This window comes from Trichomycterus rosablanca, chromosome 5 (genome assembly GCF_030014385.1).
Source record: "Trichomycterus rosablanca isolate fTriRos1 chromosome 5, fTriRos1.hap1, whole genome shotgun sequence".
In the NCBI taxonomy this organism is placed as follows: domain Eukaryota; kingdom Metazoa; phylum Chordata; class Actinopteri; order Siluriformes; family Trichomycteridae; genus Trichomycterus; species Trichomycterus rosablanca.
Window position 1 is genome coordinate 30,778,224 of NC_085992.1, and position 144,179 is coordinate 30,922,402.

The 144,179-nt window shown below is 38.6% G+C and overlaps 6 protein-coding genes and 1 long non-coding RNA gene across 7 annotated transcripts; 4 read left to right on the forward strand and 3 right to left on the reverse strand.

Annotated features, from left to right (window-relative positions):
• Positions 1-12,855: 12,855 nt before the first annotated feature.
• plek (pleckstrin) lies at positions 12,856-21,862 on the reverse strand. The gene is made up of 9 exons (XM_062995047.1): positions 21,751-21,862; positions 19,906-20,061; positions 19,632-19,816; positions 17,901-17,992; positions 17,193-17,377; positions 14,670-14,774; positions 13,611-13,694; positions 13,461-13,533; positions 12,856-13,273 (listed from the first exon to the last, which is right to left on the reverse strand). Exons 1-9 carry the CDS (start codon positions 21,790-21,792, stop codon positions 13,134-13,136), a joined length of 1,062 nt encoding a protein of 353 aa, XP_062851117.1. The 5' UTR covers positions 21,793-21,862; the 3' UTR covers positions 12,856-13,133.
• A 1,803-nt stretch (positions 21,863-23,665) lies between these two features.
• ppp3r1a (protein phosphatase 3, regulatory subunit B, alpha a) lies at positions 23,666-58,100 on the forward strand. Its single transcript, XM_062996354.1, has 7 exons — positions 23,666-23,760; positions 28,932-29,088; positions 46,713-46,752; positions 53,554-53,730; positions 54,953-55,012; positions 55,103-55,287; positions 56,548-58,100. The coding sequence occupies exons 1-7, from the start codon at positions 23,666-23,668 to the stop codon at positions 56,593-56,595; spliced, it is 762 nt and encodes a 253-aa protein (XP_062852424.1). The 3' UTR covers positions 56,596-58,100.
• pno1 (partner of NOB1 homolog) lies at positions 57,907-61,842 on the reverse strand. Its single transcript, XM_062995972.1, has 7 exons — positions 61,555-61,842; positions 59,423-59,572; positions 59,257-59,340; positions 59,111-59,171; positions 58,689-58,806; positions 58,496-58,566; positions 57,907-58,402 (listed from the first exon to the last, which is right to left on the reverse strand). The coding sequence occupies exons 1-7, from the start codon at positions 61,750-61,752 to the stop codon at positions 58,335-58,337; spliced, it is 750 nt and encodes a 249-aa protein (XP_062852042.1). The 5' UTR covers positions 61,753-61,842; the 3' UTR covers positions 57,907-58,334.
• A 2,563-nt stretch (positions 61,843-64,405) lies between these two features.
• Positions 64,406-73,678, forward strand: dnaaf10 (dynein axonemal assembly factor 10). Its single transcript, XM_062995048.1, has 8 exons — positions 64,406-64,726; positions 70,043-70,143; positions 70,230-70,360; positions 70,700-70,801; positions 71,682-71,797; positions 71,958-72,092; positions 72,200-72,297; positions 73,261-73,678. Exons 1-8 carry the CDS (start codon positions 64,541-64,543, stop codon positions 73,466-73,468), a joined length of 1,077 nt encoding a protein of 358 aa, XP_062851118.1. The 5' UTR covers positions 64,406-64,540; the 3' UTR covers positions 73,469-73,678.
• Positions 73,679-94,304: 20,626 nt separating this feature from the next.
• Positions 94,305-97,724, reverse strand: epcam (epithelial cell adhesion molecule). Its single transcript, XM_062995049.1, has 9 exons — positions 97,496-97,724; positions 96,824-96,925; positions 96,473-96,731; positions 96,329-96,394; positions 96,182-96,245; positions 95,892-95,981; positions 95,594-95,791; positions 95,457-95,501; positions 94,305-95,032 (listed from the first exon to the last, which is right to left on the reverse strand). The coding sequence occupies exons 1-9, from the start codon at positions 97,551-97,553 to the stop codon at positions 95,006-95,008; spliced, it is 909 nt and encodes a 302-aa protein (XP_062851119.1). The 5' UTR covers positions 97,554-97,724; the 3' UTR covers positions 94,305-95,005.
• Positions 97,725-128,115: 30,391 nt separating this feature from the next.
• On the forward strand, positions 128,116-133,350 carry LOC134314757 (uncharacterized). The gene is made up of 3 exons (XR_010012420.1): positions 128,116-128,205; positions 133,209-133,255; positions 133,336-133,350. It is a non-coding gene; the product is annotated as an uncharacterized LOC134314757 (long non-coding RNA).
• Positions 133,351-133,829: 479 nt separating this feature from the next.
• Positions 133,830-141,918, forward strand: LOC134315270 (neurogenic locus notch homolog protein 1-like). The gene is made up of 10 exons (XM_062996355.1): positions 133,830-133,997; positions 134,546-134,738; positions 135,877-135,996; positions 136,782-136,901; positions 137,639-137,659; positions 137,741-137,808; positions 138,022-138,214; positions 140,492-140,617; positions 140,794-140,956; positions 141,602-141,918. The coding sequence occupies exons 1-10, from the start codon at positions 133,830-133,832 to the stop codon at positions 141,819-141,821; spliced, it is 1,392 nt and encodes a 463-aa protein (XP_062852425.1). The 3' UTR covers positions 141,822-141,918.
• The last annotated feature ends 2,261 nt before the right edge of the window (positions 141,919-144,179 follow it).

Consider the following 144,179-nt stretch of genomic DNA (forward strand, 5'->3'; position numbering starts at 1 on the left):
GTAAAGGCATATTGCAAGCTATATAAAAAGATGAACACTAAGAAAGGTCAGAAGGACTTGTATCGAATAGCCAGACAAAGGAACAGAGCTTAGAGGGATATACAGCAGGTTAGGATGAGACAGGATGCAGACGGGAATGTGATGACCAACGAGGAGAGTTATACAGGGATGTTATAAAGATCTCGATTTACTGACACTGCCTTCAGCCCAAGGCTTGTAAAACTGACATAACCATTTTGTCCACATCTCTGAATGTGTGACCATGTTTATTAACCAATTTATTCACATAAACATAACCTTTTTAGTATGTTTACTTAATAACAATATGCTATGCTCAGGTTGCAGTTTCACATTTCAAAAGGGCAATGGAAGACTTAATACAGCCCTTTAAATCTAAGGTTGCAGTTATAAAAACAGAAACACCAAATAAAAAGTAGAGACTAAATTTAATTACAAGCACAGCTGTACATGTTGATTTTATTACAAACCTCATTTCCAGAAAAGATGGGTCATTTTGTAAAATGCAATAAAAAGAACAATCTGTAATTTCTTGTTTTTTTATCTTTATTGAACAGACAAAAGTAGAAAGAAAAGTTTTTCAGTGTTTCACTGATCATTCATTTAATCATTTATTCATTCATTAATTGTTTTACCACTGCTTTATTCTATTTAGGGTCACAGTGGGTCAGATTCAGTGGGCGAAAGGTAAAAAACACCCTGGACAGGTTGCCACACACACATACACACCTTCACACACACACACACACACACACACCAAAGTTGATTTTAGTAGCACCAATTAACCTGACTGCATGTCTTTGGACTGAGGGTCGGAAACTGGAGCTTCCCGGAGAAAACCCACACAGACACAGGAAGAACATGCAAACTCCACACAAAAAGGACCCAGACAAATCGAATCAAACCTTCCCAGGACCTTCTTGCTGAGGCAACAGTGCTACCCACTGAGTCAACTTCATTTAGTTTGTAAATATAAACACATTTAGAATCTGATGCCTGCAACACACTCAAGAAAGTTGTAACAGAGCCATGTTTAGCACTGTGTTCCATCACCTTTTCTATTAATGAAACTTTGAAATTGTTTGGGAACTGAGCTTCACTAATTGTTGCACTTTTGCAATTGGATTTTTTTTGTCCATTCTTGCTTGATATGGTCTGGGTTTACCTTTGTCTGGTTTCACTTTATGTATCATACATTTTCAATAGGAGACAAATGGACTACCAGCAGGCCAGAAGTACAAAGCACTATGAGTTTATTAAGTCACACTGAGGTCTGGCATCACCTTGTTAAAAGAAACATGGAGTCATGGTTCAAGTATTAAGTGTAAGGCTGCATTTCATAGACTTCATAGATCAATGATGAATCAAAATTATACAGTACTCTGATGTCCATTAAAAAACTTTTAATGAAACACAACACAACCATGCAGCAATTATACACTTAAATCAGCTTTTAGCTGTCCAAATCCAGTTAAAAAATTAAAGAAAAATGTCCTTTGCACAAGATACCCTTTATTATTTGAGTTCTCATATCCAGTGTAGTTAGATTAGATGTAGTTATATTACAAGCATCTGTGACTGTGTCCCAAACTACATTATAATACATGACAAGTTAGTACACAACACAACCATCAGTGTTTTCACATCAGTGTTACATAAGTCTTAATATTTATTGTGTATATATGGTTTGACGCTTGAAAAATAAAACCCACCCACAACCACCAGCAAGGCACATTAATGTGTTTTTTTATATAGATGTCATCAACATCCATGTGAACACATCATAAATGGCAAGACAGCACAGGTCAAACTGAAAATACTGGCAAATGCAACCTCAAACTTGTAAAGTGTAATGACGTAAGTTTAATCAAAGTTTATATATTTACACAGAATAATGTTCTGAGGAAGTCAAAGTCAAAAAACTCTTAGGATTAAAACATTTCTGGGGAAAAATGGTAGCTAACACCTATTCATTATTGGTCCAGCCCGTGGTATATTTATAAACCAACATGTAAAAAAGCCTTTACAATATAGAGTAAACTGTACAACAACATAAAGCAGAAATCATTTTTAAAATTCTTAGATTGTGTTATAACGACCCAACAAATAATCTGGATGGTTGTATTTTCTTCTCAGCTTAAAAATGACAAGTATTCAAATGCTGATGGTTTTTCTGATCTCAGCTCACACCACTCTTAAAAATACAGTTTCTCACAGACAATAAAATTGTCAACATAATCCATCCAAATTAAGTAAATCAATTAAGTAAATCAATTAAGAGGGGAGGGTTTTATAGCACATCAGTTGAATTAGTGGTGTTTGTATTTGTGTCTCTGCTGACCTCAGCTTCACTCATCAGCAGACCTTTTTTGGAAGGCAGATCTTATTAAATGATTTGTTTTGATCTGGGAGAATGAAGGGAAACTACATCGTTTATGATTAAGAAGTACCATTTTGTGCTGGTTTCCATAAGTCAACAGGCTTTGTTTTCAAATGTTTTGAGAGATTGATTTGGGTCATTTAGCAGGGGCACTAAACCATTACAGCAGGCAACATAAAGCTTGCCAAGTATAAGCTTTGAGTAGCTCTTGGGATGTTTGCTATTTGCAAATGGTCTGTGTTTCAATGTTGAGGCTGTCAGCAGCTAATTAAGTAGAAGTTTAAAAATTGCAGTAGCATTTGAATTTAGAGATCAGACTAAGCTTTTATATTTTTTACCAAATATCAATTCTTGGTGCTACATCCATAAAAAAGTCTTCTAATCTCGCTATAGGGTAGATATGATTTTCATGCCTCCATGCACTGACCATGAGATTTCTCTCATGGCCACACATCTTATTTTGCATTGGCAATGCAATTAAATGTAAACTATATTGTCTTGTTCCAGATTGTGTCCAAAAAGGACACTTTATAGTGAGAGAAAAAAATATTCAACCAATTTTGCTTTTTCTTATTTAAAATACGTCAATTGCACATATCCACCTAAAATTCACACATGCTGTTATAAATCCAAATCCTATTTCCTATCCAATCCTATACAATTCTTCTGTATACATCCTTCATCTGCTGCCACAGTCTGTCTGTTGGTAATCTCCACTTGGTATTGTTGCTCATTTCTCAGTATTCTCCTGATTTTCCTGATTTGCTTTCTTTTGCATCTGTATACTGTGAACAGAGTCACAATCTGCACTAAAGCATAGGCGTGCATTATTTTCACTGCTGACTGATTAGGATGTAGAGTTCTGGTCTCTTGATTTGGACTCCTCCGGGTATCTGTGCCTGTTGTGTAGGCAGAACAGTGTGTTGGTGATAACCAAGTTATGTTAAGCACAGAAATATACCAGTGTCTATCGTTTCTTGTACCATGACCATATTTCCCAAGGACTTTGTTCTGCATCTTCTCTGACTCTTTCAAGTCTGATGTTTAGTAGGCCTGGCAAAAGGCAAAGCCTCTTGAGGAACAATCATACAAACAAATTTACATAAGACATTGAAAACAAACAACGATGATCACAATACCTTGTCATGAAAAACTCAAACCAGAAGTTTTTAAGAACTGGGCTGCAACCAACAGTTCTAGTTCCCCATGGGTGGAGTTGTGATCGCTCTTTGTCTGGAAACTCCTTACCATCAAAAGTTACTCTGCCTGGTGCATAGCTACAGATGATATGGCTCTCAGATTCATCCCCCAACTCAAGCTTCTCCCCCACAGCAAATTAGCTATTTCAGTTGAAGGATTACATATATAAGCACCAATAACTCTCTGTGCCTGTGTGCAATTTGCTTATTGACACAGACAGGAAGCTCAGTTTTCTCGCCCAGGTTGTCTACTCACCAGTAAATCAGTAAGAGCAGCAACATCAGGTGATTCCCAATCTAAGGAAACAGCAATTTAAGAAGTATAAATCACATATATGTAGGTTGCTTTGGCCATCCTATAAAGCTGTCTAACCCCTTCCTGCTCTCACATATAAACATCACCAAGCTTATACTCAAGCTGACACCCCAGGGGGTTTGGATCCATAGCGGTATCTGATACATACTTTGAGATGAAAGTACTAAATTTACATTTCCTTTTAAGTTGGATCATACCTTAATGTATACTTATGTATGTTTAGTATCCTTAGTCAGTGCACTTTCATCTTTTAAAATCTGAAATACACAACATATTAATTTTTTTGGGGGAAATGTTTTACTTAGGTGCAAAGAAGGTATAAGCACTAACATTAAATTATTTTTTACAACTGTCTTCCACTCCTGCCTGTTTAAGGGTTAAGATGTAATTAAAAGTTCATTTTGAAAGTCAGAGTAAGATTAATTTAAGCTGAAGATTATTATTTAATTTTTTATGTAGGTGATGAAGCCAATTAATTACACATAATATTTTATAAATGACTCTAGTAGCCTTCGTACAAACAGTTGGATGGTCAAACAAAACAGAAGAAAAAAAAATCACATTGACCATTACTATCCACATTTCATGTAGCCATATGTGCCTTTAAAACACATTATGCCAACATTTCTTGTATTTTTAAAACTCTACTCTACCTTTGAAGTGAAAAAGCCATGTCATTATATACCCTGAGTATCCATCATGCATCAGTACTGTATTTCCCAGAGAACAAAGGTGTGCCAGAACAGTTTTAGCCTGATCTCAGCAGTAAGGCTCTAAGAGATGGACAGAATGCTTAAGTGAACTGTAACAGTGCAAATGGTTCGTTCTTTCTGCTCACTAACACTCAGCATACACAGTGACTGACCTAACACTGTCATGTTCAGAGCTTTTACACTTAATAATGAGCAGCACCAAAAGGAAGGAGTTATACAAGGTTTTAAGAAGGATCATTAGACAGATTTCCACAGTGCTAAAAGCCCTAAAGGGTTTTTTGAATAGCCCTGCCACACATTCAATTTCATATAACAGATTTGATGTTATCAAGTTAATTAAAAATCATTCTAGATGAGCTGACTAAGCGATAACTATGAGAGGCCGTGTAGGCCATAATTCTAAGTTGAATTCTCTCACACACACCATCATACTCTCTCACACACACTATCATACTCTCTCACACACACCATCATACTCTCTCACACACACTATCATACTCTCTCACACACACCATCATACTCTCACACACACACCATCAAACTCTCTCACACATACAACTATTCTTATTCACATGCACTATCATTCTGTCTTACATTCACTATCATTCTGTTCCATAAACATGATTATTTGCATTCACATACACTATTTATTACGCTTACATATAATAATATTCTCTTACACATACAGTAGATCTTTGTTTTACATAGCTATAGTTACAGTGTATCACAAAAGTGAGTACACCCCTCACATTTCTGCAAATATTTCATTATATCTTTTCATGGGACAACACTATAGACATGAAACTTGGATATAACTTAGAGTAGTCAGTGTACAACTTGTATAGCAGTGTAGATTTACTGTCTTCTGAAAATAACTCAACACACAGCCATTAATGTCTAAATAGCTGGCAACATAAGTGAGTACACCCCACAGTGAACATGTCCAAATTGTGCCCAAATGTGTCGTTGTCCCTCCCTGGTGTCATGTGTCAAGGTCCCAGGTGTAAATGGGGAGCAGGGCTGTTAAATTTGGTGTTTTGGGTACAATTCTCTCATACTGGCCACTGGATATTCAACATGGCACCTCATGGCAAAGAACTCTCTGAGGATGTGAGAAATAGAATTGTTGCTCTCCACAAAGATGGCCTGGGCTATAAGAAGATTGCTAACACCCTGAAACTGAGCTACAGCATGGTGGCCAAGGTCATACAGCGGTTTTCCAGGACAGGTTCCACTCGGAACAGGCTTCGCCAGGGTCGACCAAAGAAGTTGAGTCCACGTGTTCGGCGTCATATCCAGAGGTTGGCTTAAAAAATAGACACATGAGTGCTGCCAGCATTGCTGCAGAGGTTGAAGACGTGGGAGGTCAGCCTGTCAGTGCTCAGACCATACGCCGCACACTGCATCAACTCGGTCTGCATGGTCGTCATCCCAGAAGGAAGCTGACGCACAAGAAAGCCCGCAAACAGTTTGCTGAAGACAAGCAGTCCAAGAACATGGATTACTGGAATGCCCTGTGGTCTGACGAGACCAAGATAAACTTGTTTGGCTCAGATGGTGTCCAGCATGTGTGGCGGCGCCCTGGTGAGAAGTACCAAGACAACTGTATCTTGCCTACAGTCAAGCATGGTGGTGGTAGCATCATGGTCTTGGGCTGCATGAGTGTTGCTGGCACTGGGGAGCTGCAGTTCATTGAGGGAAACATGAATTCCAACATGTACTGTGACATTCTGAAACAGAGCATGATCCCCTCCCTTCGAAAACTGGGCCTCATGGCAGTTTTCCAACAGGATAACGACCCCAAACACAACCTCCAAGATGACAACTGCCTTGCTGAGGAAGCTGAAGGTAAAGGTGATGGACTAAACCCAATTGAGCACCTGTGGCGCATCCTCAAGTGGAAGGTGGAGGAGTTCAAGGTGTCTAACATCCACCAGCTCCGTGATGTCATCATGGAGGAGTGGAAGAGGATTCCAGTAGCAACCTGTGCAGCTCTGGTGAATTCCATGCCCAGGAGGGTTAAGGCAGTGCTGGATAATAATGGTGGTCACACAAAATATTGACACTTTGGGCACAATTTGGACATGTTCACTGTGGGGTGTACTCACTTATGTTGCCAGCCATTTAGACATTAATGGCTGTGTGTTGAGTTATTTTCAGAAGACAGTAAATCTACACTGCTATACAAGTTGTACACTGACTACTCTAAGTTATATCCAAGTTTTAGTTCTATAGTGTTGTCCCATGAAAAGATATAATGAAATATTTGCAGAAATGTGAGGGGTGTACTCACTTTTGTGATACACTGTATATGTGCAAGAGAGAATAGTGCTGTGTGTATGAGAGTATAATAGTAAATAAAAGAAAGTGTGATTATAGTTGTAAGAGGGTATAGTAGTATATGTGAAAGAGTATAGTAAACCATGTATGAGAGTATGATGGTGTGTGTGTGAGAGTATGATGGTGTGTGTGAGAGAGTATGATGGTGTGTGTGTGAGAGTATGATGGTGTGTGTGTGAGAGTATGATGGTGTGTGTGTGAGAGTATGATGGTGTGTGTGTGTGAGAGTATGATGGTGTGTGTGTGAGAGTATGATGGTGTGTGTGTGAGAGTATGATGGTGTGTGTGTGAGAGTATGATGGTGTGTGTGAGAGAATTCAACTTAGAATTATGGCCTACACGGCCTCTCATAGATAACACTTTCCTTTGTAGGGCCTTTAGGGAATTAATTAGTGTAAAATCAAATCAAAGTAGACGATCCAAACTTTGGCTCCCTTTGCTCAATTACATTATTATTATACTGGTATTAGTGGAAAGATAAAAGAGACCTCTGCCTATTTTCCTTTGTCTTTTATATCTCTATTACACTTAACAACAAAGTGTGTTCAACTTGGTGATTGATCAGCTTGGTTTGGATTGGAATGGATTGAGCATTTAAAACAAGAGGACGGATGTTGTTTTGTAACATTGTTTTTTCGCAACCTAGAATTAGCTTGGCAGTACTAAATGACAATTTACTCATTTGCTCTGATTGGAGTTCAAACGACAATTAGTGTCACAGTGAATGTTAGATGTTTTATTAATCAGAAAGACAGCCAAACTTGGGCAAGGGAGCCCTCTGGCTGACAGTTGAGTTTTTACTACTAATACTAAGACCTTAATTTACTTTTAGGTCCTAATTTCTTTATATCCTAAATGAAAATTATAAATTTGCCTAGGCAATCTTATCATGTGTCAAGTGTTTTACTTAGAATCACTGCACAAACACATGGACTGAATACATGGTGTAAATGAAGGCACTGAGGTGGTGCAGCGAACTATTACAGTAACCTAACACTGCTGAGACCCTGGCTTGAATCCTAGAAGTGCTAATGGCCAGCTGGGCGTCTTCACTGACATGATTGGCTAAGTGTGTGTGTGTGTGCTTGTGACCAAAGCCCTGCGATGGATTGGTGCCCTGTCCAGGGTCCAGGGTATTCCTGATTTGGTTCTTGATATGTGTGATGACTTTATGGCTAGTGGTAGCTCAGTCATTGAGGTGCTAGACTAGTAATCATAAGCCCCAACACTGCCAGGTTGCCACTGTTGGGCCTTGAGCAAGGCAGTTAATCCTTAGTAGCTTGGATTGCATGTGGTTACAACTGTAAATCAATTCGGATTATCAATTCTAACTACTGAATGTTGTAAATGTGTATATCTCTTGACACATGCTCAATAATCCAGGTACACAAATTCACAAGGATGAATCAGTTTATCTGGTCACAAAGTTTGGTGTGGTGTGTTTGGTGTAAATGTGTATACATTCACCCCTACTTTAAACTATAGCTTAGCTTCACTTCAATTTCTGTTAGTCTGTTCTTTGCATATCTCGTTCCCACTTCCTACTGAGTCGTGGCCACGCATTAGGATCTCACATTATTATAAAGTACATATTTAAAAGTCTACACTTACATTCATATCGCAATGGCACACTCTTTTACTTACATTTTCGGCACTTAGCAGACGCTTTTATCCAAAACGACTTACAGTCTAAGCAATTGAGGGTTGAGGGCCTTGCTTAAGGGCCCAACAGTTGTAACCTGACAGTGGTGGGGTTTGAACCAGCGATTCTCTGCTTACTAATCCAGTACCTTAACCACTAGGCTACAACTGCCCTTGACGTTTGATAGTGTGCTGTCAGTTTTGTCTCTATTCAATGCTAAAATATAATATACATTTTTATATATTAATTTCATTGGATATAAAATATGCTGACGACTGCTATAAGTGAAATTCCTTGTACAACTAGTACTGTAATGTGATTAAAGGTTTTGATTGTGATCTTTTGCCCAGCAGAGGGAACTCAAAGCCAAGTCAACCACAGACCTCAGACCTTCTGGTCCTTTTCAACAGATGGTTATAACTTTTTGGTTGTTGCCAAAAAGAAACATTCAGGTCTACAAAGTACTGTTGCAAAAGTTTCTTGAAGAAAACCTGATGATTGTGTTCAGCACATTCCTCACGGTTCCCTTAGTGTATACCAACTATATAAATAACCAGACTGAACAATCTTCAAGCATTATTAGAAAGTACATATTGTTAATGTACCTTGAGCCTTTACTCATCTTTTCTGATGTACCTTGAGCTGTTGTAACTTGACTGTCTGTCTGTCTGTCTGTCTGTCTGTCTGTCTGTCTGTCTGTCTGTCTGTCTGTCTGTCTGTCTGTCTGTCTGTCTGTCTGTCTGTCTGTCTGTCTGTCTGTCTGTCTGTCTGTCTGTCTGTCTGTCTGTCTGTCTGTCTGTCTGTCTGTCTGTCTGTCTGTCTGTCTGTCTGTCTGTCTGAATTAGATGTTTTGAAAAGTATTACTCAAGCCTTACTCAAGGGCCCAACAGCAGCAACCTGGCAGTGGTGGGGCTTGAACCAGCAACCTTCTGATTACTAGTCCAGTACCTTAACTGCTAGGCTACAACATACCATGGACCTTGGGCACATGCTGGAAAAAGATATGGCTTTTCCCAAACTGTAACCACAAACTTGAAATAAATGATTTTATATAACTCATTTTATACACCTTAAACTAATTAGCAATAAAAGTGCATGAAACATGTAAACTCAAGAATTAGATGGGATGTCTGTAGATTTTTGACATTATAGTTTTTTATTAACATTAATATGGAAAGTACTCAAGAACCTAAAATGTTTTTTTTTAACTAGCTGTTTACAAACAGAACTTGTCCTGATGGCCAAAGGTATTCTAAGAAACACCACAAAATGGTCATGCTTGAATTAGAAGCTGGAAGACAACACAGTTCTCACTCTCCATAGTCAAGCAAATATTACATTGGCATGGGTTTGCCATGCAAGAATGCCTCTCCCTTAAATCAACACCCTAAAGTTTTTTTGTTTGTTTGTTTGTTTGTTTTTTCCCTTTTTCTCCCCCTATCGCATCCAATTGTTCAATTTGCATTATGCTTCCTCTCTGTCTATGCCGAACCCTGCCCTGACCGAGGAGATTGAAGCTAACCAATATCCCCTTCGAAACATGGGCAGCAGCCGGATGCATTCTTGCCTTATGTCTGATGCTTTGTATGTAAGTCTAACCAAATACTGCAAAAATTTTGACAGAAAGGAAGTGATAAAATTGCCAACAAAAACAGGAAGTGGCTGGACTGTGAAGATTCTTTCAACAGTTTCCACTTGTGAAGTCCTCTGTGTTGTTGATGACACATTTCTTTTAAATACATGATTAACATGTCATATGTCCTTTCACTCCATTTATAGGTTTAACTTTTGACCTCTCAGCCAGTTAAAATGCTGTTGATTTTCATGTGTGTTTAGGACTAATTATACATTTTATGTGAAATTATATTTAAATTTGACATATAATCATTATATAACACATTTGTACACAGTATAAACAACTAGCATACTTTTATTTCTAAATATCCTTTGTGATAATAAGCAGTGTTGGCAAACAACCAATTATTAGAAAGATTGTGATTTGCAAAATATTTATGCACAAACTTTAGTGTATACAGGTAATGGTACAGCACAAGCTTTAAAAAAGAGTATATTAGAATATATCTAAGTGCTGTGTTTTCAACAGTGTTTATGATGTAAAAGTTTGGTCTCATTTGAAAGAGGTGTATTTGCTTTTAAACAATGGAGTAAAGAATTGTGCAAATTACACTCTGTATGTCTACAGCATCTATGTAATTACGAAAAAAGTTTTGTATTTGAACATGCAAACAGAAACCTCTGTGTCTCTGCAATTACATTTTAGTCACACTGTTTTTATCTCAACATGTTATGCCATGTTATTGTTAGACCAGCTCTAAAAACCTAAAACAGATGTGAATCTACTCAGGAATTATAGGTTAATTGCAGAACAGTGATTTATAACCAAAGCAAGTCTACATCTAAAATACTAAAGACAGTTTTGGAGTGGCTCAGTCAGACAAATGGAGACTTTAAACCAGGAGATTCTACTGAAAAACTAGTTTGTGTGTGTTTGCTTTTAAGGAGTTAAATTAGAGTGTGTTAAGTCCCTTCCAAAGTACTAAAAAAAGACTACATTTAAAAAGCATTATGTTGCTGTAATTGGTTTTAGTATGTAGTGCAACAAGTTGTTAATTACAACCCCAAATCAGAAAAAGTTGGGACAGTGTGGAAAATGCAAATAAAATAAAAATGCAGTGTTCCTTACATTTACTTTGACTTTTATTTGATTGCAGACAGGATGAACCTGAGATATTTCATGTGTTATCTGCTCAACTTCATTTCATTTATTAATAAACCTTCATTCCTGCATTTCTGGCCTGCAACACATTCCAAAAAAAGTTGGGACAGGGGCAATTTAGGGTTAGTAATGAGGTGAAAAAACTAAATAATGATGTGATTCCAAACAGGTGATGTCAACAGGTGATTGTAATCATGGTTTGGTACAAAAGCAGCATCCAGGAAAGGCTGAGTCTTTGATGAGCAAAGATGATCAGAGGATCTCCAGTTTGTCAACAGATGTGTGAGAAAATTATTGAAATGAACGATTGGACGGAATTTGCATATTTCTTCCTCAGTGCATAATATCATTAAGCGTTTTAAGGAATCGGGAAGAATTCCAGTGCGTAAAGGCCAAAGGCGCAAGCTGAAGCTGAATGCATCTGAATGAACAGCACTGCATCAAGAACCGCCACTCAACAATAGCTGATATAACCACATGGGTGAAGGATTTCTTTGGCAAACCTTTGTCAAGCACTACAGTACGGAGTTACATCCACAAATGCCACTTAAAACTTTACTGTGCAAAAAAGAAGCCTTATGTTAACCATGTCCAGAAGTGGCGTCAACTTCTCTGGGCTCGGAGGCATCTGGGATGGACCATCACACAGTGGAAACGTGTATTGTGGTCAGATGAATCAGCATTTCAGGTCTTTTTTTGAAAATGGACGCCATGTGCTCTGGACCAAAGATGAAAAAGACCATCCAGACTGTTATCAGCAACAAGTCCAAAAGCCAGGGTCTGTCATGGTATGAGGCTGTGTCAGTGCCCTTGGCAAAAGTCATTAACACTTCTGTGATTAATGCAGAAAAGTACATTGAAATCTTAGAGCAACATATGCTGCCTTCAAGGCGTCATCTTTTCCAGGGACGTTCATGCATTTTTCAACAAGACAATGCAAAACCACATGCTGCACACATTACAAAGGCATGGCTGCAGAAGAAGAGGGTATGGGTACTGGACTGGCCTGCCCTCGGTCCTGACCTGTCCCCTATAGAGAATTTTAAAAAGAAAAATGCGACAATGACGACCCCGTACTGTTGCACATCTTAAGACGTGTTTGCAGGAAGAATGGGACAAAACAAAAGCTGAAACACTAAATCGTATCCTCAGTGCCAAAATGTCTTCGAAATGTGGTGAAAAGGAATGCCAACATTACAAAGTGGTAAATGCTTTACTGTCCCAACTTTTTTTGGAATGTGTTGCAGGCGTGAAATGCAGGAATGGATGTTTAATACATGAAATAGTTGAGAAGATAAAACATGAAATATCTCAGGTTCATCCTGTCTGCAATCAAATAAAAGTCAAAGTAAATGTGAGAAACTCTTTTATTATGTTTATTATTTGCATTTTCCATGCTGTCCCAACTTTTTCTGATTTGGGGTTGTATTAAGCAAAGAATGACAATAACCACAATAACAAAGATGCTAATGGTTATAAGATGTTAAATAATTTTGTTCTTTAAAGAAATTATATTATGTTTTACAAACAAGAGTAAAGTTTTCTTTTGATATGATCACATCAGTTTTATGTTCTAAAATATTTCAATGTAACATGCAAATACAGAATGAGAAATAATTTTTCAAAGCACTGTAGTATGGATAAAATACATTAAGTTCAAACATTCTGAAGCCTCATATCCTTATTGTTTCAAAACAATTAAATATTCTTGTCAACAGTGAAAAAATAACTATAAAAGCAAAATATTTCATCAGGGTTGTCTTTGTCTTTCCAGTAATGTTAAAGCATTCATTTTCCAGACTTTGCCACTGCTTGAATGGCTTTGATCCAGTCATTACGTTCCTCATCTGTAGCTGCCTGCATGTAGTAGTGTGTCTCATCTGAAGTGATGATCTCAAAAAGATTTCCATTCACTTCGTTCTTCTTAGCTACAACAATTAAACTCAGTTAATGCTTTTGTCTTCATTTTTGTTTACACATGTACATTTCACACATATGCGTCACTGTCAGTGATTCATCATATATTGCAACATCTTCCCATCAAAACTGCTATTTTATTTCATCATGTTGTAATAATCAATGACTAATGACAAGTCATATAGGTTGGTCTCTTACCATCAGGTACATAATCCACTGCTGTCACAACAGATCCACGCAAGTGAATTGAGCCAAGAGGATCCTCCTCACCCTTATGAAATAAGGTTAACGCAGTGTTACAATGAGTTTAGAAATTACATATTTATCTACTGACTGAACCTTGCTTACCCTAGTTGGATCATAATAGTGGAGATATGCAGGATTATCCCTCAGGATGAATTTCCTCACCTTCCAGTTTTTTCGCCTGTGGCCCTTATGGAGAAAAAAGACTTTTTAAAAAAGATCTAAATCTACAGATCTAGCTAGTAGTATTAAAATAAGTTGGCATTGCTTGATGTATCAATATACATCTAAAAAATTTAATCATGCCATCAAATTTTACAAATATAAAACAATGTACATAGTAGTATATTGTTAAAAATGTTTTTGGTATTCCAAAGCTTAAAAAAATGCCTGGTATCATGGTTTAATTGAAAAATTAATTGAAAAACCATGTTCAAAGCCAATAAACAGCAACTTGGTCAACTTTTAATAATCAGAAATAAAGCCTTAAACAAATAACTAACCGTCTCTCACTTCACTCACTCACTGTCTTAACCGCTCATCCAATTAGGGTCGAGGGGGGGTGCTGGAGCCTATCCCAGCTTTTCAATGGCCGCAAAGGCACACAGTAACACCTTGGATGGGGCGCCAGTCCATCTCAGAGCAGACACACATATACACACACCCATTCACCTATAGGGCAATTCAGTGTCTCCAATTAACCTGACTGCATGTTTTTGGACTGTGGGAGGAAACCGGAGCTCCCGGAGGAAACCCACACAGACACGGGGAGAACATGCAAACTCCGCACAGAAAGGACCAGAACCGCCCCGCCTGGGGATCTAACCCAGGACCTTCTTGCTGTGAGGCAATAGTGCTACCCACCGAGCCACCGTGCCGCCCTAAGAACTAACAGTGAATGCAAAATACATCAAATATATTTTAATAAAAACATATTAAATGTGTCGTATGGTTGACCTATTTTATGTTGCCAAGAGGCAGCAGGTTAATCTGTAAGCCAGGTGGAAGTTCGACTTCCCTTTTGTGCTTGGGTATTTCTCCTGTACAGGAATGTTAATTAAAACCTTAACAAAGTAGCCAATACCAGTCAGAAACATTCACTACTGGTTTTCTCTACAGATTGTTTTAATATCTATAAGAATATCCAAGAGGTAAGCCACTTACTTGTTTTACCAGACAGCCCTGTCGCACTATGGCTCCTCTAAACTCTTCCTTCATGACCACATCCTCGTCACTGGAATAGCCTTCACAGAAGAAGCCACTATCAGCCTGCATAAAGATAATCAATGTTGTCTCTTTGACATTTAAAATGGCAGTTTACACTTTTCATGCATGAATGGCCCAGTACACATACAACAGGTCTGGTGGAAGTATCAGCAAAATTTTTATATGGTGTGTTCACTGTCTGGATGGGAAGGGGTGTGATGGAGGCCACAGCTCTGGAAAAGAAGCTGTTCCTTAACCTGTTTGTGCGTGTTCTTATTGTCCTTAATCGTTTGCCTGAAGGTAGCAGTTGAAATAGTGTGTGTCCATGTGTGGGTTGTGTTAAATGATGCTGTTGATGCTGCTAGCCTTATTCCACATTACAACTCATTACTGGATAGTGACCCTCACAATAATAGACATTTCTCCTGATCATCTAATACATAAGCTGTAGATAAGACAGGTTATAGAGTTCTACTGAGATGATGCGTAAAATGTCTTATACAGTTACAGTGCTTAGTTCTTATATTTCTTTGCCCCTATAAAATAGTTTGCTTTTTTTATTCCATGTGTTTTTAAAAATATACAACTTGTTTTGTTCTTTAAACATAAAGCGACTTAAAGTATTGTTAGATTATTGTTTTTAAATTTGTGTAAGGAAGATATGTATTGTCATTTTACTTTTGTGTCAGCCTGTAGTCTAAGCCACAAGCAAGAGGCTTTATGTTCAATAATGTTACATAAATCTTTCTTTGATATGTCACACTGTCATGAATCCAGCCTCATGTTTACGTGCTACGCCCCTCTCTCCAGGAGCAAATGTTGGAGAGGTTTGTTTTTAGGGGCAAGATAACGCCCCATCACTGTGATTGGTCCCCGGCTAATTAGCCACAGCTAAACCTTGTTGAGGGCTAATGTTCTGTGGATATAAGGAAGAAGCTGGGGAACATTTGTTGGAGACTATTTTGAATGTCTACTCTGGTTGGTCCTTGTTTGCTTTTGCCTGTGACTCTGTGGGTTCAGTTCGGTTCTGTTTTGTTTACTCTTGTTAGTCAGTTCTTGCTCCTGTTAGTCAGTCCATGTTCTGTTTGTCTCAGTCTTGTTCTTGTTTAGTCTTGGTTCTGTTTCTCTTATTTGTGTTTGGTTTAGGATTCATGTTTAGCTTTAGCTTAGTTCATGTATGTTTAGATTAGCATTTAGCTTAGAGATTAGCATTAGCATTGTGTGTTTAGCTTAGTTAGCATTTAGCATAGGTCTGATGTTAGTTTATCTTGTCTTTATTATTCTGTCTTGTCTTTATTATTAAACCTAGTTAAAACGTCTCTGCGTGTGTGTCTTGTCCTAGCCCTAAAATGTTACACACACTTAGATTTAGTGTAGTAATATTTCTGTAAAAATACTGAATACCTGAATTTCTCCATATTTTGTTAACAAAATGTGTTAAATCAAGCAACATTATGTTGCAAAAATGGCCTTTCGCATGTTCCAAATTAAGATGTTAGATGGTTTCTTTTCCTGTTTAAAGTGTGCAGCTGGAAGACAAGTGTTACAATCAGCAGAAATCTTTCAGCGCAAAGTTCAAGACTCAATTGCCCAATTGCAGTCTCTTTGTTTATGTTTATGAGTAAAATGAATAAGAGACAAAAAATGTCTTAACCCCTTTTGTGTGTGATCTGTTTCTATTGGTTTTTTTCTCTCTGCAAAACGTCAAAAAAGCTTTAAAAAGCAATAAAAAATTTAAGAGATGAGGGCAGTATTGTGAAATAAAATTCAATTAGGTTCACCTAAATAATGTGTTTAGGTTTTTAACCCATTTTGTATTATTTTAAATACTTTTAGTACATAAACCCACTTTAAATGTACACACAATGTCTATAGACTTTGTACTTTAAGCATAAACAACGATATGTAAAGAAAACAAACAAACTACAATTCACATGTCGGGAAAAGTTGGGACATTTTGTAAAATACAATAAAAACAAGCATTTGAGATTGTTAATTCTCTTGAACCTTATAAAATATATAAAATAGAAACTTTATCAAATGAAAGGTGCTTCTTTTTCCTGACAAACGTATTTTTGAAGAATTTTAAACTGAGTTTATCAGAGGGTCTAACTACTTTTCCCTCATTTACCTACAATCCCTATTTTTGGAAAAGTTGGGCTATTTTGTAAAACCCTGGATCCCTGTGATGATGGGCTAATGCCCCATCCGACCACCTACTTATATAATATACTATATGTATTTTCTTAAGTACATGTAAATTGTAAGTGACTAGATATTGGACACCCAGCAATGCCATTAAAAAATAAAGGCAATAATATAATAAGTATTCTGGTCTTAAAGAAATATCTGCCTGGATGTGTTGCTAAGATGGTAGTTGGATTACTTGCCAGTAAGATCTACTTTGACATTGATCATTTTGACTTAAAGTGAATATATACTACATTACCAGTAACTGTACTTTACAGTTAGTTCACTTACAAAGTAGTAAAGAGCATCTGGCTGGTCCAGGAAAGTCGATTCTGCAATTCCCTCTGAGGCATTTTTTGATAAGTCTCCAGCGGGTTGCAAAAATCCCTCACTCAGTAGCCCTGAGGCCAGTATTATACCCTCTTGCCGGTTCTTTACCTTCCCCTGAGAAATAAGCCAGTCAATCACTGTGTCACCTGCCATGAGAAACAAACAATAGGAGAAACAGGCCGAACAGCATAGCAAAACTGTTATAATTTAATATAATGACTTTATGCTAAAGCAATAATTTGCAATGAATTGACCATAATCTACACACTGGTGAAATTGAGTCATCTCATTTGATTTAGAATTTGATGCCTATATTACGCTCAAAGTTGGGACAAAAGTATGTTTACCACTTTGTTAGTTTATTTCTCCTGTTAATTACAGTTTTAATAGAAACTGTCGTTTGTAGAGCTTATCATGGTAACTCCTAGTACCATGTAATTTTGACCTAAAGGGTTAGGTTTGTTGACTACAGTTCAGAATAAGAATGTAAAATAATGTATGTGGTGGCATCATGCCTTTTTCCACAGATGAAGTCACTGGAAGGAACAGGAAGTATCAATTATTTTTCCAATTCCTAAAAATAGCTAACCCATCATAACCCAACCCACCATATCTAACCTAAAAATAACAAATGGTATGACAAAACTAGTGTTTACTAATGAATCATACCAGTAAAGCAGTGGCTGTAGAGCTTCTTCTCCTTTTCCAACTTCATCTCTTTAACCCCTGTGTCTTGGTCCTTCATCAAAACATACAGCTCACTTTAAGAGAACACACAGCAAGTATTGTGTAATCACTAAACATGAATAGACCATCACATGCTTATTTATGGGCTTTTGTTAGAGAGGTCATCTGCAGTGCAGTGTAAAAAGTATTTGGGGTTCATACCACAACTTTAAAGAGGCCACAAAACCACTATTTGGTGTTTTACTGCCTTTCAGATATGGACTTACTCACATACTTTAAATCTCACGCACTTGCTGCATAACACAATTGTATCTGAGTTTCAGATCAGTGCACATTTACTTACACTCTTTTGTTGCTAATGACACACACATTTGAAACAATACATTTTAAAAACATGTAACTTTGTATATTTTTGTTACATTTCTGAATTTTTTCGTTTTTAGTTTTTCTATCCACTGCAGATCTTCCAATCATGTCTGTTTAGACACCCAACTGGCCTGTAGCACAGCTGAGATTGAAATCCGAACATTTAAATATTTTTAAAAGTATTGCAGTGTTGATTGTGGTCCTTTGTCATGCAGGAATGGATGTATATTAACAAATGAAATGAAATTGACCAGACAAAACTTTAGATATTTTGGGTTCATACTGCCTGCAATGAAATAAAGGCCAAAGTTTTGTTTTTGCATTTTTCATAATGTCCTTTTTTTTTTTCGGGTTGTACATCACAGTTGAAAGTTCACCCACTAAGCTACTCATTAAGGTATACATTTAACTTTAGTCTGTAAGCAAATGCTGCATAAAGATACCACCTATGTCTACTCATTTGTGTATGTAGTTTATTCAATAAAACATAACACCTTACTATCCTTACAACTAAAGAAAAATGATTTCTTTAAGGTTTTGATATTGGCAGTATTGAATAAATGTTTTTTATGTTTCTAAGCATGCTCATTTTAGTTACTCTGAGTGCAACCATGTTAGGTGACCAATGATAAAACCCACACATTCACTTCTCTAAAGCTTCTTTCAGTTCTCATTTGTCTTACAATTTTAGTCATTATTTTTAAAATGTAACATGCATCAATACTCAAGACAAATTGCACATTTCTAAACTGTTATACTTTGTTATGCTACTTAATTGAACATTTCAGAACTAGAAGCATTTTGATAGTAAGTAAAATTCTTAAAACAGTCAAAAAGTTTTTGCAAGCTATGACACCTATAAAATGTGGTTACTAATTACTGACTTAGTGCGGTCACCAAACGTTAACACGTTTGATATGCCACAATTACTACTAATTTATGCTCTATCACTTTGATTACTCAAACTTTTAAAAAATTCAGGATCCACCTCTTGCATTTTGAAGAAGTGCTGTGCTACATTTAAGTAGAAATATAATTTTTAAGTAACATCAAGTCAGATGATATAATAAAATATTTTTGCTAATAGGAAACAGTTAATGTGTGATGGTTTTAAATTAAACAAACTAACGCTCCCTTTATTAGTAATTAAATAAATAAAATAAATAATACTATTGAATTTTATTTGTTGTGTGATATAAATCAAAATTGTTAAAAAATTAAAATTTGTTTAAAACAACCCAGAGCCCAGACTAACATCCTCCAGCAATAACATTAAATGATATATAATTAAACTTTAGCTTTCTATATTCAACCAAGTCCTTGATTTATAGAACTTTTAGATCATACCTTAGATTAACCTTCTCAGGCAGCCGTATAGACCTCCTTGTAGACTTCCTGGCAAATTTCTTGCCTCCCTGCAGACATGTAATAGCTCTCTTGATGTCTTTGAGCCATGCCTCCCTCTCCTCCAGGTGAGTTGCTTGAAAGTAATGGTCCTGCTTCTTTTTGACTAAGCTCACCTTGAACACTAACTGTTAAAGAGAAAGAGCACAAATATCAATACCAGTATCCAACTGTGAGCCTGTGTTAATATCATTCACGTGTGTGTAGATTGCATCACCGTTCTTTTGCTGAAGTCTTGGCATGAATTGGTCAATACAGCATCTTTTAATGGAATCATTCCCTTTGGACTGCTGTCTGTCTTCTTTTTGTAAAACTCTATTCCATCGTCTGCTAACACCACCCACACCACCTTCCATGAATTCAACACAGTGCCCTAAAAGTAATATTAACAAAAACATTAGTGAAAAAACAAGCAGTATCAAAATATTTACAAAACCGAAACGTTTGCAGTGAAGTATTAAAAATGGAGAAATAACAATAGGGAACTATACCAATGAAGAACACAAAAAGAGACAATATTAAATGCAATGGTAGTTTCTATTTACAGTAGGTACTTATATTGTTATTTAGTTGTCTTTGAACAAAAATAAAACATTGGGACAAATATTCATGTTACACCATATTGAAACATTTTGCTGATACACAGGTGAATTGGTAACAGGTGAGGGTAACATGACTGGGTATAAAAGATGGATCCAATGTAGGCTCAGTCTTAGCAAGTAAAGATGGGTGAAAGAACATCACAACTGTTAATCATTTTAAAAAGAAAATTTCTTAATGAACATTGCAATTTTTTAAGTCTTTCATCATCTGCTGTACGTAATGTTGTGAAAAGACTCTAGTGAAGAATGCAGAATCTTCTTGCTGTGAAGCAACAGTGCTACCCACCAAGCCACCGTGCTGCCCTTTGGAAAAAGTAAGTCACCTAACACAGTCCACAGCTGCATCAAGAAATGCAGCCAACCGAAAACTCTATTGCATAAAGAGAAAACCACACAACAAGTCTACATTCCAAAAAAGCTGCCAAGTCCTTACCACCTCAGATGGACCAAATGACAGTGGAATGTGGACTGTTTTTAGATTTACAGTCAACATTTTTGAGTGTATTCCAGGCATCAAATTCTGAAGTTATGTATATCTACAAAATACAACTATGTTCCAGCTTTCCCAGAAATTGACTTTGTATTTAATTCAGCGATTTAATGAGCAGGGCCACTCGTAGCCTCCAGAACAGCCCACTCTCAACAATACTTTCATATAAATACTGAACAATTTGTGGTGGAATGTTAAACAATATTTTTTAGAAAGAAATGTTAAGCTGTAGATCTGCTTTAAAGTCAACTTTCACCATGGCAGTAAAAGATGTTTGACTTTATCCTGTTTGACAAACCTTGTCTTGAATAATTTTAACAGTAAGTATAAATGCATTATCATTGTGAAATATTGGAATGTCATTAAGAGTATATTATAGCTGGCATTGTTAAATTTGCTTAATATTTTTCAGCAAATCAAACAACCAAACTAATTTTCACCCAGTTCTGCCCATTGTCAAGCTGTACTCAATAGCTGGCAGCAGACATAATGAGTTAAGGACCACAAAATGGACTGATATTACTTTTTCCATTGCTGAATGGTCCAGCTTTTATGCTCTTAACACAAATTTCTTGGTAGTTTTCTTGTTAATTCCAGCTTTGTGAAGGTCATGATATAGATTTTTTAAGACTGACTGATAAAAGTGTTCTTTTGCTGTTGTTTTTGTGGATGTACTTTTATTGACCTTAGTAATGCTGTGAATTGCAATCCATGAGCTTTCATTTGTGACCAATGTTTTCTGGAAGTAAGGAAGTTACTGCTGTCGAACATTAACAGTATGTGTGTATTGGAGAAATGGTCTTTCAACCAAGCATTCATGCTGCTCCTACTGTCAAAAGTTATTCTTTAACTATAGCTTTAGCAAATCAAACCAAACAAACATAATGCATGTCTGAAGAACATTAAACTGATTGTGGCTAATTCAGTTATTCAATAATTGAACACAGTTTAGTAAAAAATACACTTGTACCTTTTTCACCAGGTATCCCTCTCTAATGGTGTTGGGCTCCATTGCTGCTGGTTGTGGCTTGATGCTTATCCAGTGTTAAATCTAAAAATGACTGCACTAAGCAGCAGCTTTTGTGTCCTACGCTTGAATGACACATGTACAGTGGAAAAAGGAAGTTGCACTCTCATATGTCACACATGTCTACTGGTTCCTGTGTATTGTCAGTTTTATTATGTAGTTTTACTTTCACATTTTGCTCAGTTTTTTTCTGTTTCTGTCATTTTTTCTGTGACTTAATCTCAGGGTTTTTATTACAATATAATATTATATCATTCATAATATACAATATTCATAATATACAATATTCTTACTCACTCACTTTCTTAACCACTTATCCCATTAGGGTCGCATGCTTTTGGACTGTGGGAGGAAACCGGAGCTCCCAGAGGAAATCCACGCAGACACGGGGGAGAACATGCAAACTCCGCATAGAAAGGACCAGGACCGCCCCGCCTGGGGATCAAACCCAGGACCTTCTTGCTGTGAGGCGACAGTGCTACCCACTGAGCCACCATGCCACCCTATACAATATTCTGTATAATATTGCTTTTTATACTACACCAGTTTGCTTGCTTCATGTGATTGAAGTACTGTTACTTTGTGTAAGATGGGGTACAGTAACTTGGTTATTTGGGTTTTTTAAATATTTTTATTTGTTGCATTGTTTGAGTTCAGGAGGGTTAAATTCCAGGCTGGGTTCACACATACAGAAGGTGCATTGCAAAGTTATCCCAATGGGCTATATTTATCAAAATAGCATGATGGGTTCTTATGCAATGACATTCAAGGGTTTTTTTCTGGATTCTTTCAATCTTTTCACAATATTAATGTACAGTAGATGGGTAAAGACAAATTATTTGCAATCTTGTGTGAAAAAAGTTCTTTTTGAAATGATAGACAGTTCTGTCACAAATCACATTGGTAGTTACCGTACAAAGCTACTTTTAAAGCAATGTGTCAAAAAACAAACTTAATTAAAATGAAATCCTATAATAATAAAGTACATGGAAATTATAAGTGTTTTCCAAAGTGGAACTTTCAGTAAACCACAATTACAAGTGATGAATCGTGCATCCTTAATCTTTAAACTGACAGCCCACTGGACAGTATTAGAACTGAAGGCGCCCCCTTTTGGTCATTGAGATATGTGATGGATAAAACCATTATGAGCCGACAAGGTCAGTATTGTTTCCTTCATTTGGAATTTAAGTGCATGTTTATGCCAGACACTATTATTCCAGTTTATCCCAAAAGTTTTCTGGTGACGCTATTTAAGCCTTTATAAATATGTAAGCAGTTATTATAGTATTAAATACAGTGAAAATTACTAAAAACATACATAGGTAAACAGTTAAAGTAGAGAGATACAATACAAAAAATCTGCAATAGGTTAAAAAGGCCTTTAAAAACTGAAAAAAGCACTGAAAGTCAATTAAACTTTAAAGGAAAATGCTAATTATTTATACAGGTCTCCTGAATTTTGTGAATTACTTGTTAATAATTACGTACAAAACCCCTTGTCTGTTTTAAAACAATGTAATGGAAAGAAAATGAATTTGACAAAAAAACAGAAGCCAGTAAGTATAGTTCTTTACTATAGAAAAAATGTGAACCAAGGTGTGTACTGTTTCCTACACCATCAAAAGACAGGAAGAGTTTTTGTGGCCCCAAAACCACAAGTTTCTGAGAATCAGCAGCTTGTGTGATAGGCAGCTTTAAGCACATTTTAACACTGGTCGCAGAGAAGGCTTCAAGCTGCAGGTTTGACAAAGCAAGTGGCTGTTGGAAAGCTATTGCTAAGATAGCAATAAAAGAGATGCCTTTTGCACCAATGCACCAAAAAATTTTTTGTTTATCTTACAGGGTAGTCGTAAGAATGATTCCACACTGTGGGACAACAGCTGTCAAATGTGGAGAAGGCAATGGTATTGGACAAGTGCTCATGTCCACTGTCAAACACACCTACAATGGGTATGCAGACACTGGATCTGGAGCAATAAAAGGTCAGAATGAAGGTCAACTGGTCCAGTTTTTTCCAGTTTTAAAGATAATATGGATGGCAGGGTACATGTTTGCTCTCATTAGAGATTTTAAGAATAGAGCAGAACATTAACATTTTCAGCAAACGCCTTTATCCAAAGCGACTTACATTACAGTTACAGTCTGAGCAATTAAGGGTTAAGGGCTTTGCTCAAGGGCCCAACAGCAGCAACCTGGTATTGGTGGGGCTTGAACCAGCGACCCTCTGGTCCAGTACCTTAACCACTAGGCTACAGCTGGCCCTAGAACAATCAAGTAGAACTCGATTAGAACAATCAAGCATATTTTTAACTACCTATCTGATGGTGCTGGCCATGTGCATCTCTTTCTGCAAACAATTTACTCATCTTATAATAGACAGCCCACGTAGTCCACCTTTGGAATTGGATCACTGATTGTGAGCACAGGCTCAATGTTCTATAAAAAGTCTGTTTCTGAATTCTGGTGTGAACATTTTTACCCACCTGAGCTTGAAGCCTGCAAGTTTAAGGCTATCATGCCAACAATGTCATTTCTGCTATAGATGATGGGAACCTGCCATGTCTGCACTACAATGTCCAGAACTCACTATAAGACTTTACCACATACTGGACTAAAATATGATGCACTCTAATCAAATTCCAAATGCTTTCCACTTGATATAACTTAGAAATCATTTTGTATTGATGGATTGTTCTAATTAATTTAAATTACCCTTCAGGTCCCTTTTGAGTCTGGTTCCTCTTAAGGTTTCCTCCTAGCAATTTTAAAGGAATTTTTTTCTTGCCACAATGTCCAGAACTCACTATTAGACTTTACCACATACTGGACTAAAATATGATGCACTCTAATCAAATTCCAAATGCTTTCCACTTGATATAACTTAGAAATAATTTTGTATTGCTGGATTGTTCTAATGAATTTAAATGACCCTTCAAGTCCCTTTTGAGTATGGTTCCTCTTAAGGTTTCCTCCTAGTACTTTTCAGAGTTTTTCCTTGCCATTGTTGCCCTTGACTTGCTCAACAGGGGAGTTTTGGTTTTTCAGTTCTGGATTCTGTAAAGTTGCTTTAATACAATGTCTATTGTATAAGCGCTATACAAATATAAAGCGCTTATAATATAAACCGTGCCGTTTCTTCTTTTTTTTAAAGTTTTTCATGACAATAAAAATCTATGGCAGTTGGGTGCCACAAATGTGCCACTTGTATTGTTTCACTCCAGTTTCCGGGGCGGCACGGTGGTTCGGTGGGTAGCACTGTCGCCTCACAACAAGAAGGTCCTGGGTTCGATCCCCAGGTGGGGCGGTCCGGGTCCTTTCTGTGTGGAGTTTGCATGTTCTCCCCGTGTCAGCGTGGGTTTCCTCTGGGTGCTCCGGTTTCCTCCCACAGTCCAAAGACATGCAAGTGAGGTGAATTGGAGACTCTAAATTGTCCAGCACTGTGTTCAATGTAACCTTGTGAACTGATGAACCTTATGTAATGAGTAACTACCGTTTCTGTCATGAGTGTAACCAAAGTGTAAAACATGACCTTAAAATCCTAATAAAACAAACAAAACAAACTACAGTTTCCAGCAATTCTGTTGAACCACTCAACCACTGGCAGTGTTTCTTACAGCACTTACACAGACTATTTCTCTACGCTTGGTCCCTTGTCAAGATGAATAACCAAATTTAGCCTTTAGGTACTTCAGTACAGTATGGCAGTGGCAGACATCCCAAGTTTCCCGGAAGTTCCGGGAGTCTCCCACATATGCATAGCGGCTCCCTGATGCCCGCAAGTCAGATAAAATCTCCCGGAATCTAGAACGAGCTGCCAAGAGCTCGCACACACACACACGCACGCAGGCGACACAGACTTTTTTCCCCGATCGCGTATTAAATCCGTTATCTGATATACAATCTTGCGCACTGTGTAGGGAACATAAATCAATTGTCTAATATACTGTCTAGTGCACTAAGTAGGGAACATAAATCCGTTATCTGATATACAATTGAGTGCACTATGTAGCTACCTTCGCGATCTAATCAAACCCCGCTCTGTACAACGCAACCTCCGAGCCACTAGGCTCGCTCGACTTGAGCCTCCACCCAGGACTAAAGGAAGACAAGCATCAAGGCTCTTCTCTGTTCTAGCACCCAAGTGGTGGAATGAACTTCCTCTGTCTGTCCGAACATCTGAGTCTCTTGCTGGCTTTAAAAAACAATTAAAAACCCACCTTTTTACTAAGCACTTAAACTGACTTGTAGTTATTTACTAAAATGTTTCTTCCATTTTTCCATTTCCAAAAAAAAAACACACTTTGGTTCTAACAGGTTTCAGCAGATTTGTGTTCTTCGACTGTTTACTAAAACTTGAGAAATGAAATGTTTACTATGGAAGCACTTCTGTAAGTCGCTCTGGATAAGAGCATCTGCTAAATGCAGAAAATGTAAATGTAATGTAGGGAACATAATTAATTATGTAATACACTATCTGGTGCACTATGTCATCATCTAGTTATACTTTCTAGTGCACTATGTAGTGAACATGAATGCGTTATCTAATACACTATCTAGTGCACTATGTAGGGAACATAAATCTGTGATCTGATATACAATCTAGTGCACTGTGTAGGGAACATAAACCAATTGTCTAATTCACTATCTAGTGCACTACGTAGGGAACATAAATTCATATCAACAATACTATCTAGTGCACTATGTACACAACATGCCCCTGTTTCATTGCAGGGTACCTTATAGTACAATACAGTACACCTCCAAATCCAGAACTATTTACACTGTACCTATTACACTAATCTCTGTTTCAAACTGCACTAGTTACTCATAAAACATGAGGAATTCCATGAATGTAATGCTATGGCAGCATTCTCCACCATATTCAATTTTTTCTATAATGTTTCTCATGACACTGGTTTTAGGACATCTTTTGCACTAGGGTTTTAAATAAGGCGCTTGTTTTGTATCATTCCATTGGTGGTTGTATGTTGCATTTGACCAATCAGAGGTTTACAATGTTTCTCGTTCCACCCAGAGCCGTAGAGAGAGAGAGTTGCGACACTCCTTGTTCTCGCCGCCACGCGGTCACGTGGTTCATGTAACCCTCCAATAGTTCCAAACAAACCCGGCGCTGTCATGTTCTCATATGGGACAGGCAGCAGTGAATGAAATATTAAACGCTAAATAATAAACATTTGTACAATTTCTGGGTATTTTTACCTGCCTTTACATTTACTGCATCTGCTTTAATATCAGTTTGGTATATGAAGTGGAAGATTGATGTTTATAAGGACTTGTTAATAGGTCGTTCTTGTTAACACACAGTACATTATATTAGCATACATTACATAATGCGATATCATTAAGTAGTAGAGACAATATACAAATTAGACAGTTTTTTGTTTTGTTTTTTGCATAAACTAATCTCCCTTCACTTTCCTGAGGATTCATAATAATAATCATTTTGGTTAAACGATAAGCCATGTGGCTGGATTCATAAGGTTTACCTGCACTGAATGAACAGATTGATAAACACACTACCGTACCAAAAACATTATAGTACAGGTACATGAAATAGCATTCATTCATCTTTTATTTTATGAGTTATTAATAATTGATTCCTACATGTAATACATTAATGAATTCATTATGAATATGCACAAGTTCATTTTGTCTAATGTAAGTGGTGGACAAGGTACACAAACCATGTAGTTAAGTTAAAGTAGAGATATCCAAGGTAACATATTACTCCAGTAAAAGTAGTAGTAAAAGTAAAAATACTCTTTACCTCCACTTGAGTAAAAGTACTAAAGTATTTACCTTCAAATGTACTTAAGTATGAAAGTGAAAGTAGCATGATTTATTATGGCTCAAATGTTTTATGATCATTTCTGTAACAAGACTCTTGATTAATCAACTCATTTTAGGTGAAAAGACTCTAGTGTCATTAATTTAGCTTAACTGACTGAGCTAAATTCAGTTATACCTATTAATTAAGATAAACATGTAACATTTAGTGCTGAGCAAATGCTAAACAATAACAGTATTAAGTATATTAATGACATTAAATTTTTTTAAACAAAGCAACATACAGCTAAAAATGTTTGATAAGTAGTGGAAATGAATGGGGCTCTATGGGATGTTTGGAACTATACAGAGCTCCACAACCCGGAAGCTGCTCAGAAAAAAATGTCCCGCCCCCTTTACAACAGTTCCCTATGGGAGTGTCGCCACTCTGTTCTCTCTACCGCTCTGGTTCCACCCATATGGCCCGCCCGGTATGCATGGTCCCTGGTCAAGTAGGGTAACCAAATTTAGTACGGGTATGAAGTACAGTATGAGTCACTTGACGAATGAAACAACCACGACCAATGTGGCTTTAAAAACGTACCATACCACAAGATATCGTGCAGTGGAAAAGCGCCATACATGTTGGAAAATATATTTAAAATAGCACATCTACATATGGTATTGCGCAGTAAAAAAAAGGGGGCTATAAATGTGGGCTCCTGATTTGCAGCATATGCAATAGAAAAGGGACATTTGGTGTAAGAAAGGATATACATAACCAAGTTCATAAAATTGGGCTTTACTAAATACAAACTGTCATTATAGTCTCCAGTAGATGGTGGTAAAGCATCAAAGAATAAAAAATAATTTGGCAAAAATCAGCACTGCGGTATAATATAAAGCTGTAGACGTAGCATATACATGTGTTATTTCTTATAGGTTTATTCCTTCTGCTAGTATAATCAAAGATTTACTGTGATCTTAGATGGTACCTTGAGGACAAATGTTCAATAAGATACAGTTTTATCGCTGTAAGCACATGATGGCTAAGAAACGACTAAATATCCTGTCATATTTGATGCGTTTATGCAAATATGGGCTTTCTCTTTTCACATGCGGAATTATAAATAGCTCTATTAACACTTGTTTAGTTCACTTCATGAAGTCTAACCTCCGTTATCTAACACCCTATGTAGTTAGCTTATGTAGTGTGTTAGGAGCTATTTAGGTTTCGGCCATAGAAATACCCGGATGCACTGTACTCTTCCCACCTCTCCTGTACTAGCGGCGGCTCTTGCTTTGCCATAATAACTCCTCCTTAATCGCTGCAGTAAAGCCGCAGAAACGAACAGCGAGTATTTGGACCTGTTGTTTGAAAGCAAAACGCATATTTGCTTAAAGAAAAGAAGCCTGTTTGACTTTATTTTTTGTAGTCATTTGTTGCTGCCAATTTTTGAAGCGGAATTTTGTCGACCGACTAGCAAAATGGTAAGAAATGTGCTATTTCTATGCTGCTCACTCTACTTAGTGTGACATTTATTTTCGCAAGCTAAAGCCATGAGCACAGAAATGTTTATTGAATTCTGTATATTGTAGTGCTAACGTATTGTAAACGTTGATTTTATAAACATAAAAACAAACCGCAATTGTAAAAACTTTATTTTCTGTGCTATTTGTACAGTAAATATACTGTAAAGTAGGCTCTTTCTCCACAAAACGCAGCTTACTGAATAAAAAAAAACACTTTTGGCTTATATTAGGAGGCTTTAGGTTGGACAGGTGTACTACGCAGGCAGGAAACCAACTACAGAACAGAACTGTTCGCAAGCAAATTTCACAACATAAAATCAGTCAAGCCACCTAAAACAAACAGTTACTCTAAAAATGGTAAACTACCCACATGCCTTTGCGACATGTAACTATTTACATATCGTTCCTTTGTGCACCAATCACAGCCCGGTGGGCGTGGCCCCAGTGCCCATCGACATTCTATTGCACCCTCCATTGTTTTAGGCAGCGCCCTTACTGCCGACCAAAGTGCCCCCAATGGGTCTGCAAAGCAGCTTGGTGGTCGGCGGCCAGTCCCCCAAGCCGAAATGATCAAGTTCTAGTGTCAAGTTCTGCTGGTGCATTGACAGCAACAGTTGAGTCGGTACATCTGGTTTTCTACGCACGGATCCAACTGGATGTGCCGCCCACCATCGAGCATGTTACATCAGGCAGCCCCTTGTACGTGGTGCTTGGACCTGTGTTCACTGGGGGGTTCTGGCAAGCTTCTTTTTTTTACGGCTATTGTGGCTTTCCATCAGCTGCTCCTTCGTGATGCCTTGTTCCAGAGAAATATCCATAAACATCTGCAAATCTTTGCCTTCCAGTTTGGCTGCTTACTCCCCCTATCAGCACTGGCAATCAGCTTAAATTGGTGGTGGTACATTGCCCAATCGCTGCTATCCATTGTACAGGGGTTGGACAAAATAACTGAAACACCTGGTTTTAGACCACAATAATTTATTAGTATGGTGTAGGGCCTCCTTTTGCGGCCAATACAGCGTCAATTCGTCTTGGAAATGACATATACAAGTCCTGCACAGTGGTCAGAGGGATTTTAAGCCATTCTTCTTGCAGGATAGTGGCCAGGTCACTACGTGATGCTGGTGGAGGAAAACGTTTCCTGACTCGCTTCTCCAAAACACCCCAAAGTGGCTCAATAATATTTAGATCTGGTGACTGTGCAGGCCATGGGAGATGTTCAACTTCACTTTCATGTTCATCAAACCAATCTTTCACCAGTCTTGCTGTGTGTATTGGTGCATTGTCATCCTGATACACGGCACCGCCATTGGATGCACATGGTCCTCCAGAATGGTTCGGTAGTCCTTGGCAGTGACGCGCCCATCTAGCACAAGTATTGGGCCAAGGGAATGCCATGATATGGCAGCCCAAACCATCACTGATCCACCCCCATGCTTCACTCTGGGCATGCAACAGTCTGGGTGGTACGCTTCTTTGGGGCTTCTCCACACCGTAACTCTCCCGGATGTGGGGAAAACAGTAAAGGTGGACTCATCAGAGAACAATACATGTTTCACATTGTCCACAGCCCAAGATTTGCGCTCCTTGCACCATTGAAACCGACGTTTGGCATTGGCACGAGTGACCAAAGGTTTGGCTATAGCAGCCCGGCCGTGTATATTGACCCTGTGGAGCTCCCGACGGACAGTTCTGGTGGAAACAGGAGAGTTGAGGTGCACATTTAATTCTGCCGTGATTTGGGCAGCCGTGGTTTTATGTTTTTTGGATACAATCCGGGTTAGCACCCGAACATCCCTTTCAGACAGCTTCCTCTTGCGTCCACAGTTAATCCTGTTGGATGTGGTTTGTCCTTCTTGGTGGTATGCTGACATTACCCTGGATACCGTGGCTCTTGATACATCACAAAGACTTGCTGTCTTGGTCACAGATGCGCCAGCAAGACGTGCACCAACAATTTGTCCTCTTTTGAACTCTGGTATGTCACCCATAATGTTGTGTGCATTGCAATATTTTGAGCAAAACTGTGCTCTTACCCTGCTAATTGAACCTTCACACTCTGCTCTTACTGGTGCAATGTGCAATTAATGAAGATTGGCCACCAGACCAGTCCAATTTAGCCATGAAACCTCCCACACTAAAATGACAGGTGTTTCAGTTATTTTGTCCAACCCCTGTACATCCACACTTGGGGAGGCTGCATCGGTCCCAGGCTTACAGTGGGAGCTGGTGCCTCGCTACTTGCTTTCTTTGGGAGAGCACACTCTCTCCCAGGAGAGCTAGTCTGTTCCTTTACAGCCACCATACTTTTATCATGCCGGCAGCTGATGTGTTGCATCTTCATCTGGTTCAGAGGATCCCACTTCTTACACCAATGTAGCATAGGCCTTTTTCTTCACAAAAACTAGACTTACTGCAAACAGCTCTTTTAGACAGACAGGTGTACTACGCAGGCAGGATACCAACTACAGAACAGAATCATTTGCAAACATACTTTACAACATGAAAAACAGTCAAGCCCCCTAAAACAAACAGCTATTCTGGAAAGTGTAGATTACCCACAAGTCTATGCAACACATAACTATTTATCTGCCCTCTGTGCACCAGTCTGGTAGGCATGGCTCCATTACTCACCGATGTCATGATGCATACAGTGTACAGTATGGGAGCTGAATCAGTGGATTATGTTGCATTTGAGTGTTTGATGAGAGAGTAATATCCTATTGATTCAAGCATTAATGCAAGATTTAGCATTTTACTGTGCAGAATGAAAGATTAGACAGTTTTCACCACTGTTTACATTTTTAGCATTTCATTTTGCAAGCAGGTGACCTGCACGAATGTAAGCATAAGCGAACACAATCATTGAGTTCAGGTGTTGCTAGTAAGGGTTTTGTGACAAAAGTTTGGTGTGGTTGAACTTAAGTGGCCTGTACTGAGCTCTTACCTCAACCCTATTGAACACATTTGGGATGAGCTGGAAAACATCAGTGCCCAACTTCATATATGCTCCTTTAAGTGAAGTGCTACAGATTCTCAAAGACACTTTTCAAAGCAGTGAAGGCTTTTAGATCTGCAAAAGGGAGGCCAACTCCATATATAAAGGCTGATATATTTAAATAAATAATTAACTGAATGGATTTTAGTATTGGTTACCTGGTTTTTTATTACAAATGCAATTTGCAGAGATATGTGGACAAAATATTTGTGGGTAAAAGTACTTTGTAAGTAAATACTATTTAAATAAGAGTAAAACCTAGTAACTTGACAAGGCCCTAACCGATTGCTAATGTAAACGAGCATCTTCAGAGTTCAAAGTTACTAAAGTAGGAAATAAACTGTACATGGACAAACTATTGGGAGCATAATACTTTACTGGCTTGTTTTTTGAGGCACAGCACAGAGATGATCGCATGTGTAGAGAAGCACACTTTTTCATTGACTATGGAATCCCCAAAGGGACAAAATGCACTTAAAATGTGAACACATACATCAAAAATTGTCAGCACACCACACCACAGAAAAGGATCGCCTAATATTGCATATTGTGCCTCATATTTCATACACTACATGAATGAAAAATGTTAAATTGCTAAACAAAAGCCTAAGATTAGAATTTCACAGCAAATTGCATATTACATGGGAAATTGCTCTTTTTTCTGATCTAGGACACGATTTTCACTGCCATGAATTTGGTAGGGCCTTACTTATGACTTTTTATGTAGGCACAAAAATACATAATGAAAGCCAGCATAGATTTTGATGTTTTCAGCTTTGATTTACTATTAATGACATCAGTGGTTAAGCCCATTCAAAATTATAAATTCATGCACAAATCTATGCATCTATAAGCATATGTAAAATGAACATCAGAAAGCTCAAAGCTTTCTTAAACGTTTTATATTGTAGATATGATTACAAGTTCTAACCATGTAATTCAGTTAGTTGAAAACGGTTAAAAAGCTGTTCATTAAAAAAAAGAAGGATCAAAGGTATAGGGACACCAAGATTAGTCCTCCTGCTGATCTTTATACACCTATCCTGTGTTAGTTCATATATTATATATATTATATCATACATTTTGGTGGCAAGAAAAAAATATCAGTAACATGTACAATCCCCATGTCCAGAAAAGTTGGGACGTTTAGTAAAATGCAGTAAAAAGAAGAATCAGTGAATTCAGGAGAATCTGTTCATTGTGTTCATACTACAGAAAAAGTGTCATATCTTTTGCTCATTTATCTGCTACAATTTGTGAAGTGGGTGGCATATCTACTAATTAGATTCATAATTGTAACGTCTGGCAGTACTAGTAAGAAGAGTAAATTCTGAAATTACTGAATAATAGTAAACTGTCGTAGTGAGCTTCAGCTGTTGAACTTTTGTAACACATTATAATTTAGTCTTATGATACAAAATCTACTTTTTATTCCATCACTGAGAACATAAAATGCAAGCAACAAGGGGCCACACATATTGCTAGAGTGTTCACAGTTCAGAGCATATTTTGTTTAGTCTAATTGACCCAGAATGAGAAATCCATTATTTATGAGCTGCAATGAGCTTTTCGCCTCGTAGCCTTCTCAGCTGATGCTCTAAACAGTTTGTTTAGGTAGAATAAGAATGCTTCTGAAAGGAGCCCACTAATGTTTTATTCATTTCTAATGCTGTTGTGTAATTATGAATAATTTATCAGTTGCATAATTTTGTTATGAACAACTGCATACACAATAGTGGTTATTAGCAAGGAACTATGTGTATTTTCTTGTTGATTTTACTACATGGATATCTTGTTTGTATTTTAGTTTGTTGATATGTCATCCAGGTTAAATTAATGATCATTTAATGATGTGTATCTCTAAAGTATCTATTATTTTCATTTTCACACACAAAATATTTCATTTCTTAAACACTATAAATCCCACAACTCTCTGCCTGGCATCTGCATTAATTGCGGTAACTATTCTATACAATTAATATGTTACAGTTAAAGTCAAACGTTTATATACACTTGTAGGGAACATGAATGAAATGGGATTTGTACATACAGCAAATTAGATTAATTATTGGTGGTACAGAAATTTCCATTATGTCATTTAACTTTGTGGCAATGCTATTTGTCAGACAATGACTTAATTGTTGAACATAATTAAACAGCTTTAGTTCTAGCACATTATTGTGTTTAGCATGAGGTAAAATAATTTCTGCTATAACTGTAAAAAGGCATACCTTTCAACTAGAGATGCATGAGTACCGATACCGAGTACCGGTTTTCTAGCACGTCAGATATCTGATCTGAGATGTGCGACTGGGAATGAGTGACATGTCGAACAGCCAATGAGAACGCAGGATATGGTGTGAGGGGAAACGCAGGAGAGGAGTGTAAACAGATGGGACAGGGGGATAATATAGTTTCTATCAGAAACGTTTTACAGTATTTCTGACCTGATCGTTCTCATAACATAACAACAAATTTAGGAAACGTTGGGGGAAGGTGGGGGGAGCGTTGAGGGGGAACGTTGAGGGAACGTTCGTGTGGAAACATTGGGGGAACGTTCGTGGGGAAACGTTGGGGGAACGTTCGTGGAGAAACGTTGGAAGGACGTTTAGGGGGAACATTGGGGGAACGTTCGTGGGAAAACGTTGAGGGAACGTTCGTGAAGGAACGTTGAGGGAACGTTCGTGAAGGAACGTTGAGGGAACGTTCGTGAGGAACGTTGAGGGAACGTTCGTGGGGGAACGTTGAGGGAACGTTTACGTGGATGGTTGGGAATGGTTGGGTGAATTGTTGAGGTAATGGTTGGGTGGATCGTTGAGAAAACGTTTGGGTTTTCAACAATTCACCCAACCATTCCCTCAACAATTCACCCAAACATTTTCTCAACAGTCCACCCAAACGTTTTCTCAACAATCCACTCAAACGTTTTCTCAACAATCCACCCAACCATTCCCTCAACAATCCACCCAACCATTCCCTCAACAATTCACCCAAACGTTTTCTCAACAGTCCACCCAACCATTCCCTCAACAATTCACCCAAACATTCCTCCCCCCAACATTGAGGGAACGTTGGGGGGTGGGGGGAGTGTTGAGAAAACCTTGAGGGGAAAGTTCGTGGGGGAACATTGAGGGAACGTTCGGGGGGAAACGTTGAGGGAACGTTCGGGGGGAAACGTTGGGGGAACGTTTGTGGGGGAACGTTGGGGGAACGTTCGTGGGGGAACATTGGGGAAACGTTCGGGGGAAATGTTGAGGGAACGTTCGTGGGGGAACATTGAGGGAACGTTCGGGGGGAAACGTTGAGGGAACGTTCGGGGGGAAACGTTGGAGGAACGTTAGTGTGGAAACGTTAGGGGAACGTTCGTGTGGAAACGTTGAGGGAACGTTCGGGGGAAATGTTGAGGGAACGTTCGTGGGGGAACATTGAGGGAACGTTCGGGGGAAACGTTGAGGGAACGTTCGGGGGGAAACGTTGGGGGAACGTTAGTGTGGAAACGTTAGGGGAACGTTCGTGTGGAAATGTTGAGGGAAAGATCGGGGGGGGGGAACGTTGGTAGGGATACGTCGGGGGAACGTTCGGGGAAAATGTTGAGGGAACGTTCGTGGGGGAACATTGAGGGAACGTTCGGGGGGGAACGTTGAGGGAACGTTCGGGGGAAACGTTGGGGGAACGTTCGTGTGGAAACGTTAGGGGAACGTTCGTGTGGAAACGTTGAGGGAACGTTCGTGGGGAACGTTTGTGGGGGAACGTTCGGGGGAAATGTTGAGGGAACGTTCGTGAAGGAACATTGAGGGAACGTTTGTGGGGGACGTTGGAGGACTGTTCGTGGGGGAATGTTGAGGGAACGTTCGGGGGGAACGTTCGTGAAGGAGCGTTGAGGGAACATTCGTGGGGAAACATTGGGGGAACGTTCGTGGTGGAACGTTGAGGGAACGTCTGTGGGAAAACGTTCGGGGAACGTCGGGGGGAACGTTTGGGGGGGAACGTTGAGGGAACGTTTGGGTAGATTGTTGGGAATGGTTGGGTGAATTGTTGAGGTAATGGTTGGGTGGATCGTTGATAAAACGTTTGGGTTTTCAACAATTCACCCAACCAATCCCTTAATAATCCACCCAAACGTTTTCTCAACAATTCACCCAAACGTTCCCTCAACAATTCACCCAAACATTCCCTCAACTATTCACCCAAACCTTTTCTCAACAATCCACTCAAACGTTCCCAACAATCTACCTAAAAATTCCCTTAACAATCTACCTAAAAATTCCCTTAACAATCCACCCAAACGTTCCCTCAACAATTCACCCAAACGTTTTCTCAACAATTCACCCAAACGTTTTCTCAACAATCCACCCAAACGTTTTCTCAACAATCCACCCAACCATTCCCTTAACAATCCACCCAACCATTCCCTTAACAATCCACCCAACCATTCCCTCAACAATCCACCCAAACGTTTTCTCAACAATACACCCAAACGTTTTCTCAACAATTCACCCAAACGTTTTCTCAACAATACACCCAAACGTTTTCTCAACAATTCACCCAAACGTTTTCTTAACAATTCACCCAAACGTTTTCTCAACAATTCACCCAAACGTTTTCTCAAAAATTCACCCAAACGTTTTCTCAACAATCCACCCAAACGTTTTCTCAACAATCCACCCAACCATTCCCTTAACAATCCACCCAACCATTCCCTCAACAATCCACCCAAACGTTTTCTCAACAATCCACCCAAACGTTTTCTCAACAATCCACCCAACCATTCCCTCAACAATCCACCCAAACGTTTTCTCAACAATCCACCCAAACGTTTTCTCAACAATCCACCCAAACGTTTTCTCAACACTTCACCCAAACGTTTTCTCAACAATTCACCCAAACGTTCCCTCAACAACCCACCCAACCATTCCCTCAACAATTCACCCAAACATTCCCAACAATGTACCCAAAAATTCCCTCAACAATTTATCTAACCAATGATCTAATTAACAATAACCAACCCAGCAATCACATCAATGCTGATCAACCAATAACACTACTAGAAATAGACAACCAACCAGTCATGTCACTCAAAACCTTTTAAAATGGGCAGTGATAGCTCAGTGGTTAAGGTACTGGACTAGTAAACAGAAGGTTGCCGGTTCAAGCCCCGCCACCACCAAGTTGCCACTGTTGGGTCCCTGAGCAAGGCCCTTAACCCTCAATTGCTCATTGTGTTAAGCTCATTGTGTAAGTCGCTTTGGATAAAAGCGTCTGCTAAAAGCTGAAAATGAAATGAAATGAAAATAATTACTGCATTAATAATGTAATAATTGCATCACAACCAACCAATCACATCACTTAACAACACCTATTCAACTAATCAGATCAATCTGATATCACTCAACAATAATCCACCATCACATCCCTAAAAATGTTAAACTAATCACTGTACCCAGCAATATCTCCTTTCCAGTAACACTAAATCACCTTACACATCCTATCACATCACATTAACAGCTATTACAAATATAAACAATTTGTTCTAACATCAGGATCGAGTTCTTCAAGCTCATCCTCTAATCTCCTTAGTTCTTCCTCACTGAGTTTCTGCAGAAGCTCATCCTCATCCACGTCCCGATACTTTTCCATCTCCTTACGGAAAGACATGATGAACAAGAGGTGGTGGAGGCAGGAACAGAAAAAAACAAGAGAGAAAGAAAAGAATGCCCCCCCAAAACCATTCATGCACAAATCTATGCATCTATAAGCATATGTAAAATGAACATCAGAAAGCTCAAAGCTTTCTTAAACGTTTTATATTGTAGATATGATTACAAGTTCTAACCATGTAATTCAGTTAGTTGAAAACGGTTAAAAAGCTGTTCATTAAAAAAAAGAAGGATCAAAGGTATAGGGACACCAAGATTAGTCCTCCTGCTGATCTTTATACACCTATCCTGTGTTAGTTCATATATTATATATATTATATCATACATTTTGGTGGCAAGAAAAAAATATCAGTAACATGTACAATCCCCATGTCCAGAAAAGTTGGGACGTTTAGTAAAATGCAGTAAAAAGAAGAATCAGTGAATTCAGGAGAATCTGTTCATTGTGTTCATACTACAGAAAAAGTGTCATATCTTTTGCTCATTTATCTGCTACAATTTGTGAAGTGGGTGGCATATCTACTAATTAGATTCATAATTGTAACGTCTGGCAGTACTAGTAAGAAGAGTAAATTCTGAAATTACTGAATAATAGTAAACTGTCGTAGTGAGCTTCAGCTGTTGAACTTTTGTAACACATTATAATTTAGTCTTATGATACAAAATCTACTTTTTATTCCATCACTGAGAACATAAAATGCAAGCAACAAGGGGCCACACATATTGCTAGAGTGTTCACAGTTCAGAGCATATTTTGTTTAGTCTAATTGACCCAGAATGAGAAATCCATTATTTATGAGCTGCAATGAGCTTTTCGCCTCGTAGCCTTCTCAGCTGATGCTCTAAACAGTTTGTTTAGGTAGAATAAGAATGCTTCTGAAAGGAGCCCACTAATGTTTTATTCATTTCTAATGCTGTTGTGTAATTATGAATAATTTATCAGTTGCATAATTTTGTTATGAACAACTGCATACACAATAGTGGTTATTAGCAAGGAACTATGTGTATTTTCTTGTTGATTTTACTACATGGATATCTTGTTTGTATTTTAGTTTGTTGATATGTCATCCAGGTTAAATTAATGATCATTTAATGATGTGTATCTCTAAAGTATCTATTATTTTCATTTTCACACACAAAATATTTCATTTCTTAAACACTATAAATCCCACAACTCTCTGCCTGGCATCTGCATTAATTGCGGTAACTATTCTATACAATTAATATGTTACAGTTAAAGTCAAACGTTTATATACACTTGTAGGGAACATGAATGAAATGGGATTTGTACATACAGCAAATTAGATTAATTATTGGTGGTACAGAAATTTCCATTATGTCATTTAACTTTGTGGCAATGCTATTTGTCAGACAATGACTTAATTGTTGAACATAATTAAACAGCTTTAGTTCTAGCACATTATTGTGTTTAGCATGAGGTAAAATAATTTCTGCTATAACTGTAAAAAGGCATACCTTTCAACTAGAGATGCATGAGTACCGATACCGAGTACCGGTTTTCTAGCACGTCAGATATCTGATCTGAGATGTGCGACTGGGAATGAGTGACATGTCGAACAGCCAATGAGAACGCAGGATATGGTGTGAGGGGAAACGCAGGAGAGGAGTGTAAACAGATGGGACAGGGGGATAATATAGTTTCTATCAGAAACGTTTTACAGTATTTCTGACCTGATCGTTCTCATAACATAACAACAAATTTAGGAAACGTTGGGGGAAGGTGGGGGGAGCGTTGAGGGGGAACGTTGAGGGAACGTTCGTGTGGAAACATTGGGGGAACGTTCGTGGGGAAACGTTGGGGGAACGTTCGTGGAGAAACGTTGGAAGGACGTTTAGGGGGAACATTGGGGGAACGTTCGTGGGAAAACGTTGAGGGAACGTTCGTGAAGGAACGTTGAGGGAACGTTCGTGAAGAACGTTGAGGGAACGTTCGTGGGGGAACGTTGAGGGAACGTTTAGGTGGATGGTTGGGAATGGTTGGGTGAATTGTTGAGGTAATGGTTGGGTGGATCGTTGAGAAAACGTTTGGGTTTTCAACAATTCACCCAACCATTCCCTCAACAATTCACCCAAACATTTTCTCAACAGTCCACCCAAACGTTTTCTCAACAATCCACTCAAACGTTTTCTCAACAATCCACCCAACCATTCCCTCAACAATCCACCCAACCATTCCCTCAACAATTCACCCAAACGTTTTCTCAACAGTCCACCCAACCATTCCCTCAACAATTCACCCAAACATTCCTCCCCCCAACATTGAGGGAACGTTGGGGGGTGGGGGGAGTGTTGAGAAAACCTTGAGGGGAAAGTTCGTGGGGGAACATTGAGGGAACGTTCGGGGGGAAACGTTGAGGGAACGTTCGGGGGGAAACGTTGGAGGAACGTTAGTGTGGAAACGTTAGGGGAACGTTCGTGTGGAAACGTTGAGGGAACGTTCGGGGGAAATGTTGAGGGAACGTTCGTGGGGGAACATTGAGGGAACGTTCGGGGGAAACGTTGAGGGAACGTTCGGGGGGAAACGTTGGGGGAACGTTAGTGTGGAAACGTTAGGGGAACGTTCGTGTGGAAATGTTGAGGGAAAGATCGGGGGGGGGGAACGTTGGTAGGGAAACGTCGGGGGAACGTTCGGGGAAAATGTTGAGGGAACGTTCGTGGGGGAACATTGAGGGAACGTTCGGGGGGGAACGTTGAGGGAACGTTCGGGGGAAACGTTGGGGGAACGTTCGTGTGGAAACGTTAGGGGAACGTTCGTGTGGAAACGTTGAGGGAACGTTCGTGGGGAACGTTTGTGGGGGAACGTTCGGGGGAAATGTTGAGGGAACGTTCGTGAAGGAACATTGAGGGAACGTTTGTGGGGGACGTTGGAGGACTGTTCGTGGGGGAATGTTGAGGGAACGTTCGGGGGGAACGTTCGTGAAGGAGCGTTGAGGGAACATTCGTGGGGAAACATTGGGGGAACGTTCGTGGTGGAACGTTGAGGGAACGTCTGTGGGAAAACGTTCGGGGAACGTCGGGGGGAACGTTTGGGGGGGAACGTTGAGGGAACGTTTGGGTAGATTGTTGGGAATGGTTGGGTGAATTGTTGAGGTAATGGTTGGGTGGATCGTTGATAAAACGTTTGGGTTTTCAACAATTCACCCAACCAATCCCTTAATAATCCACCCAAACGTTTTCTCAACAATTCACCCAAACGTTCCCTCAACAATTCACCCAAACATTCCCTCAACTATTCACCCAAACCTTTTCTCAACAATCCACTCAAACGTTCCCAACAATCTACCTAAAAATTCCCTTAACAATCTACCTAAAAATTCCCTTAACAATCCACCCAAACGTTCCCTCAACAATTCACCCAAACGTTTTCTCAACAATTCACCCAAACGTTTTCTCAACAATCCACCCAAACGTTTTCTCAACAATCCACCCAACCATTCCCTTAACAATCCACCCAACCATTCCCTTAACAATCCACCCAACCATTCCCTCAACAATCCACCCAAACGTTTTCTCAACAATACACCCAAACGTTTTCTCAACAATTCACCCAAACGTTTTCTCAACAATACACCCAAACGTTTTCTCAACAATTCACCCAAACGTTTTCTTAACAATTCACCCAAACGTTTTCTCAACAATTCACCCAAACGTTTTCTCAAAAATTCACCCAAACGTTTTCTCAACAATCCACCCAACCATTCCCTTAACAATCCACCCAACCATTCCCTCAACAATCCACCCAAACGTTTTCTCAACAATCCACCCAAACGTTTTCTCAACAATCCACCCAACCATTCCCTCAACAATCCACCCAAACGTTTTCTCAACAATCCACCCAAACGTTTTCTCAACAATCCACCCAACCATTCCCTCAACAATTCACCCAAACATTCCCAACAATGTACCCAAAAATTCCCTCAACAATTTATCTAACCAATGATCTAATTAACAATAACCAACCCAGCAATCACATCAATGCTGATCAACCAATAACACTACTAGAAATAGACAACCAACCAGTCATGTCACTCAAAACCTTTTAAAATGGGCAGTGATAGCTCAGTGGTTAAGGTACTGGACTAGTAAACAGAAGGTTGCCGGTTCAAGCCCCGCCACCACCAAGTTGCCACTGTTGGGTCCCTGAGCAAGGCCCTTAACCCTCAATTGCTCATTGTGTTAAGCTCATTGTGTAAGTCGCTTTGGATAAAAGCGTCTGCTAAAAGCTGAAAATGAAATGAAATGAAAATAATTACTGCATTAATAATTTAATAATTGCATCACAACCAACCAATCACATCACTTAACAACACCTATTCAACTAATCAGATCAATCTGATATCACTCAACAATAATCCACCATCACATCCCTAAAAATGTTAAACTAATCACTGTACCCAGCAATATCTCCTTTCCAGTAACACTAAATCACCTTACACATCCTATCACATCACATTAACAGCTATTACAAATATAAACAATTTGTTCTAACATCAGGATCGAGTTCTTCAAGCTCATCCTCTAATCTCCTTAGTTCTTCCTCACTGAGTTTCTGCAGAAGCTCATCCTCATCCACGTCCCGATACTTTTCCATCTCCTTACGGAAAGACATGATGAACAAGAGGTGGTGGAGGCAGGAACAGAAAAAAACAAGAGAGAAAGAAAAGAATGCCCCCCCAAAACCCTCGACACCTGGAGACAAAAGAAAAACATGATATTTATTTATTTAGTTATTAATATCAAAAAGATCTTACAAAAGCCTTAGTACACACATAGGAACATGATATTTTCTCCATATTCCTCACTGTTGCAGCAGTAAAGAGGTGAATTCCAATCCAGCACGTTACACCCAAGCACCTGAACATTATGCTTTTAAGGCTTTTATAAATCATATTTACATTTACAGTGGGGCCAAAAAGTATTTAGTCAGCCACTGATTGTGCAAGTTCTCCTACTTAGAAAGATGAGAGAGGTCTGTAATTTTCATCATAGGTACACTTCAACTATGAGACACAAAATGAGAAAAAATTTTATCACATTGTAGGATTTTTAAAGAATTTATTTGTAAATTATGGTGGAAAATAAGTATTTGGTCAATAACAAAAGTTCAACTCAATACTTTGTAACATAAACTTTGTTGGCAATGACAGAGGTCAAACGTTTCCTGTAAGTCTTCACCAGGTTTGCACACACTGTAGCTGGTATTTTGGCCCATTCCTCCATGCAGATCTCCTCTAGAGCAGTGATGTTTTGGGGCTGTCGCTGGGCAACACGGACTTTCAACTCCCTCCACAAATTTTCTATGGGGTTGAGGTCTGGAGACTGGCTAGGCCACTCCAGGACCTTGAAATGCTTTTTACGGAGCCACTCCTTTGTTGCCCGAGCGGTGTGTTTGGGATCATTGTCATGCTGGAAGACCCAGCCACGTTCCATCTTCAATGCTCTCACTGATGGAAGGAGGTTTTGGCTTAAAATCTCACGATACATGGTCCCATTCATTCTTCCCTTAACACAGATCAGTCGTCCTGTCCCCTTTGCAGAAAAACAGCCCCAAAGCATGATGTTTCCACCCCCATGCTTCACAGTAGGTATGGTGTTCTTGGGATGCAACTCAGCCTCCAAACACGACGAAGTTCCATTTTGGTTTCATCTGACCACATGATATTCTCCCAATCCTCTTCTGGATCATCCATATGCTCTCTGGCAAACTTCAGACGGGCCTGGACATGTACTGGCTTAAGCAGGGGAACACGCCTGGCACTGCAGGATTTGAGTCCCTCTCGGCGTAGTGTGTTACTGATGGTAGCCTTTGTTACTTTGGTCCCAGCTCTCTGCAGGTCATTCATCAGGTCCCTCCGTGTAGTTCTGGGATTTTTGCTCACCGTTCTCATGATCATTTTGACCCCACGGGATGAGATCTTGACCCCAAGGGAGATTATCAATGGTCTTGTATGTCTTCCATTTTCTTACAATTGCTCCCACAGTTGATTTATTCACACCAACCTGCTTGCCTATTGTAGATTCACTCTTCCCAGCCTGGTGCAGGTCTACAATGTTCTTCCTGGTGTCCTTCGACAGCTCTTTGGTCTTGGCCATGGTTGAGTTTGGAGTCTGACTGTTTGAGGCTGTGGACAGGTGTCTTTTATACAGATAACAAGGTCAAACAGGTGCCATTAATACAGGTAACGAGTGGAGGACAGAAGAGCTTCTTAAAGAATAAGTTACAGGTCTGTGAGAGCCAGAAATCTTGCTTGTTTGTTATTGACCAAATACTTATTTTCCACCATAATTTACAAATAAATTCTTTAAAAATCCTACAATGTGATTTCCTGGATTTTTTTTTCTCATTTTGTCTCTCATAGTTGAAGTGTACCTATGATGAAAATTACAGACCTCTCTCATCTTTCTAAGTAGGAGAACTTGCACAATCAGTGGCTGACTAAATACTTTTTGGCCCCACTGTACATTTTCAGCATTTAGCAGACGCTTTTATCCAAAGCTACTTACACAATGATCTGAACACATCATAAATCATATGATGTGCCATTACAAACCAAGTGAGCTGCACTGGTCTATTCTGAGTGTAGGTCTACAATCCACTAGAAGGACCACATTTGCTTACATCCACCCGCCCAGTGATTGAGAACCCCTGCAGTACTGGACTGATAATGAAAGATTCATTATTTTAAAAATATTTTTGACACAAAGGCTTTGTGTCTCCAGTCTGTTTCTCATAACCTACAAGCACCCCCCCCCCCCCCCTCCACACACACACAGACACAGACACAGCTGTTGAATTGCAGTAGCAAGCAATAACAGGTGTGAGGAGTCACTGTCAAACACACACACACACACACACTCACATACAAACACACTTGATCAGAGTATTTATATCCATGTACATCCCTCCATCTATAACTATGGTTCAAACTTGGGCTGGGCGATATATCGAGATTTTATAAAATGTCGATATATTTTCATACGCGATATAAGATAAGATAATATCGCTTATATAATAATGTATTCTGTAGCGAATGCCGAAAACAAGTCCAGACAAAAGGTTCCAGCTCCGTGTACCTTTGGTCATTCGTTTTTCACTTCAAATCCCAAAGTTGAAAAACAAGAAAACGAGTCGTTATTCGTTTCTAAAAAAACCAATATAAATATACACGCGCATGCACGCGCTGACATGCATGTATTTACTTCATATACAGTGTAAATCATGCTGTGTTGAGAAAGTAATAATAACGTAACGGTGCGTCTCCTGTTGTTCTGACTTGTGTGTTTGTATATGTGATGTGCATATATCTGTAAAAAACAAACATTATGGGGAGTGATTTCTGTACTGGATGTTGTACGTGGTCATGTTAGTTTATACTAACTCTCACGACAAGAGATACCTTAGAAACAACTTTCTTTTTCTTAGAATAGCTCTTTTTTTTTTTTTTTTTTAAGTAAAAATAGTTCTTGTGTGAAGCTTCCCCAGCTTGAATTTTAATAAAAGTGCCTGTAAAAAATTTGGAACATGTAGCTTTGTCTCAGAAGTGTCTTTTTGTTATTACCTTATGGGATAAAAAAATATCGAGATATATATCGTATATCGCCGTTCAGTGAAAAAATATCGAGATATTATTTTTGATCCATATCGCCCAGCCCTACTGTCAGAAGTATCTTTACCATCATAAATTCTGAGATGAAAAAGCTGTTGTATTTGGCATTAAGGAAAATATTTGGATATAATAAGACAAGGCTTAAACCAAACCCTGCAAAATAGATGTAAATAGGATTTGACTGTTTTTTTATTTGAAATGCAATCACAATTTTAATTTAAGTCTTGTTCTGACAACAACAAAGCAGTGTCGCCTAATTAAGTCTTTGTGCTGATCTAAACCAATAATGAGATATACACGAGCAAACACACCTAATGTGACTCATAGTTTGTCTTTTCTGCTTTTTAAACATCGTAGATTTATACACAGAGTGTTATCATGGTTACCAAATGTGCAGAGGCAGCTGTGTAAGAGTGATCATATTACAAATGGCTCAAGTGGTTATGTATTAGGTAAGAGTTATGTAGTGGTACATATGTCAGTTCATTGTAATTAGACTAGAACTAATAAATGTAATAATCAAATTATTTACTGCTCATTATGAAAGCTCTTAGTAATATTCTAAAATACCATGTGTGTTGATGTCACTGGAATACAGTCCTGTGAAAAAGTACTTGCCTATGGGAAATGTGGGTCACATCTAGCATAACTTTACCACAGCATTTCACAGTAGCATTAAAGGGATACAGTGAATGTGGGGCTGCTTTCATCTTCAAAATTTCAATAACGGTGGTTCATAAAAGGTCAAGCAGCAGACATTTGGTACAACAAAGCTACAGACCGAGAGAGGATAAAAAAGACTTTCCAATGACCAGTATGACTGCTAACTCATTTCCGTTCATTATATAGGTAATATAAATGCAAACATTTTCTGTTTGAAATAAAATCTCTAAATGCAGCTTGTAAACTGAGCTGGTGCCTGCACACTGGGTAACTGTGTTTTAAATTGGTGTTCTTACTCCTACAAAGATCTGTAGCCACGCTGTCTGAAATTAAATTACATTTTAACCAACAGGATTAATCAAACAATTGTGTTTCTTAGCTATCAATTAACGAAGTTAATCATTGACAACCCTAATTTGAACTTATTTTCTTTTCTTTTATTCAAACACATACCTATAAATAGGAAAACCAGAGAAACTGATCATTTTGCAGTGGTATCTTAATTTTTTTCCAGAGCAGTCAGAAAGAGGGTTAAATACTCTATTTTGCTATAGATTGCCAAGCCTACATTCTAACTAAAGAAAAGTAAAATGTTAAAACATGTTTGTTTTATAATAATGTTTTATTTTTCTTTAGGGAAATGAAGCAAGTTATCCCCTGGAGATGTGCTCTCACTGTAAGTATTAGCCTTTTCAGCCGTTCTATCATACTGTTAGTCACTGGGTAGAATTGCTTAACTTTAAATAATTCCTTAAAAAAATCTCAGAACCAACAGTATTGCAACAGAATTGTGTACAGTATAATGTTGCATTCTAGTTGAATTAAATGGAGTACTGTTTACATCAATTTTGGTTTGTCTAATGCAGTTGCATTATTGATCTTTTTTAGCTTAGTTTAATACACTGACTCTGAGTACCGTTCTTATGCATACACATTTAAATGTACACATATGTTGTTTCCTAAATCTTTCTAAATAATAAAGACAGAAATTTACAGTTTGAGAAAAAGAACTGCATGAGGATGAACATCTGTCCCTGCATGTGCCTAAGCAGTCCCCAGTCAATACAAATAAAACAAATATTAAATCAAAATGAACAAATAACTTTTGAAGAATTAAAAACAAGACACAACTTGGCACAATATGTGATTGTTTTTACATTTTTCACATTTTAGCTCAGTAAAGCACAGTCCAACTATCTGCCACTTCACAATTATATTTAATAATATCTTTAATTACTATAGTTCTTATTATACATAGATATATCAGTGTTCACAGTCAGTTGTGAGGCTGAATTAAATGGTGAATCTGTCTTCTATATTTATCTTTACCATTTATGTTTAATGGTTGCCAAATGGTTGTCAAAAAAAACTCATTTACAGTACATTGTGTACCTAAATTGTTATTTATTTTAATTCCCTTATTAATTTTTTAAAGGTTAACAGGTTTTAATTCTGGCAAAAGCAGAACTAATTCTGAAATGATCCTAAGCTAAAATGTCACAGTTATATTGCTAATTATGCCACAATAGCAGACGATTCCTGATAAAGAATTCTCTTTGAGTAAAATCGTCACATACCAGGTTCTGCACTACCATATATATTTTGGATTAACTGGGTTTTTTGGTTCTTTACAGCATGGATTGTTGTGGCATTTGTCAGTGTATTGAGTGGGAGAAAAATATTGACAAATAGACAAAACAGGATTTATTATTTATAAAAACCTATGCTAATATGATGCCAGGATTAGGATGTTAATAAATTTACATTAGATACATTACTATTTTAGGGAAATAGTGTAAAATGTAAAATGTTGCCATTACCAAAGAGGGCGGCACGGTGGCAAGGTCCTGGGTTCGCTCTCCTGGTGGGGCGGTACAGGTCCTTTCTGTGTGGAGTTTGCATGTTCTCCCCGTGTCTGTGTGGATTTACTCCAGGTGCTCTGTTTTTCTCCCACAGTCCAAAGATATGCAAATGAGGTGAATTGGAGATACTAAATTTTCCATGACTGTTTGACATAACCTTGTGAAATGATAAATCTTGTGTAACAAGTAACTACCGTTTCTGTCGTGGATGTAACTGAAGGGTGTAAAACATGACATTAAAATCCAAATAAACAAACAAACCATTACCAAAGAAATAAATGTAATTTTGTCCATATCCTTGTGGATATAAGTGAAAGTCAAAGATAATACTACTGTTCTTGTGCAATGCTAAACAGAACTCTTCTTGTGTTTTTTTTTAACTATACTGTCTAAAAATGTGTACTTCTAATATGAAGGACACTCAGAGTGATATTATTAGCCCTGATGGATCATTTCAATTTGTTTCTTGCCTCATTGTGTCTTATAAGTGTATATGAGTGACTGCTTGCTAGTAAGTTGCTACAATCTAAGTCAGAGATGGAGTGTTTATAGGCCTCCAGTGCCATTTTAATGAGTTGAGAGGCTTTATGTTACCCAGAGGACCTGACACAGCTTTTAGCACACATTCTGCCTTACATTCCTGAAATGAAATACTGAAACATCTACATTGAGGATTGAAACAGGCACAGTGTGTATACGTATGAGAAGCAAGGATGCTTTTTTACCACCAAATTCAAATCAAATTCTTTTAACTGATAACCACTTAAGCTTTGTTGACAGCTGAGTGCTATCTAGAAAGTGTATAGCCAGCTATCAAAATATTAAACAAGAAGGATCGACAAGAAGGTCCTTTAAGTTTTGTATATTGCAAGTTAGATCATATAACAGTACGTCCTAGTGCCATCTCCTCTGCGGGTAAACTATACAAATTTGCATGATCTTGAACAGCTTCTGTTGCTCCATTGTCCACTTCTGATGCATGCAGGCCAATTGTAGGTGCTTTTAACAGAGGACAGAATGGGCACTTAGCTGATGGTGACTAATCCTAACTCAACTACTGTTGGTAGCTACTCATTAATGTTGCCTGTTACACCTTATTGTTTCTGAGATTGCACATTTTTGGGGCATGTTCCTAATGGTTTGGCTAATAAGTTTATGTATTATCTATGTGAACACCTGACAATGAACTTGTTGAACAAATTGAAAAACATGTATTTATATATAACATTGATTTAATAAACTTTTTTTTTTTTGCAAAAGGCTGATACCCCTGAACTTTTGGCCATACACTGTATCATGAGCACTTTTTGTTTAGGATTAAAAATTCACATTGTAAACAAGGAAAACTGTGGTCAGCACATCACAAAATGAATTGGCTACACAAAAACATATAATAAATATTGTGGACATTGGTTCCACATAAATTGTTTGTAACTAAAACAAATATAATTATATTGATTAAATTTTTAAATATCTTGGTAACCTGATAAAGTAAATAGTACTTGTTTTAATAATGTCATTTCACTATGATTTATTTTAATATTTCTAATATAACATAGTACTTTAATAAACTTTATCACATTTTATAAAAGTATGTACAACTTTTTAATATAGTAGATTTCATTACATTAGTAACAAGCAAAAATTCCACTGTTACTCAAATTACAAATGTAAGTAACTTAACTATTTGCTAGTAAAAGTCCAGCAGGGACCATGCCAACAGGTTAATGAATTGCTAGTATACATTTACAGCCAGTACGCTGTAAGGTCAAAAGAGCAAGGCAGTAAATTTAAAATCAACCAAAGATGAACACACACACACACACACACTTGGGGAAGTAACTTTGGGAACTAGACAACACACAGACAGGAGGATGGGAGGTCATGCCCCTATGTACAGACAGTGTACAGAGAGCTGCACCAACCTTACTTTCAATAACAGCAGTCATAATCACACAGCATAATATGATCATGTTATTGTGAGAATATTTCACTCCTTGTTGATATGACAGTATAATTATGTTCCTTTTCATACAATATCCTATTAAATAAAGTACTTTAAGTGCATTAAACTAATTCTCCTAATTTTTCATTTAGTGTACTTAAACCACAGTGTTGCATGTGCTTTTTCAAAGTTATTCGATGGGAAAGGAGTGCGGTAGAGGGTGTGGCTCTCTGTACACAGCGCTGTACTGCATTCTAAAAAATAGATAACATATACGTGGGTCCTTTCTATACATTACGGTTTAAGGCAAGATTTTTGTTAAGAAATAACACTATAGACATCTACATATTTAAGGTTTACTTTATGCAATTTGTTTACAGCAAGACATGTGGGTTGTGCTAATGCACAAAATATTTCCCTTTGTTTATGCATTTAGTTGCTTAAATGCATAATAGTTCCTCTGTTTAACTTGGAGCTAAAGCGCACTCTTCTACAAAGTGACAATGGTCTCTTCAGTTTGATAATTGTCCAAGGAAGAACAACAGATATGCAGGTATGTAACCTTGACCTGCAGCAGGTTTTCTGTCTTTGGTGGCATAAGATATTTTCAGTTGCCTTGTACACACACGGCACAAACATACTTACTCGGCCCAGCTGTCCAACCCATCAACAGACCAGACAGCAAGTCAGTGCTACACACAGACCTGTCTGTATGAAGGGCTGCCAGCACAAGATTGGCTTAATCCCTGGCAAGCTTTCTTTGTATGTCTTGAAAGTGCACTGTAGCCAAATGTAAGTTAATGTTTACTCTCTGCCAACAAGACTTTAAATACTAAAACATTATAGTTTAGTTTATATTAGTGCCACCATCCTAAATAATGTAAATAATTTAATGACATTATAGAAGAAGTTATTAAGAATTATGTACATTTCTGCTCCTTTTTTGCACATCCAGCTACAGTAACCAGTAACAGATTGTATCACCACTAGTGCCATGTCAGTGCAGTTAACACTTGTTAAACATGAGCCTTACAGTTCTCACATTTAACGGTCAGCACACTGACAGCAGCGTGGCAAGTACAGGCTATCTTTTATAAGGCTAGTCATAGAAGTCTGTTGCATTTACCGCAGTCTAGTCTAGTCACTTTTTATTTCTATTTCTTATGTGAGAACTATTAGTTTGTTCAGGTGCCACAACTATTGCAGCTAAATCAAGTCAATTGTATCAAATACATTTTATTTGTCTATTTTTGCAGCAACAGTTTGGGTTAGGCCCTTTCTGTTCCAGCATGACTGTGCATCTGTGCACAAAGTGAGGCCCATAAGACATGATTTGTGGAGTTAAGTGTGGTGAAACTCTAGTGGCCTGGACAGAACCCTGACTGTAACCTTATTAAACACCTTTGGAATTAATCTGAAAGTTGATAGAAAGCCAGGCCTTCTCAGCCTGAGTTCACACGCTTATTTAACTAAATAGGTGTAAACTCCCAAAGCACATTTTGAACTATTGTGAAAAGCCTTAATGGAAGAGTGGAAGCTGTTATAGCTGCACACAGTGGGGGCAACACTGCATTAATGCAAATGGAAGTTTTCAAATCTGTAGTTTGATGCCAACAAACAGCTTCAAAGATGTGGCAAAGGGTTTTTCCCATCTATCCAAAGCTTTTTAGGTCCTCTTGGACGTTAAATGTGAGGTGGGTGCTATGGTCAGATTAGACAACAATAATTGAAGAAATTAACCTAATTAACCACAAAATATATTGTTTATGACCTTTTGTATTCATCCGCATGAAGTATAATTTTGGACTGACCATACATGCCCAAGACGGGCGCATTGCAGTTTCTGAAACTATGCTGGGCTTTATGTGGTGGCTCAAAATAACCTAAGTGCTGGAGTTCCTTGTTGCTAAGGGCTCCCCTGAACACAAGGGTCAGGGCTACCAGGGCTTTTCTGATTACTGCATAGATAAAAATATAGCTTTCCTAAGCGGTTTCCTAAACCAGCACTCATTACTGTAATGGCATCAGTATTCAGCTGTTCAGACAGGATTGTTTTAGTTACAGTGTTTCCCACATGTTCAAACACATTTCCAAAAACAGTGGCTCAGTATTTATGTAGCAAAAGCAGTACATTTCACTTATTATGTAAGTACAATGAGAGAAACATTGAAAAAAAATTTAGTTCACGTATACAAAAAGGTAACAACAGAAATATTTTTGTTAGGTCAATACAGAGTGTTCCGCTGAACCGTGCTTCTAGGTAACTAAAGTGTTCTGAATGATGCCGTTTGTGTTCAAAGATTTGTAAAACTGCGATTTAGAATGATATTTGAGAACAAATGAAATTGTGCTTACAGTTAAGCGGTTTGGAGTCATGTTGATACCTGAGCTTCAGGTTTTCAGTGTATAAAATGGGGGAAAAAACTATTATAGTTTATAGCAGTTTAAATAAAGAGAAGGATCATTCTCTGAAGGATATAGTGCTCCACAGTGTGGAGACATTACATTTTGCACTATGGCTTCTTAATTCCTTATTGGTGATTGACTTCAAGTGGTGACATTAGAGGAAAACCGTCAGGGCCCTCTAGATCTTCAACGAATCTCAGCTCTGCCATCCGGCTGGGCTCGGCGGCTATATAAACAACGTTTGGCCAGGGAGGGACATGCCAGACAGGGACCTCATAACTGATGCAATTACGACCTCCGCTGGCTGATTAATGGCATCTGCACAGAGTAGAGGAATAATGCGATCAGGGTGTGGCTCTCTGTGCACAAGGCTGATCCACATATGAACTCACCTTGTGCAGGTGAAAAGATGCAGTCGGCTACGGCACACGTGTCGGAGGGGGCGTGTGTCAGTTTGCTGTCCTTAATCGGGGCGGGCGTCAGCACAAGTAGAGAGTAAGCATGACGCAATTGGGTAAAAAATTGGACACGCTAAAAATCGGGAGGAAAAGGTAGAAAATGCTTTTAAAAAATTATTTTACAAGTGATCAGTTCCAATTTTATTTTATCTACTCAGAATTTGACAATCAACATTTTAACACACTCAAATCTAAGCCAATAAATCAATCATACCTGTCTATTTAATTTGTGTTGGACTGTGAAAGGTTAGATAAAAAAAGCGTGCCCTCTGCTAGAGGTAGAAAAACATCCCATATTTCTACTTCTTGTATTGGGCAGTAGATCTTCTTATTAGTATTGTGAGAGCACAGGGGATCACTGAAACAACAATGCAATTTCAGGGAAAGGAACAGACTAGTGCAGGGTTTTTAGCCAAAAAAAAATGGGTCGCAGAGAAAAATAATAATAATTAAATAAACTTGTACGTGAACGCCCCCTTGTGGAGGCTTTATGTTACATCTTGTAGAGAGAGGAAGATGCTTAGCTTGTGTTGCCTGGGTCGCATACAAAATTATGGACAAATTATGGGTTGCTTGAAAAAAGTTGGAAAAACCCTGGAAGAGGTGAATGATGGTAACTATTCTATTTGGCATCAGAAGGTTTGAAAGATTATAAGTACGTCTCTCTGTACCTTCATGAGAATGTTTATATCCAGCAGCTTCTACAGAACAACTAAGCACACGTGGACGATTATTTATAAGACACTGTTATTAATATGCTGCACATTTTTTCTCTTTTTTTCTCTCCACCCTTTTCTTTCCTTTAGTCGATGCTGATGAGATTAAGAGGCTAGGAAAACGATTTAAGAAACTTGACCTAGATAACTCTGGATCCCTGAGCGTGGAAGAGTTCATGTCCCTGCCGGAATTGCAGCAGAATCCATTGGTGCAAAGGGTCATTGATATATTTGACACAGATGGCAACGGGGAAGTGGATTTTAAAGGTGAGAAAGAGCAATCATTTCATCCTCTTGAGTGTGCACATCTGTGTTCACAAAATACTTGTTTTCCTAAACCTACACCATAAACAAACCATGCTAATGAAAATGCTTACAACCAAACTGTTAGACTGCATTTATGAATTACTTTTTTGGATACACTGCAGCTTACAATGTCATGTTTGTATTCAACATTAGAATTAATTTAGAATTATTATAGGGAACCATATTGGAAAAAATACCATGAATTAAAACCTTTTAGCTCATTTATATAATGGAATGTAATTGTGAAGTGAAGTGAAGTAAAATGACAAAAAAACTAAAAGTCATTTTCAGTTTATATTTATGTGCTCTTTTAATCTAATAATAGTAATAGTTATCTAACTATTTACATCGATAATGTAAGCTTATTAATTATATTCAGTTTATCTGTAGTTAACCCAGTTTTTAGTACATGTATCCTTTTGTATTAAATTTTAACTACTGCACATATGCAGGCCTCTTCCAAGACTGTATCATTAATAATGTATCAAATTAGTAATGTATTTGTCATTACTGTGCTGAAATACTAATTAGTACGATGCTACTCGAAGCAGAATGGCAATATTTGCTATATTTCATCATACAGGCTTGAAAATAAATATTTAAACTGCAACTTGAGAGTGGAGTTATTAGAGACTTACAGCCTCAGGAAAACTGTTACTTTAACCAGTAGCAAGAAATCCATTGATACATTCAGGAATGTTAAATGTCTGATAATAAAAGGAAAGTTTGGTGTTGACAGTGTCACTTACAACTACTAAATGTTATATAGAGAAGCATTAATTGAAGATTTAGAAATAAAATATGTGACATTATCTGCACCGAACAATTACGTAATTGGAAACAGAGAACATGCATTGGATGATACTCATAAAGCCACTTAGACAGCATTAGACTTTACCCAGGAATGCCTCTCGGCAGCCAGCAAATATCAATTTGGGCAGTGTGTGGTGAATAAACCACAGCCGATATGAACTACACCTACTAAAAAGCAGCCCTTTTGTACTTTCACTTTTTCAGTGTATTCATAGCAGCTTTCAAGCTTAAGAAATGTATTTAGTTTGTGAAAAAATACTGCAATACATTTTTACTGAAAAAGCTTTACATAAATGCAACAAATAAACATTTTTAATCCAGTAAGGCAGGGTGATGCTTTTGCAAACAAACCTTGTGTTATTTTCCTTAGAGTTTATAGAGGGTGTTTCACAGTTCAGTGTCAAGGGAGACAAGGAACAGAAGCTCAGATGTAAGTCACAATTCCATTACTAGCATTACCACATTTTGGTGATCCATTACTATATAAAATTGAATGAACATATTTTGTATACATTTCCAGTCGCTTTCAGGATCTACGATATGGACAAGGATGGCTATATCTCCAATGGTGAACTGTTCCAAGTGTTAAAGATGATGGTCGGAAACAACCTAAAGGATACACAACTGCAACAGATTGTAGATAAAACCATCATTAATGCAGACAAGGATGGTGATGGGAGAATATCTTTTGAAGAGTTCTGTGCTGTAAGTATTCACACCCAAATAATCTGTGGTAATGGGTAGCAATATTTGAATATTAAGTACAAGTGGTAGGGCTAACCTCTGCCTTCAGAACAGCTTTATTTATTAAGCATCTCAGAATTGTGGCCATACAAGACCTTAATGGTTTGTGGTGAAATGTTTGGTGGGAATAGTTTGTGGAAGGAGCATTCCTTAAGAAAAATGGCTTGTTTTGAGAGATTCAGATGTTTAATGTTTTAAGGAGGCAAAAAAGGTGCTGGTGTTCATTAAGAACGCTTAGATATTTGTAGCAGTAAATAAAGATGCATTGCTATGCTGAATATGTACATATTACCAGAAAAGAGTGTGTGCACCTGGACTGGTTGGCGAGTTCCACCAGATTTCTCATACCAGTACTAATGCCCAACTGTATTTAACAGTTCACAGCGTATATTATATTGAGGGTTTAAAGAAGTACTTTTGCTTTCTTCTACCAAAAATCAGTCCAGATGCAGAAAATACAGTTGTTCAAATTATCAAAGTATATATCTTTTTTTCCCCCCTCATTGCTCAGGGGTCCAGATTTTGTGCTCTTACACCAAACGTATCTAAAAAGTTATTCTGTTAGGCATAGGCATCATTGCCAGTTGTGGGGCATTTAACAACTTACCCAACCCCGAAATTCGTTACCAATCTAATCATTTCCAATCATGCCACTAGCCTGACACATCGCTGGCTGCATTTTTTCACCTGCCTGCAGTATTAGAACACTGCACTGATGACTGACTACTTGAACTTTTGTTTACATGGTGTACACCAACAGCACCTTATATATTTTAGCTGCTATATGTAGGCATATGTATGTATGCTAATATATACAAATATACATACTTTCTAATTCTTTATATGACAGCCTCTCAATATTTCAGGAACATGTAATACGATACCTCAGGTTTATACTTTTATATTTACTACTGCTGGGCACATTCTGTATTTTATGTATTTAATATTTTATATGGATATTTTTACATTTCTTACGCTCATTAGATTGTTTTATTTGTCTATGCTGTCTTGTATGTAAACACCGTCAGGATTGCCACTTATTTATGTTGTACTCTGCACAATGACAGTCATCTATCTATCTATTTATCTGTCTCAACAAAGGAAAAATCTAATTTAAGTAGAATGCCTAAGCACGTTTTTTACACAAACAAATAAGCTGTTAAACAAGTTTTAACAAGTGGCCTTCTACAAAACATTTGTTTTTACACAATTTCCTTTAAGGTTGTCGGAGGTCTCGACATTCACAAAAAGATGGTGGTGGATGTGTGAAGAGTCCAAGCAGCCTTCCTGCCACCTGCAACACACGCTTTCCTTTCCATCTCTCTGATGATCTGCCCAAGACATCCAGCAACTGCTCTATTCCAACAGAAGTATTTACTCTGTGAAGCTACCTTATTGTTACCACGAGCCTGGTGAAGCCAACACGTTAAGTGTTTGTGAACTTAATGACCTGGTGTAGCACTTTACTGACTAAAGAGCATCTCTGTCAGGACATGGGAAGATGGGTGGGCTGATTATTTATTCATTGTTTTTTTTTGTAATTATTACTTTTGAAATATTCTGTGTAATTTTTAAGCAGGTGTATATTTATCTTGTTGAAAAGTAATATAAAGGGGAAAAATATTTCAGAATGTGGGGAATGATGTGCCAAGCAAAACATAGAATTTACAAAAATGACAAATATCGCCTATTATTCATATTTGGAGAAAACGTATTTGATTTTGTATCATTTTGGTGCAGTTTTTAATGTAAGTAAATACTTGTTTTCTTTTTGTTTTCATTTTTGTGATAGTTGTCATTCATGCATTTGTGTTTACTATTTTTTGTATTGTAATAGAATGCTTATTTATAAATGTTTATCTTACTGAAAAGTAACTTTTTTTCCTGTGTTTTTAACTTGACAGTAAAGTACAAACAGATGCCAAGAAAGCAACTGTATTCATGGTTTACCTAAGTGTCAGCCAATTCCATAAGAAAGATCATTCAGGGCCCATGTAAAATATTGAAGAAATCTATTCAATTAACAACAGTGCGAATTTTAACTGCAGGTCATACTATACTTTAAGAATCCAAACTTGAACACATCTGAACCATATTGCACTATATTAAGCATACTGCTTTGAAATACCATTTAGTGCTTTCAGAATACCATCTCAGACATATTTTATAATCTTCTTGTAACAGTAAACTAATGCTTGTACTCGTTACTATATTTGACATCATATACATCAACTTGTGTTAAGTTTGGCTCACCTGATAACACAACCTTAATCTTCCTATTTTAATTTTGGCATAATAAGAGTAAAGAAAAACTATTTTAGCAGGAAAGGTTTGGCTGTTGAACTCATTCTGTGCATATCCACTTTCCTTCTTAAAGTGCAACACTAAATATCATGGTGCATCTGCAATGTCTGCATGCACAATGTTCCTCTCTGCATGTTTTGTTTTGGGTTGATTTTCAACAGCACTGTTTACGCTTGATGTTAATGAGAAATGTCTATGAATATGCATGATGCCTAAGTGTAAAAAAACAGCACAATTTGTGATAGTAAACTGACTTATTGCATATCTAGTCAAGGATACCTCAAAGTATGTTTATTTGAAATCTTTGAAATTTCTCTCCCGGTTTATTTCGGAAAAGGTGTTTTACTTAAGCTGACAATGAGAATAGAGATATCTACTCTGCATGCTGCATACAGTTGCCTACTATGGGAATCCATGGAGTTCATATTGTATACAAATAAATATTCAGAATCACATTTCTGATGAATCCATATTGTTTCATTTATGTGACATGCAGTTTGAGTGATCATTGATATTCACATTGACTTTTCTCTCAGTCAATTCATCGTTAAAGTCCTTTGTTGATCAAATAGTTCAGGTCAGCAGTGTAAAAAGGTTTATTGGTTATCTCAGGCCAGTTCTCCTGTTAGACACATTTCCAGCTCGGTCCTTAAAATGCACAGCAGGTTGAAGATCAGAGTGTTACGGCCAGTAAAAGCTCAGAGTTAGAATCTTTCAGCTGCACGGCTGGCGACTGCCCGAATTTTCCCATACACCTTTGATGGTGGACTCCCTGATGAGGTAAAAGAGAAACATCAATGTCAGTTCTTATGACTCATTCCGCCACCAACAGACACATTTAAAAAGGACACTCTTCCATACTTACCCAAGATTAAGTTGCATATAGCAGTCCGTGCCATTTTTATATTTTGGAAAGACCCTAAAATGTGAACCTTCCTGCAAAACAGAATACAAATTATGTACACTTAGTATTTATTTTACCAGTGGTCATTTTTGCCATTGGTCGTTTAATACAAAATAAAATGTACAGCAAAATTGAAAAACATGTTAAGACTCACGTGTCTGCAAGGACAATCCGGGTTTTTGTGACATTTTCAATTGTAAATTTGGTTTTTCCTCCTTTTCCTGCTATTCTCCCAACAGCTCTAGACAAGTGATCTCCTTTAAGAGGCTTAACTGTCATCCAAAAAAATTAATTAACAATCCACATTTACAAACAAAACATCTATAAACACTGTACAAATAGGGTGATAGTTGCTTTAAGCCAGTACACACAAAATGTGCTGCATTACACTAGATATTCTTTTATGGCAAGGCACTGCCTCTAAAACTGGTCAGTGACTGGAAGATTCCTTACCACCACAGCATGTACTAGGCACAAGTGTAGCTAAGTATGATCCCTAACCCCTGATTAATTCTACTTAATTATTTATTTTGTAATGCACCCAATAAATGTTAAAAGTCAAGTAAATTAACTTACCATCTGTGACATCAAAGGTTTCCAGGAACAGTTCATCTAATCTTATTAGTGCAAGTGCATCCTGTGGATAATTTCATAAACACTCATAGTGAACCAGACTGCAGTCTAACATTTTATAAACAAAAATATATATATGAAATACCCACCTCAACTTGAAATCCTAAAATAAAGGCCTTCACGAAATCTGCTGCTTTTGTAAGGGCACCAATATCTTGTGTTTCTTTACATGTCTGAAAAAACCTAAGTGTTAAAAAGACATGCACATATTTACTCCAAAAGCAACACATCAGGTAAAAAGCATCATGGCCTTACTTTAATCTCCACATTTCTTGTTTTGAGGTTAAATCGAACTTGAAGTTGCAAGTTTTCCACGATGGGGGTGAAGATTTTAAGCCAGTTTTCTTTCAGAGGTGTGTAGCGGTGGGACGGAACAGGAACTTTCCTCATCTCGTCAACGCCTCCCTAAAACACAAATCATCACCAAAAACATAAAACTTACACTTCATAAACAAAGACAAGTCAGTTCATTAAACTTCTGCCCTGCTGAAGATGGCTCAGCCACTTCAAATGACTATTGTTAAGTGGAAACATCTAGGAGCAACAACTGCTTAGTCATAAACTAGTTGGTCACACAAGCTCAAAGAACAGGATGTAATGCACTTGCTCCTGTTGACAACACTTTAAAAGCAGCATCCACACTAGAGCTTCACTGATTGGGTTTTTGTAGTTAGATGCTGCATAATACCCCAAGATATAACAATAATTATTAACTCAAAGTCTGTTCAAGGCAGATCATTTATTCTTAAGATAAATAAATTCTGTAAGGAAGGTGCAAGAAGATATCTTAAAAGTTTATTTTCCTGACAACACTAGTGTAGTAATTTTAAGATAAAAGTTCCCCTTATACTGGGACATTAAAGTATTTTTGCCTCAAAAAAGTACAAGTTTCACATGTACTTCATTAAGACTCCATACTGACGCAAAACAGCTTACATCTGTTTGTGTAATAGGTCACTGGAGTTTTTCTTAAACCAAGCTTTTCTTCATGTCTGTATAGACCTTGCTTTGTGCACAGGGGCACAGTCATGCTGGAACAGGTAATGGTCTTTCCTAAACTGTTACTGCAAAGTTGGAAAGATCTAATTTGTTTGTTGTGGCTGAAACACAAATTCAAGTAATAGGATGTCCCAATACTTTTATCCATGTCGTGTAATGTAACATTTTTGAAGGTTTTGCAGAAGTATTTTTCAATTAAGAATTTTTCTGTTATGAGTATTAATATTTTATTATTGTTAGGTCAGGCTATGGAATGTCTAGGTGCTTTAAACTTGGTAAAAACTTAACTCTTTTTTAAAATTCTTACTGGACATTGTCTTTTGGTTTAGAATACATTTTCCCAAGCCAAATGGCAAAACTCTTGGTGACCATAATAGGATCGTGTAGTTGAGTGTTTAAAAGAAAAACTGCTTCATAAAATTGGTAAAGATGCAGTTTAAATGCAGTGAGAGTATTTTAATGAATCAATAATAACTATAGTTTGGGTTATTTATTATGATATATTGCATGAAGTTTATCAGTGTACTGTACTGAACATCTTCATTGCACCCTTGTCTGATGCTGTACTGTTATGCCACTTGTGTATTGTTTATTCTATGTTTATATATAGTGTTCCTTTTTTTATTGTTTAACTTAGATGTGTATATGTTGACACCTGCACCAAAAGAAATTCCTTTGTTGGCATGCATAGTTATAAACGATTTAGCAGCTTTTATAAAAAGTATTTTATATATTTTGATTCCTCATGTCTGAAATCGTTTTATTGTTTTTGTGATTAGCTAAAGATAATAATGTCATCTGTATGATGATTCACGCATTTACAAACCATTATGTAACCTCACCAGTGTAATGGATGTTTACTGCTTGCCCTCAGTACAAAACATCCTCTTTAAACACTGAATTAGAAAGGCTTTTAAATAAATACTTTTACTTCTTTTTTTATTTTAAGTACTTTAATTTAAGTGTACTTTAATACTTCTACATAAAACATATAAGCCATACTTCAACTTTTACCTGAGTATTTTTATCGGAATAGTAGTAATTTTACTTCAAGTAAAGAACATGCGTACCTCTGGTACTTTCCTATTCGCATATCCCAGCATCTTTTTTTATATAATTTACCTCAGCAATAGTAACTAATAGTAAGTACAGTGAACTGTTGACTATAACACCGTAATTTGGATGTATAGTAAAATATCAATAAATGCAATTAACTTTAATTTGAAGTAAATCCGCAGTTAGTATCAGCAGTACATCGCGCATGCGCATGAGACAAGCGAGGCTTTAAATATATAAAATGTGTATATACAGTATAATGGGGTATGTTACACAAGATTCAACGTATACATGTAAACTTTACTTGTCGGATCAAATCTACAGTAAATTACCTTGAGTTTATCTCCTGATATTGGGGGGAACTGTGGTCTTTTCGGTGCCACCGTGTCTTCAGATTCCATCTCCACTTCACCCATATCCCGCTTACGCTTCGCACTTTTCTTCGATTTCACCGCTGTAAAAGTGTCCGTGTTGCTTTCATTATTCACAGAAGTCATTTCATCAGAAGCAGTGTTGCTGACCGTCTCCATGTTATTGTTTTATTATAAATGTCACTTAAATATTATTACAAATAAGTCGAATTCTTGTGAAGGACTGTTTATACTGAACATGCGGTATCCTCCATTCTACTGAAAGGACCCCAACCGTGTCCGATCAGTGCCCAAATACCTTTAAAAACCTGGCTTAACTTCAACATGTCAGAAGGATAGATGTTGTAATATATTTATAAACGTTAATTTAAAACTACAAGTAATTATAAGTTATGAAGCAGAATGCGGGGAAATGATCAGGCAATTACACAGACAGCTACATATGAATCAGTTCCCTGTCTGCTTGTTTTTCCCCCACCTATATTCTGTCCCATCCTGCCACCTGTTTAGGGAATTGCTGGTAGTGTTTCACATTCTGCGCATTGCTGTTTATTTCATGTCATTTCAAATGGCAGAGAATGAACTAGGGATATAAATACTGTATGCTGTTTTGTCCCTTATTCATCTATTTTTGGATTGCACGCTTTGTTCTATAATGTATTATCTTTGGAATGTCTAAAAGTAAAACAGTATTTTCAGTTTGCAAGTTTCACGTTAACTTTTGTACATTTTGTAAATTCACATTATAATAATACACCACAAGTCTGTAAAATAGGCAAGAAAGACTTGCATATTGACATTTTTATTTTTTCCCTTATGTTTTGACCACTTTAATTTATGGCTACCTTTTGTGTTACTGACTGTGGTGCCCTGCAATGCTATGTAAAGTGATGAAAAAAGTCATTTGCAAGGGCTTTTAGAAGCAGAACTGCTGTCTTGTTGAGCCATTGAACCTGCTGAGGATATGGTGCTATGACAGAAATTGCACCCGGACAGCATACCTGAGGCAATTTGTGATGGTGACCACCTCAAACAAGACTCCGCCTCATGTAAAACTCGTGGCCACCTCAGACAAGTCTCAAGACAGTGTAGTTGGCCACTGCACGAAAAAGAGCTTCATTACTAGTACTGGAGAACCTCCCACTGGAGAACATCACATAGATGTGGCTCACTGAATGCCTGGGTTGGTACTTCTGAGAAAGTTCATGGGCAACACATTTCCATCAAGAGCTGTGTTTATGGCATTTAGAAAATTCTTTAAAACTTTTTCAAAGCTACTTATAATTGAGACTGAATACATTTTGAGCAATTGAGGGTATGTCCTTGCCTCAGGGGCCCAACAGTGGCAACTTGCTGGTGGTGGGGCTTTAACCAGCAAACTTTAGATTTCTATTTCAGTAACTTCACTGCTGAGCTACCCCGGCGGGTAGAGAAAGAAAAAGTCGCTGCCGACCTTGTAGCATGGTGAAAGCAGTGTATGGGGAATCTTTTGTTGCTGTTCTGCTTTGTTGGAACAGAGGAATTGGTGCACTTCAAGCTGGTTTGGGGACTTTGTGGTTGACTGAAGGGCAGCTGGGTTGCCACCTGTCTTATATGCTAATAATGTTTGCAAGTGTTTGTTGGATTAAAGTTTTAGGAAATCTGTTGTCTGCAAGAATGTTTGTGGTTTTGGTAAGGCTGTGTGTATGTGTTACACAGTTCCTGGCTTGCTATCAGCATTCCCTCAACCTAAAATGAGTATAGTTTCTTTCTGTTTACCTCAACAAAGCTTTTAACTGGGAAATTACACCTTGACTTTATTCAGTCTGTCTAATTCCCACGTTACAACATGTTAAAGTTAGAAAATAAACAGGTGGTGTCCAAAGTCTAAGACTCATAAAGCCTGAAAATCACAGAGCCAGACAGGCTTGTTTACAACCCTTCGAAATAGTTTTAAACATTAGCCTGCTTTCACCCTGTTCTTCAATGGTCAGGACCACCACAGAGCAGGTATTATTTGGGTGGTCGGTCATTCTCAGCACTGCAGTGACAATGACATGGTTGTGGTGTGTGTGTGTTGTGCTGGTATGAGTGGATCAGACACAGCAGCGCTGTTAAGAGTTTTTAAATACCGTGTCCACTCACTGTCCACTCCATTAGAAACTCCTACGTAGTTGGTCCACCTTGTAGATGTAAAGTCAGAGACGGTCGCTCATCTATTGCTGCTGATTGAGTTGGTCATCTTCTAGACCTTCATCAGTGATCACAGGATGCTGCCCACGGGGTGCTGTTGGCTGGATAGTTGTGGTTGGTGGACTATTCTCAGTCCAGCAGTGACAGTGAGGTGTTTAAAAACTCCATCAGCGTTGCTGTGTCTGATCCACTCATACCAGCACAACACACACTAACACACCACCACCATGTCAGTGTCACTGCAGTGCTGAGAATGATCCACCACCTAAATAATACCTGCTCTGTGGTGGTCCTAACCATTGAAGAACATGGTGAAAGCAGGCTGAAAAAGTATGTAGAGAAATAGATCGACTACAGTCAGTAATTGTAGAACTACAAAATGGTTCTATATGGTTAGTGGAGCTGATAAAATGGACAGTGAGTGAAGAAACAAGGAGGTGGCTATAATGTTATGCCTAATCGGTGTATTTTATATTAAACTGTTTCTTTATGTGTACTTTATAATAACTTGCATTTTAATTTTACTATATTACTTTGTTCTCCTCGTTTAAGTATACGTTATTAATAAGCAGTATACATTTCCCAGCATGACGCAGACGGTTCTCGCGCCATGAACTGCAGAACCACTAGCCAATCATCTCGCAGGGACCGAAATCGTTGTAACACTGGTGTGAGGAAAAGCAACTCGTGTATCGCAGTCGGTTATGCAGGACAGGCTTCCTAGTCCTGTTTAGTAGTCTAAAACCTCAGTCAGTCTGTTAGTGTTTCCACCATCATGTCATCTCCTCTAGAAAAGCCGCAGATAATCGCTCACATCCAGAAAAGCCTGAACTACACGGTGTTCGACTGTAAATGGATCCCGTGCAGCGCTAAATTTGTTTGTATGGGGAACTTTCCGAGAGGAACAGGGGTTATGCAGATTTATGAGGTGCAGCAGGGAGACGTAAAGCTAGTTAAAGAGGTAAACGTGATTAATTATATATGTAATGCTTATATGTATGTTTTAATTTAACCATATTTAAGTGGGTAATAACTAGCCACACAGCTAACTGAGTTCCAGAAAACTCCAGGTGCCTCGTTGTCACAGCAACCGCTACTAACACCACGGTTACACGTCTTTTACTTATCATGGTGATTCCTGAATAACGTTATAAAAGAATCTACTATTGTTTTAAACGATTATATCACCAAACAGCAGAATATTAAACATAAGCTTTTGCAATTGATAAATTGTTATGTACAATCTTATACACTGCCTGGCCAAAAAAAGGTCACCACCTGGATTTAACTTAGCAAATAGGCATGGCTGGATTACTGACCGGGCCAGTGGGGCCAGCGCCCAGGGGCCCTTGAGGTCAGGGGGGCCCTGACCCAAAACATTTTGCGATGCCTATCAACATTTATGATACAATATATTTTTATTTCCGAGGGCCCTCCATTTTAAGGATCCTCTGACTATTAGGGACTTTGACCCCAGGGCCTCTTGGCTAGCCATGCTTTTGGGCCCTAGCCATGATTTTGGGGGCCCTAGCCATGCTTTTGGGGGCCCTAGCCATGCTTTTGGGCCCTAGCCATGCTTTTGGGCCCCTTATGAAATTGGATGAGGCGTTGTGGCACTGCTCTGACTTCGACTTCTGGCTATTAGGGGTCCTAGGAAAGAGGGCAAATATGCGATTCAGGCCCTTACTTAATGTTTCTGAATTTGTATTGTTTCAAAATTATTATGTTCAATTTCTCTTAAGCGCAGAGACACAAATTAATTTAGCAATTTTGCAATTATTTAAATTTAAGACAAGCAATTTGTCTGATGAATGCTATCTTTGACACCGATTAAATTGAGTGAATTTGGCCAAGGGTGTGATTTCACTTATGTGAAAACAACAAGCCATTTGACTAGTTTCATGTTTCCCCTTTAATAAACAACAGTAAAGAGACCAGTGGTCACTCTAGCTCTAAAGGAATGCATGAAAGGAAAAGTGCCTTTTCATACAACAGAACTGCAAGCTAATTTTACTGAGTAGCACAATTTTGGTTTGGTGACATATGATGAAACAGCAAGTGGTTTTGTTGTAGTAGCTGTGGCTGCATATGCGTGTAATCCTGATATTTTGTTTGAGGATTATTTATTGGAAAACATATTTTATTCAGCTTGTTATTCAATGACAGTTTGACATGACTTGACATGTTTCAAGGCAGTGTGAAGGGGTCTCGACAATAATTAAACTTGATTTAATATCATTAACACAGCATTTTTAATATACTCAAAACCTTCCCCCTGTCTCCCTCTCCATGCCTCTCTCTCTCTCACTCACACACACACACACACACACACACACACACACACAAAACAGCATTTTTTGTAGTAGATAGTGGCTGCCCCTCCCCCACTCTCTCACTCAGTGGTGAAAAATTGTTACATTGCCCTAAATTCCCACGGGGGCTGAGCCAATCAGGTGTTGCGAGAACTTCCAAGTGAATATGCAAGATCTATATAAAACCCCCTGCCAGTATCAAAACTCCTCACATTCAGACAGTTCAGCTTGCGAACTTGCTCTGTGCTTTTACTACAACTTTTACCTTGCTATTACCAGATCAGCAACCAACAGCCTTTTTAAAGGCTCATTGCCCTTTATACTGCATTATATTATTTTATAATATATATGAATATTTTTATATTATATTATACTATACTATATTGCATATATTCTGTTACATTCTTTTCATAGTCTTTTCAAAGGCTTATATATTATATTATATGATATAATATTATATTACTATATATAATATATTAAACTTTGAAAGGTTCACAGCTTTTTTAAAAGCTTATTGTTATTTGCATATTACATTATTGATAATAGTAGAAGTGTAAGCTTTATAATATTAGTACATACATACAATACATTTACAATAACAACAATTTATAGCTAAATAGTTACAGGTCAGCCTTTTTTTATTACATATTGTATCTGGTTCTACAATTTTGTGATTGTATTTTTTTCCTGAACATACAACATAGAAACAACATAGTAAGTATTGGATAGGAATAGGAATTTGCAAGACAAGCTTCTATATTTGCATCTTAAGAAACACTTGTCATTAATAACATGGATCCCAAACAAAAAAGTGGTGCCTCAAAAAGAAAAGCAAAAAAGATTAAGGAAGCAAATCAGGCAGATTTCCTGAAAAGCGTTCCTTTGATCTCAAACTTCTTTGAGAAACCGCTGGATATGAGTGAGACACGTATTGCTAATGTTAGCAGTGATCAGAGTTCTAGCAATGAAGATGTGATCACCACTGGCTTAGTGTCACCTGTCAGTGACTATGTACCTTTGCAGACCCAGTCAGGTGCAGAGCAGGAATGCCAGCCCTGTCAGGCTACCACAGACCAGCAGCAGAAAGACCATGAAAGGAAAGTTGCAGGTGTGTCAGACCCACAATCAGACCAGCCAGCTGCATCGTGTGAGTGTCGTTTTTCAAATGAGGAGGGCAAGGACCCCAACTCCTGGTGTGAAACGGTCAACGACCCTGCTTTATGGCCCAGTACCATTACCGACCAAGCCAAGTCGATTCTTGTTAGTAGAGGAGAAGCTGCATTTCAAAACAGAAGTGCTAAGTACCCAGCCTCAGTCAGGGATAGAGGCATTGGGGGTACCAGTAGGAGCTTTACAAATGCTCTACTCAGTTGCTCTCTACCCAACGGGCAAACTGTGACTAGGCAGTGGCTACTTTACTCTCCTTCAACTGGCTGTGTGTATTGTTTTGCTTGCAAACTGTTTTCCAGTAAGCACAATACTTTTGTTCATGGATTTTCTGACTGGAAACATTCAGAGCAGATTGGTGAGCATGAGGGGAGTGTGGAGCATAGGGCATGCTAGCATTATGTTCCCTACTTAGTGCACCAGATAGTATAACTAGATGATGATTTGTGTTTCTTACTTAGTGCACTAGACAGTAATCGCTCCAGAGGCACAGCAACAACTGATTCTGATATTGTCAAACAAATTGATGCAGAAAGACAATACTGGTGGGAAGTTTTGATTTGTTGCAGTCATCCAGTTTTTGGAGGAGAGGGGACTTGCTTTCAGGGGAGATGATGAGCTATTAGGATCAGCCCACAATGGTAATTTTTTGGGCATCATAGAACTCTTAAGGGAAGGGAAAAAGTTCTGTGTCCTACTTATCATCGACAGTGTGTGAAGAATGTATCCATTTGATGGGACAGAGAACAAAGCAGGCAATTGTTAATGAGATCAAAGAATCAAAATACTTCTCTGTTATAGTTGACTCCACTCCAGACCTTGCTCATGTGGACCAACTTACTTTTATTTTCAGGTTTGTTAATAATGACGGACATGTAGTTGAGCGTTTTCTAGCTTTTGAGCCTATTGAAAACCATAGTGGGGACAGTTTGGCAGAGTGTGTCGTTGCTATGGTGGAGAATCTGGGCCTAAACTTATCCAACTGTAGGGGCCAGTCATATGATAATGCAAGTAACATGTCGGGAAAGTACAATGGAGTCCAAGCTCATCTTAAACAAAGAAACGCTTTGATTTGTTATGTCCCCTGTGCAGCACATTCACTGAATTTAGTTGGTGTCAGTGCTGTTGACAGTAGCCCAGAAGCTGGACGTTTTTTTGACTTTGTAGAGGCAATGTACACATTTTGTGCATCATCTACACACAGGTGGGGAAAGGATTTCCGTGATACTGATATCAAACTCACACTGAAATCACTGTCAGGTACTCGATGGAGCGCACGAGCTGAGTCAACTAAGGCTCTTTGGAAATATTATGCACAACTGAGAGAGGCATTGAATGATATGTCTAAAGATATGGAGGAGAAATGTGTAACTCGAAGTGAAGCCTCTGCACTCTGTGACAAATTGGACACGTTGGAGATGGCCTTCATGGCATACTTCTGGGACACAATACTACAGAGGTTCCAAGCCACAAGCCTGCAGCTGCAGAAGCATGATATTGATATATGTACAGCTACACAACTTCTCTTGTCTTTACGAGACTTTGTGGCAGCACAGAGAGATAACTTTGAGGTGTTTGAAGGGGCAGCTTTAAATGTCACCACTGCTGTCTCCCAAGAGTACAGGCATGACCTCCAGCGTACAAAGAAGCGCAAAATTATGTCTGATGATAGTGCAGAGCCAGGTGTAGCATTTAACGGAAAGGACAAGTTTCGGATCGAAACTTTCAATGTTGTCATTGACAAACTTGTGTCCTGTCTCAACCACCGTTTGAATGCATACACACACTTAACTGAGCTATTTGATGTTCTTTTCATGCCTGACAATATGTCCAACAGTGATCTCACTTTAAAGGCTAACTCACTCGCTGCAGCATATCCTTCAGATCTGAACATGAGCCTGGCAGATGAATTGATACAATACAAATCATTCATAACAGAAAAAGAAAAATGTCCTAGTAAAATGCTCAAAACCATGATAAATTTGATTTTACAGTCAACCTTTCCAAATGTCTACATAGCACTTAGACTTTTTTTGACTGTGCCTATCACAAATTGTGAAGGGGAGTGTTCATTCTCCAAACTGGCTCGTATTAAGAATGAACTCAGGATTAGGATGCGCCAAAACCGCCTGAACTCACTGTCACTTCTGGCCATTGAATCAGATTTGGTCAGACAGCTTAATTTTGATGAATTAGTGGATGACTTTGCAAGAAAGAAGAGTAGAAAGAAACTTATATAAAATAGATTCTTGTGTTAGGGTTAGTCATTGACAGGTTGTTTAATGTATTAATTTATTTATGTTTTTTTTTGGGGGGGGGGGCAAAACTCTTTGCCCAGGGGCCCAGACTATCATTAATCCGTCCTTGTTCCTGTAATATCCTGGAGTGGTCTTCTTAGTCTTTAGATTTCAATCTCATTGAAAAATTTTAAACAAAACCTCAATGAGCTAGAAGCTTTTGCATAAGAAAAATGGGTAAAATTTTCACAAGCAAGGTTATTGAGGCAAAAGGATGTTCCACCAGGACCTAAGGCTGAGGTTGTATGTTAGTGCACATGGACATTTGTCAAGAGAACTAGATATTTTTTAATTGAACTCAAAACTGGCAACCTATTTTCAAAATTGCATCAGTTGGATGTATCAGTAAGTACTCTTTCTTCGTTAACTAAGACTTTATGTTGTATATGTTTGTTCAGTTCTTTACACATCACTGTAATACCTATTTAAGCTGAGGAGTTGAATATTTTTGATTGCTATGTTTATTATAGCACACTGTAATGTATTATTTATATGTTTTAGATTGAAACGGCCAAGCCAATCAAATGTGGAACATTCGGAGCAACATCCCTCCAGCAGAGGCATTTGGCAACAGGTGACTTTGATGGCAACCTGCATATATGGTATGATTAAACTTTATAGACTAATTAACACATTTATCACTGGTTGCCAAGTTTTGATTAAAATGAAGTGTGAAATGTTGTACTAGGAATCTTGAGGCTCCTGAGGTGCCTGTATACTCAGTGAAAGCCCACCAGGAAATCGTGAACAGTATTGATGGAGTAGGAGGTCTAGGTATTGGAGACGGAGCACCAGAAATTGTTACAGGGAGCAGAGATGGTCAGTTTTCCAACATTAAATACATTTATTATAATTAAGGCATGTGCTAATGTTTTAACTGTATATCATAATTGTGTTGTTGAAAATGTAATCAGAATATTGTTTATGCTTGTTACCTTTTTTTAGTGAATTGAATCTGTAACTCGCCCAGGGTATTACATACAGTTGACGTAAAAAGTTTAAGTATATAAACACCGTAAACATTCCTGTGAAAACCATTTGCTGGAATAGCTGCAAGTGGGAAGTTCATGGAACCCTCATTTGTTCATATTTGTAGAGACAAAGCTAAATGACATTGTAAATTTAAAGACAACAGAAACTTGTCCTTCATTTTTATAGGTACAGTGAAGGTGTGGGACCCAAGACAAAAAGAGACACCTGTGGCAAATATGGAGCCTACTGAGGGAGAAACCAAGAGAGACTGTTGGACTGTTTCCTTTGGTGTGTACAATGTGGACTAATACTTTAACTGCACATATTGTATTGTTACTGCACATGCTGAGCAACAAATCACATTTATAGGTTACATCAAAGCAGGAAAAAATGGTGTGACATGCTAAAAATAGACTTATTCGATTTAAAATGACAAGTTAAATCTATCTCCATACAACTCCATGGTTGTCAAGCCCTGCTGTACTGTATAAAAACTTATACTGAGCTGTATGGTTACATTATACTACTATCATACACTTCCAGCTTTATATATTTATGTCAGATGATTCAGTTAGCTTTGCTTAACAAGTATGCTTAAAATATAAAATTGACCATGCCAGAGGGAGGGTCAGATGGGATTTCTCCTCATTGCTGCTGCAAAACCAGCCTTGGCTGCCTGCTTGAAGCACTGGCACAAGTAGTGGAGGTATACATGGTTTACATTCATGACAGGACTGGTAGTTACTCATTACACAAGGGTCATGTCATGTCACAGTCATGGACAATTTAGTATCTCCAGTTCACCTCACTTGCATGTCTTTGGACTGTGGGAGGAAACCTAAGCACCTGGTGTAAAACCAGACAGACACAGGGAGAACATGCAAACTCCACACAGAAAGCACCCGGACCGCCCCACCTGGGGTTTGAACCCAGAAACTTCTTGCTGTGAGGCTACAGTGCTACCCACTTAGCCACCATGCCGCCTGGGAGAACATTAAAAAAAAATCTTATGAACTAACATGGGGTGGTGTAAGTGCCAGAAAAATTTTAGTTGGGAACAGAGCGGAACAAGATTTTACTTTTTTTAATTACTGTATTTTGTGATTAGCTGTTTTGTTTAATTGCATAAAATAATTTGCATAATTGCATAAACTTCTTTTTCTTTCAGGTCATGCTTTTAATGACCAGGATCGTTGTGTTTGTGCTGGCTATGACAATGGTGACATTAAACTCTTTGACCTACGAAATATGTCTCTGCGATGGGAAAATAATATTAAAAATGGCGTAAGTGTCTACAGGTTTTCATGACTTATGTGATGTTCTGAATTCTTATTTAGCATATAAGTTTTTGCTTGATTTAATGTAAGTATTCTGCTTTTACTTTAAATGTACCACATACATCACAATTCTAAAACTAAGAATACATTTTGTTTGCATTGTGTAGGTATGCAGTGTTGAATTTGACAGAAAGGATATCAGTATGAACAAACTTGTGGCAACATCATTAGAGGGCAAATTTCATGTCTTTGATATGAGGACTCAGCACCCAACAAAGGGCTTTGCATCTGTTTCAGAAAAGGTAATTTTTATCACAGCTGGGCGATTCTAATGGCCAATAAGCCAAAGATAAATGTTGGTTTGATCGAGACATTTTCCCAGGTTGACTAGTTATTGTCTGTCTTTCAGGCCCACAAATCTACAGTATGGCAAGTTAGACACTTGCCTCAAAACCGAGACATCTTTATGACTGCTGGTGGAGCAGGAAACCTGCACTTATGGAAATAGTAAGTCTACTAATACTTGTACATACAGTACAGAGAAGGACCATTTATATTCAAATATTAATTAACACAGTATTTCTTTTTTAGCCCAGCTTAGATTTCATTTCACCTTCTTCACATGAGAACTTTGGGGCTTATAGGGATGCATATATAACAGAAGCAGCAAAATACAAATACAAATACATCTGCATTTGCAGTAGAATGTAAGCAAATAAAAACTAATGAATGATTATTGGGAACCTTGCGCAATTTACTAAAATATTTATCATTTTAAAAATTGGGCTTAACCTTGCGGCTAAACTAGTCACTGAAGTTCAGGTTTGTTTTTGTTGCTTGTGCTTGTTTACTGTTGTTTTTTTTTTCTTGTTTGTTTTTTCCTAATTTCTTTAAGCTGCTCTCATATTTAGGGGTTCCACAACATTTTTATGCTGGATGCCCTTCCTGACACAACCCATTTTTTAGAGCACACTGACAAGTGCACCTTCCAATAGCTAGGCTGTTTCAGCCATCCCACAGACATAAGCCAATCATGTCCAGACAGGCGCCCAACTGTCCAAAAGTATCGCTAAGATTTGAAGCCTGGATCTTAGAGGTAGTGGGCTACAGTATTTTACCACTGCCATCCAAACATCCTGCCTGTTTACTGTCTAAATTGCAGTGCAACTGAAAGACCAAGCTGAATACTAGTAGTCTAGAGTGTAATTGATACATATTACTAGGTTAAATTTTGTTAAAACATTGTTTAAAAGCCAAGAAAAGATATGATGATAATTCAAAGGTTTTTTTTCTTTTATCTGTACATGCTAAGCACTGTAGAGTGGAAACTAAACACTGATAGTTCTGACTGTACAGATTCTAACTGACATCAAACAGCTCATGCTATTTTTAGAGGGACAGTTAAACAGCATTCGAATATTTTGGTTAATATATTAAATCATATAATGACTTATTTGTGTTAATCTGTAGTGAGTATCCAGCCAAAAGAAGTGAAACAGATGGAGAAGGAATAGACAAAGGTGTGGCTGGAACCGTTAACCTCCTGCAGAACGTCACTCTGTCTACACAACCCATCGCCAGTCTGGACTGGAGTCCTGACAAGCAGGGTCTGTGTGTGTGTGCTTCCTTTGACCAGTCAGTGCGAGTACTCATAGTTACAAAGCTGAACAGAGTGTGAACACATGCCCTGTGAATGCCGTCTGTATAGTTAATTCCAGCAAAGTGTTTTCATTTTAATACCAAAAGTGAACATGCATATATGCAAAGAACTTCAGTTCTCTTCAGATGAGATTTATGTAAATTAATTACATTTATAAACTGTGATTACTAAGTGATGTTTTACATGTTAAAAAAATATGCGGCTCTGTTTCTTTTTTGAGATACAAAAACCCAAAATGATTTTCAAATGGCTAACTTCTTTTGTGTGGCTTGTTTTAATTACAGACATAAGTATTTTGGTTTAATATTTTAAGTTAAATTAAAAATTATATACATAAAAATAGAAAACATAACATTATAGTTTAAAGTAATATAAAGTAATAATAGTGTTAGCTCAGTAATATGTAAACCAATTTTGATAGCTAGTTTACTATCAACTGGCTTGCAGGTCAGTAAGCTGCATGCTATTATCTAATATTATGTGATGGTAAGATGATATGAGGCTGGCACAGTGACAAAGTTTCTGGGTTTAATCCTGTTTATAAACCTATCTACAGAGACGGATCCAACACCATAGACCAGGTAACAGCAGCTGTATATACAAACAGATACACAGACAGAGTAAAATTACCCCAGCCCAGCTCCATCTACAGCACAGAAGCCCATGCCACACTTATGGCACTAAAATATGCGGAAGAAAAACAAAAACACAGAATCTTCATATGCACAGACTCACAATCATGCCTTAAAGCCTTGGAATCATGCACTTCAGACCACCCTATAATCAACAATGTACAAAGGACAATCAACATGCTAACAGAACTGGAGTATGACATAAAGCTATGCTGGGCACCAGGACACAGCGGAATAGAAGGGAACGAAAAAGCAATTAGCCAGAGAAAAACCAAACCAAAATACGGCAAACATCAAAATCCCATCAACAGACTTGAAACCACTAATACATTCCTACATCAAGGAAAAATGGCAAGTTGACTGGAACGCTTAGACCACCAACAAACTCCGAGAAATACATCCAAACATCAATACCAAACTAAGAACTCACCAGGGATAACGCATAGACCAAACCATATTCACAAGATGCAGAATTGGCCACACCAGGGTAACCCACCAATACCTGGTAAAAGGAGAAAACCCACCAACATGTGAAACCTGCCAAACAGTTACAACTATAAAACACATTTTGATAGAATGCCCTAAATACACAAAGGAAAGACAACAAGTGCACATGCCTGAAACCATAAAAGAAATCCTTACACAAGACAACACAACAGTACTAAAATACCTTGCAACCATAAAAATGAAAATATAAAATGGACCAAATTATAGACAGATATATAATACCCAGTTCCTGCCATTAAATGACACACGTGTTTAACATGCCGGAAAAATCCCGAATAAATAAATAATCCTGTCTATAAAGAGTTTTACCTGATGTTCTTGTGTTTCGTCTGCCTGTCCATGGAAAAAAGTCTTCGCAATCTAATTACATCAGAGAAAAAAACTACAACTACTACAAATGTGTCGGTGGCGACCATAAATACATCACTTAACAACCAAGGACTTGATGACCTCCATGATGCATGTCAATGTTAAACAAAATACACAGAAAGGGTCAACTGGAATATGCCAGAATGAGAGTTCTAAAGTTCTATAGAGCACAGAATCAAAACTGGAACTGTTTGGCCGTTTGAATCATTGGTTTGTCTGATGTAAGAAAGGTGAGGTTTGTGACCAGAAAAATTATATCCCTGTAGTCAAGCTTGGAGGTGGGTCAGTGATGTGGGGATGTTTTTATGCTGCAGGAAATAGATATCTTGGTCGTGTGACTGGCATCATGGATTCACAGACACACCAAGGCATTTTGAGGAGAACTTGTATGCTTACCATGGTGAAATTGAACCTTGGGTGATTACCAGCAAGACAAGGATCCCAAGCACACTTCTTAGTCAACCAAAGCTTGATTAGGTAATCAGTCCCTAAATATTTTGGAGTAGCCTTCTCAATCTCTGGACTTAAATCCTGTTGAAAATCCACCAAGTAATGAGGCTGGGGTTAATAAATAGTGTTCATGGACATGTCTAGATATTTGTCTGCCTGACTTTTTTATTAATTAAATTTAAATTTAAAATTAAATTTTATTAATATTATTGCTGGATAATTAGTTTTATCTTATAATTGTTATTATAAGCTAACCGCAGCACTAGTGATTCTTAGTTTGAATACTTACCTAATGTTACCCTCTAGTGTGGAAACCAGATCATAGCTCATTGGATGGAGTAATTAAAGAGCATAGTCAACATTTCCTCTCAAATAATAAACCCAACTAGAATGCAACTGATCCCTTTTTATTGGGAGTTTTATTGGCTGTATCATTTAATTGTGGGGTGGCACGGTGGCTCAGTGGGTAGCACTGTCGCCTCACAGCAAGAAGGTCTTGGGAATGTTCGATTCCCAGGTCCATTCTGTGTGGAGTTTGCATGTTTGCACAGCCCAAAAGCATGCAAGTGAGGTGAATTGGAGATACAAATTGTCCATGACTGTGTTTGACATTAAAGGCTTGAAGTGATGAATGTTGTGTAACCAGCAACGAACCTTGTCCTGTCATGAATGTAACGACGTTAAAATCCTAATAAATAAATAAAAACCATCTAATTGTGGTTGGCACAAATATTAAACAAGTCAGGACTGGGTATGAGTAACTGATTGGCAAATTGCAAAACATGGATGAAGACCCAGGTACAACCTTTAAATTACATAAGCTAAATAAATTGCAATTTTAGTGGGTCAGTATTTTCCTATTTCTGAGGTTGAGGTTGTTCATAGAATTGATTTAGATTTGTGTTTGAGCTTTAAAAACCTCGTTAATGGGACTATCAATTATTTGTAAATAAACCAGACTAGAATCACTGAACTTTTTACAGCATACAATAAAGGAGAAAAAAGGGAAAGACAATGCAAAAAGTAATAATTTACACAAATTTAAAACATGAAAATTAGGATGCCAGCTTTATCGGCCGTGCACAGCACCTCATTAATTACCTAGATGTTCACGTATTCTGGTAAATTCACTACCAGCTTATAGTATGCATGCTCCATTTGTAGCCGTGCTGTCACCAGATCCACAGACCAAATCCACAAGTCCCTGACCTAACACCTCAGGTTCTTCCTTGTTTTCCAAATAGTTATCTTTGCTGTCTCAGATAAGCAATTTAACAACAATAAAAGGTTTTTCTTCTCAGCTGTGTATTTGGGCCCAAAGATGAAACACTGCATTGAGAAGACTTCACCAAATGGCAAAAACCATTCAGTCATCAACAAGAACAACTTGCCTAATTGTGTACATTGCACAAAAAAATGAGCGAGGGACTCAACATCAGCACAAAAAAGGGAAACCCTCCCCAACAGAGGTTCAAGATACACCAGTTGTTTATTTGAAGCTATTGTCCTATGTCCATTTCTCCACTGGAGGTCTCCACTCTGTTTATCAACTGGACGATTGTACTGGGTCCACCAGCAGCCTCTAGTGGAGGAGTTGGTCCCAAAACACTGAGCCACCTGGTAGACTGAACCCCAGCCAGAAAACGCTTGCTAAAGTTTCAAAGTACTAAAAAAGGTGAAAAAAAGGTGAAAAAAAGGATTAAAATACAATAGCTCATTCAGCAGCCACACATCAGCTGTCCTGGAGACAGAAAAAAACTTCCATGCCTCCAGCATGTACTTGGAAAAGGGTGTGAGATCCATTAATGAAGCCTAGGGAACAGGTGTCGGAATATGCAAAAAGCACTGCCCAGAGCAAGGTTTCAATGGCCAAACCCGTTCCACCCCACCTTGACCATTCATGCAGCATCAGAATACAACAGTCATACCCAACTTATGAAAACATCTCCAAAGCCTATGGCTTTCAACACATCTAGAGAAACCAGTTCAAGATTATAATTAAAAACCTTTCAACAACCCAACATATTTTACACTAAGAACAGGTTGTCCATTACTGACCTTTTAGGAATGCAATATGGCTGATTATCTGGATAAAATTGTGTAGTCTGTAATAAAAAGAACAACTGGTCTTTAAAGGGGACAGGTCCCGCTTCTGTATAACAAAGATAGCACAACACATCAAAATGAGCCAGCTAAAAGCCCCTATCTGTCACATTCTCAGATTACATAGTAAACCCGGTACAATCCCAGAACCATTTATAGAAAAATAAATATTAGACCATTACTGCTTGGTGACTGTCCTGTGTTAAGCTGTTCTCCTACAGAATCAAATCAGAGTTTAAACCAGCCCTCTACAGGAAAGTCCAGGGAAGTACCTGAACAAACTATGATACAGAATCATGACATGGATTCTTCAAGTGCTTTCTTTATCATCTTGGAAAGTTTAACAGCACAGCAATATTAGATGGCTTGTCTCCACCGACTAACATTACAGAGATGTGCAAGCATGTAAAGGATTTCTACTCTACTTTTTACACGGCAGAGCCGGATTGGGTCTCTTTCTCATGACTAATGCAATTACGACCTCTGCTGGCTGATTGATGGCGCCTGCACGGAGATGAGAAAAGAGTGCACTTGGGGCTAAGCTGCACTGCACTCGTCAAAGTGTAGGTGATAAGATGCGTACAGCATACGGCATGCTGCCCACGTGTCGGAGGGGGTGTGGGTTAGCTTCGTTCTCCTCAATCAGAGCGGGGATAGGCATTTGTGGAGAGGAAAAATGATGCAATGGGGCAATTGGACGTGCTAAAAGGGGAGAAAAAAGGGGAGAAAAAATGCATAAAGAAAAATATATATTAAAAATAAAAACTGTTCATGATCTTCTCGCATATACTCCAACTAGGCTGTGGCACAATCAGCTGTGCCTCTGTAAACTCATATCACATTTTTTCTTTTGATTATGATGGTTATTGATGAGAACATTAACTGAACAACATTTGTTGGACTATATGCATTGTGCTGCTGCCATATTACTGGCTGATTGTATTAATATATAAATACAGTTAGCAGGTGTGCAGTTGCTCCTAATAAAAGGGGAAGTGTGCAGATTGAATAGTCCTAGCTGTCAGCTTTAGGTATTGCAACACTAGAAAGGCAAAGTTCGTAAACATACACTATTTTGGCAGCTAAAATTGTGGGGCTAAAAAGCAATATTAAAAACAGGCTGTTTGGCTGTTTTAACATTTATAACCCATTTATAACCCTGTGGGCAGTTGTAGCCTAGCGGTTAAGGTACTGAACTAGTAATCAAAAGGTCACTGGTTCAAGCCCCACCACTGCCTTTGAGCAAGGCCCTTAACCCTCAAATGCTGTATACTGTATACTGTCACACTTCTGTCACTAAGTCACTTTGGATAAAGGCGTCTGCTAAATGTCGTAAATGTAAAATAGTGTGAAATTATATTAAATGCTGTTTAAACATAAAATGTAAATGTATAAAAGGCTTTAATTTATGCTGGACTATATTGTAAGATGTTAAGTTCCATAGTGTCATGTCAGCTTTCGGTCTGACATTGTTTCCTGGTTAAACCTCTCAGAAGTTTCCATAAAATGTAAACATGTAATTAAAACTGTTTAATGAATTACACTAAATACACTCAGAAAATTGCAGGTTTCAGGTCATATATCTTTTTCATCAGTGGTAATAACAAGTAATTTCTTGGAAAATGCCAAATAGACGGAGTAATCTAGCTTAACATCAGGTAGTTTGTTGTAGATGACTGGATGATTCACATGAGAGTAGCGAGTCTCAGTACGTAGTGAGATCACAACGATGACTCAGCGGAGTTTCATGTTTTGTTTAGATGAGTAACAGATAATTATGTTGGCTCGACAAATCCGACATTCTGTGCTTCTCCTTCAACTAATTATTATTATTCAGCTTATTATTATTATTATTCAGCTTATTATTATTATTATTCAGCTTATTATTATCATTATTCAGCTTATTATTATTATTACTGCCGTATTTTTGTTGCAGTTTTTGAAGCAAAATCACAAAATTCAGCACAAACATACACCAATCAGCCGTAACATTAAAACCACCTCCTTGTTTCTACTCTCACTGTCTATTTTAAAAGCTCCACTTACCATATAAAAACACTTTGTAGTTCTACAATTACTGACTGTAGTCCATCTGTTTCTCTACATATGTTTTTTAGCCTGCTTTCACCCTGTTCTTCAATGGTCAGGACCCCCACAGGACCACCACAGAGCAAGTATTATTTAGGTGGTGGATCATTCTGGTGGTGGTGTGTTAGTGTGTGTTGTGCTGGTATAAGTGGATCAGACACAGCAGCGCTGATGGAGTTTTTAAATAACGTGTCCACTCACTGTCCACTCTATTAGACACTCCTACCTAATTAGTCCACCTTGTAGATGTAAAGTCAGAGACGATTGCTCATCTATTGCTGCTATTTGAGTTGGTCATCTTCTAGACCTTTATTGGTGGTCACAGGACACTGCCCACAGGGCAGGGTTGGTGGACTATTCTCAGTCCTGCAGTGACAGTGAGGTGTTTAAAAACTCCGTCAGCGCTGCTGTGTCTTGTCCACTCATACCAGCACAACCCACACTAACACATCACCACCATGTCAGTGTCACTGCAGTGCTGAGAATGATCCACCACCCAAATAATAGCTGCTCTGTAGTGGTCCTGTGGGGGTCCCGACCATTGAAGAACAGCATGAAAGGGGGCTAACAAAGCATGCAGAGAAATAGATAGACTACAGTCAGTAATCGTATAACTACAAAGTGCTTCTATATGGTAAGTGGAGCTGATAAAATGGACAGTGAGTGTAAACAAGGAGGTGGTTTTAATGTTATGGCTGATCAGTGTAGATCCCAATGTGAAAAGTGTGCTTGTGGAAAAGATTGGACTTCCAGTTTGTGTGACGGCCCAGAAAAGTCAACGTTTTTCCCATAGGGATGAATGAATGTTTGGAAAGCTTCTTTAAGATTCTTAGATGTCACAGAACACACGCTTAACACACGCTTTACACCCGATTCTGCAAGACAGAATGACATACAAAAACTTTAAGCTTGTGCAGTAGTTTTAATCATAACAGTGTGGCTAAATTGTACCTGAAACTATTAGCAAATAAACTAGTGCATCTTTAGATTAGTATTCCTTTTCACGCCAATCTCATTTACTCTTTTCTTTTGGTCCAGGTTATACTTTACTCAGCAGCTAAGAGGAGATATTAAAGAGAATGTCTGCTCTTGGCCTACAAAACTAATCAGATTGCAGCAGGTCATTTCCCTGTAAACAAAGAACTTGCTCTAGAGATGTCCACTCTGCTTGCTTAGGTGTGTCACAGATTCAGCATAAATAGACCTAACACACTATACAATGTACAGCCATCATAGCTAGATTCCCTAGATTCATGCAGCAAGCTATTATCAAATTCAAAATGTCTTTGGTGTCATGTCTAGTTGATTTTGGTTAATATGTTTATAAATTCCCATTGGTGTAGTTTGAAGATTTTCCCAATGCAGCAGAGAAAACGTCCTGGAGAGAAAACATCAATGCAGATTGTGAAGCAGGTTCTGGATAACTTCCACCACAAAGCACTATAGACAAACATGTTCAGAATGGCAGCTGAGGTTGTGACCTTTTCCACATAAGCACAGTGATGGTAAAGTAGTATAAAACATCTTTTTAGGAATTCCTAGAATCAGTGGTGGGGTACGGTAAGCAAAGAAAATAAAAATTCAAGCACAAATCAGACATAAAAAGCTCAAAAGCAACCATGGTCCTGCACCACTCGAAAACAATAGGCATGTGACAAGAACTTGGAAGGGTTGCTAATTCATTGCAGGAAATTCACACTCACACATTCTATAACAGGGCGGGTTGTGCCTAGCCACTGAGGTGCGAGGTGAAGCCCTGCACCTACAAGGAATGTAAATGAACCCAATATACAGAATACTTAACCAATGTAGAACAATACTGTGGCTAAATGTCACAAACAAAAAGGCTAATTTGAAAATAAAGAAGGTGGTCAAAATAACAGAAACAAATGAAATGCACAAATCATCCACAGCCCACAAAGGAGAAAGTGGATACAGGCAGGAAAGAGTGAAGATTTCTTGGAAAAAGAGTACAAAAGGAAACCCAGAACAAACCAGGATTGACAGTAAACTGAAAATAACCGCCACTCCACAGCAAGTATCCACATGTGAGGCCCTCTTCAGATAGGAGAGAGAAAGGAGCCAGATTGGTAGAGTAAAAAAAATGGAAAATATCTTTCAATAAAATATTAAAGCTGGACTATAAAAAGTGGGACATGATGAAATCTGGATGCCTTTGAACTTTAGTGCTGGTAAACTCTACCTTGATAGCTAAGCTGTCGTATTTTGGACACCTAATGATGTGTGTGTTATAGCCTAGCAGTTAAGGTATTGGTCGAATAAGCAGAAGGTTGCTGGTTCAAACCCCACCACTGCCAGATTACCACTGTTGGGCCTCTGAGCAAGGTCCTTAACCCTGAATTGCCTATACTGTAAGTCGCTTTGTTATATTTACAAAGTGCACAATGCAAAGTGCTCAAAGTAATTGAGCATTAGCAACTTAATGTTTAAGTATAGCTTATAGCATAAACCTTTAAGTACAGTATAGTGAGTAAACAGCTTAAATGTTTGAGCATATAGAGTTCTAGTAAAGTGCAATGTGTATACAGTCTTATAAGCTAGTATGTAGATATGCTGAGTAAACTGGGAGCATCTGGTGCTGCTGGTGTCACCAGTTAATCAGCTCATGGGTAAAAACTGTTCTTGAATCTGGTAGTTCTTGCACTAATGTTTCGGTATCTCTTTCTGGATGGCAGAGGTTGGAACAGAGCGGTGTGTAGGGTCAGAGGAGATATTGATGTCTTTTCTTTGGCATCTTGTGTTGTAGGTGTCCTGTAAAAGTGGGAGGGCAGTTGTGCTGATGTGCTGGGCAATTTTTATCAACCTGTGCAGGACTTTATATTCTGCAGCAGTGGTGCTGTCATAACCAATCGTAATGCAGCTTGTCAGGATGCTCCCCACAGGTTGGGGACCTGTAGAAATTACACAGTTCATGGTGCACCACTTTAGGAAGCGTCACTTCCCCCCTATATGGTTCCTCATTGCCCATGATTGTTAAGTGTAAACTTGACAATGGTGTTGGAGCTGTATTTCACTATTTGTGTCACAAACAAGAAATATGATTTTAAATAACAAAACTGGATAACACTGCAGACTGCATTGTATATAAGGTATTGCTTAATTATGTTAGTATTTCAGGTCAGGGTTGCCATGACCAAATAATTATTTGTATGCTAACATGAATTAACATACTTTTTGTATTCAAATGGACCTTTTCTGAACTATGACTTTGGTAGAGGAAACAGCAAGTTACTCGAAAGAAGATTCTATTAAATGGGTCTCTAACTATATCAATTCCCAAGGTTGCATTCTGCAGTTAGAATGTACTTCACACACAATCTGTAACTTTTTACAGAAATAAAAAACACAACAATAAAAACAAATCAACACTACACATATTCTCTAATAGCTGCTGTAAATAAATTTGGCATGGTTAACAAACAATCCAAGGATTTCTGAGTCTGGCTGTTTTTATATAGCTGGTGGAGAGTGAGACCCTGAAAGTGGGTGTGCATTAATATTTAAATATTTAAAATAGCAACCGCTCCAGGGTACTAAAATAGGAAGTTGCAAAATAATTTGCATTTTTACATGCTCTCTATTTAAGTATAACAATGTATGGGGAACAATACTCATGTTTTTAATTCCCTGTACAAAATAGATTATGAAGTACACAGGGAAGTCACAGGTATTAAACACAGGTGTTATAGAGTGTGTTCGAAAACCTAGTGAGCTCTCTACATAGACAGCCTTTTATGTCATCCTACGCGCGCTCCCGAGAAGAAGGCTGTTCGAATTCTTAGATGCCTTAATATGCTCACTAGTTCGGTATCTAGAACGGGTGAGCATCCAGTACTGCCTTAGTGGTGAAGGCAATCCCAGCATTTAGTACATTTTCAAATGTAAATAAATTATTATTGATTTTTTATTTGTATAAACTTACACAAGTGTCATTTATTTGCAAAATCGGGCTTGTCAGCTAATTTAACCATTTTCAGTACACGGAGGATTGACATGCTAGCGCGCTGTGCCACCCCATCCCATTGGTTTGAATGTCATGATGCTAACTGTGTTAGTATTAGTTAGTAGTAAGCGAAAACTCGAATAACTTGCCTTATAAGTCATTGACTTATTAGAATCCTCTCTACTGAGGTAGCTGCCTATGTAGGCAGTAAGACAGCAAGGCAGCTCACTAGGTTTTCACTCATAGTCCATGTGCTAAACCAAACAACATTATCTCAAAAAAATGCAAAAGCTAAGCAACAGAATCAATTACAGTTAATGAATTACATTAAGAAATGTAATCAAATGTATGAAGTCAATTTACAGAATTTTCATTTTGTATACAATAAAAACAATAATCTCACTCACTCACTTTCTTAACCGCTTATCCAATTAGGGTCGCTGGGGGTGCTGGAGCATATTCCAGCTTTTCAACGGGCGCAAGGCACACAGTAACACCCTGGACGGGGCACCAGTCCATCGCAGGGCAGACACACATACACCCACACATACACTTCAGTCAATTCAGCAATTCAGTCTCTCCAATCAACCTGACTGCATGTTTTTAGATTGTGAGCGGAAACCGGAACTCCCGGATGAAACCCACGCAGGGGAGAACATGCAAACTCTGCACAGAAACGACCCAGACCGCCCCGCCTCGGCATCAAACCCAGGAACTTCTTGCTGTGAGGCGACAGTGCTACCCATTGAGCCACCGTGCCACCCAAAACAATAATCTCTGATTTGTTAATCCTCTTGAACCTTCAACTGACAAAAGTAATAAAAATGACAATGTTGACAATGTAAACAAAATATAAACAAATGTAGAATTTGATGAGTGCAGCACAATAAGAAAAAGTTAAAATGGGGAAAATAATAGTGAAATGTGTATAAAATATTCACGTTACACTGTTTTGAAATATTCAACAATAAGTAAATTGGTAAGAAGTGAGGGCATCATGACTGGAAATAAAAGAAGGATGCACTAAAGGCTTAGTCTTTACTAACAAATATGGGCCGTGGCTCACCCCATCCAGCCAAACTTCTAACGAGAATTGTCAATCAGTTCTAAAAGAATATTTCTTAATGAAAAACAAAGGTGTTTTACCATCTACTGTACAAGATATTGTGAAACGATTCAAAGAATTTAAAACAATCTTAGTCCATGTAGAAACCACTCTTGAATGTGCTGGACCTTCAAGCTCTCAGACAGTATTGCATTAGAAAGGCATACTACTGTGATAAAAATAGCCACATAAGCTCTGTAGTACTTACAGTGTATCACAAAAGTGAGTACACCCCTCATATTTCTGCAGATATTTAAGTATATCTTTTCATGGGACAACACTGACAAAATGACACTTTGACACAATGAAAAGTAGTCTGTGTGCAGCTTATATAACAGTGTAAATTTATTCTTCCCTCAAAATAACTCAATATACAGCCATTAATGTCTAAACCACCGGCAACAAAAGTGAGTACACCCCTTAGTGAAAGTTCCTGAAGTGTCAATATTTTGTGTGGCCACCATTATTTCCCAGAACTGCCTTAACTCTCCTGGGCATGGCGTTTACCAGAGCTTCACAGGTTGCCACTGGAAGGCTTTTCCACTCCTCCATGACGACATCACGGAGCTGGCGGATATTCGAGACTTTGCACTCCTCCACCTTCCGCTTGAGGATGCCCCAAAGATGTTCTATTGGGTTTAGGTCTGGAGACATGCTTGGCCAGTCCATCACCTTTACCCTCAGCCTCTTCAATAAAGCAGTGGTCGTCTTAGAGGTGTGTTTGGGGTCATTATCATGCTGGAACACTGCCCTGCGACCCAGTTTCCGGAGGGAGGGGATCATGCTCTGCTTCAGTATTTCACAGTACATACTGGAGTTCATGTGTCCCTCAATGAAATGTAACTCCCCAACACCTGCTGCACTCATGCAGCCCCAGACCATGGCATTCCCACCACCATGCTTGACTGTAGGCATGACACACTTATCTTTGTACTCCTCACCTGATTGCCGCCACACATGCTTGAGACCATCTGAACCAAACAAATTAATCTTGGTCTCATCAGACCATAGGACATGGTTCCAGTAATCCATGTCCTTTGTTGACATGTCTTCAGCAAACTGTTTGCGGGCTTTCTTGTGTAGAGACTTCAGAAGAGGCTTCCTTCTGGGGTGACAGCCATGCAGACCAATTTGATGTAGTGTGCGGCGTATGGTCTGAGCACTGACAGGCTGACCCCCCACCTTTTCAATCTCTGCAGCAATGCTGACAGCACTCCTGCGCCTATCTTTCAAAGACAGCAGTTGGATGTGACGCTGAGCACGTGCACTCAGCTTCTTTGGACGACCAACGCGAGGTCTGTTCTGAGTGGACCCTGCTCTTTTAAAACGCTGGATGATCTTGGCCACTGTGCTGCAGCTCAGTTTCAGGGTGTTGGCAATCTTCTTGTAGCCTTGGCCATCTTCATGTAGCGCAACAATTCGTCTTTTAAGATCCTCAGAGAGTTCTTTGCCATGAGGTGCCATGTTGGAACTTTCAGTGACCAGTATGAGAGAGTGTGAGAGCTGTACTACTAAATTGAACACACCTGCTCCCTATGCACACCTGAGACCTAGTAACACTAACAAATCACATGACATTTTGGAGGGAAAATGACAAGCAGTGCTCAATTTGGACATTTAGGGGTGTAGTCTCTTAGGGGTGTACTCACTTTTGTTGCCGGTGGTTTAGACATTAATGGCTGTATTTTGAGTTATTTTGAGGGAAGAATAAATTTACACTGTTATATAAGCTGCACACAGACTACTTTTCATTGTGTCAAAGTGTCATTTTGTCAGTGTTGTCCCATGAAAAGATATACTTAAATATCTGCAGAAATGTGAGGGGTGTACTCACTTTTGTGATACACTGTAATTAGCACATATTGCTGCAGCATCCAGAAATGCAAACTATTACTATTACAGAAAGAAAAAGCCAGGCATCAATTGTATGCAGAAATTCAATAGGACTTAAAGACAGTAGAACATGTGCTGTGGTCAGATGAGAAAAATGAACCTTGAGTTCTGTGACAAAGATGAAAAGGATAATCCTGACTGTTATCAGCAAAAGGTGCAAAAGCCAACATCGGCCATGCTAGGGGGCTGCATCAGTGCCTATGGCATGTGTGACTTGTTTGTTTTATTAGGATTTTAATGTCATGTTTTACACTTTGGTTACATTCATGACAGAAACGGTAGTACTCATTACACAAGATTAATCAGTTCACACAAGGTTATTTCGAACACAGTCATGGACAATTTAGCATGTCTTTGGACTGTGGGAGGAAACCAAAGCTCCCGGATGAAACCCACGCAGAAACGGGGAGAACATGCAAACTCTGCACAGAAAGGACCCGGACCGCCCTACCTGGGGATCGAACCCAGGACATTCTTGCTGTGAGGCGACAGTGCTACCCACTTACCACCGTGGCGCCCTTGCCTATGTGAGAAGGTGTTGATGTACCATTGATGTACCACTGGTATAAAGGGATTGGGATATGTTGTCATCTTTTTCTTGAAAGTTCATGGATACTTCAGCAAGACAATACCACGCCTCATTTTGCACATGCTACAACAGTGTGGTTTCATAGGCACAAAATGTGCATGCTTGACAGGCCTGCCTGCAGTCCACATGTTTTTCCTGTAGAAAATGTATAGTGCATCATTAAAACAAGAATCAGACAAGAGTGACCACATAATTTTGAGCAGCTGAAGTTTTGAATCAAACAAGATTAAAGCAATAAATAGTGTTCTGATTTCCCAAGTTATTGAAAATTGTAATTAATATAAATGTTAAAGTAACAAAGATGTACTTCTCTATTGCTGGCATCAAATTCTCAGTTTGTTTATCCCTACAAAATACAATTAAGTTGGTCTAAAAAAATTAGCATTAAATTAAATTAAAATTAAACATTTTACCATTTTATTTTCAGTCAATTAAATAGAAGTTTAAGAGAATTAACAATCAGATTCTTTTTGCTGCATTGTACAAAAAGTATAAACTTAAAATGTAGTTTGTATTTAAATATGTTTACACTAAAATAAAGTAATAAGCCACTCGAGACCGTGCGTTACTGCTATGATTTTATCACGAGGAAAAACAACCTTCCCCGTGATAAAATCGCAGTAACGCACGGTCTCTCGTGGCTTATTGCTTTATTATAAAATGGCGGTCAACATAAAATATAATAAAATACAACAATGTTCAATTCATAAATGTTTTTATTTACAAAAACACTGACAAAAAGCATTCTTCCGTGAAATCAGGTAGTCCATTAACAGTGTTGCTAGGCAACTTGAGGGCGAACATAACATTCACAATAAACATTCCTCCCAAACAGTATTACACTATTTCACTATTTCTTGGACTAAACACCCGCTTAATGATTAGGATTACTGTTTATATTAATCTGGACATTTCCATGTATAGTACATGAGTTAAAATAGTGTTCAACCAAGTTTGTACTTTTTCTTTTCAGTGGCATATTAATATGGAATGATGTGAGGTGATCATAGGTGTGCGTATATCGGGGATTATACAACAGTTAGTTCCGACCTTAAAATCTGATTGGTTGAGAAGCGTTCTACCGTGCTGATATTCGTGATAACAGCACAGCCTTTTCACACCACAACTGTATTACTCCGCTGACGCGTTGCCAGTAACGACAAGCTTCATGCACACAAACACACACGCAGGCGAAGTTTTTTCCTGATCGCGTTTTAAATCCGTTATCTGATATACAATCTAGCGCACTGTGTAGGGAACATAAATCAATTGTCTAATATATTGTCTAGTGCACTATGTAGTGAACATGAATGCGTTATCTGATATACAAGCTGTGTAGGGAACATAACCAATTGTCTAATTCACTATCTAGTGCACTATGTAGGGAACATTAACCCGTGATCTGATACACAATCTAGCGCACTATGTGGGAAACATAACCAATTGTCTAATTCACTATCTAGTGCACTATGTAGGGAACATAAATCCGTGAGCTGATACACAATCTAGTGCACTATGTAGGGAACATTAATGTGTTTGTAACACGAACAGTTAGCTTAATAGCCCAGTTAGCAGCTCCTAAAAGTTCTGTTATCACCCATATCCTTTGGTGTGTGTGGTTTGGTGTGTGAGGTTTTTTATTTCTTTTTTTTCCCTTCGGAGGTTCTTGCCCTCTTCTTCTTGTTCTTCTTACCTCCCTGAAATGAGTTTTTGCAACTTGAGATGTCTGCTTTGTAGTGTTAAACTATATGCCTTTTTAGTCTACTGTGTTAAGGCAGGGTAGGGAATTTTTACCATTGCATAGCAGCAACTCATTCGTTGTGGAACTACTTTTTGGCGGAAGGTACTGTCAATATTAAAGCATATTCAATATGAAATTCAGGGCTTCTTTGATTTATTTTCTTTCTTTATTTTGTAAAAAACTGTCGCCTTCGGCTCGTGCCTGCGTCCAAATCACAGCCGTGATGTTATTCGCGATAACACACTCCCTCTCGTGTTCTATAGCTTAATTTTACAACGGCTTCGAACGCAGCTCAGCCAATCAATTAGGACAGGAACTATCCGTTTTATAATTCAGAACATTCCAAAGTATAGGCTGGATTAAACACTTCCTGTAAAGGAACTGTATGAACATGTTGTAGTTGCACAAACATAAAATGTTTCATTCAAAAGTAAAGAGGAGGACCAAAAGAAATTACAAGCATTCCTGTCTAGGAGGAGCATGTGTTAAATATGAGAACTGTCTTGTAAATAATGTGTGCTCAATTGATAAGATATATATACAAAAATAAATGGATTTACAGAGGCCATGTGATGAAAAGGCGTTCTGTTAAGGGTATTGTGCCCAGTGATTTCAGGGAAGCCAGGCCCACAGCTGTTCTGAACAGGATGAAGTGGGGGTAAAACATAAGAATCAAATGGAAAAAATTAAATAATAATAACAATAATAGTGATAGCAGCTGTGCGACTATTTTTGTTGTTATTTTTGTGTTTATATTTTATTTGTGACTGTCAGATTACTGTTGTTTGAGTTTGGTATGTTCTCTCGGTATTACACTTTGTTTGTTTTACCTATGCATCTGGTTACCACAGTTTTCTTCTACCGCTTAAAAACATGCCAATAGCCGCTCAGGTGGCACAGCGGTAAAGTACGCTAGCTCACCAGAGTTGGGGTTTCGAATCGAATCTCAGCTCTGCCTTTCCGACTGGGCTGGGCGGCTGCATGAGCAATGATTGGCTGTTGTTCAGGGTTAGAGGGTAAGAAAGTCGGCTCATAGGTCCTCATGACTGGTGCGACTGCGGCCCCTGATGGCTGACTGATGGCACCTGCACAGAGCTGAGGAATAATGCTGATGGGGGTGTGGCCCTCCATACACAGTGCCCGTCAAGTGTATGAACTCGACTCGTGCAGGTGAAAAATGCACTATATGTACTGACTGTGCGTACCGGATGGGGCGCATGTCAGTTGAGAGGCGTCCTCAGTCAGCAGTGAAGGGTCGAATCAGTATAGAGGACGCAATCATAATTCATAACGTAATTGGATACGACGTGACTGGGGGATAAAAATTGGGGAAAAAAGAGGGGGAAAAATATGAATTAAAGTAAGTAAATGGATAAGTGATTCCCTTCAATGGATTGGTCACCATCTACATTGTATTTCAACCTGGTACTTTCAGTCTTTCAGCATGCCACTTTTTCAGGAGCAGCTTCTTTCCTGCCACCCTGCCACACAGGCCAGCTTTGTGTAAAGCTTATGAGATTGTCGTCACATGCACAGACTGACCAATTTTAGCCATACAGCCTCTGAAAACTTGGTATTCTAACTTGTGTCCTTCCACTACTTTAAAAGCACATTTTGAAAGCACCTTTCCAACCATGGTTAATTTTTATTCTGAAGTAACCAAAAACACCTGAGTAAGTTTATAATGGTTACTCTAAAGGGTCTAGTTACTTATCCAAGCCAGGTATTTTACTAATTCAATAATAATACTTTAAAAGTTTTAAGAGTGTTACTTTCACTTTAATGATAAGGGTTATAATGTGTAAATAAAGCTGGTAAAAATTAGACTAAATATTTTTATCTGTATGGTATAACATGACAACTACACTACAGACACTGTATTTAAGCATGAAACTTGCTGTATTACAAAGTGACACAAAAAGCACTGGTAGTGTAGGCAAGTGTCAAATTTTTTTTATTTCATTTCATTTTTCATTGTCATCAACCAATTTATCCTGGTCAAGGTTGTGGTGGGTATCATTTTCGGTTCACCTGAAACACTGAGCACGAGGCAGGAATACCCTGGACGTGTGCCTTGCTGTGTGCTGGATGTGTTGAATGTGTTGTTGTGGTATGTTAACTAAACATGTGATGTAATTATTAATGTAATGTTTTTGACAGGGACAGAACCAAAATTCTGATATGCTGCACAGGTTTCACTGTGCCAATAATAGTGGTAATAATAGCGCCAATATTGATGTCAGTATGATGTCCCTCCCACTGTTACCAGTATCTTCTCTCATTGGCTTTTTAGAACCTCCCTTCATTACCATAAAACCAAGAGTGACTCTGTTTCAGAGAAAAGGCTTACCTGTGACACACCCAAACTTGTTTGAACTGGTCCCTGAAACCAGATGCAGTCTGTGTTGGAGAAATGACTGTGAATAACAAGAGCACAAACAAAGGGAAAACAGGAAGAGATTGAATTAGAGCACTACTTGTACTTTCAGTTAATAAGTTGTGTCCTGTAAGATGAAAATCAGTAAACATTGAATGGATTCAAGAACAAAAATATGAAGCTTTTAAAAAGTGTTTTAATATGTGAAATGCTAACTCAGGAACATAAAAAAACAATATTTGCACATGGTTTGTTTACATTTGCATAAATTTAAAGCCATTAAATGTTTTTAGACTCTCGAAACTAGAGGTAGGTCTGTATTGTCTGTAGTTCATGGTTGGAAAGTCACAATGATATTGAGGATTTGAAGTTAGGACTTCCTTTAGAAGAGCCTGTTAATTTTTATTGACAAATTAGTCATTCAGGAGTTTGCAAGTTAAATGTTAACACATTTTTCCATCCAAATTAAATGTCTCACAGCTAAGCAGATACTGAGAGCACAGAAACAGGCCTTGGGCAAAACAAGCCCAGTGTTAACCCTCCGAAACTGGTCAGGCCGGTCAAACCTGATTCCAAACAGCAAACGTGTACTCACGCAGGCTGAACTTTCAGCACTGATCTTTGTGACAGTGTTTTTTTCTTAATAAAGAAGCCCACATTGGATATAATGTTCATTAACTCAACATCAGCCTTTGTTCTGTCACTGACTAGACTCTATTATGACTATGAAGTCTTGTGTACACAGGGCCATAAAAATATTTCATGAAAGCAATACTTTTTTTACACAATTGTGCCACAACCTGGGATTTAAGTTAATTTCAGTAATTCACAAATTAACAATGTTTAGCAGGCACTCGTTTTCCATTAAAGACCAAAAACTATATGAAAATGTTAGCAATTAATAGATATTTTAGCCTTGCTTAGTATTAAGTAGAAACACCCAACATGACAAAAAATGATAAATGCAGACAGAGTGTGAAATGTAATGTTTAAGCATGAGGTTGATTGTAGTTTTTTTTTAATATACAAATTATACTGATAAAAAATTTTTTATGAAATAAAGATTTTGCCCTGTTAGGTTTGGTTTACATAATATGCACTGTTTACACTAACATTTTACTATTTTTAAAATGCACTAAGACAATAAAATATAAACCCCATTTTTAGAAAAGTTAGGACACTAAAATCTGTAATTTAATAATTCACAAAAAGGATAAAGAAAAGATTTTCAGTGTTTCCATGACAGTAATTCTATTTTTAAAATATAAACAAATTTAGGACTTAATACTTGCAACACACTCTAAAAAATGCTGGGACAGTTTACTACTGGGTCACCGCCATTTTGTTCACTTGAACTGAAGATACTAATTGTTGCGGTTTTGTGAGTGGATTTGTTGCACATTCTTGCTTTATACAAAACTTAAACTGTTTAACTGTCTGTGGTTGCAGTTGTCTAATTCTCCTCTTCATGATGTACAATACATTATTAATAAAAAACAGATACAGAGTTCACACGCACTCAATGTCTATAAAGCCACGCCTTGCAAAATGCAGCTCCTGGCATTTACCTCTTGAAATGGACATGGAGTTCCTGGGAGAAGATGTTGTCATGACAGCAGCATACGTCTCTTCAAAATTAAAAGCCTCCACATCAATGGTACCTTCACATATATACAGGTCACTGGGCACTGATGCTCCCCCCATGCCATCATAGATGCTGAATTTTTGCACTTTTCCTTGGTAACAGTCTGGATAATCTTTTTTATTTTTGGCATGTAGAATCTGCCATCCGTTTTCCCAAAAACAAGCTAAATCATGGACTTAAGGTCCATTTCGGATCACACTCGGCTCAAAAGACTCACTGGCATTTCTGCACAGGATCAATACATCCTCTTTGCATACTACAGAGGTTGCATTTCTTGATGCAGAAGCAGACTCCGTTTGTACAAAAATTGCTTAAGAGGCTAAATAGCTGGTGCTCTTTACATGAGCCCTTTTTACTAACCAGCAGCAGTATTTTTGACTCTTAAGTAATATTTTGATTTTCACAAATATTGTCCAGGCATCTAAAGAAGATGGGTTCCTTAAGTTTTGGTGCTCTCAAGGTTTTTAATTTACCACTGTTAACATAGGCTTGCTTATTAGTGGCCTGGGACATTTAATTTGTGACTATATGACAACTTAAAATGTATTACAACATATAAAACATACTTATCAGGAAAAGTGTGAACATTATTAGACCTATTGTATACAGCATTCAGATCTGTGGTGAGTCTGATGTTTTTAACCACAGAAATTAGCCTTATGCAAACACTGCTTTAAATATGCCAGTTTCTAGAAACAGGTGTCACTTGCTGACATTTTCCAGCTGCCTAAAAATAAGAAGTATTTAAAACTGCATTTCAACAAAACAGTGGCATAGGGGTGGTCCTAGGGTTATACTGGGGACACTGGACTCATTACAAACATATTGTCAATATGTTTAAAAGGATTGATACCAGACACCACTACAAATAGGCTTGGGGAGCATGCTAAACTCAAGCTGGTACACAAAAGCAGAGGTCCAAACCCCAAATACCTTGGGTTCTACACACTAGGACCATTTATACCCTCACTATTACTAAACTTTTTTTTTATTTTATTCCAAAAACCAAGTTTGTTTTTTTTTAAACATAGGATATAAAACTATTTGATAAGCAGAGCAACAGCATTCCTAATCTTAAAATAACAGTATATTGGTAGGATGTGTGTGGCACTATGCTATGTTGTCACAAGCAGTATGCAAGTGTGGGCATGCAATAGAGGCCCTAGGGTTCCAATTACAGGCTGGGAACAAGAGGAGGAGGAAAAAACCTATTGTGCTGAAAACCGAGGGGTCATGGTAAAAAAGGGCATAGAACTCACAATGTTGTTTTTCCCACAGGCCAATACTTAGTTCTGGGTTTTAGTTACAGTCCACTGACAATTGCTTAAGTCTAAAACTTGTATCCTGACATTTAGCATGAGAACAGTTTCAATATTACTAAAATGGTTCAGTTTTATAAAACGGTCAAAAAAAAAAGTTTATTTAAAACAATGCAAGAGGCATACATACAAGTACAATCTCAATTGTTGGTTCAGTAACATCCCTGAGAACACAATGCAACCTTCCCCATTTACCCATCTTGCCTAATTGTGCCAGTTATTTTAGCAAGGTTACTTGCTTTCAAAAAAATGTTTTGATAAAAAAAAAAAAAAAAAAAAAAAAAAAGATAAAAGGTAAACTAAAGCTTCACATAAAATTTTAGATGCCTATATACCTTTTGTCAGGCTAGGCACTACAAAGGGTGTGCACATGCCAGTCTGCATACCATAAAACAAGACGGAGCAGATTGCTCTTTAAATCAGTTTGTCGGGGTACACTGGAATTATTGAAGATACAAGACACTATTAATAAACATTTATTTTAAAAAAGGTTTAAAAACTGTACATATTCATTGTAACTGACACTTTAAAAACTAAGACACACTGGCTATGGACAGTAAAACTGAAGCAGAAGTCCATTCCTCTTTAAAGGAGATAAAGGCTGGACTGCCAAATTAAGACAACGTAACAAAGACATCCATGTTATTCAAAAACATTATGGAGCATGTAACAGACACTAATTGTTCAATCCCTTGTTAAAGTTCAACCAACATTAAAACAAGCAATATACAGATGATCCTTGTGCAGACAGAACTGTAGAAGAGATCTTGTCTTTAAGACAAGTTATCCATCTCCCTTGCCTGTTGAGAGAGGGAGGAGAAAAGTTAAATTACAGGTGAAAAGTTTTTGCAAAACAGAAAATGGCTTAAACATTAAATCTAAAAAGCATTTATTCTGATTTATTTACACTTGGAGCCAATGAGGTTCAGCAATACTGATTCTGCAAGTTTGCCAACCTGAACATCACATTTGTACAAAGTCAATATTGGGTTTGACACAGCAATAATTAGCATGCTAGGCTAATTTGGGATTCACCAAGCAATGATGGAATTTATAGTGAGGGTGGGTTATAATGGCATCCAGTCAATACAGCTCTATAATTGATCAAGTGTGTCTTAAAGCCTTTTATTCAAGGTGAAAGTTTGTGCTACCATGCATCTTGGGTGAGCATGGGGTGGGGGCATTAAAAATTAAAACCATGTCATAGTACAAACTAAAACTTACCTGTGCTTTGCTGTACTGGGCCTTCTCTCGTCTGTTCATAAAAAACTGTTGGGGGGGAGAAATCAATTAGTCTAAAACATGAGAAATCATTAATACTATGCAGGTATACTAATATTAATACAAGAGGGTTCACTGACCAAAACAAGGAGGCCTATGACCACAGCCAGGGCAACCACCACAATCACAGCAATCACACCACCAGTCAGTTTCTGCATGGTCATGGTAGGAGGTTTTTCATCCACATAGTAGATCAGGATGTTCTTCATGGGCACTTTGTTGCCTTCAACGCTGACCTCCATTTTGTTTTGTTCCTTGAAAAGGGGCAGGACTTTGACCTAGAACCAAAAAAAAAAAAAAAAAAAAAAAAAAAAAAAAAAAAAATTAATTTTTTTCTAACCATCAAACAATGGCAAGTTAATTGTATAGTGAGCTTACATCTTTCTCCATGTAGTAAGCCACAGTAGCCAAGTCTGTATTATCAGATTTCTTGAGATCCACAAGAATCCTACGAGATGCTTTTTCATACTGAAATACAAAAGGAAGTGAGCAGTGGCTAATTTACAAATTAAACTTAAACTTGTTAATTGATAAAGCCAGATTGTAACAGGGCAGAGGGAAGGAGGAGGTTTATTTTTTTTATAAACAAAGTAGCTTGTTAATAGTCTTGGCCACAAAAGGACCAGACAATAACCAAATCATTTAATTGGGATTTACTCCCTTCTTACCTGAACCTCTTGAATAAAACCCTTAGCCAGGCCATAACGTTCCAGGACAGCATTTTCAAGTCCACTGTGGAGCACAGAGCAAAACATGTCAGATCAGTGCACAGCCAGGAGTTCAAGACTATACACAATTTTAGGATTTATACATACGTTCTGAGTTTGGCACTATCCAAAGCAGCATTAGTTTCATTGTGCGTCAACTCAAGGCGAATCCAGCTAGAAAAAAAAAAAAAAATCGTCAGTGATAAATATCAAAAAGAAAAACACTGAAATTAAACAGCAAAGTACACTTACTTGGTCTCAACTGGCTCACACTTCAGGTTCTTGTCTCCTTTGTCAGATCTGCGGACACCAGCACTGTTCACGCACCAGCAGGTTTCAGTGCCATTGCACTGGATAGCTTTGAAGCGGCCATTATTCTCACACACTGGGTCATAGATCCCATCATTATCCACAATTGCAGTGTCGACTGGCTTACCACCAAAGGTTCTAGTAGACAGGCCGTTCTTGGCACGGTACATTTCAGCCTTCATAAGAAAGCATTTGGGCACCACTACATGGAGGGATGGAGGGGAAAAAGAATTGTGTTCTCAGCTGCTCAAGACAACACTGATGGCAACATGACAAAAAGAAAAACAAACTTACATTTTTCACATTCCAGAGTCTGCTTTACATTGGTATCAATAAAAACCTCACATTTGCATGGCGTTCCATCACAGGTTGCCCACTTCATGGTTTTGCATGTGCCTGCAGGATTAAGGGTTATAATAAGAAAGAGTGCAAAAGTCACACTATAGAGAGGGAATTAAATGAGAGAGGGGAAACTAGTTGGAGTTTAATCCAGCTAAAACAAACTCCTTAAGGGGTGTAAAATATTCAGTTTGATTTAATTTGCTATATGCATCTACTAAACTAGAATTTGTTTCATAAAAGTATCAGCTATATTGAGGACCAAAAGCAGCTTTTGTTGAAGCGTTGGTCACAACAGTTACTAGCTGGAACTGTGCACCAACAAAACATAGTAAGCATTGTGCTACGGCTTGGGTGTGGCACCTGTCGAGGCCATTTTAAGTGACTCACCTAAAGCAAATCAGGTGCAGTGAAACCAGTGTTGAAACTCACCCCTCCCCCACCCAACCGGCTTTAATAACGACTCTCTGCTTCAACTCAACTCTCTAAAGCACCAAGTCACCAAAACCCCCAACGTCGACGTTAACAGTCAAATTGATAAAAAAAAAAAATTCTCAGGGTAATTAAAGGTTTAACATAATTAATCCAACTTTGAAACACAAAGCCGGGTTCGTTTTAAGTACTTACATTGTGCAGAAGCTCCAGCGATAAACGCCACAAGACACAGTGCAAACAAGGCCTTCATCTTCACTCTCAACTCTCTAAATACAAAAAGGTTCTCAAAATATTCCAAAAACACGACACTTATAAAAACAGCGCTTGTTCTTGATATGACTTGTAATTATATCCAAATAACTCGTCCTGAACAGAGAAATATCTTCAAAAAGCCAAAGCGCGTTCACTCTCTATGCCTCACCTTGTTCTGAGCACAACTACCTGTAGTTCTGCACACCTCTCTAATTATACATCCGCGTCTAAGCGACGTCAGGTGCATTCACAATGTGGGCGGCGTCAACTTTTACGCGCTCATCTCATTTCCGAAAAAACCATATATGGCACTACTCCTGTTTCGACCGAACAAGTAAACCAGTTTCGATAAATTACTTTGGAAGGGATCAGGGAAGTGGGACTTTTGGCTACTGTTCTATCTATTTAATAATATCTGTCGGCAGAGAGGCTATTTAGACCAGTGGAGTGTCAGGCCAGTGGCATTCAGGATTATTTATTGTGTTCTTGTGTATCATTATACATTTATGCAAAAAAGGCCGGATCATGACAGGCGCCCAGGTCAAAACTGTACACAAGTCCCAAAACAGAAAACCCAATTTTCGTTAGCCGATAAGGCTACATGACGTTTAAACGTCATCATAACATTTTAACTTATACATCACTTTTTAAATGATAGCACATGTGCAACGCAGATTAATTAAAATAAAACATATATCAGGAAAAATAAGGAGCCAAAAAAGAGCTGTATCCCAAATTTTAAAAAGTGCTTGCTAAAAAGTAAAGAAATGCGGATTGAGGATATAGGCGAGTGAGAACAACAGCAAGTTCCTATTTGATGGTGACCATATTTTGGTTTTCAAAAAAGAGGACACTTGGCAGGATGGCATCATGGGCTAGACAGACACCTGCACTGGGTTAAAAGTTTGGTTCCGGGGGTGGGGGGTTTGGGGGTGGGGGTAATTTCATGTAATTGGTGGCACCATGGCAATGTGTATACAGTGTATAAAGGGTTTTAAATATTTGACAAATGCATTAATAACAATGCAACTATGTTATTATAATTAAACAGCAACTTTTTACCAAAACAAATTTTAACAAACGCATTTATAGTCAGATAATCGTATTACTTTCAATTCAGCATTTAGCCCTAAACAGCAACAAATAAAATAGTTATTGTATTATAAATTCAACTTATATAGCGCCTTTCATAGTATCTAAGGACGCATTACATAGGAATCATAATCACAAACAAACAAGATTAAACAGAAACAGAAAAAGACAAGTGAGAGTGCTGAGTAAACATAAACGTTTTTAGAAGAGATTTAAACTCAGAGAGAGAGGCTAGAGAGACGAAGAGGAAGAGAGTTCCACAGCGTAGGGGCAGCAACACTAAATGATGTACCACCCATGGTGGTCAACCTAAACCTTGGAGCAACCAGGAGACCAGCATCCGACGACCTTACCTTACGAGAAGGGACATAGCGGTGTAGATTTTGCATTCGAAGGATCCCAATCAAGACAAAAACACAGATTTTTTTCTGTAATTCATCTGTGAATTTTCATTTGTGCTGGGGCATTTTTAAGACAAGTGTAAGAAGGCGAGGTTTAAAGTGAAAGGTAAAATCTGTGCAAAAACACGCAAAGAACAGTGCACAAAAAATTGTGGATGTAATAATACAGTTTTTGGATATTAAACACACCTATATAATGTTATTGTGTGCACTCAGACAGTAAAACAGTCATTATTGGGTTTTTTGGGGGGGTTTTTTCTCAGGCAGTTTGTTTACACCCTGGCACTCGGGTAGTGAAGCTGTTTATTATGCTGGCCCACCACTGCTGAGAATGGGGGGTCTCTGCCGGGGGTCTATGTATTGGCATACTGGTTCGACTGAAGCCATGCGATGTATTGGCGCCCTGTCCAGGGTTTTGCTGCCTTGTGCCCAGTGTTTGCCAGTGAAACCGGGCCCGCCATAACCCCGATCGGGTTGAAGCGGTTGATGAAAATGAAATGTTTACTCAACCCCTCATATTGCAGCCTTGATCATGCGCTGTATTAAACAGCCAGTATATTCTGAACTTATAGCCAGTATGTCCTGAACTTCATAGTTTTAGTTGCATTTATATTTTTTGCTTATTAATATCTCTGTTAATATGTAAGTAATGGTTAAGAAAGTGTATTACTTCAACAGTAGATTGGCCAATTAAGGATGTTAATGCTTAAAATTCCCAAGAGGTTGCCAAAAACTCTGACAATGTTGCATCTACAACCCAGATTTTGTTGTACTGTTTACAGAGATTTGGGCAGGGACTTGATTGTGAACCACTATATTTAAAAGATGTTGTCACACCTAACAGTAACTCAAGTGCATGGTAAAAATTGTGCACAAATTGGATATAACAAGCCTTTTACATTTACATTTTCGGCATTTAGCAGATGCTTTTATCCAAAGCGACTTACAGTACTGTGACAGTATATTGTCTAAACAATTGAGGGTTGAGGGCCTTGCTCAAGGGCCGAACAGTTGCAACCTGGTAGTGGTGGGGCTTGAACCAGCAACCTTTTGATTACTAGTCCAGTACCTTAACCACTAGGCTACAACTGCCCTTGGTTATGCCATTTGTTTCAGTGTGTGTCTGTGTGTGTTTGTGTACACTTTTAAATTTAGTTGGCAGCCCCTAATACTTAAAACATCTACCCACTTGTGAGATGTGTGAAGATTGAAACACATTCCACTACTTTGCTGGCTAAAGCAGTGTACTACATTTGCATTTTCGGCATTTAGCAGACGCTTTTATCCAATGCAACTTACAGTATACAATCTAAGCAATTGAGGGCCCAACAGTGGCAACCTAGTAGTGGTGGGGCTTGAACTGACAACCTTCTGCCTGTTCTCATTGCTCTGTGCCGCATAATACAAGTTTTTGAATATGTTAATTAATTTTCTGCAGGCATCAATCTTTAAGTGTTTGATTTTTATTTATTTAGATTTAACTGTTCAGTGACACCATACCACTGCAGTCCATCGTGTACTGTATTGAACAGCCTATTTGCTTTCTAATATTTCTAATAAAAACATAAAACATCTTCCCACATGCCTGGAAGTTTGAGCTTAATAATGTCAACCAGACTGCATTTGAAATAGTTGAAAACATGAAAATCATTAAAGATCAGTTTGGATAGATTCCTTTGCCTTATGTCATCCACTTTAATATTTAGCTGACATTGTCCCGTACTCAAAAAGCGGTCATTGGGAGTGTTAACCATAAGCAAATTCTTGCAGTGCCTCAAAGCTAAACTTTATAGTAAATGTTGCTATCACACTGTTGTCATCAAAAATCTGCCATTCTGTCACCTGGTTTCTCGAGATGTATAAAGATCTGACAGAGTGCTGTATCCAGTTTCTGTCAGAGTGCAAAAGGACTGACATCTCTTTTAAATGACTTACACTGGGTGTGCATCCCATCATCACCTAGTATTTTGCATGATGAATTCTTTCAGTCATAGTTTCAACAACATGTTGAAAACTTTTTGTGTCTAAGGGACATCCCACTTGTTTTGCTGGAATGTTCAAGGTAATTAAATTATCACCTCTCCAAGTTTTTGTTACAGTTTTTTAACCTTTATATATAGCTGTTTTCATTCTGTTATTCCCTAATTTTCTCTCTCTTGTTTTGGGACTGTCTATAATATGCTGTGGCCTTTTTTGTCCTTAGCCTCATAAAATGTAATGGTTGCCTGAAGTTGTGTTTCTATAGGCCTGTGTTTTTGTTTAGAGGCAGAGTGTCTATAGTTTCTTTTTAAGTAGGAATCAGGTTTAAACCAGATCAACAAGTTTCGACTAAAGGCGGTGCCCGTGTGACCAAGCTATGAAATAATGTTTGAGTAAATAATGTTCTATAGGCAGAGGCGATTCAACCTGCCTGTGGGCCCAGGGGCTACGGCTGCTTGTGGGCCCCCACATATAGTTTTCATAATCAGTACACAACACAAGACAACAGAGTTCAGTGGCGTAACTAGGAGCTCATGGGCCCCAGTGCAAAAAAAAATTATATATATAATTGTATACAGTATACAGTATATATACGTATATATAGGTCTAGTAACGTTAAGCAAGTTACAAAGATTCCCAAAATCCCTTGCTGTGCACTCACTGTGTATTGTGATTACATGTATTTTGATATTTCATTGTCTTTTAGTTATTTTTATATTTTACTTTACAAAAATATTGTCGTGTTTTTACTTTCACTATCGCAGCACTTTACTGCTAGCATTAGCCAGATGCTACGGCGGCTCACCTAGCCGCTGTCCGGTGGGGATGCTACTGTGCGGTGGTGGAGGTGTGGGAATAAAGGCACACGACAGGGTAGAATCACTTTAACTGTTTAGTCAGGACTTCAATGAGCGTTACAACACTTTATACCACCTAGTTCCAGAACCCGAACTTCATGCCGGGACCAAGGCGAGTCTAACTAAACTAACTGCAGGACGTCCGAACGCACATATATAAACCTGGTGCTGCATTCTGATTGGCTGAGCAGAATGTCACTCACATACTAGCTCTAACGTTCACGCCGCTTAACTGAAACCACCAATCAAGCTTCCCCATTCTTATTAACCAAAATAACAAAATAAATGAAAAATAAAACAGCCAATCGGGGCCCTCAATTATTCGGGGCCCCTGGGCTGAAGCCCAGGTAAGCCCGTGCATTAAATCGCCCCTGTCTATAGGGTCTCTAGTGGAGTGTAGGTAGACAATCCTCCCAAAATGGAGTTAAACCTCTGACCCCTTTTAAACAGACCTTTGGTCACTGCCTGTCCCAGGCACCTTCAGCTAAACTTATTGAGCCCTTGAAACCAAGGTTCCCAGTCTGCTTGATAAAAGTACAATCAGCATGGGCGCTTAAGTAACACAGCGAACTAATGCACTAGCTTACCATTAAATAGTGGTCAAACTCACTTAAGTCTCAACAGAGCCACTGACTGGACATTCCAACACAGTTTTCCAATCACCTAACTTACATCTATTTGGACTGGGGAGGGAAACTGTAGCTCCCGGAGGAGGCGGGCAGAATCACGTAGAACAAAAAGGACCTGGACCGCTCTACCTGGAAATCAAATCTACTTGCTGTGAGGTGAGAGTGCTGCTCAGCGAGCTACCATGTCGCCCTTGAAGAATGGAAGGTTAAACGTTGATATCGTTATTGAGAACCTAAGCCGCGCTGCTCTCTTTGATTCTTGAAGCTGCAGTGTTTTCACAATCCGGAACTGAAAACAACTAGATTGGGAGATAAATGATCTTCCTTGTTTAGGCATAGTTTACCTTTTAGTCATAATAAAATCCAAAGATCAACATCATATTTGTTCATTTCAGTGGCATGTTGCACATACACCGATCAGCCATAACATTAAAACCACCTCCTTGTTTCTACACTCACTGTCCATTTTATCAGCTCCACTTACCATATAGAAGCACTTTAAAGTTCTACAGTTACTGACTGTAGTCCATCTGTTTCTCTACATACCTTTTTAGCTGCTTTCACCCTGTTCTTCAATGGTTAGGACCCCCACAGGACCACCACTGATTAGGTATTATTTAGGTGGTGGATCATTCTCAGCACTGCAGTGACACTGACATGGTGGTGGTGTGTTAGTGTGTTAGTGCACTGCTGGAGTTTTTAAATACCGTGTCCACTCACTGTCCACTCTATTAGACAGTCCTACCTAGTTGGTCCACCTTGTAGATGTAAAGGCAGAGACGATCACTCATCTATTGCTACTGTTTGAGTTGGTCATCTTCTAGACCTTCATCAGTGGTCACAGGACGCTGCCCACGGGGCACTGTTGACTAGATGTTTTTGGTTGGTGGACTATTCTCAGTCCATCAGTAACAGTGAGGTGTTTATCCATCAGCACTGCTGTGTTTGATCCACTCATACCAGCACAACACACACTAACACACCACCACCATGTCAGTGTCATACCTGTACAACACACACTAACACACCACCACCATGTCATTGTCACTGCAGTGATGAGAATCATCCTCCACCTAAATAATACCTACTCTGTGAGCAGTGTAGCCTAGTGGTTAAGATACTAAACTAGTGTTCTGAAGGTTGCTGGTTCAAACCCCACCACTGCCTGGTTGCCACTGTTGGGCCCTTGAGCAAGGCCCTTAACCCTCAGTTGCTTAGATTGTATACTGTAAGTCGCTTTGGATAAAAATAAAAGCGTCTGTTAAATGTTGTAAATGATACCTGCTCTGTGGTGGTCCTGTGGGGGTCCTGACCATTGAAGAACAGCATGAAAGGGGCTAACAAAGCATGCAGAGAAACAGATGGACTACAGTCAGTAATTGTAGAACTACAAAGTGCTTATATATGATAAGTGGAGCTGATAAAATGGACAGTGAGTGTAGAAACAAGGAGGTGGTCATAATGTTATGCCTGATCTGTGTATAAAGCTAGATATGTGTCTTTCAAAGCTATGTTTAATGAATTCAGATGGCAGGAGGTAGACTCCAGTTGACTTCTAGACCCAGCTAGTTAGAGCCCGATTAATAAAACAAATAGAATGCACCTAACCACAGTTTGCTACAGCAAAGGATGTGAATAATTTTTGAAGAACTTTGAAAAAACATGTTTGTTATTATGGTGGCTTATATATTATATATTATATATATTGTTGGGAAAAAAAGCAATTACATCCATTCAAAAAATCTTCTATGTGTCATGGCCCAAAGTTGAGAACCACTACTATACATGTTTATAATGAATCATATTGGAAGTATTTAGTCATGGTAATGTAGATAAGAATTAAATCAAAATCAGAAACATAAAAGAAATAACACATACAGTGCCTTGCAAAAGTATTCAGCCCCCTTGAACTTTTCAACCTTTTGCCACATTTCAGGCTTCAAACATAACGATATGAAATTGTAATTTTTTGTGAAGAATCAACAACAAGTGGGACACAGTCGTGAAGTGGAACGAAATTTATTGGATATTTTAAACTTTTTTTAGAAATAAAAAACTAAAAAGTGGGGCGTGCAATATTATTCAGCCCCTTTACTTTCAGTGCAGCAAACTCACTCCAGAAGTTCAGTGAGGATCTCTGAATGATCCAATGTTGACCTAAATGACTGATGGTGATAAATAGAATCCACCTGTGTGTAATCAAGTCTCCGTATAAATGCACCTGCTCTGTGATAGTCTCAGAGTTCTGTTTAAAGCGCAGAGAGCATCATGAAGACCAAGGAACACACCAGGCAGGTCCGAGATACTGTTGTGGAGAAGTTTAAAGCCGGATTTGGATACAAAAAGATTTCCCAAGCTTTAAACATCTCAAGGAGCACTGTGCAAGCGATCATATTGAAATGGAAGGAGTATCAGACCACTGCAAATCTACCAAGACCCGGCCGTCCCTCTAAACTTTCAGCTCAAACAAGGAGAAGACTGATCAGAGATGCAGCCAAGAGGCCCATGATCACTCTGAATGAACTGCAGAGATCTACAGCTGAGGTGGGAGACTCTGTCCATAGGACACAATCAGTCGTACACTGCACAAATCTGGCCTTTATGGAAGAGTGGCAAGAAGAAAGCCATTTCTCAAAGATATCCATAAAAAGTCACCTGGGAGACACACCAAACATGTGGAAGAAGGTGCTCTGGTCAGATGAAACCAAAATCGAACTTTTTGGCCACAATGCAAAACGTTATGTTTGGCGTAAAAGCAACACAGCTCATCACCCTGAACACACCATCCCCACTGTCAAACATGGTGGTGGCAGCATCATGGTTTGGGCCTGCTTTTCTTCAGCAGGGACAGGGAAGATGGTTAAAATTGATGGGAAGATGGATGGAGCCAAATACAGGACCATTCTGGAAGAAAACCTGTTGCAGTCTGCAAAAGACCTGAGACTGGGACGGAGATTTATCTTCCAACAAGACAATGATCCAAAACATAAAGCAAAATCTACAATGGAATGGTTCACAAATAAACGTATCCAGGTGTTAGAATGGCCAAGTCAAAGTCCAGACCTGAATCCCATCGAGAATCTGTGGAAAGAGCTGAAAACTGCTGTTCACAAACGCTCTCCATCCAACCTCACTGAGCTCGAGCTGTTTTGCAAGGAAGAATGGGCAAAAATTTCTGTCTCTCGATGTGCAAAACTGATAGAGACATACCCCAAGCGACTTGCAGCTGTAATCGCAGCAAAAGGTGGCGCTACAAAGTATTAACGCAAGGGGGCTGAATAATATTGCACGCCCCACTTTTCAGTTTTTTATTTCTAAAAAAAGTTTAAAATATCCAATAAATTTCGTTCCACTTCACGATTGTGTCCCACTTGTTGTTGATTCTTCACAAAAAATTACAATTTCATATCGTTATGTTTGAAGCCTGAAATGTGGCAAAAGGTTGAAAAGTTCAAGGGGGCTGAATACTTTTGCAAGGCACTGTACATTGTGAACATTTCTGGAAAATATCTGGAGGGCTAAATGTATCATCAGCCAGTCTCCCGGACAATGAAATAAGACTCTTCAGTTTTGCAAATGAATAGAATTGCTATATGAGAAAGAACAAATAAAAGGCCAAGGGGAATAGTTAGAAAAAGGACAAAACACAAGTATACAGAAATATGGGTGTTCCCTTTTCTGCTGGTTTAAAATATCAGCAGGCTGTAAGATAGCCCATTGTCTTCAGCCTCAGGACTGGGGGATAGTCTCTGAGAGAGTGTGTAATCTGGGAAAGCAGTGCAGACATCTACAGAATCCTGGGACAAACTCATTACTCTCATCAGCACTCAACTTCTTCAGCTTCAGTCTATTTGTTAATTATGCAGTAGGTACAAATTTGTGTTTATTCACTTGCTAATATTATTTATCTATTTATCTATTTATTACCAGTTATAACTTTTAGATAATTTAATTCTGTGTTCGTATGCTCTGTGTAAATCGTGTATTTATTTAAAGTATCCTCCAGGCCACCCAAGAAGGATGGGCCCTGCTGAGTCTGGTTCCTCTCAAGGTTTCTTCCTGTAATTTTCAGGGAGTTTTTCCTTGCCACAGTCGCCCTCGGCTTACTCAACAGGGGTTTTTTGTATCTGTTGGTCCTGGATTTTGTAAAGTTGCTTTGAGACAATGTCTATTGTAAAAAGCGCTATATAAATAAAGTTGACTTGACTTGACTTGACTAATAGAGGCAAGACTATTATATAAAATAAGGTTTGGTTTTCAGATTTACTGATTTGTGGTGAGAAATTATCGTATCCATAGGAGTTGTTTTCAAGTAGAACATAGATTTCATTTAATAGGTATTGTGTAATAATGAATAATGGAATGGTAAATAGACAACAGATTATTCATTTATAGATGTTAATTGAAAGTATATTTACATATTTATTTGCAAGTTTGTTATGGACAAGAGTTGGAAAGGGTCATTTAAAAAGTTCTTAATTAAAATGCATATTATGTGCAGTAATTTAACATAAATAATAATTTAATTTAAATTATGTTTAATTTTATAATAATTTTACAATTGTGTATTTTTTGTACAACGGAATCATTCCTTTTACCACCCAGGAACTTTTGGGTGGTAAAACTACATTATAATTTTTTATTGTTCTAAAAATTTACCACTACTAATACTGATAAATTTGTAGTAATAAATATTTACAGTGTATCCATTGCATACAACATTGTAAATAAGGTTTTATAATATTGCACTAGTATACAATAGCAAACCAGGGCCAGAGGGTGAAACAATTTTCAGTAATTAAATAAAAAATCAAAGATTATTGGTATCATATTATAGTATCATATTTTCTATTCAAAAAGGATATTTAATTTAATGCTGGTTATTACATCTGCATAGTGTTCTTTTTATTTGATTTTCAAATCCCTTCAATTTGGAACAATTAACAATTGAATTATAATCTAAGTAAACCAACATATGTATTAGCATCATAATAATTAGATAAATGCTGAATATAGTAATATTATGATGAGTATTTTGATTTCTTTGAATAAAACAATAAATAATGTTCTATATTTAAATGAAACATACAGTATGTTCTAGGTCAAGTGTTTCTGGAGCTGGATCAGGTGTTTTGTGGGCAGGGAATAATTGAAGGTTTTCAGGGCATTGGGTCCTTAGAACCGGAGTTGAGAAACCCTGTTCCTGGCCAAAGAGGATGATTTTCCTTAAAGACACAAAAAAGTGATTAAGGGTTTATTAAAATTTCAGCTCCTTTTACAAACCCCATTTCCAGAAAATTGGAGACAATTTCTAAGGAGGCAATAAAACATTACAAAAAAAGCAATATTTAACAAACAAAAGGACAAAAAAAAAATCAGTGTTTTCATTTCGTATTTTATATTTCTGAAATATGAACAAATTTAGAAATTGATGCCTGCAACACACTTAAAAAGTGAAACAGAGGCATGTTTACCACTGATTTACATAAACGTTTCTTTCAATTATACACTTTAATCCTTTGGGAATTAAAGATACTAACTGTTGCAGTGGACTTTTTGCTTATTCTTGCTGTATGCAAGACTTGAGCTGTTCAACAGTCTGTGATCACTGTTATCTGATTCTCCTCTTCAGGCAGGCCAGTCAAGCACACACACTCTATTTTTATGAAACCATGCAGTTGTAACTCATGCAGAATTAGACTTGCCATTGTCCTGTTCAAATAGACATGGAGCTCCTGAGAAAAGACATCATGATGGGGGCAGCATGTGTTTCTCCAATTACCAATCATTGGTACCTTCACATATATTCGTAACACCCATGCCATGTGCACTGATGCACCCCTATGCCATCACAGATGTTGTTTTTTGCAGTTTTCATTGGTAACAGTCTGGATGTTCTTTTTTCATCTTTGGCACATAGAATATGACATCCATTTTTACCAAAATCAAGCTAAAACATGGACTCTTACCACAGAAAACATTTCCACTGTCTTTCGGTCCATCTCAGATCTTAAGATGGATAATTTATGGCTAATTCTTTGTATAATACCATTTTAGGTTGCATTTCTTAATGTAGAAGTGAACTGTGTTAAGTGACAATGATTTTCTTCTGAGCACCCATTTGGCTATGTCCATCATGGTAGCATGATGGTTTCTCAAACAATACCATCTGAGGGCTTGATGGTCAAGCATTTTCAACAGCAGTTCTCACCCATGGCCTTTACACACTGAGATTTCCCCTGACTTCCTGAATACTTTCATGATATCATGAAACATGGTGAAACAACTATATTCTTTACAATCTTGAACGGAGAAACACTGTCTTTGATCTTTTGATTATTTTTTATTTTTTTTATGTTAGACCGGATGTTTATACTGTATTTCAAGCCTGAATTGCAAATCAGTGGACTAAAAAACATACTGCACATTAAAATAGTCATTTGCAAAACATGGTGGAAAAAGCGTCACGGGTTGAGGCTGATTTGATGCCTTCGGCCTGGTCAGCTTGCAGTTAATATGGAAACACAATTCAAAATTGTATCATGTATTTATTCAAGATAAAATACTTAGCATTTAAATATATACTTTTTTATTTGTGAAATAACCCAGATATCATACATTTCTAAGACTGTATGTCTTTTGTTCTTTCTATCCTTTTAAAAGAACTCCACAGCTCTTCTTATTTTGCCTGTGTGCTGTCCTCATATACAACAGTTCAGGTTAGTTTCAGGTTCACATTCTTAAACATTTTCTTAATATGAATTTGATTTACTTTCATCCTGATACAAATATGCACTGACTTCTGTCTCCCTTTTTTCATAGCTCAGAATCTCAAGGACTGTGAAGCAATAGGACAGATATGCCATGCTTACAGTGACTGCATCAAATTACGTAACAGTCCCACATGTATTTGCAAGCCTGGATACAATGGGGATGGAGTACAGTGTGAGGATATAAATGAGTGTGCCGCTGGCGTTCACAGCTGCCACATACGAGCACGCTGTGAAAATACACGGGGTAGCTACAGTTGTTTATGTCGGGATGGCTACTCTGGAGATGGCTTTCAATGTGTGGATGTTAACGAGTGCCAAACAGGAAATGGTGGCTGCCATGCTGATGCAGTTTGCATAAATACAGACGGTGGACGAAACTGCCAGTGCAAGAGTGGCTTTAGCGGAAATGGGTTTCAGTGCACTGATGATGATGAATGCACAAAGCCAGGCACCTGTCACTGGAACGCAAAGTGCACCAACAACCTTGGTTCATACAGTTGTAACTGTAATCCTGGTTTTAAAGGCAATGGAAACTACCTTTGCATGGATGTTGATGAATGCTCAGAAATTGCAGGTGTATGTTCTACCATGTTTGGTTTTAAGGGGTGCAAGAACCTGCCAGGATCCTATCAGTGCCTTTGTAACAGTGGCTACCAGAGCAATGGAAAAACCTGTGAGGATATTGATGAATGTGTAGTGAACACATGTAGTAAGCTCTCTGACTGTGTAAACACTCCTGGCTCATTTAAATGCACTTGTTGGAAAGGCTTTACTGGAAATGGTGTCTCTTGTATTGACATCAATGAATGCAGTGGAAAGAATAACTGTGACCCGAATGCAGAGTGTATTAATTTGCTTGGTAGCTATGAGTGCTCCTGTCACCCAGGCTTCCTTGGAGATGGGCTCAAATGTACAGACGTTAACGAGTGCCAAGAAAGTAGCAGGTGCCCTGTCAATGCAGTCTGTGTCAACACTGAAGGCTCATTCTACTGTGATTGTGGCAAAGGCTACACTTTTAACCAAACCCAATGTCAGGATCTGGACGAATGCACCACAGGTCACTGTAGTCCTTATGCATCGTGCACAAACTTCCCCGGCTCGTTCACTTGCGCGTGTCTTCCCGGGTTTATTGGTGATGGTTTATCCTGTGTTGATTTAGATGAGTGTGTGAAGTCTGGGGTGTGTCCCCCCTATGCCCTTTGCACCAACCTGCCGGGAAGTTACAACTGCAGTTGCATGCTGGGGTTCACTGGTGACGGCATGAGTCGATGCTCAGACGTAGACGAGTGCCTCATAAACAATGGTGGATGCAGTGCCAAAGCCACATGCCGTAACAGCGTAGGATCCTTCTCCTGTGTCTGCCCCTCAGGCTTTAAATTAGTCGACATGATCAACTGCCAAGATATAGATGAATGCCAGGTGCTGGAAAAGCCATGCAAGATTAACGAGAAATGCAACAACAAAGAGGGTTTTTATGAGTGCTCCTGCCAGACAGGGTTTAGCCGTGCTTCCAGAGACACAGCATGTTCTGACATTGATGAGTGTCTTGAGAAGCCGTGTAACCCCAATGCAACCTGCGTGAACTCTGCTGGATCCTTCACGTGCACCTGCAAAAATGGCTTCAGTGGAAACGGCATCAAATGTGATGATGTGAATGAGTGTGCAGAGCAGGGTGCCTGTCACCCACATGCTCAGTGCCTCAATGTCCCTGGTGACTTCAGTTGCAGATGCCAAACAGGCTTTGAGGGAGATGGGTTCACTTGTGAAGATGTGAATGAATGTGCACTCTCAAACATTGCCTGCCCTGCTCCATCAGTGTGCATTAATTCTCCTGGGTCATATGTCTGCTCATGTATGAATGGCACAGTGGCATATAGCAACACCTGTGCTCCACCTAGTAATGGGTGCAACCCTTTTTGCCATCAATATGGGCTTTGCCACCCTTCACCTATAGGCTATCAGTGTGTGTGTGACATTGGGTTCAGAGGAAATGGATTAATTTGTGCAGATGTAGATGAGTGCCAGGAGAAAGTGTGCCCCCTGAATGAGACTGAGTGTCTGAACAGCCCAGGTTCCTTCTCCTGCGTCTGCAAATTAGGTTACACTCAAAACGGATCAGGATGCATGGGTAATTATGATTATGATACTTGCTTAAATCACCAAATTGTAATGTAAAATATTTGTTGTTAATTAAAAAAAAACTCTAATAATACTACATATACACCGATCAGCCATAACATTAAATACCGTCTCCTTGTTTCTACACTCACTGTCCATTTTATCAGTTCCACTTACCAGAAAGGGGCACTTTGTAGTTCTACAATTACTGACTGTAGTCCATCTGTTTCTCTGCATGCTTTGTTAGCCCCCTTTCATGCTGTTCTTCAATGGCCAGGACCCCCACATGACCACTACAGAGTAGGTATTATTTAGGTGGTGGATCATTCTCAGCACTGCAGTGACACTGACATGGTGGTGGTATGTTAGTGTGTGTTGTGCTGGTATGAGTGGATCACACACAGCAATGTTGATGGAGTTTTTAAACACCTCACTGTCACTGCTGGACTGAGAATAGTCCACCAACCAAAGATATCCAGCCAACGGCGCCCCGTGAGCAGCATCCTGTGACCACTGTCTAGAAGATGACCAACTTAAACGGCAGCAATAAATAAGCGATCGTCTCTGACTTTACATCTACAAGGTGGAGCAACTAGGTAGGAGTGTCTAATAGAGTGGACAGTGAGTGGACACGGTGTTTAAAAACTCCAGCAGCGCTGCTGTGTCTGATTCACTCATACCAGCACAACACACACTAACACACCACCACTATGTCATTGTCACTGCGGTGGTGAGAATGATCCACCATCTAAATAATACCTGCTCTGTGGTGGTCCTGTGGGGGTCCTGACCATTGATGAACAGGGTGAAAGGGGGCTAACAAAGCATGCAGAAAAACAGATGGACTACAGTCAGTAATTGTAGAACCACAAAGTGCTTCTATATGGTAAGTGGAACTGATAAAATGGACAGAGTGTAGAAACAAGGAGGTAGTTTTAATGTTATAGCTGATCAGTGTATGTGCCATTATTAATTTTAAATTGATTTTAACATTTCAGATTGTTTGTGTTGGTCTGGAATAGGCTTACACATACAGGGCATATATGGTTTATATATTGTATGTGCTTTTTTGAAGCAAGTGTAAGTTTTGCAGAATTTTTACCCAGCCCGTACTGTCTACTAGCAAACTGTGGGCTAAACAGATTCCTTGATTGTGTTTTAGCTAGCCATAAATATAATTAGATGCCATTGGTTGTGTGTGTACAACAAATCTAGAAGACCTTTTCTTTTTTGTCTTTCTTGTGTCGTTTATCAACCAGATGTGGATGAGTGTGCATCTGGAAAGGACGAATGCAGTGAGTTTGCACAGTGTATTAACGCTGTGGGGAGTCATCAGTGCATCTGTATCAGTGGTTTCACTGGCAATGGAAAAACCTGCTCTGGTAAGCCAGATTTTTATAATAAACCTTTTATTGCCAATTTGGCTTTGTCTGTCTTCCTTTTTTAGTATTTTTAGGGCTGACCCTGTCCCATTTTGGATAACTTCTAGACATTGATGAGTGCCAATCTCAAAACGGAGGGTGCCATCCTGTCGCCAGATGCATTAACACTCCTGGTTCCTACAAGTGCATCTGCCCACCTGGAATGCCTGGATCAGGGTTTGATTGTGTCGATGTGGATGAATGTTCAGGGGATTCGACTTTTCACCATAACTGCAGCAGTTCTGCCATCTGTAACAACACTGTGGGATCTTACCACTGCCACTGCCTACAGGGATACCAGGGTGATGGCTTTACCTGTGAAGATGTGGATGAGTGTCTGCCTCCTTCGCTCTGTGGCAGCAACATGTTTTGCCACAACACACCTGGGACATACTCTTGCAGTTGCATCCTGGGTATTGTGTATGAATCAGGCACCTGTGTGACGGAAACAGAATGTGCAAACAGCACCGGTAGCTGCAGTAAGAATGCTCAGTGTAATGTGATCCGGGGCTCTCACTATTGCGTCTGTAGAAGGGGATTTGAAGGAAATGGGATGCATTGCAGAGATATAGATGAATGCAGTAGGGTGGGACACCAAACCTGCCCACAGTTTTCCAACTGCTTCAACACAGAAGGATCTTTTTACTGTGAGTGCTGGCAAGGTTACCAGCATGATGAGTCACTTTGCAAGGACATAAATGAGTGTGAGATGGGAAATTTCACCTGCCCTAATAATAGCACCTGCATAAATAAGGATGGGGATTACCTATGTTCATGCAATGATGGCTTTATTGCCAATAACTCCCTGTGTTTGGACATTGATGAATGTGCCACAAGACAAAATTTATGCCCTTATTCATCTGATTGCAGAAACACTATTGGATCCTATTTCTGTGAGTGTTGGAACGGGTATTCTGGTAATGGCACACACTGCACGGACATTAACGAATGCCTGGATAACTCTTCATGCCCAGAGCACAGTTTGTGTCTCAATATAGCAGGTGCTTTCCTGTGCACATGTGAGGATGGATTCTCGAATACTGGCACAAATGCTACCTACTGTAAAGATATAGATGAATGCTCGGATGTAGCCAAAGGCCATCTGTGCACTAATGGCACCTGCATCAACACAGCTGGATCATTCTACTGCTTGTGCAATCAAGGATTTTGGCAAAATAGGACAGAGTGCCTTGATATAGATGAGTGCTTGGTATCCAAGAATGGGTCAATATGCCAGCCTCACTCCACTTGTGTGAATGTTCCAGGCTCCTATAAATGTCAGTGCCATCTGGGCTTTCAGCAAAATGGTTCAGTGTGTCAGGACATTGATGAATGCGGGGCAAAAGATATTTTCTGCCCTAAAAACTCACTATGTGTGAATACAGTTGGATCTTTCTTATGCCCATGTGTGTCTGGCTACAAGCTTCAGGGACAAAACTGCACTGACATTGATGAGTGCCTGCTTAACCTCTGCCGTCCAGACCAGGAGTGTGCCAACCACCAAGGATCATACCAATGCTTCTGTCCTGTTGGCTACAATGAAGACAAGGGGCTTTGCACAGACACAGATGAATGTCAGAATGCCACAGCTCTGTGCCATCCTCTGGCTCAATGCTTGAACACTAAAGGGTCTTTCTCTTGTAATTGCCCCTTGGGTTATTCTGGAGATGGAATACAATGCAAGGACATTAACGAATGTTTGGCACCCACCACTTCTTGCCATGCACAAGCCCGCTGTATCAACACCCCAGGTTCTTACAAATGTCACTGTTTGCCAGGGATGTTAGCTATAGGGCCACTGTGTGTGGATGTAAATGAGTGTCAGCAGAATCGAGGAGAATGCCATCCTGCTGCCACATGCCGCAACTCTGTAGGTAGTTTTCAATGCCAGTGTGCTAAAGGCTGGGATACTACAGCTCAAAATGGAAACGGACCCTTTGGATGCACTGACCGAAATGAGTGTCTATCAGTCTTCGCTTGCGATAGGAACACGACTTGCACAAATTTGATGGGATCTTTCAGTTGCAGCTGCCCTGGTGGTAATACCAACTGTCAGCAATGGACACAAACGGGTCAGCAACATATTACACAGACTTTTTTACAATTCTATCACTTTATTTACCTTAAGATCAAACACTGCAGTATTTCTTTTTAACGATTTAATTTCTAATGTCTTATTTTCTTAAATGACTGCAAAGCAGCCATAAAAACTTATATACCAATATAAGCAGTACAAGATTTGCCTTTAATTGTTTGGCAATATATTTGCAAATGTGTCAATATTATTATTTCATAAATGTACGTATATCCATCACTATTACCAATACTTACAAATGGGATCCGCTTCTCTTCCTAAAAGTAGTCACTATTAAGCAGCAAATTATATTAAAAATAGAATGTTATATTTATGATGTTAAACATGATATGCTTAATTTACCCTTATGGATCTGTGGTGTGTCTAGGCGCATAAACATTTCATTAGCATACTCTGACAAACAGAAACACCTAAGACAGTAAGATAAAAAGTCATGTTGGTTTTTCTATTGGTAAAAATCATTTCAGCCTGAAAGATAGAAGGAATGTTAAAACATAAAATAATATTCCTTTAGCACACCAGCGCCGAGATTCTGAACTCCTCGGTCCGAAACTTGGTGTTGCCACCAGTCAGCTGGACGCCATCTAGCAGGCATAATTGGCAGTGCCTGCTGGAAGGGATGACTGGACTATGTGGGTAGGGTCTTCAAACGCTGTGTAAGGACCCTGATTATCAGATAGAGTGGCACCTGTGCAGAGTGCATGAGTGAAAAAGGGTTCCGCAGGGGCTATTCTTCAATGAAATTAATATTTTAATGTCACACCACAGATATTAAGTAACAAAACATTTCTTAGGTTTGGTGAATTTTAACTAAAAATATGAGCATGGTCATTACCGTTCATACCCTAGGTGTTTAATAGACACAATCAGAGAGACAGACACAGATGTTGCCAGATTGAAAAAAAGGAAGTATGTCCAAGTTATCATGGACCTCCCATGTTTGAGGACTGCAGACTCAGAGTTTGTCTGTCTATGTTATAGGCCAGAGCATTTTTACAACCTTTAACTTTTAGAGGTGTTTTAGCCCTCCTGAAAAACAAAAAATAATGCTGACAGAGAAAACCACATACATAAAATATTCAGACATGTTAAAAATAGAAATCATTTTAATTCATGTTATTACGCCATTTAGGTCATAAATACTTTGGTAAAGTGCACAGCCACATTAGTCCTGTAGACCTGGGTTTGTTCCTTGACTCTCGTCACTATCCTGTGTCAAAGTTCTTTTACGTTCTTAAGTGTTCTTTCACATTTGAAGGTGGATTGTCTGCTCTAAATTACCCCAGGTTGCTAGTAAATAAGTAATTGTATATGTTACTGTGCCATGGATGGGCACCCTGTACAGGGCATATTCCAGCCTTGTGCCCAGTATTTTCAGGTTGCACCAGACCCACCACCGCCCTGGCCAGGACAAAGTGGTTAAAATCAATCAATCAATCAATCAATCAATCAATCAATCAATCAATCAATCAATCAATCAATCAATCAATCAATCAATCAATCAATCAATCAATCAATCAATCAATCAATCAATCAATCAATCAATCAATCAATCAATCAATCAATCAATCAATCAATCAATCAATCAATCAATAAATAATATACATGAGTGTGTCCGGTATAATCTATGGTTTCAATACATCAGACATTATTTGTATGATCTATCAAATGAATCTCCTGTTCAATTTCTCTGAGTTAATGCAGAAATATAATTAGTAACTGAATGTGCACATTTTAATTGTGTGTATGTATATATATCCACAGAGAGTGGACTATTCCCTTATGGAATAGAGGTTGGTGATACAAGGTTACCAGTTTCAGTAGCAGATGAAACATCTCCATACATTACTCCTCCAATGGGTTTTACATTTCTGGGCAAGCAGTATGAAAGATTATATGTGAGTATGCTGGGTTAAAAGTAGATTTTAATGCTGTAATATAGTGAATGAATTAAACTTATTAGAGAGATCAAATGTTTTGCAGTTATGTAGTTTTGAAATGTATATGTTTGTAAATTTTACTGGCCTTTAAGCACATGCTAAGTGAAGTTTTCCATACCAGTTTTCAGATAATGGTCTAGTTCAGTTTCAGTCTGTTGATGAGAATGAGAAGTTCCTTCTTCCAGCTCCATTTTCCAAAAACTTTAGTGGTAACGAAAGTATGGCTTTGCTAGCTGCGTTCTGGGACGATGCTGACCTTTCATTGGGAGAAGGAAAACTATTCTTTAAGGTTAGTGATGCAAAATGTTATTTTTTGCATTTTTTTTCGTATCATTTAATTTCTATTTAGCTTCAGGGGACTGAATGCTACCCTATCATTCTCCTATTAAATTTGTATTCCACCAAATATCTGCAAGCTCTTCAAACCTTTGGGCATCAAAGCAGCCTCAAACCATCAACCTCCCTTACTATGCTCCCCTACTATGAAAACATGTCTTCTGGTGATGAGGTTGGGTTTTATTTTCTCTGCAATTTAGTTTTTGCTCTTGATGTTATCTTAGCTGTGCATGAGTGTATCAACATTTATGAATTTATAGTTGCCATTCCTTTTCACAACACTTAAAATACCAAACAATGAAAAGATTCAGGTGTTATTGTGCCCCATTCCTCCTGCAAACATGTCTTAAGATGTTTAACAGTATGGGGTCGTCATTGTCACATGATTCATTTTAAAATTCTCCACACATTCTCTTTTGGGGACAGGTCAGCACTGCATACCCTTTTCTTTCACAGTGATGCCTTTGTAATGTGTGCAGAATGTGGCTTTGCATTGGCATGTTAAAAATGCATGGGCGTCCCTGGAAAAGATCAATATACTTTTGCTGAAAAGCTGCCAAGGGCATTGACAAAACTCCATACCACCACATGACTCTGGCTTTTGGACTCGTTGCTGATAAAAGTCCTTTTTGTCTTTGAGTCTGATTCCTTCCACAAAAGATCAGAATATTAAATTGTCTGACCACAATACACGTTTTCACTGTGTGATGGTCCATTCCAGATGCCTCTGAGCCCAGAGAACTTGATGCTGCTTCTGGACATGGTTAACATACGACTTTGTTTGTACAGTAAAGTTTTAAATGGCATATGTGAATCTAACTGCTTGGCAAAGGTTTGCCAAAGTAATCCCTTGACAGTTCTTGATGCAGTGCCATCTGAGGGATCAGAGATCCCAGGTGTTCAGCTTAGGATTGCACCCCTGCCCTTTTCCACCTTTTTTTTGGAATGTGTTGCAGGCCTGAATTGCAGGAATTAATTTGTTGAATGTCTGCAGTGTTTCTTTTCACTATCTATAGTGTCCCAACTTTTCCTTATTTGAGGTTGTACATGTACTTGTATGCATGGTATTAAGCAAAGACTAACCATATCCTACCTTTTTTGTTTTTCTTCTTTGAACAGGAATATCATGCACCGAACCTAACAGATATCTACTCTCAGATCATCTTTAACCACACAGCAGAGACAGTGACTCAGTTTGAAATGCAAAGAGGAAGACTTGCATTTAAACCCACTTGGATTCTAAAAATCACATGGGACAATGTCCTGCCAGTCTCTTACCAGAAAATCTATTTAACTGAGGTACACAAATAAAGATACTTATCCAGTAGCACAAGTATTAGATCCAAATGTAAATATTCTATTAGTGTAATTTGGTAACAGTATCAAACAAAAGCATTTTTTAAGTGACCTGGGAGTCATAAAATCATTACAATATACAGTTCTAAACAAGCTTGTGAATGCAAGAGTTATTTGTGTTTCTTTAATCTGACCCTCTGACTTAAATATAACCATCCGACCATCCATCAAACTTTCTGGCAGCAGTGACAGTTTGGGCTTTTTACATAATCTTGGCTAACAGACCACTGTTTTATGTAAATGTACTTACAGACAAGTGGCTTGCTCTAATAAGTGCAATGTAACTAGTCCTGCATACATGGGCTCAGAGAAGTCACCAGCTAATATCAAACATTATAAATAACAAAAAATTACAATATAAAAATAACTTTCTACATGACCAATTTAATAAGTTTTTGTATGTACATTTTTGTTACATAAATATTACATTTTGTAATATTTTCAGGAATGTAAAAAACAATAAGCTTAAAATTAGAGAACCTGTAGTGAAAAAAACCTTAATTTATTACATAAAGTCTACAGAATTTAAAATCTGGGTACTTATGAGGTGCAGCAGTCTAAATGTATATAGATACTCTAAGGAGGAGTCAATATATATGACTCCTCCTCATATAACATTACTTGATAACAGATAGTTGCAGTTAATAAAATGAGAAGATGAGTCAGAGTATCTAAGGAAGTAAGCAAATTACATTCGTTATTTTGTACTAACAGATGTAAACAGGGTTGCCAGACACCAAATTTTTTAATACAATTAACCACCTCAGCTGTAGTAATTAACTACTGCATGTTAAAATTTTAAAATTCCAAACTGAATGTGCAGAAGACACAGCTGGTAAATTGTGCTTGACTGAATCTTGAATACAGTTGCTTGAATTTATTGCATTTAAATAATAAATCACTCACTCACTTAACCGCTTATCCAATTAGGGTTGCAGGGAGAGGGGTGCTGGAGCCTATCCCAGCTTTTCAATGGGTGCAAGGCACACAGTAACACCCTGGATGGGGTGCCAGTCCATTACAGGGCAGACACACATACACACAACCATTTACCTATAGGGTAATTCAGTGTCTCCAATTGACCTGACTGCATGTTTTTGGACTGTGGGAGGAAATCGGAGCTCCTGGAGGAAACCCACACAGACACGAAGAGAACATGCAAACTCCACACAGAAAGGACCCGCCCCGCCCCGCCTGGGGATCGAACCCAGGACCCAGGATATTTCAAAAGTTAACTGCTTAGTTTATAGTTACAGATATTTCTTAAAAGTGTATGAACGTGTACGATTAGTTATGCCTGTAATCCAGAATTAAGTTCTATACCGTAACAAAAAAATATGAATGTAAATGTTCATGTTGCAATGACGGAGATGTAAAATAATGTTAAAATAATTCAAAGTCCAAACATTTGAGTGGTTAACGAGAACGCTACTTTACATGTCACACAAGCTCTGTGCAAAACACGAGCACGGAAACGGTACAAATCCGATCTATTCCCTACACACTCGCTCCCTACGCCCTATAGTGCGCTTAACATTCCTAAAGGGCCTGACAATATATTTTATAATTCAAATTACACGACAGGTGAGACATTCTTTTTTCTTAATATAGCGCTTTTATTTAGGAAAAAATAGTTCTTACATAGGCAGGAAAATCTATGGCAGACAAGAGTCAGAACAGCGGATTGGGCGTAACGTTATTATTACTGTTTGCTCCTTTTTCTCAACACTTGTGCTCGATTTACACTGAAGATATATTTAGTAAATAAGTACATGTCCGCGCATGCACGCGCTTGTGTTCATTTCCGCTTGAACTGATAAAAAATGTTGATTTTGAAAAATTAAAAGACGAGCCGTTTTTCAGTTTCTGCTTGTTAGCTCACAGCTAACGCTAGCCAGTGTGGCTCTTCACTCGTCTCTCTGTGTTATCACCAGTGAGCACCCCACAGCCAATCAGCGAGCTCCAACCGCCTACCCCTCCCACCCCTCCCTCACTGTGGATGCGTGCATGTCCTAAAGTCTCAGTTTTCAAGGTAAACCTGAAGCAGAAATTTGGCGCTTCACATTTTAAAAATACCGTCACCATTTTTGAATACCGTCACCATTTTTAAATACCGCGGTATACGGTAATATCGTCATACCGCCCAACCCTACTACCCACCGAGCCACCATTCTGCCCATAAATAATAAATAAGAGTGACATATTAAAAAAATACATTTAAAAAAGAAATGCTTGTCACTTTAAATCTCTAAACAATAGATTGGTGGGTATGGACAATACCACTGTTTTGACAGAATTTGACCCTCTGTGGCATTACTGTATTTTAATAATACCCTATCAAGACCCTGAACTGAATGCAAATACTTATTTCTGTCATTTGAAAACATATTTTAAATACTTGAAATTCGTTACCACCCTATACGATTTATATTTGTCCCAACCATGATTTTACTAGAGAAACTTTTTTGCACCCCTCCCCCCTTATCTCCTAATCGTTGATTTCAATTTCCCTTTTGTTACTTCTCTACTTGCTCTGACTGAGTAGTATTCCTGCTACAAAGAAAATTAACTGTCCTTTTCATTGTTGTTTTTTAGACAAACACATTCCAGTGCATCCTGGCCACTGACGGAATACGATCATTTGCCTTACTTCACTACGGCGATATGAACTGGGGTCCAGGACAGAGAATTAACCACAGTGCTCTAATAGGTTACACTGACGGCATCAACACTTTCCACAATGAGACTCCATCCCCACCCGATAACCTTTTTGGCCCAGGTGGTCGCTATAGGCCACAGACTATTGTGGGCAACACAGGCAAGTTGGGGCAACTGGTATATAACTTAACAGGAGACTATGTGAACAGCTCAGACTCTCAGAGGCAATGTCAGATATGGGCACTAAAGGAGCCAGATCCCAAGGAATGGGCAGTAGGACTTGCACCATGTCCATGCACCCGCACCCAGGCATTGGAGGACCTGGCATTTTACCCTGAGACACTGCCAGTACAGAACAGCACTGTTGTTAAAAGGCTGAGAAGCCTCCGCTGGGGTGGAAACACAGGTCAAGCCTTTCAGTCTGTTTTGTTCAACAAGCAAAATGCAGGAAAGCGGTGCGTGTATGACCTGCAGGGACCTCTGCTGGCTGGATACAGTGAGCACTACTTTAACAATGACAAAACACAAGAACACATTGGTAAGCTATCGAGCTTCTCTTTTTCATCAAAATTCTTTTTTCTGAATTGGTCAGTTTTGAAAAGTTAACAATTAAAGACAGTGACATCACAGCACTGTTAGTTAGGTTATTATGATCACTGACAAGTAATTTCTAAATTACTTACTTTTTAATTAATTACTCACTTCTGTCACAATCCCCAGATAAAGATCTAATGCCCTTCCAGTGGTGTTGTGTCCAGTCCCCTCTTTGCCATCTATACTTAGCTAAGAGGCCAGTGGACCGATGCCAGGGATATGGCTGGGCAGGTTCAGACCCCAGTATACCAGGAAACAAAGGAGCACCTGGCATTGGTAGGATTCGTTAATTTTGTTTTACTATACATTAAACAATACATTAAAATGCACTTTTTATGTTTTTACATCAAAACAATTGTCCTGTCTAATTTTTCTTTATTGATTACACTGATTAACCCTTCCAGGCTGAAACACCTCTAGGCTAACATAAAACAGCTGTTTATTTGCACTATGCTTTGATAAAAAAATAACACCTTTAACGAATTGTAGACTGCAATTAGCTAAAACACTGTGAATGCATTACTAAAATTGCAGTTTTAATGAAAGTATTATAAAACAATATAACAAAGAAAATGTTATAGTTGCAAAACCTAAAAAAACTACAAAAATGACATGAATAGTGCTGTAGAAGGTAGAAAAAAACCCAAAAGGTAACTGCAAAACCCCTTACTTGCAAAAACATGAACAATAGGTTTGTTATTATGTTACTTATGTGATGCAAAAATATCAGCAGCTACAGAAAACAGTTAAAGAATGTTCTGTCTGGTTATAACTGAGTTCACATAGTTTTTTTTTTGTCTGGAATAAGAATAATCAGCATGTTGAAGAATATAAAATATGTGTGTGTGTGTGTGTGTGTATTAACATACAATCACACACAAAAGCTGGTGGGACTTGGCTACTACCATTATCAGAATAAAAATTGTGGTTAGACAGAAGAAGTGTGAAAACATGTGGAAGCATCAGGGGCGTAACTACCGGGGGGGGCAGGGGGAACAGGTGCACTGGGGCCCATGGCGGGTGGGGGCCCTCCACGACATGAACTAAACCCCCCACTGCACTGCCCATTGGCTGCACTTGCCAGGTAGTTATTATTATATTACAATATTTTCGTTAAGTAAAATATTAAAAGTGAGTGAGTACCTTTAATTCATTCTGATATAGCATTTATATATACAGATACATCAAATATATATATGACATTTGTTGAGGGGGCCCAAAAATTTTTTTTTGCACTGGGGCCCATGAGCTCCTAGTTACGCCACTGGGAAGCATGTTTGCTCCTTTTTTTGTTATTATACAGTGGAAGCCCAATTCTGAGACCACTAATGCATTTTTTCTTCAATTCAAAGCTTTGCAACAACCAGTTAAAGAGCAAAGAACATTAAGAACTTGACAGAGAAATCTAAGCATTCATTAAAAATACAAGATGCTTTTTATAATATTGTAAAATTATGCTGGGCTTTTGTACATGTTCATGCTCTCATTACAGCAAAAGCGGAGACATACCAAATACTAAAAAATTCTGAAATTCATGCAACTTTCTTCTCCAATTGTTATGCTGATTATGATTTATAATAATAAAAAACATTGTATTATTTAAGAAGAAATGCAAAATAGAAGTATTTTTATTAGTGGTCCCAGACTTTTGGGCCCCCTACTGTACACTACACAACATTACATGGAGAAGTGTTTATATATGAAACTTAACTTATACATTTGTATTCATACAGGCATGGCATATGGAAGCCTACACTTTGCTACATTTGATGGGAATAACTACACCTTCAAGGCTGTTGGAGTCTATGTAATTGTGCGTCTGTCGTCAAGAACAGGCTCCAATGTCTTCACCCTGCAGGGGGAAACTGTGGTGCTGGAGTCCAACAAACAGTCCAAACAAGTGCCAGCTCTAGTGCGCGTAGCTGCCCACCATCAGACCTATGGAAAGGTTTAAAAGATATTTTGCAAATTATAATACTGGGGGGTTTGTGTAGTTTTTGAAGCTATCATTTATTTAGAAATCATTTCCACTGATGGGACACTCTGCTACACCCTACTACTCTTATTTGTCTTGTGTTTGACTTGTTGACTTGTTTTGTTTCAGGTGGAATGGCGACGTTCTGAGTCAGAGGACAAGCTCATGGTGCTAATTAATGATGTGGAGGTTCCTATCACTGAAGGTTGGTACTATAGTGCTAATTATATTCACTCTGATAAGCAGCTTGCTTTATAATATGTTCTTTATTATTTTGTCTTGTCCATGTATTGCATTACAACTAAAAAAAATTTCAGTGTCTAAGTACAAAATATACAACAAGGGAAAAAAACATAGTATCTATGGCTAGTAGAGAGTATATATGACAAACAAATGGAGCTGGTAGGCAAAATATAATCAATTAGCACAAATAAATTTTCTTTCTGTCAATGTGGTGCAGCAAGCATGTAGGTGTGTTTGGGATAGCTTTGAAGAAATTACTGACTAAAGGGTCTTGACTTTCAGCTACAACCAGTCACAAAATTATTTACATTCACAGTATTTAGCAGATGCCTTTATCTAATGTGACAAATGTTACTGAATACAATGCAAGCAAGTCCAAATCACATAGCTTATTTATCTAAAGAGACAACTGATAAATATAAATCCAAGTATTTAACTTCACACCATAGCAAGGCTCTTAATCCGACAATGCCTGGCTTAAACTAGTGACCCTCCAATTACTAGTCCAGTAACTTAACTACTAAGCTACCCTGCTCATCACTGTTGTTCCCTTTATCAGTTAAAGAGTGTTACATGCAGCGGTAAAGTACACTAGCTCACCAGAGTTGGGTTCCGAATACATCGTATCGAATCTCAGCTCTGCCTTTCCGACTAGGCTTGTTATGATATATGTAAGGTGAGGACTCAATCGCGGGCACGCCGGCCGGAGGAGAGAGCGGCCGGTTTAGAGTACACAAATTAGGTGACTATCTCCACCGAATGAAAGAGGAGGGGCCGGGCGAGCCCAAGCCAACTGAAATATCTAAATATAAATAAAACCCCAAACGTAACACAACGAGTAGATCGCAGTCCTCCAAAGTGTTTAAACAAAAGAAAGATCCAAAAGGATCTCGTGTGCACTGCACAATAAATTACTTTCACCGCGCTCACGGCAACCCCGCTAACGAGATTCGAACCGGCGAACTCAGACACACACACGCTATGACGCAACCGAGCGAGCCACAGCGCCGCTGACGTTGCTAGCGCCGGTGGGCAAATTGAAGGGCAAACTAAGGATCGCTTTTATTTGTTCTACTTGTATTAATAATAATGAGAATCTATAGCGATATCAAACTAAGGAGTTATTCTAGGTATAAGAACCCAGGAAATCCTTCGAGCGGATAACAACAAAAAAGGTAATATATATATATATATATATATATATATATATAGTTATTTTTTGTGATCGTACCCGATCCAGTTAGTTCTCCGCGACTCGGGTTTATATCAAGTTTAGTCTCCCTCGAGACTAGTGGGTCAATATTCGCGTAAGCGAACAGAGGTGCTTAAGCTTTACCAACGCGACACTCAAGGCGGAGCGGGGATGGGTGCTGGTAGCGAACACCGCCGTGGCCAGCCAACACCGAGATCCGCTTGAGCGCTCGGCGCGAGTGCTCCGACCCCGCGGGTCCGGAGCTAGATGCGAGAGATAGCGAGAAAGATGCGTGAGGCGAGCCTCTCCTTCTCAGAGTACTGATCGGAGGAGGAGCCTGTGCGAGCTCGAACCCAAGGCGCGGGGTGGAGCTCGTGAGCACTGCTGGTTCACCAGGCAGCCAAAACAATGGAAAGAGGAAGAGATACGGAGTACGCAATTCTCCTGGTAAAGTTAGGAGAGTGCAAAGGAGTCACACCAAAACCTAATCTTTCCCTGAGTTCCTTTTATTACCTCGGCCCCTGGGCCTACCGCAAACCCTCTATGAGGCCTCGCGTTACCTGTGTCCCTAACCTAACGTGCAAGAGAGCACAAAAGAACAAGGGTGTGACGAGGACACCTGGCTGAGCGCTGCTTTAAATACCAACTCAGCCAGGTGTTCCTCGTCGCTGCTGATTGCCTGAGGGTGCCTTGGGATTTGTAGTTCTTCTCCCCCTGGTCGAACTACGGGCTGTGCGCCCTCTGGTGGCAGCCGGCGGAAGCTCACGGGTTTGGCTCCCTCTGGTGGGCGCAGAGGGAGTTGATCGGCCTCTTTCAGTGCGAGCACTGGGGTTAACTGTGTGAATCGCGGGTCGGCCCCCCCTGGTGGCCGTCTGGGAACCAGACCGACTCCTAACAGGCTGGGTGGCTGTACGAACAAAGATTGGCTGTTGTTCAGGGTTAGAGGGTAAGAAAGTCGGATCATAGGTCCTCATGACTGGTGCAACTGCGGCCCCTGCTGGCTGACTGATGACACCTGCACAGAGCTGAGGAATAATGCTGATGGGGGTGTGACCCTCCATACACAGTGCCCGTCAAGTGTATGAACTTGACTCGTGCAGGTGAAAAATGCAAATCTGTACTGACTGTGCATACCGGAGGGGGCGCATGTCAGTTGAGAGGCGTCCTCAGTCAGCGGTGAAGGGTCGAATCAGTATAGAGGACGCCAGGGTAATTGGACACGACTAGACTGGGGGATAAAAATTGGGGGAAAAAAGAGGGGGAAAAAAATATATCTATATAAAAAAAAGAGTTACATTTTCAGGACCTGTATATGCACTAGGACTATTATATTTTGGAGGCGCTGGTCATTACTGACTGGTGCAAATTTGACATATCACCTATAATTGTTGTGACTAAAGTAAACACATATGACTAACTTTGATAACTCCTATCAAAATAATACCATCTAATATTCATTAATTCAGTCCCTGTCTGTTTTACCAGCACTTTATCTTATCCGATTCACTGGGTGAAAGGTAGGAAACACCCTGGCCAGGTCACCAGTCTATAACAGGGCAAACACACACACTCAGGGCAAATTTAGTAGGTCCTATTAATCTGACTGCATGTCTTTGTACTGTGGGGCAAAACCAGAGTACCTGGGGGAAACCCCACACAAACACGGGGAGAACAAACTTCACACAGAAAGGACCCAGACTGTTCCACCTGGGAATTAGACACAGGACTTTCTTGCTGTGAGGCCCCTTAAAATTTATTTGGAAATAAAATAACACATACAAAACATTCCCATCCACTAAAATACACTAACACCAACTAAGAAAACTATCAAAACTCTTAAATAACTCTATTTCCCTTAGTGTAAGACTTTTTATTAAATGTTTCCCTTAGTGTAAGACATTTTATAAAATTGTTCCTTAACATAACACATTTTATTAAATGATCTGCAACCATTTATTGTGACAATGCAATGACATAGAGAATTGAAATGGGGCAATTTTTTTCCACCAATGTACTGTATATGTCTGACTAGTTTTGAGTTGTTACCTAAAATGAACCTGTGTTACCTGCAAATGAGACATTGCCTAATTAAATGCCTTCTGTTGTTAATAGGTCTAGTATATCAAGTCCAGCAGGGTTTTGTGTTGCGTTGCACATCTATGCAGCGCTGTGCAGCTGTGTATGAAGGAGGCCTGAATGTAGCTGTGTGGAGAGGGGATGCTGGAAGGCTTACTACTCTGGTGGTGGTCCCTCAGAGCTTCTACAATCGCACCGTCGGCCTCCTGGGCCTCTGGAGCTCCAACATCACAGATGACTTTCTTCTCTCCAATGGTCGTCTAATGCTTTCTCCTGACGGTAACCTGCCCTCTGAAGACAGACTGCTACTCTTTGGACAGTCATGTGAGTAAGATTAGAATAGTTTCAGTTTTGAGGAAATGCATACTAGTTGTATGCCTGTGTAGATGCCTAACCAGCTGTTGGCATCACTAAGATTTGATCCTGAATCTCAGGAATCTGAAACCAGAGGTGGTGCGCTAACATAATAGGCCTCTGTACCTGTACCACCCAGTTGTCATTTTGAATATTCATCACACAATAAACCTTTCTGCCTGATTTTGCTGTGAAATCCTTTGATGATGATGAATTATTCTAAGTGAACAGGTCTCCTCATGAATCCAGCTATGGTTTTGCAAGAAAATATTTAACTTTCTTCATTAGTTTACCCACTGTTGCCATGTCTCTGTGTCCCACAGGGACCGTGCCAGTGCCAGAGAGTCTCTTGTTCTCCACTCCCCCCTTGACACCCTTTCAGCCAGTGAGCACAGAGGAGTTGATGGCGTCAGTTACTCCAACCACACTGGCTGGACTGCAGCAGATGTGCCAGGGAAGCATGCAATGTGTGCATGACATCCTGTCCACAGACAACAACAACCTGGGCCTACAGAGCCTGCAGGACCAACAGCAGGTCCGCAAGCTTGCTCTTACCTTTGGTAGGAAACTTCTTCACCAATTTTATCATTTTAAACAAAAATATATTGAAAAATGTGCACTAGTATTCACAATTGTATTAGATCAGGTGATGTAGCAAAAGATAAGTAGCAAAAGTATCACTGTAGATCATAACCTTCAGGTAATTATGCAAAATGAGACATTTAGAAGCAGAATATGAATACTAAGACAAACAGAGATCATTTTTTAAAGGCAAAGGTACTGAGTACTGAATAAAGAGCTGTGGTAGCGACTGGTGTGAATTAAGAACACTTTATTTTAGGAATACTAAGTTGTTCCCTTGTAAGCTCTACAAGACCTCCAGTGACCAGATGATGATGTGTGGCATTCTCAGCACTTGCAATGACATTAACTTGCTAATGACATGGTATTGTGTGTTGTTCCTGTATTCCTAGCTTCTTTATTAGGAACACATACTGTTAGCATTTGTTGTAGGTGTATAGTTAGAGACTTTTTACATACACACTGTGTGTTAATCTTTCTCTTGTTTTTCAATGGACACTCTCACAGGATCACAGAACACTGTCAGCTTTATATTTTTGGTTGGAGCACATTTATTCTCCCAGCATTACATTAGGGTAAATTAAAATCCCAACAACACTGCTGCACCTGTTGCACCACCCAAATATCATCTGGTCAGTGATGGTCCAAAGGGGGTTACTTTGATCAAAAAGTTGGGCACAAGAGGGTGACAAAGAGGACACAGCAACAAATGGGCTGTGGTCAGTAAATGTATTCCAACATAGATCAATTGTGTGGAAGGTGTAGCTGATCATAAAATAATCAATCAATATACATACCCCGGCTTGTTTAGGGTTTCCTCTCTCCAATCTTTTTCCATGAACTTGGCCTGTGGGTCGAGCAGTCGAACCAGTTTTCATTTTCATTCTTTCTTGCCTTTATCCACTTTCTCCACTATGGGTGGTTGATATTTTTTGTCTATCATTTGTTTCTGTTATTTTGGCCACCTCATTTATTTTTATTTGATGTTTTTTAGCCACAGTATTGTTCTACCTTAGCACTTGCATATTAGGAACATTTTCAGTTCTTGAAGGGGTAAGGCTATACCTGGCGTCTCAAGTGTGAAGCTTGACAAACCCCATTAACCATAAGCACTCAGTGAGTGTAATATAGTTTTACTGAACGGCATCACACTCTCTCATTCACACTTACACCACTAGGGGAATTTTAAAGTATAGCCAATATATCAGCTGCAGGTTTTGGGAGGTTGGAGGAAACCAAAGTACCCATAAGTACCTTACACGAACATCGGTAAGAGATGCCAAACTCCACACAAAGCAATGAACTGGAGCTGTGCTAGAAAAATACATTTTAATACATTTATTTTGAAAAAAAAATCACTAATAAAATATGGGTGCTTGGGTAAATTACCAATGCTGGCATTTAGAGTCGGAATAATAAGCAACACTATCAATAGTCGTGCAGCTACACACAGACGTAATTGGGCCGCATTGGATTGGTGTCCTGCCCAGGGTGTGTTACTGCATTGCGCCCAGTGATTCCAGAGAAACTAGACCCACTGCAGCCCAGACCAGGATGAAGCAATGATGAAACATTTAAAAAAAGAAAATTACAGAACCAAAATAAAAACTATAAACAAACATGAATTACAATATGTATATATATATACAGTGTATCACAAAAGTGAGTACACCCCTCACATCTCTGCAGATATTTAAGTATATCTTTTCATGGGACAACACTGACAAAATGACACTTTGACACAATGAAAAGTAGTCTGTGTGCAGCTTATATAACAGTGTAAATTTATTCTTCCCTCAAAATAACTCAATATACAGCCATTAATGTCTAAACCACCGGCAACAAAAGTGAGTACACCCCTAAGAGACTACACCCCTAAATGTCCAAATTGAGCACTGCTTGTCATTTTCCCTCCAAAATGTCATGTGATTTGTTAGTGTTACTAGGTCTCAGGTGTGCATAGGGAGCAGGTGTGTTCAATTTAGTAGTACAGCTCTCACACTCTCTCATACTGGTCACTGAAAGTTCCAACATGGCACCTCATGGCAAAGAACTCTCTGAGGATCTTAAAAGACGAATTGTTGCGCTACATGAAGATGGCCAAGGCTACAAGAAGATTGCCAACACCCTGAAACTAAGCTGCAGCACAGTGGCCAAGATCATCCAGCGTTTTAAAAGAGCAGGGTCCACTCAGAACAGACCTCGCATTGGTCGTCCAAAGAAGCTGAGTGCACGTGCTCAGCGTCACATCCAACTGCTGTCTTTGAAAGATAGGCGCAGGAGTGCTGTCACCATTGCTGCAGAGATTGAAAAGGTGGGGGGTCAGCCTGTCAGTGCTCAGACCATACGCCGCACACTACATCAAATTGGTCTGCATGGCTGTCACCCCAGAAGGAAGCCTCTTCTGAAGTCTCTACACAAGAAAGCCCGCAAACAGTTTGCTGAAGACATGTCAACAAAGGACATGGATTACTGGAACCATGTCCTATGGTCTGATGAGACCAAGATTAATTTGTTTGGTTCAGATGGTCTCAAGCATGTGTGGCGGCAATCAGGTGAGGAGTACAAAGATAAGTGTGTCATGCCTACAGTCAAGCATGGTGGTGGGAATGCCATGGTCTGGGGCTGCATGAGTGCAGCAGGTGTTGGGGAGTTACATTTCATTGAGGGACACATGAACTCCAATATGTACTGTGAAATACTGAAGCAGAGCATGATCCCCTCCCTCCGGAAACTGGGTCGCAGGGCAGTGTTCCAGCATGATAATGACCCCAAACACACCTCTAAGACGACCACTGCTTTATTGAAGAGGCTGAGGGTAAAGGTGATGGACTGGCCAAGCATGTCTCCAGACCTAAACCCAATAGAACATCTTTGGGGCATCCTGAAGCGGAAGGTGGAGGAGCGCAAAGTCTCGAATATCCGCCAGCTCCGTGATGTCGTCATGGAGGAGTGGAAAAGCATTCCAGTGGCAACCTGTGAAGCTCTGGTAAACTCCATGCCCAGGAGAGTTAAGGCAGTTCTGGGAAATAATGGTGGCCACACAAAATATTGACACTTCAGGAACTTTCACTAAGGGGTGTACTCACTTTTGTTGCCGGTGGTTTAGACATTAATGGCTGTATATTGACTTATTTTGAGGGAAGAATAAATTTACACTGTTATATAAGCTGCACACAGACTACTTTTCATTATGTCAAAGTGTCATTTTGTCAGTGTTGTCCCATGAAAAGATATACTTAAATATCTGCAGAAATGTGAGGGGTGTACTCACTTTTGTGATACACTGTATATATACAGTGGGGCCAAAAAGTATTTAGTCAGCCACTGATTGTGCAAGTTTGTAATTTTCATCATAGGTACACTTCAACTATGAGAGACAAAATGAGAAAAAAAATCCAGGAAATCACATTGTAGAATTTTTAAAGAATTTATTTGTAAATTATGGTGGAAAATAAGCTCTTCTGTCCTCCACTCGTTACCTGTATTAATGGCACCTGTTTGACCTCGTTATCTGTATAAAAGACACCTGTCCACAGCCTCAAACAGTCAGACTCCAAACTCAACCATGGCCAAGTCCAAAGAGCTGTCGAAGGACACCAGGAAGAACATTGTAGACCTGCACCAGGCTGGGAAGCATGAATCTACAATAGGCAAGCAGGTTGGTGTGAATAAATCAACTGTGGGAGCAATTGTAAGAAAATGGAAGACATACAAGACCATTGATAATCTCCCTCGATCTGGGGCCCCACGCAAGATCTCATCCCGTGGGGTCAAAATGATCATGAGAACGGTGAGCAAAAATCCCAGAACTACACGGAGGGACCTGATGAATGACCTGCAGAGAGCTGGGACCAAAGTAACAAAGGCTACCATCAGTAACACACTACGTCGAGAGGGACTCAAATCCTGCAGTGCCAGGCATGTCCCCCTGCTTAAGCCAGTACATGTCCAGGCCCGTCTGAAGTTTGCCAGAAAGCATATGGATGATCCAGAAGAGGATTGGGAGAATATAATGTGGTCAGATGAAACCAAAATGGAACTTTTTGGTAAAAACTCAACTCGTCGTGTTTGGAGGAAGAAGAATGCTGAGTTGCATCCCAAGAACACCATACCTACTGTGAAGCATGGGGGTGGAAACATCATGCTTTGGGGCTGTTTTTCTGCAAAGGGGACAGGACGACTGATCCGTGTTAAGGGAAGAATGAACGGGGCCATGTATCGTGAGATTTTAAGCCAAAATCTCCTTCCATCAGTGAGAGCATTGAAGATGGAACGTGGCTGGGTCTTCCAGCATGACAATGATCCCAAACACACCGCTCGGGCAACGAAGGAGTGGCTCCGTAAAAAGCATTTCAAGGTCCTGGAGTGGCCTAGCCAGTCTCCAGACCTCAACCCCATAGAAAATTTGTGGAGGGAGTTGAAAGTCCGTGTCATTTGACCTCTGTCATTGCCAACAAAGGTTATGTTACAAAGTATTGAGTTTAACTTTTGTTATTGACCAAATACTTATTTTCCACCATAAGTTACAAATAAATTCTTTAAAAATTCTACAATGTGATTTCCTGAATTTTTTTTTCTCATTTTGTCTTTCATAGTTGAAGTGTACCTATGATGAAAATTACAGACCTCTCTCATCTTTCTAAGTAGGAGAACTTGCACAATCAGTGGCTGACTAAATACTTTTTGGCCCCTCTGTATATATATATATACATATGTGTGTGTGTGTGTGTGTGTTTATTCTATTAAATCTAATGTAAAACAAAACCTGTTGTGCAGGCTCTTAAATATTGTCCTGGACAGTATTTAATTTAATATTGTCTTTAAAAAACTAAAACCAACTAACATGAATTACCAAACACTTTATAGACATGTGTGACCTACTGTAAGCTAAACTAAACAAACTCACTATCATAGTGTAATGGGAATTTTTTACTTTAATTTAAACAACTCTAATTTTAGCTGTAATTATTTATAACAGGAAACTTGCCACCCATGGTGTTGGAGCCCATGGTAGTCCGCTGTAAGGTGAATGCTACAGTCAGGGTGCAGTTTTTAGCAGAAGATGCTAACAGAGATGTCATCACCTTTTCTCTGCTCTACCCAAGACCACAACTGGTGACCATCGGGAAAGGTAAATTACTAAATTAGCCATTGTTTAAAAGATCACTACATTAAATTAAACTCCATTCACAGCGTATTTGTGATTAACATGGACAATAGTTTACACAAGGTGCTTAGATGGCGCAGCGGTTTAATCCAGGGTTCAGTACTTGCCTATTTTTAGTGTTTAATTATGAAAAATCAGCAGCTGACTGACTGCCAGATTTTCATTATAAGTGAGTGTTGAGTTTTCAATCATTTTTAATTTTGTGAAATATATTAAGATTATTGTCTGTAGTAATTACAAGTCTACTATACAAATGGTAAATGAATATTAAAACTGTGACATAGTCTTTTTAATAAGCTTACTGCTGATTAAGCACTGTAGCATCCTTAAAACAGCTGTATTTTTGTTATCTGGTACTGTTTATCATCTTCTGCTTTATGTGGCAAGGCCGATTAATGCAAAACGCATCCTTGTTGGGCAGATGATGGAGTTATGGTGTGGACTCCCTACAATATTCAGCCTGTGTTGCTCACAGTGCAGGTGAGTGATTCCACATCCAGCACTTTGCTCATCCCAGTCCTGCAGATCTGCAACTGTCTGAATGGAGGAAGCTGTCAGTACCAGAGCATAGCAGAAAGTCACTTGCAGGGCAGATTCCAGGTACCCAGCATGCTTGTTTTCTTTCATTCTTTTTTAATATACAGTGCAGGAGTAAAAATTTAAGCACTGTTGTTTTATTTAATATACTCACAGTGCATACATCTACTTTAAATTTAAAGAGGTCTTGTTGCCTGACTTTACTTATAGCTGCAATCAGAAATATTCTACTACCCAAGTAAAATTAAGAATTTATAACTCTATTTTTTCTGCTGAGCTAGATTTTGTATTAAATTAAGTGTTTATTAGTAAAAGATGAAGCAAATGAACAAAGAAAATGAATCATGTAGAATTCTGTCGTGGAAAAATATTTTGTTAATAACGCCGTCACAGTTTTCAGCCACTACATAATATCACTGATCATAAAACCTACTGTTAGTCTGTATGAACTAAAGATGGGTTAAGGAATCAGTCCTGGAATATATAAGAGTGGCCCTCTCAGTCTTCAGATTTAAATCCCATAGAAAATCTTTTTCATTTCAACTGAATATTATGACAGCTTATGTGCCACTCCTATAATTTACTGTGTTTTGTAAATCTTGTTCTCCTAGGTTGTAGGCTGTCTGTGCCCACCAGGTTTCAGTGGAAGGTACTGTGGAAATAGAACAGATGTGTGTAAAGGCAAGCCCTGCTTCGCAGGAGTAAACTGCATCAGTCAAAAAGAAGCTAACAGCTTTAGCTGTGGAGAATGTCCTCATCCTACTGTCTCTGGGGATAAACAGGGCTATAAATGCTTTGAGAATGGTTAGCATCACTTTCTTTATCATTAAGAAATTCTTTTACATGCATTTTTGCATAAAATCAGGTGTCTAAATGAACATTGATGTATATTCTCAAGGCTCTGAGTAAGCACTTTATCATTTTAGGGACGTAACTCTATAAAGAGTTGCCTGAGATTTATTTATTTAAATATTGGATTTAATCAGCTATGTGAAAAGCACCTAAATAACAATAGGTGATGTGATCTACTCAAACAGAGTATCTCTCATGTGGGTTGTACATAGTTATTGTAATTCTATAATTATCACAATTATAATAATATATAAAGCCCATATAAGCACCTTATTTTTTCTGTATGTAATTTTGCCCCCATTTGAGGACACTGTGAAAAAAAATTAAATTACAGAGGCCAGAGTACCTGGATCTTCTCTGACATGACGGCATATCGGGCTTGCTCAGTGGGTAACACTGATGCCACACAACAACAAGGTCCTGGGGTCAATTCCCAGGTGGAGCAGTCTGGTCCTTTCTATGTGGAGTTGGCATATTCTTCCCCTGTCTGTGTGGGTTTCCTCCAGGAGCTCCGATTTTCTTCCCACAGTCCAATAACAGACTGTGTATCAATGAATTATTGATGACATATCCTTTGTCTGTTAGCTGCTGGTGGGAGTGTATTTAAGTACTTAAGGTTTATTTAAGTCTGTTTATTGTGAATGGGAATGAACATATCTTTAAATGTGGACATTTCGCCAAAGAACATTTGACCGTGAAGTTGTTAAACATCCCATTCCAAAATCATGGGGATTATTATGTAACATACCTGTGCTTTTTACTGTAGAACTGAATGTATTTAAACAACTGCAATATAGTCATTCAGCAGATCCTTCAAATCGACTTCAAAATGACTTCAACAAATTATCTGGATCTGCAGCAGCCTGGAAACAGTGAGGAGAATGCAGTATACATACCCCTGCTATTGGAAGATTTTTTAACAAAAATCATTTGTGCTTGAGACTGATGTATGCATAAAACATCACTTAAATCTCTTTTGGATTACAGTGTGTAAAATTTGTTATAATGCATTTAGCAAAGAAAAAAAGTTCCATATTTTATAGCTATTTAAAAATGATTGTGTACAAATGTTTTTTGTTGTTCTACACAGATTTCTGCCTTCCTCCATTTTCCTTTCCCTGTCACGAGAGTGCAGAGTGCTACAGTACTGGTTATAACTACACATGCACCTGTAAGCCTGGCTTTACTGGTGATGGATATGAATGCACAGGTATTTTTTTATACAGTGCTGTAAAATTATTATTATTTTTTGCCTATTTGTCACAAATAAATTCATTATAAAACAGTTATTACATCACCCTTCGCATCAGTGACCACATATAACCATATTTATCTTTAATTTGGCTGTCACATTGAGAATTTTTAGCTTGCAGATCTGCTTTAAATCTGGCACATTGCTATGTTTTTAGGCGTGCACTGCTTGTTTCAGATCTTCACATTGCGTTCAAGTCACGACTGGGTCACTTAAATTTATTTTCAGCTATTAAAAACTTGGTTGTGTATTTTGAATCATTTTTCTGCTACATAAACCAATAATGCCTCAGCTCATAGACAGTTGACCTTACATTCATTTAAATAATTTTTATCCCTCAATAAAGCCAAGTTGTCTAGGACTAGGTCATGGCTCATGATGCACAGCTCTATCACATGGTCACACTTCTGCCATGTATGACCAATTGTATGTTCTTACTTTGAAATCAGTTTTTGCTTTATTCCAGCCATATAAAAAATCCTGGTTGTCTTTATTATTTTTTACATTTTTATTAGTCTCTCCATAGAACATTGAGCCAGCCACTGGCTGTGTTCAGCCAAAGTCACTTAACAAGTAGATTTGGTGAACTGATTAATTAAGAAACCAAGGGTCAGGGTGATATACATGTTGGATAACCTAAACAATGAAAATTGTTTTACTAAACATGCATTCACAGAGGTAGCATTACACTGTAGAAGAAATCAAAGAAATGTCTGTAGTAATACGATTTGTGCCACACACAGATATCGATGAATGTGAAAACCCAGCAAACTGTCCCAATGCCAAGTTCATGTGTGTGAACACAATTGGTTCAGTGTCTTGCTCTTGCCGCTATAAAATGACTGCAGAATCCAGTGGCTGTGGTAAGATAACTTTTCTTCTTGGATCTGGTGACATTATTTTAGCGATACAAAGTTTGTGAACCCTATATTTAAAATGACTAGGATTTCTGCTTTAATATCTTAGAAAATTTGGTCTGCTTTTAATACAAGATAAATATGTGTCCAAACTAATAACAAAGAAAAAAATTTATTTCTTATTTTTTTATTGAACACATTGACCAGTTCGCATATGTTAATTATTTGTAGTTGAAGCAGAACAAGTATGTGAACCTCTAAGCTATCAACTTAGATTATTACAATTAATGCAATTATGTGGGTTCAGGAGCATTGCTTTATGAAAAGGCTTTTTTTTTAAGTACTGTACAATCCTCTCCAAAAAGATTTGTTAATGTAGATCTTTCCCTGATATACCCATTTTGAAGGATGTTAAATAAGGAATTGTAGACATGCATAAAGCTGGAAAGGTATACAAATACACTTCCTCTAGAACAAAAAAAACCCCAAAAACTAATAAATGAATAAAACCAATGATGAGAGCGAAAGGCCTCAAACAATTAATAGAACCTAGAATCTAAATCTATGTCTATGTGTCCGCTATACATCACTGCCCACCAATACCAAATCCTTAGAGTAGCTGTGAAGCAAGGTGGAGGAAGCATCATGTTTTGTTAGTGATTATGGTGTAGACAGATTGCAATCACTATATAAACAGGTAAAGCAAAATTTTATCTAAAACAATGTATCTGTTTTGTATTTAGGTGAATCTGCTAACCCACCAGGTAATTACTTATTAAATGCATTATCAAATATTGAATTTTGTTCTGTTTTATGGAATGTTAAGATAACTTTTTTGTTTTTAGGCTGGAACATTTTTAATGTGTCTATGACTTGGAGTGATACAAAGTTAGAACTGCAGCGAGTAAAAAAGGTGAGTCTGAAACTAAGTTTACACCACTGTTGAAACTGGTAGTTTAGAGCTTGACTGGCTACTTCTTCAACTGACACCTATATAAAATATTTAATAGTGATTAAATAATAATGACATAATTCCAGGAAAACATTACATCCTATTAACCCAGCAGCAGCTGCATCTGGAATGCTTCATAAACCTAATGACTTCAGTAATGATTTCCTTCCCCAGCTGGAGCAAATTCTGTCTCTGGGTTTCCAGAATAAGTTCTACAATGCCAGTGTTATGCCATCTGCCTCAGTATCAGAAAGTGCATTGAGTGAATACAGAATTAATGTCTCCAGTGACACTCCTCACTGGTATATCATGGACTACCTAAGTCGAGCCGGTGGCTACTATGCCATTACATCTGCCAGTGTAAGAGGTAAGAGAATGTGAACAATAACAATGTACAGTGTATCACGAAAGTGAGTACACCCCTCACATTTCTGCAAATATTTCATTATATCTTTTCATGGGACAACACTATAGACATGAAACTTGGATATAACTTAGAGTAGTCAGTGTACAGCTTGTATAGCAGTGTAGATTTACTGTCTTCTGAAAATAACTCAACACACAGCCATTAATGTCTAAATAGCTGGCAACATAAGTGAGTACACCCCACAGTGAACATGTCCAAATTGTGCCCAAATGTGTCGTTGTCCCTCCCTGGTGTCATGTGTCAAGGTCCCAGGTGTAAATGGGGAGCAGGGCTGTTAAATTTGGTGTTTTGGGTACAATTCTCTCATACTGGCCACTGGATATTCAACATGGCACCTCATGGCAAAGAACTCTCTGAGGATGTGAGAAATAGAATTGTTGCTCTCCACAAAGATGGCCTGGGCTATAAGAAGATTGCTAACACCCTGAAACTGAGCTACAGCATGGTGGCCAAGGTCATACAGCGGTTTTCCAGGACAGGTTCCACTCGGAACAGGCTTCGCCAGGGTCGACCAAAGAAGTTGAGTCCACGTGTTCGGCGTCATATCCAGAGGTTGGCTTTAAAAAATAGACACATGAGTGCTGCCAGCATTGCTGCAGAGGTTGAAGACGTGGGAGGTCAGCCTGTCAGTGCTCAGACCATACGCCGCACACTGCATCAACTCGGTCTGCATGGTCGTCATTTCAGAAGGAAGCTGACGCACAAGAAAGCCAGCAAACAGTTTGCTGAAGACAAGCAGTCCAAGAACATGGATTACTGGAATGCCCTGTGGTCTGACGAGACCAAGATAAACTTGTTTGGCTCAGATGGTGTCCAGCATGTGTGGCAGCGCCCTGGTGAGAAGTACCAAGACAACTGTATCTTGCCTACAGTCAAGCATGGTGGTGGTAGCATCATGGTCTTGGGCTGCATGAGTGTTGCTGGCACTGGGGAGCTGCGGTTCATTGAGGGAAACATGAATTCCAACATGTACTGTGACATTCTGAAACAGAGCATGATCCCCTCCCTTCGAAAACTGGGCCTCATGGCAGTTTTCCAACAGGATAACGACCCCAAACACAACCTCCAAGATGACAACTGCCTTGCTGAGGAAGCTGAAGGTAAAGGTGATGGACTAAACCCAATTGAGCACCTGTGGCGCATCCTCAAGTGGAAGGTGGAGGAGTTTAAGGTGTCTAACATCCACCAGCTCCGTGATGTCATCACGGAGGAGTGGAAGAGGATTCCAGTAGCAACCTGTGCAGCTCTGGTGAATTCCATGCCCAGGAGGGTTAAGGCAGTGATAATAATGGTGGTCACACAAAATATTGACACTTTAGGCACAATTTGGACATGTTCACTGTGGGGTGTACTCACTTATGTTGCCAGCTATTTAGACATTAATGGCTGTGTGTTGAGTTATTTTCAGAAGACAGTAAATCTACACTGCTATACAAGTTGTACACTGACTACTCTTAGTTATATCCAAGTTTCATGTCTATAGTGTTGTCCCATGAAAAGATATAATGAAATATTTGCAGAAATGTGAGGGGTGTACTCACTTTCGTGATACACTGTACGTAGATGGCTTTATTGCCTACATTAATTTTTTATGATGCCTACATTTACTACATTGTAGTACAAACCTGTGTTAGGAAGTTATAGTAAATGTAGTAGTGGTAAGTAAGTATTAATAACAGTACTACTACTACTTCTGGAAGTTGTTGTGTTCTTAGTGGTAGTAGTATTGATTATAATAGTTGTGGTAATTGTAATAGTAAGTAGTGGTAATAAGCAGAAGTAGTAGTAGTAATGCTACAAGTAGTAAGTGGTGGTAGCAATACTAATAAATAGTGGTACTACTATTTCATCCACTAGTGGCAGTAATAGCAGTAAGCAGAAGCAGTTAGTAGCGGTAACTCACACACCACTTTAATTGAATTTTATACATATAAACACATTTATTTAATTGATGTCTGCAACTGATGTTTGATTTCAAAGACTGAACCTTTGGTGGATTCTCATTTTATAATGACCCAATCATGATACTGTCACCTATTACCAATTCACCTGCTTATTGTACAAGTGGTGTTATTTGAATATTCTTTGAACTTGCCCTTGTTTCATATTTTGAGGATGTTGCAGGCATCATATTTAAAATGTTTATATTTACAATCAAAATATATTCTCACAATAGATTTTCCCATTATTTGCCATTATTATTTTCTGTTCTCACAGACCTGGATGAGTGCAAAAGCAATAAGACTGTGTGTCCACAATCATCTGTCTGTTACAACACGTATGGTGGCTACAGATGTGTATGTAATGGCACTGATCTCAAGGAATCGCAGTCATGCACTTTAGGTAAGGTGTAGGGAACAGATAACGTAATGTAATGTAATAAAACAATTATTTGCAAATTATTTACATAATACAGGTATGTGTTCATGTTGTAATCAAGACAAAATGTCATACTTTATACCCAAAAACATATTTCTGAAGCTGAGAATAACATTGTACTTTTATTTCCAATGTTTTAGACAGGGAGATTCTTAACAACTCAAGCATTGTGGGCACCAAAATTCATGGAGATAATAAGTCCCTGATCCTGGGTTTGGTCCTGGGTATTGGCCTCCCTCTGCTCCTGCTCCTGGCTGCTCTTGCTGGTTTCTGCTGTTGTCACAGAAAAACTGTAACTGGAGAGTAAGTGTGAAAATATACACTTCAAAAATATAAAAATATTAAAAGGTTACATATGAAAATGTGATACAATGCAAGTCTCATTACATAAATTAATCATTACTGTAAATATTGTAAACCAGTATTTACCGATAATTGCTTTACTACAGTAATATTACTCTGATTAATACAGTAGTGCTACTTCAGCGGCCAACATACAGATAATATTAAAACCCAGTGTTTTACATACTGTGCAAAGATGTGTATCCTTGTGTATACATCTACTACTAACACTAACATCACTACTCACAACACCACTATGTATATAAAAATTTATTTATTTAAAAAGAAACTGTACAATTCCATCTGGCATCTCGATTTTAACTGTTTTGACTGCATGATAATGAATTACTGCAGTAAACATGCTGTCTTTTATCATTTCCTGGGAGAGCTGGGGGAGCCCTTTAGATGCAACAGAAAATGTTTTGTTTTATGTTTAACATGTCACTGCTGACCTGAAATATTAATAAGGAGGTATTGGATATGTAGATCCCAGAGGCCTAATAAGATTAAGCTGCTATTGGTGTAAAGAGACAATTAACTACACTACATAAACTTAGCTGTCCATGTATGATATTTTAATTTATACCTTTTTCTTTATTTATGAAGCATTCCTCACCTGCTGCCAGAATATGTTCAAGAGCAGTTCAACTCACACTTCTACTACAATAACCCTGCCCTGCACTACAAGAGCCACAGCAGTCCACGTATCCTTGACAACATCACACCCCAGCACAATCATTACAATCATGTTTGTCCTGATGCTATAGATTGCTCACATGACTGCAGTTGCACATTTGCAGATAAGGTAAAAGGTTTAAATATGTAATTAACATTATAAAAATTATAAAGAGTTGTGAAAGACTATAAAGACTTTTATGATTGACTATGTAAAGTTACTTTCCTACTCTGAACACATTGTATTACTGCTCAATAAATTTTAATAACTAAACCGGTGTCATTCTGCACTTTTTCATCAGCAAGGAGCAATGTAAAAAGTCAAATTAATTACACTTTTTCTTGCACTTAAAAAAACAAAAGTCTTTGCCTTTAACTTATCTAGATGTTGTTTTGCATACTTCAGATATTTACTTTTTGTGACGTCATTAGCTGACATGGCCTAACAGGTTAATCAAGCTCTTAAACTTCACAGCTGAAAGATTTTGCACATGCCACAATTATTTGATTTTTGCCTTAATTTTCCTGCATTAAAAGCAGTGAATCCAGGTTATCATTAAAAGTGCATTTACATTGAAAGTAACAGTCAGTAAATGTTACAATTAATTCCTTAAGGCAAAGTTGTTTTGTGTTTTTCTTTTTTATTTAAAAATCTTTGTAATTTGATTTTATTGAATTTGCAATTAAACATTTTTTTCTCAGGTTTTATAGTTATGCATCTTGAAAACAAGCAGGGTTTTTTTTTCATTTTAGTTCAAGTTCCTGTGGGGAATTGACCTACCAATTCCAAAACGTAGCAGTAACTAACAGTCTGAAATTGAATTTTGATGTCAATTAAAACATGCATTTATTTAGACACATCTCTTGTTGTAAACTCAATATGTAAATACAAATGCTAATTGGACTGTGAGTGTGCAGCTGATAGTAAGAAATTAATTGTGTAGAACAGCTTGATCATGACAGTGTGTTGATTGGGGTGTTAGTCTAAACAGAGCAGTGTTCAGTAGCTGGGAGGTGAGTGTAAAGTCGCCATGTTGTGACTACTGCTGGAAAGTATTTAGCTTGTACCTCAACAGCGTCTTGCACCAAGCTGTCCAGTGCTGCCCTCAGCAAACTCTGTGACACATCATGCTAAAAAGAGTGACATGATATTACATGTGTGAATATTTGTATTGCTATAACTACAGTATTAAAGCCAAAGCTCCAACGCCCTAGTCCACACTATATGGCCATTATTTGGACATTTGACCAAGGCAAGTATAATTAGTATATGGCAAGCAATTAAAGACCTCACCATGAGCTTGTTAAACATACCATTTCAAGAACAAAAAGTACCAAAACAGCCACTGTTTTCTGTAATTTAGTCATTGGTCATCAAAAATTTACTGCATTGTTATTAGTCGTATGTTGGTACGTGTGTCCCTAAATTGAAAATTCAACTGAAATTCTAATCATAAAGAAAAAGAAAGACAAAATTGTTAACAGACAACAAGGATCAGAGGGGCAAAGAGAGTACATGAGAGGAATTAATAGAAAAAGTAAGTACAAGTCAAATTTAGTCCTGTTGTGTTACTCTTAAATGTTTATGACTGGGATCTAAAACTATTATAAAATATAATAATTTTATACTGTTATTAATAAGATGGTAATAAAATAAGAATACAAAAAATAATTACATAGTAAAGAAAATGCTTTGCAAAATGCTTTAAATTATAACATTAAAACAAAGTAAGATTTGATAGTGGTACACTGGTAGGTTTTTGCAATTTATAGCCTGTTTTCTTTAAATATATGTATCATCTTAGATTTGGGGCTAGTTTTAGCTTCTGGCAGTTTTTGGCAGACTTTAAGATGGACGTTTTTGCCTGACCTGGCAACCCTGATGGCCAAACTAGGTTTGTTTCTTTGTTTATTAGGATTTTAACGTCATGTTTTACACTTTGGTTACACTCATGACAGGAACGGTACACAAGGTTCATCAGTTCACAAGGTTATATCGAACACAGTCTAGGACAATTTAGTGACTCCAGTTCACCTCACTTGCATGTCTTTGGACTGTGGGAGGAAACTGGAGCACCCGGAGGAAACCCACGAGGACACGGGGTGAACATGCAAACTCCACACAGAAAGGACCTGGACCGCCCCACCTGGGGATCGAAGGCAGGACCTTCTTGCTGTGAGGCAACAGTGCTACCCACTTAGCCACCGTGCTGCCCCCAAACCAGGTGGTACCTTGGTTATATGAACTGTTAAACCTGTTTGTATTTAGATGCTCTCAGCAATCCAAGTAAAACTGTTTATAACTTTAATTTTTGTTCATTTTTTTCTTTAATTCTTAAACGTTAGTAGTCTTGTATAGTCTCATTGTTGCATATTTGGCAAGCTGCATGTTATTTTTAAGTTACCAGCTCACTTGGTGGCCACTGGTTTAGTGATTAGCCAGCTAACTAGGCAGCTCCAGGATAACTATAGCTGATTTGTTGTTAGTCACTGGAGTTGACTTGTTGGG

Coding starts and splice junctions, on each gene's coding strand:
- plek (XM_062995047.1), bottom strand. CDS start 21,792: ATGGAGCCCAACACCATTAGAGAGGGATACCTGGTGAAAAAG. Junction 14,775..17,192: donor CAGATGCTCTTTACTACTTT/GTAAGTGAACTA, acceptor ATCTTTATGCAG/GCTGATAGTGGCTTCTTCTG. Junction 13,274..13,460: donor AGTGGATTATGTACCTGATG/GTAAGAGACCAA, acceptor TAATTGTTGTAG/CTAAGAAGAACGAAGTGAAT.
- ppp3r1a (XM_062996354.1), top strand. CDS start 23,666: ATGATTCCACACTGTGGGACAACAGCTGTCAAATGTGGAGAAGGCAAT. Junction 55,013..55,102: donor CAAGGAACAGAAGCTCAGAT/GTAAGTCACAAT, acceptor ATACATTTCCAG/TCGCTTTCAGGATCTACGAT. Junction 55,288..56,547: donor CTTTTGAAGAGTTCTGTGCT/GTAAGTATTCAC, acceptor ATTTCCTTTAAG/GTTGTCGGAGGTCTCGACAT.
- pno1 (XM_062995972.1), bottom strand. CDS start 61,752: ATGGAGACGGTCAGCAACACTGCTTCTGATGAAATGACTTCTGTGAAT. Junction 59,341..59,422: donor CAAGAAATGTGGAGATTAAA/GTAAGGCCATGA, acceptor AGGTTTTTTCAG/ACATGTAAAGAAACACAAGA. Junction 58,807..59,110: donor AACCTTTGATGTCACAGATG/GTAAGTTAATTT, acceptor TTTGGATGACAG/TTAAGCCTCTTAAAGGAGAT.
- dnaaf10 (XM_062995048.1), top strand. CDS start 64,541: ATGTCATCTCCTCTAGAAAAGCCGCAGATAATCGCTCACATCCAGAAA. Junction 70,361..70,699: donor TGTTACAGGGAGCAGAGATG/GTCAGTTTTCCA, acceptor TCATTTTTATAG/GTACAGTGAAGGTGTGGGAC. Junction 72,298..73,260: donor AACCTGCACTTATGGAAATA/GTAAGTCTACTA, acceptor GTTAATCTGTAG/TGAGTATCCAGCCAAAAGAA.
- epcam (XM_062995049.1), bottom strand. CDS start 97,553: ATGAAGGCCTTGTTTGCACTGTGTCTTGTGGCGTTTATCGCTGGAGCT. Junction 96,246..96,328: donor GATAGTGCCAAACTCAGAAC/GTATGTATAAAT, acceptor TGTGCTCCACAG/TGGACTTGAAAATGCTGTCC. Junction 95,792..95,891: donor CTTACTACATGGAGAAAGAT/GTAAGCTCACTA, acceptor TTTTGGTTCTAG/GTCAAAGTCCTGCCCCTTTT.
- LOC134315270 (XM_062996355.1), top strand. CDS start 133,830: ATGGTGTGGACTCCCTACAATATTCAGCCTGTGTTGCTCACAGTGCAG. Junction 137,809..138,021: donor AACTGCAGCGAGTAAAAAAG/GTGAGTCTGAAA, acceptor TTCCTTCCCCAG/CTGGAGCAAATTCTGTCTCT. Junction 140,618..140,793: donor ATCGCAGTCATGCACTTTAG/GTAAGGTGTAGG, acceptor CCAATGTTTTAG/ACAGGGAGATTCTTAACAAC.